This window comes from Myotis myotis, unplaced genomic scaffold (genome assembly GCF_014108235.1).
Source record: "Myotis myotis isolate mMyoMyo1 unplaced genomic scaffold, mMyoMyo1.p scaffold_m19_p_2, whole genome shotgun sequence".
In the NCBI taxonomy this organism is placed as follows: domain Eukaryota; kingdom Metazoa; phylum Chordata; class Mammalia; order Chiroptera; family Vespertilionidae; genus Myotis; species Myotis myotis.
This window is the reverse complement of record NW_023416324.1, coordinates 22,732,555-22,873,532: the sequence shown is the minus strand read 5'-3', so window position 1 is coordinate 22,873,532 and position 140,978 is coordinate 22,732,555. Positions and strand designations below refer to the sequence as shown.

Sequence of the window (140,978 nt, the reverse complement as noted above, 5' to 3'; positions counted from 1 at the left end):
GCTCTTAACAATTCCCCTGTTCCCTCCCAACTTTCAGAGTTCATAGATTAACTAGAGGCCCAGTGCATGAGATTCGTGCACTTGGGGGGGTCCCTCAGCCTGGCCTGCGCTTTCTCACAGTCCAGGAGCCCTTGGGGGATGTCCGCTTGCCTCAGAGGCAGAAGAGGCTCCCACCACCACCGCTGTGCTTGCCAGCCATGAGCCCGGCTTCTGGCTGAGCTGCGCTCCCCCTGTGGGAGCGCACTAACCACGAGGGGGCAGCTCCTGCATTGAGTGTCTGCTCCCTGGTGGTCAGTGTGCATCATAGCGACCGGTCATGCTGCCATTCAGTCAATTTGCATATTACCCTTTTATTATATAGGAAAATAATAATATTCACTGAGTGATTACTGGGTGCCAGGCACACTGCTCTAAGTGTTTTTACCTCATTTCTTCAACAATCAGTGGGGTAAGTAATACTATCCCATTTTACAGATGACAAAACTGAAGCACAAAGAACTTAACTCAGCTGCACAAAGTCACACACCTGCTTAGGAATGAAACTGGGATTTAGTATTCTGTAGTTCAGCCAGGTTGACTATTTCCTGTCCATCTGACAGTCCCTGGGTGGGGAAGGGTTGAGCTGGGGCCCGTGAGCAGCTGGACATGTTGCTGACTCACTTGGTGACAGGCAGGAGACAGAACACCCCTCTTACTCATATAACAGGGAGCTAAAAAGGAAGCTTCACAGAAACATCGCGATACAACACACGCTGCCTGCCCAAGTGAGGGGCCTGACCAAGACTCCCTCCTGGGGTCTAAGTCCCATCTGGGAACCGACCAAAGACTGAGCGGAGAGGCAGCAGCTGCCTGGAGGTGGCCTGCGTGTCCAGGGTGTGTGGGGCCAAAGGCTGCGCAAGTGTTTACTGCAGAGCCAAGCGACAGAGAAGAGCTGGGGGCCCGTCAAGTCCTGCCAGGAGGAGCAGGGACTCAACAGCAGGACTTTGTGGAGAGGCCCAGGGAGACGGGAGCCGAGCAGAGTCAGGAGGCGTCCACCAGCCGAGCCTCATTCAGACCCGCACCCGCTTCCCCAGCCCTGGAGGGCTCAGTGGCAGCAGCCCCATTTCTGTCCCCTACAACCAAAAGCTGCTCTGGCTGGAGGAGGAGAGAGATTTGACACTGACTCAAATTTGAAATGAGAATTATTATCTGGGACTAGACATTCTAATTTTGGAACAGAAACCTGTTTCATACCTGAAAGCAGCTCTCTTAAATGGACTCGTTACCTAAAAGGGAGCCGATACGCCACGGGGAGAATATTTAAAAGGACAATGGGAGACACAAATAAGATCGTATTTGTTTCCATCCCATAAATTGCCATTTTAAATTGTTCAGTGTATCAGTTTTACCTGCCAAATCCAGGATTCTGTGGGATGAGCAGCCAAACGTGCAGGGGGAGAGATTCTGAAGTCCAGCCCAGAGCAAAAGTCAGGCAGGATTTATCCGCTAATGGAACCCTGCAGACAAACCAGACTCTCTGGCCCAGCCCTGAGCCAGTGCATGTCAGGAGAAGCAGCAACATCAATACCAACCATTTCAACAGCAGCACTGTCAGAGGGCCTGGGAGCGGCCCGTCCCCAGCCCCGGCCTGCGTCTCTCCTGGAGACCTCTGACCTCTCATAGGCCCTAGGGGCTGAGTCAAGAGAACTTTAGAATTCATACAAAGCCCACACCAGGCAACTGTAAAGTCACTGAAAGTGTTTAAGCAAGAAGGTAGCCTGGGTCTTGCCTGGGACCCTGGGGAGCAAGCAGGCTGGAGAGGGGGCCATGGTCTCTCAGGAATGGCTTCTGGGCCACACCCACCCACCCATTCACCCTCTGGCTGCAGGTTAGACGCTTTTGTAACTTCCCACAGCCAAAGGTTAGATGGGCCTGGACTTCCCGGGACCCAGGAACAGGACACAGAGATGCCAGAACCTCAAGCATGCTATTCTGACGCAGCCACCCTCAGCCCCTGAGACCTCCCAGCCCAGAACAGAACCACCGCCCTGACCTGAGCATCTCCCGAATGCCCCAGACAGTCTCTGGGCCTCAAGGCAGGCCGCGGTGAGCCAGGAGAGGTGGCGCCTCTCCCGGAGCCCATATCCCTGGAGACTCCATGGGGGTGAGCCTGGCGTCTCCCCTATAGGCCTGTTGGACACAAAGAAGAACAGAGACTGTTCTCTCTGGGCATGAGCTCCAGCCACTCCCAGCCGCCAGGGGCAGGTTAGCTCCACGGCCACTGTAGCTCCAGCTCCTGCTCTAGCACCAGGCCTGGAGCCAGGCTGCCTTTCAAATCTCTGATCTGCTACTTAGCCCTGTGACCTTACGCCAGTGACTTACCCCCTCTGCTGTCACTTTCCTCCTCTTCATACAGACGGGGTACTAGAACCTACCTGCCAGGTCCTGCGTGGTGAGGCGGCTGGGGTGACAGAACAATGCCTCGCGAGCCTGACTCCAGCCCTCGCCCTCTTTCCCGGCTTCCTGGGCTCAGAGGGCTGACTTAGTGCGCTGCCTCCCTCCCCACCCCAGGGTGGATTGGTTTGAATGCGAACTGTAATCTCCTGAAAGGCCCCGAAGGGACCCATTGGCTCCTTCTAAGGAGCATTAACTCACACTGTAACCAGCTCTCCGCCCGCAGGAGGCCAGGTCCCCGGGGAGCCCTCATGCCGGCCCTGGAGGAGCTGGCAGCCGGGTTTCCAGCCTGGGAGTGAGAGTCGCCTGGCAGCAGCCCCCACCCAGCCTTATTTGTGTCCAGGAGCCTGCTACCCCTCAGGCCCCTCCCGCGGCCAGCTGAGTCCTCCTTGCAGGGCCACCAGGAGGAGAAAGGGCTGCAGGACCACTCAGGCAGGCAGGCTGCACAAGATGGCCCGGAGCCGTCTCCTTCCTGTGGCTGAGAGCAGCCCTCAAGCTCCCACTGAACAGATTCCCTGTGGGTTTGATCACAAGTCCATGACCCCTGCCCAGAAGCCCCTCCTCCTCCTGTGGGGGAAAGATTAGTCCCCTAGCAACTAGCTCCCTGGGGCCCTCATGGCCCTGGCTGCTGTCCCGGGTCCACCTCTCCAGGCCAGTCACAGGTCCTGGGCATCAGAGCAGTGGGAACCCCCTCATGAGCTCCTCTCTCACCAAGACCAGCAGCCAGGAGTAAAAGAGCAGCAAATCTCGGGGTACGGTCCCCATCTATGTGGTCCTGCCTGAGCCTTCGGGGTGCTTACAGCCTTAGCCTCATTGACTCCTCAAACCTCCCCGTGCGGGGAACACAATCATGGCATCAGGAAACAGTGAGAGCGCGGAAGCTGAGGTGCAGGAGCAAACGCTACGTAAACTCCATGAAGGCAGATGTGACCCTGTTTAACTCACTCCTGTATCCTCAGGCTCCAAAACCTTTCCCAGTATCAAGGAAACACTCAAACTTTTCCTCTTGTATGAATGAATGATCAAAGAAACAAACGAATAATTGCTTCTGGGGTCAGCAGTCGACAGATTATCTCCCATCAGCCCGAACCGCCAGCCCGAACCGCCAGCAGCCCCACAGCTGGAACACAAAGTCCCAGCCGGTGGCCCCAGAAGGTCGGGTTCCTGTGCTGAGCTGGGGCCTCCATGGATCTGACGAGTGTGGCTGAGGCGGAAGAAAATGCAGTCGAACCAACGCCCCAGAAGTCAGTCTAGCAGAAAAGCACTGATGCCAGGACCCCAGCCTCTCTCGTCTGGGGTGAGAGAGGGCAAAGGAGCCCTGCCCACCAGCAGGTAGGCCTGTTACGCTGTCTGCCGGCCTGTCCGCCGACTCCCTGGCCAGGGCCCGCCCACCTCACCCAGCTCTCAGCAGCAGGAGGTCACAGGCTGAACCCGGAGACGCCTCCAGCCAATCCCCCACTGTGTCCAGAGCTCGCTGCCTCTTACCCCTGGGGTCCTGCTCAGCCAAGAAGTGACTGAGCCTCACGTAGGAGAGAATAAAGCAAATGATTCTCTGCCCCACCCCCTCCCGATACTCACAGATGCAGGTTGCCACTCAAAAAGCAATCTCTCCGAATGTTTAAAAACATGCCTGCAATTTATATCTTGTGCTTGACAGAGCACCTCCAAGTCATTTCCTGGCTCATGGAAGTACAGACTCCTAAGCCCAGGGGGCTGTTCTGCCCCGCTAGGGCACTAGGTTGGATACCCCCATGGGAGGGGGGAAAGAATAAGGTGGGAAATCCCCTTGGATCTCCTTCCCATCTCGGAAGCCATCAGAAGGGAGTCTCAGAGGCCAACAGCTGCAGTCCCAGCCAGGAGTCCCCAAAGGTTACAAAGCCAAAGAAAAAAATGGGTGTGCTCTTTGATTCTTCAGACATCCTATATAATAAAAGCCTAATATGCAAATTGCCCTCATGACCGGGAGTTCAACCGCTCCCTATGACGTGTGCTGACCGCCAGCGGGTGGGTAGCGTGGTGCTGGCAGCAGGCGGCAGTGGAGGCGCTGCCAGCCCCGATGGACCCCGACAAGAGCGGGATGGTGGAGCAAGTGAGTGGGTGGGATGGTGGAGCAGGTGGCACCAGCTCCCAGGTGCTGAGGGAGCCAGGCAGGGCCCAATGACTCAGGCAGAGGGGGGCACGCAGGGTCCCAGGTGCTGCCCAGGGCCCAGAGGTCAGCTGGGACCTGCCCTTTCACGCCAGACACTCGTGCTGTGATCGCCGGCCAGGCCTAGGGACCACACCTGTGCACGTATTTTGTGCACCGGGCATCTAGTTTACAAATAAGCCCCCTGCTGTGGGAAGCAGGCAATTCTAATGCAGTGTGCCCTGTGCTCTAAGACAGGGAGCCTTGGAACCAAGGGACTCAGAGGAGGGGATGTCAGCCTTCCCTTGCCAAACTGAGATAGAGAAAGGAACTCCAAATGGAGGACACAGCATGGGCAAAGGTCCAGGGATGTGAGAGAACCTGAAGTGTAGAGTATAAAGCCCTGGGGTAGCAGGAGATGCTGTTGGGGGCGGGCGGGGGGGAGGGCGGGATGGGAGGGATTAGGGAGTCCCCTGGCTCCAGGAGCTACCTGTGACCCTTGAGGTGTGTCCAGCAGGCCTTGAAGGAGAAAGGGACATCGATGGTGGGACAAAAATAGGCGAAGAGGCCAATCTGAGAGGAAAGAAGCCACTCAGAGAAGAGAGTCACTATGGAGACCTGGAAGATTGTGAACGTCCCCTCCCCTCCTCTCCCCCAACCAGGGGCTGGGGCCTGAATTCCCACCTCATCTCCTTCCACCCTCTCCTTGCACACACTCACCTTCGTTTGGTCTGTTTGTACAACCTGCCAAGCTCATTCCCTCTCCAGACCTTCCCCCGCCCCCCAACCACGTCTCCCCTGCCTGGAACACCTTTCCCCCAGCTCCTTGGATGGATGCTCCTCCTCCTAATGCAGGTCATCCGTTCAAATGCCACCTCCCCGGGGAGGCATCCTCTGCCCTCAGTGTCTAACATCACCTCCCTCTGCTCCATCAGCCTTTTTCATTGTCTTCAGAGCATTTACCATCTGAAATTGGCTTATCATGGCTTTATGCCATTATTCTTCGTCATCTGCTTAGAATTTTAAACTCCGTGGGAGCAGAGCCCTTGCCTGGCTGTCCCCAGAGATAGCCCCAAGCACGGAGACCAGTGGCTGCCACATAGTAGGTGTTCAATAAATATCTGCCCAATGAATAAACAAACAAGCCCTTCATCACAGCAGCTGAGATTCTGGCTCTGTTCAGAGCGGGGCCCTCCCACCTACCAACGCTAGCCGGGCTGCTGTCTGTGTAGTGCTTTCTGCAATTAATCATGTTCTGTCAGTGGTACCCTTTGTGTTGTCATTGGAAGCTGCACCTCATTCATCTCTGTCTCGCCATAGGGCCCTGTGCATAGTAGGTGCTCAATCAGGGGTTCCCCGTCATTAGCCCTCACTACCTCCCCAGGTGAGTGATTGGGGCAGAAACAGTGGCGTTGGACAGGCACCCCCGCCCCCTTCTCCACTCCCGTAGGTCCCTTTGGGCAGAAAGGATAAGCAGAGAAGGGGCAAGTCACAGAGGGGTGGCTGGGAGGAGTGGCTCAACAAGGGACTTACCATCCTGCCCTGAGGGAAAACTCCCTTGGGGGCAGGAAAGCAGTTGGTGCAGCCGGAAAGGCACAGCTCTTGGTCTCAAAAAGACCTGATTCCAGCAAACAGCTGCCCCACTCGGGAGCTGGGTGACCTTGGGCAAGCCGATTCACCTCTCTGAGCCTCAGGTCTCATCAATAAAGGCAGCGTTGTTGACGGGGGGGGGGGGGGGGGGGGGGGGTGTGTTACATGTGATCATGGATGGAGAGAGCCTGGCACACACCTGACACAATCAATGCCAGCATTGAAAATAACATAGTGATAGCCAATGGCTATCGGGAGCGCTCTCAATGGGAGCCACCTTTCAGCGTGTGCTGCCTTCACAGCAGCCCTGACACAGGTACTAATTAATACCCTATTGCAGGTGAGGACAGGGGGATCCAGAGAAGTTAAGTAACTTGCCCACGACCACAGAGCTGGCAAGTGGAGGAACTAAGATTAGAACCTGGGAGGTCTGCCTTCAGAGCCCACCCATCCTCCTAAGTTTACTCCTATTCTTGCTAGAACAATGCAAAACGGAAGCATAGCCTTACCTCTCTACGCCTCAGTTTCCCTGTCCAGAAAATGGGTGTCATTACACTGCGTGCCCGTAGGGGTATTGGAAGGATTCAGGAACATGTAAGAGGCGTCTGGCCCACAGTGGGCACTGAAGAAATGTCAGCGGCCGCCCCTGCCCCTGCCCAAAGGGCCAGCCGCCCACGCGAGCGCTCTGAGCAGAAAGGCACACGGAGAGCAGAGCCCGCTGATAAAACAAGTGTCGGCTGCTCATTTGGTAAATGGGATTTGGTTAGAAAGATGAACGCTGCCACTTCTGGCTAATGTGTCATGTAAATTCTAATGATAATACAGCTCCCGCACCCGCACCCGCCCGTGCAGCAGCCTCTGCCGCTGCCGCTCAATTATCTCCCGAGGCTCCTGGCAGAGTCCATGCCTCACTGGGATCCTCGCCCCAGCCTGCCTTCCCCAGCCGCAAATAATGAAAACCCGCCTCGTCCCCAGATTGCTCACTTACATTTTCTATTAATTTTTTCCTTTCAGAGGAAAAGTGCGAGGAGCTGGAGAGGGAGGAGGCAAGGGAGGGGGCGGGGGTGAACTGCAGCCTCTCCAGGCCCAGTCAGCTCGGTCCCAGGGACCGACACACAGGCAGACTGGGGAGGGGTGGGCAGACCGGGGAAGCTGCCAACGAACCCCTGGGACAGAGGAAGCGCCCTAGATCAGTGAGGCCCAGAGGGCAGAACCAGGACCCTTGCCTGGGGGGAGCACTGGACTAGGAGTCAGGAGCAAGGGTTCCAATGCTCTATTCATTGCTGTGTGGCTGTGAGCAAGTCGCCTAACCTCTCTGGATGCAGTTCCTTCATGTGTAAAAGATGGGTTGAGTTGGTTGGCTGGTGTCTGGGGCCAATCTTGGGCTGACTGGCTATGATTTTCCATCTCAGAGACTTGCAAGCGCCTCTTTTCCCTGCAAGGAAGGACTTCTCAGGTGAGAGGAAGGGGCTCTGTGAGTGCTAGTGAGTTCCCCATCAGAGAAGGTGTTCAAGCTGTGACAAGGATGTGCAGAGACTCGTTGTTCTCTCTTGCAGGGTTCTGAGTCCACTTATGCAGAACCTGATGGTTGGGGCAGCATGGAGCATGGGGGAGGGCAGGGACAGTTGTCCCCATTCTAGAGAAAGGAAAGGAAAGGCTTGGGGAAGGACAGCTCTGCCGCAGGCCCCACCCAAAGTCTAGCATCTGTGTGGGGTTGTCAGGAAGCCGCAGTCCTATTGGAAGCAGTGTCTTCCATGTGCTAGACATGGTGGCTACAGCCTTAAACCTGGCTACCGTCTTTGATCCCCAAGGAGCTGTTTGCAGTCCAGCGGTGTGGGACAGACCCACAGACAGGCCATGGCCCTGAAGGGTTGCAAAGAAAGTGAAAAAAGTCACAAGGGATCCTACCAGCAAGAGAAAGACACCCACATAGCCACCCCCGGGGAGGCTCCCACGAGGGGGTGGTGTTTATCCAATAGCTCTGGAATGGGCAAAGGCTGCCTCGAGGGTTCATTCACAGGTAATAAAAAAGCTGCACACAGTGGACACTCAATAAATGTTGTGACCCCACTCCCCCAACCCAGCAGCCCAGGACAGCGGGCTTCCTGAGTCCATGCAGTGAACACTACCGTGCCCGGCTAGAGAAGAGACCATCGTGGCTGCCCCAGACCCCGTCTGGCCTGGACTCCGGTCCCTGCACACACCACCAGTCCATCCGAGGAGACACCAGCACCACCTCGCTGCCCTGGATGAGGCCAGCACAACCTCTTCCCCCCATCTCTGCCTCAGAGACCGCCTGGTGAGGCCACTGTCCACCAATCCCATGGACAAGTGGCCTTCTCCAGAGACACCAGCTGCTCTGAGCATCTGGGGTGGCCTCCCCGCCCTATCCCCATTAGGGCATTCACACAGGGAGGGCCATGCAGGCGCCCGAGGCCCAACGCGGAGCCAGACACAGAGCAGAGGCTCAGTATGGGCCTGGAGAGTGAGTGGCAAAACTGTGTTTATATCCAGAATGTGATCCTGTTTTCATAAAGGAAAACCCTAAAACCTTCCAGTCTTATTTGCATGTATCTGGGAAAAGGCCTGGAAGAACACACACTAAGCCGCCGACCAGGGCTGCCCTGGACAGTGGGCCTGGAGGAGGGAAGGATGTGCACTCTACTCTGTAAATGTCTGTATGTGTCGCATTACTTTTGTGATATTAATGACTTTTCAAATGTGAGAATGGCCCTGGTCGGTGTGCTCAGTGGGTAGAGCATCAGCCCTCGCCCTGAAGGGTCTCAGGTTTGATTCCCGGCCAAGGGCACATACCTGGGTTATGAGTTCAGTCCCCGCACCCGGTCGGGGAGTGTTTGGGAGGCAACCAGTCAATGTGTCTCTCTCACCGCGATATCTCTCTCTCTCTCTCAACCTCTCTCTCTCACTCCCTCTCTCTTTCTCTTCCCCTCCTCCCCTCCCTTTCACTCTCTCTGAAAAAGCAAAGGAAATAATATCCTCAGGTCAGGATTCTTTTTTTAATGTGAGAAGTGTTTAAGCATTGTACCTAATTAAAAATTAAATCAATCTCAGATTTTCCCATCCTCCTTTCTCCCATCCAGGAACTGCCCTTGCCAGGAAGTCCTTCCCAGCGTCACGCCTGAGTCCCTGGAGACACAAAGCTCACTCCCAGGTGAGAGGGAGAAGAGCTGGCAGGATCTCTGCCCAGCCACGGCCTGATGCACCGGCCGACAGGGCCCCCAGCCCCACGGGAGGGGAGAGGAGGGGGAGTGGCGTGGCCTGGCCCCACTCTGGGAAGAGCTCTTCACCTCCAAGGAGGGATTTTCCTGGCAGAAGCAGCAGCCCCTTCAGCTCCCAGGACGCGTGGGATGCCTTCAGGCCCAACATATGTGGGATCTTCTAAAACAGGGATAGAGAAGGAGGCAAAATAAAGTCTGTTCCCCCAGGTCTGTTGTCTCAACACACAGAGGCCGCCAGAAACACTTCCCACAAGAGGCAGTGGGGCCAAGATTCACAGGCAGAGTCCCAGTGTACAGATGGGCAAACTGAGGCCTACTGGAGGAGGGAGGGTGAACTCCGGATCACCCAGCACAGGGGGTTAGAAGCAAAGCCAGGACTAGAACCTAAAGCCCCTGGATTGGACCATGAGGAGAAGGAGATGGCGGGCCTACGAGAGAATGAGGATAGGGAAGGGACTGGTGGGGAGACCCGGAGTTGCAGAAACAGGGCTGGGGAGACCGGGTTGGAGCGGGGAAGAAGGGCTGCCCAGGCTGGCACGCTAGAGGGCCCTTGTTGGGGTTCCCTGTCTCATGCAATTAGCATAGAGTAGAAAAGATTCACTCAATGTTTCCAATTCTCCCCCTTCCTGGCAAGGGTAGTTGCACTTCCTGTTGTTGGAAGTGAGGCATGAGACTAGTTCTGCCCACTAGCTGTGGTGCGCTCACTGCTGGGCCAGAGCACGTAAGTGCCACCGCACCTTCAGAGCTCTCTTTCCCTCTGCCCAGCAACTGGCAAAATCCAAGGAGGCAGCTGCTCTATCAGCCAGGTGACTAAGACGGGTGGAGTGACATGGTGAACAGAAGTGCTGCTGACCCTCGTTAGCCACTGAGACCTGGGGATTGTTTGTTATGGCTGCACAACCTGGCCTAGCTGACTGATAGACAAAATATGAGCTTTGGAACCAGATGGCCCAGGTTTAAATCCTGCCAACACCACTGATTCTCTGAATGGCCTTAGGCAAGTCCTTTTCCCGTGGTTCTCTGCCTCCCCTTTTATAAAAATACAGGACCCATGCATTAGGTTCCTTCCAGCCCCCAGAGTTCCAGGCCTCTCTCTATTCCATGTGTTAGAAATCTCCCTACCCCAGCCAAGATCACCAGGGTCCTAAAGAGAGGAGCCTCCCAGGAGAGGACACACTTCTGGGGATCCCCAGAGGGAGTCTTTCTAGGGCAGTGGGATGTTCTCCGTCAGGGGTTCCCAACCTGGCTGCTCATCAGAATCACCTGGGGAACTTTAAAAATGCAGATTCCTTAGCCAGACTCCCTGCGATTCAGATGCAGGAGGTCTGAAATGGCGCACCTGAGGCCAGATTTGGGCAGCCCCGAAGGATCTCCCCAAGTCTGGCAAGTGGGAGACTGGGCTTAATAGGCCAAGCCCAGCCATGGATCCCCACAGAGCCCACTGCCCTTGTCCTCCCCCTCCTGGAGCCCTGGAACAGCCACCTCAGCCAGGCCTGGCTATGTTTTAGATGAAAGCAGAACAGGGCACTCAATAATGTAGTCGATCCCAGCTCCCCTGCATGGCCACCTCCCAGGTCCGGCTAGGTAAGTCTAGCCTGGAGGCCTGCCTCCTTCCACAGGGTCCCTGGCCATCTCCCCATCGCTCCCTCCGCTGTCCGCCCCAACCCCCCACAGGGCCAAGGGGAGAAAAACACCCAGGTTTGAATTTCCGATTAAAAACGAACCTCTGCTTATTGCCTTGGCTGTTCTTGCAAGAGAAAGGGAAAGTGTACACGCGTGTGCTCAGGAGAAAGGGAAAGTGTACATGTGTGTGCTCAGGCATGTGTGTGGGGGTTACTGATTGGGGAGGGGCTGCGAATAGGTATCTGTGAGCATCTGTGTGTCCACCGGAGCCTGCGGTGTGAGAGTGTGTACAGCCATATGTCTGTGTGTAAGTACAAGGTTTGGTTGAGTGTAAGTATGGGTGTATCTTTGTGTTTGGGGTGTGTGCAGGCATGGGTGTGTGTGTGTGCATGCGAGTGTGTGTGTGTACATGGATACACTTAGGAGGGTATGTGACAGTGAGTGTGTTCTTAGTGCAGGAACAGCCTTCTGGTTAAGCCAACACCATTAGTTTGGGGTAGTGGGTTAATCACAAAGGCTGGTTCTGGGAGACATCATTAACAAAATTGCACACCTTCACAGCTCCACTTTTTTTTTTCAACTTTCAGCAACTAAGTTGTTTGCCTTTTTTAAAAATATTTTTTATTTGATTTCAGAGAGGAAGGAAGAGGGAGAGAGAGGGAGAAACATCAGTGATGAGAGTCATTGATCATCTGCCTCCTGCACGCTCCGCACTGGCGATGGAGCCCGCAACCCAGGCATGTGCCCTGAGCTGGAATCGAACCATGACCTCCTGGTTCATAGGTCGACGCTCAACCACTGAGCCATGCCAGCTGGGCAAGTTGTTAGTCCTTTTTGTTTTCTTTGGTGCCGTCTCCGCTCTGCGGATGGGGCTGCTGATGGCAGCTGGGTCATCTTTCTTGGGTAAACTAAACCCAGAAGACACCATTCCCAGTTTCCTGTTTCAATTTCTCTAAAGTGGAGCGTGAACTTAAAACACTCTTGCAAAGTAAGGTGAGTGCCGCATCTAGCGTTTTACAATATTGTTTCCAATCTTGGCTTACAGTTGCTTATCCACATCTAATTTGACAGCAATTTTTTTAGCAATTCACCTTAATAGAGTCTTTCTAAAGACCTCGATTTTATTTTATAGAAACAAGAACTGTTTGTGTGTTCACAATATTTGGGTTGACTCATTACTTACGTAAATTACACAATTTCAATGACAAGTGCCACTGGCATAAACAGGTTTGGAAACAAGGGCAGCTGGCCCTTTGAAAGCTCACAGCCCCGCCTGTGCGAGCAGAAGCCCATGGACCAGAATATGAGAGAGAAGCCTTGCTGATGGGCGAGGTCTTTGCAGGGTGCACGGCAGGCTGTGCATTTCACAGAGGAAAGGGCGGACCCAGGCAAACCTCCTATCCATGTGTGTGTGTGTGAGAGAGAGAGAGAGAAAGACAGAGAGAGAGAGAGAGAGAGAGAGAGAGAGAGAGAGAGAGAGAGAGAGAATTGGTGTCCAAGTGTTGGTAGGAGCACATCTGAGTGTCCCTGTCACTTACCCCCTGCAGGCAGGTCTCCACCCAGACTACGGGGAACCACAGTTCTCTCCACTCAATCATCCCCCTACGGCAGATGGCAGTGATGTGGTGGTGGCCGGCTCCTCCGTGTAAGTGAGCTGGCCTGGGCTGTGACATGGCCTGAACCCTGGCAACACGACAGAACTGGGGTGGGTCCCCGCCAGTCCATCCTGAGCATCACTCTGCCATTTCTTTGCAGTCTCCCCACAACCTGTGAGCTAGGATCCTTCTACCCCCACCACCGATGTGGACACTGAGGCTCTGAGAGATGCGGGGTTTGGAAACACGATGCTGCCAACACGCCGCTCAGGCCCATCTCTGGCCAGGGCACCTCCCACAAGGTTTAGGAGACCACTGACTCCCTGTGAAGCGTGGCTGAGCCCTGTCCTCATGGGCTTCTGTGGAGCTGGGGGTGGGCAAGGAAAGGGAGGCTTACTGGTGAGTACCAAGAGATGAGGAGGGGGCTGGGACAGGCTGACATCCACTACTAATCCCATCAGGGCTTGTCTTGGCAAAGTTCTCTGGATTCTTCAAAGCCACCCACACCCCCTTGGGACCTGGATGCTCTATCCCCCTCAGGAGGAAGGATGAAGGGGTTCTTTTCCCCATTTTACCGATAAAGAAACAACCCAAAGAGGCGCCCCTAGCACAGTGATGGCGAACCTCTGACACGCGAACTCATTTTTTTGGTTGATTTTTCTTTGTTAAATGGCATTTAAATATATCAAATAAATATCAAAAATATAAGTCTTTGTTTTACTATGGTTGCAAATATCAAAAAATTTCTATATGTGACACGGCACCAGAGTTAAGTTAGGGTTTTTCAAAATGCTGACATGCCGAGCTCAAAAGGTTCGCCATCGCTGCCCTAGCAGCTAGTGAAACCTGGGCAGGACCCACACTCTCATGGCTGGCAGTTAGTGCACAATGCAGTGCATTCTACTGACCACGGTTGCCAGATAAACCTTCTAGCACAGGGATGTCCTAGACAGTGTATGGGATATACTTAACACTTAAAATGTTTACAGCTTCATATTGAATTTAACAAAGCATCTTATACTTTTTTCTCTTTTATATATATTTTTATTGATTTCAGAGAGGAAGGGAGAGGGAGAGAGAAATAGAAACATCAACGATGAGAGAGAATCATCGATCGGCTGCCTCCTGCATGTCCCCCACTGGGGATCGAGCCTGCAACCCGGGCATGTGCCCTTGACCAGAATCAAACCCGGAACCCTTCAGTCCACAGGCCAACGCTCTATCCACTGAGCCAAACCAGCGAGGGCGCATCTTATACTTTTATTGGCTAAGTCTGGAACCCTACAATGACACCCGCCCCCCCTCCCGCTCATCCATTTCCAAGCCTCCAAGGAAACATCAGATAAGAAGTATCAGCCCCCTCCACCCCCCAAAAAAGAGAGCTGATGACCCAGCAAAATGACTGGGGAGTCCTCGGCCTTGACTTCAGACAGCTCTGGGCCTGAGCTCTTGCTCCCGGGTGCGTTCTTTTGGCCGAGTCACTCACCCCCTCTGAGTCTCCATAGGCTGGTTACAAGCATTAAGTAAAATTGCATGTAAAATGCTGTGTCCTACTTCAGTGTTCAATGGAAGGGAGCCATTATTTTCATTAGTGTTGTTGTTTTATCGTTATTTACCAGGAAATGAAATTAAGACTGAGAGAAAGTGACTTGCTCAAGGTCACGAGGAATCAGAAGCAAACCAGACAGATGCCCATGCTCAGGCCTCCTGTGTCCTGGCCCTCGCACTGCCCGCTGCCCAGCTGCTTCACTGCTTCGTGGCCAGAACGCTGGGCTGATCTATCCTTGAACATCCTCCATCTCTAAGCAGCTGCCTCCCCAGCGCCCTGGGGCACAGCAAGCAACTCAGAGCCCCCGCCAAACACCCACAGACTGAGGGTGGCCCTCAGCCTCTCCCCCCTGTACCTGGGGGTGCCTCCCAGCCCCACCACCACCCAGGAAGTTCAGGAGGTGCTGGGAGGACAGCAGTGAGGAGGGGCATCCCGTCCAGATATCTCCGGAGGTCAGGAGGCCTGTGGCTGCTGACCCCACCCTCACCCCCAGGTTTCCTTCAGATGCAACTGCCCAGAGAGCCAGGGCTTTTCGTGGGCTTGGGGGGGACTGAGAGAAGGGAATGTGGGGCCTGGGGCTCCAAGGGGCCTGGCCCAGAACTCTGCCCCCTCCAGCTCCCTTCCCACCTCCCCTACTCCCGCCCCTCATCTGTAACCCTAAGGAGCTGCTGGGCTGCCCACAGCCCCCATCTGCTCCTGCCTAGCTCCCTGAGGAGGGAGAGAGAGGAAAGGACGCGGAGAACGGCGGAGCAGAGAGAGGGTGGTGGGCTTTCGGTGCTCGGCCCTGGGCCCTCAGCCTGGGGCTGCTGGGCATCTCTGGTCTCCATGGGAGCCCCTTGCCCTGCTGCCAGAGGCTTCCTCTCACCCTCACCTCCCAAGGGTGAGAGGGTGTTTGAGAGAAGAGGTTGCAGTCACTTCCTGTCTTGCCTGGACCCCTAGACCCAGCAGCTGGAAATCTTTAACCCCCAGAGGAACCACCTCAAGAAGAGAAGGGACAAGCCTTCCTCCCCAGCAAGGAATTCCTGAGGCATCTCCTCATGCCCCACCCCTCTCCCCCACCCCAGAGGCTCTCAGGCCGCGGGGAGGGGCAGGGGCTTGAGGACCAGAGGGCCCTGGCCGCCCAGCCCCCTCCGTCACCTCCTACCAGGCTCCTGCTCGCCAATGCTGCCATCTAGAGGGGAGATGGGGCACTGCAGGGACTGACGCCTGGCCTGGAGTCCAGGGGTCCTTCTCTCCCCGCCCACATGGAAGGAGGATCCGCAAGTCCGGACGCCTCCCTGGAGGTGCGGGGAGACATCGCATCCTTGCCCGATTCCAGGCAGCCATGTGGCCAGGAGCGATTCCCTGGCTCCCTGCTCACGGGGTGACCCCCTCCAGGAAACCCAGAGCCCCCCAAGAAGGGAAAACAATGTGCTGGGCGCTTCTTACACATCACCTCCTCTGAGAACCCACAGAGCCTGACTCACAGTAGGTGCTCAGCCTGGTTGAAACATGAGTGAGTGAGTGGATTTGGGGCTGTTCACCTGGGAGCCCCCAGCCATATCAGGTCAGATCTACCTCCCCCTCCACGCCTGGCTGCCCTCGCCCAGACGGCCAGTGAAGCCCGGGGGGAGAGGAAACCCGGGTTCTAGTCCAGGTTCTGCTTCTCACTCGCTGTCTGAGCCATGGCAAGACTCCACTCTCTGGGCCTCAGTTTCCCCGTGCGTATGCAGGGGTGTTGGACTAGCCACGAAGCCTCTAAAGCACGAGGAAGGGCCCTGGTATGGGACAGGAGGCCTGAGCCCACCCAGCCACCCTGGCTCTCCTGCCCCTTTCACCCAGGGTCAAATGTGAGGCCATGAGCTGGTGCCCATGGAGATTCAGAGGAGTTGCTGCCGGTGCACATGTGTGTACCCCCACATCCACAAAGCAGGCACATGTGTACATACACACATGCACATGCGTGTGTACAAGCGCCCACAGACACACACCTGTGTCCACACACCGCACACTCCCACACACGCCCTCTACCAGCGCTGCAGAGCCTCAGGAACCAGTGTAGGGATGCACTAAAGTTATGAAATTGATTTCTCTGGGAACAGTTGGAATTAGTTTTAATTATCTTTATCTTTCTTCCAATTGTGCTCTCAGCCTTCTCCTTGCTGTTTAATCCATTGCTATTGACTTCCCCGCAGGTGCTGGGGAGGGGAGTTGCAGGGTGGGGCGGGCAGTGTGTTCGTTTTCAGAAAAAATAAACAACAGCAACAACTACCCACCATCCACCTCTTCCTCTGCGCCAGTGTGACCAGCCTCACCCTGGCAGTTGGCAGGGCTTCCTGCGCACACACACACACATACACGCACACGCACACATGCACACACACATACACGCATGCCCACACATGCACACGCACAAAAAGCCAAACCTCATTCTCCAAGGAAGCCCCATCCAGAAGCCATCCCTAACCGAGATAAGGAGCTGAGATGTGATGTGTTCGGATCTCAGCATCTCACAAGTTTGGTGCTTCACAGTGGTCCCCTTGGGAAGCTGAGCGTCATTCAGGAGTCTCAAACCCCTTTCCCTCTCACTCTGCAGGCTCCCTTCTCTGAACCCATCCCCAGAACATGTGGGCCAAGGTGGGGAGGGGCGCCTCCCTGGCCATGGTACTTACCGTGGTGATAGCCACGCCTGGGTCAGATTCACCTGTGACACCAGGCACATAGTAGGCGATCAGTAAATACTTGCTGAATAAATGAATGAAAAGCTTCTCTTTGAAACCTGCGCTGAGTCTAGCACAGCCGTGGGCAAACCACGGCCTGCGGGCCGGATTTGGCCCATTTGAAATGAATAAAACTAAAAAAAAAAAAAAAGACCGTACCCTTTTATGTAATGATGTTTACTTTGAATTTATATTAGTTCACACAAACACTCCATCCATGCTTTTGTTCCGGCCCTCCGGTCCAGTTTAAGAACCCATTGTGGCCCTCAATTCAAAAAGTTTGCCCACCCCTGGTCTAGCACATTCGCTCATTCATTCATTCAGCCAATACTGAGTGCCAATGAGGCTCCAGGCACTGGGTCAGGGGCTAAAGATACAGAAATGCTGCCACCTCATCTGTCCTTAGGGACTCCCCACTGAGGAGACTGGACAGGTGGGTAGCAGTCCCCAAACTGAGCGAGGGTGAAGGATGTATCTGGAAGAGGAAAAGACAAAGGCAAAGGCTTTTATTTAAACGCCCTCGATCAAGGCAAATCTCCATTTTTTTTTAAATATATTTTATTGATTTTTTACAGAGAGGAAGGGAGAGAGATAGAGAGTTAGATACATCGATGAGAGAGAAACATCGATCAGCTGCCTCCTGCACATCTCCTAATGGGGATGTGCCCGCAACCCAGGTACATGCCCTTGACCGGAATCGAACCCGGGACCTTTCAGTCCGCAGGCTGACGCTCTATCCACTGAGCCAAACTGGTTCCAGCCAAATCTCCATTTTTGAGGATGAGTTGATTTCCTCACTCCTGCTCTGCCTCTAGAACTGGGGGTGGGAGGAAGGCACTGATCCTAGGATGCCCTGTTCTCCAGGGACTCCCCCAGCCGCACCCAGGCCTGAGCCAACTCCAGGGCAGGCTCCTGGAAGCGCTGCTGCAGGTCTGCGTGTGTGTGGAGGGGACACGGCCCCTCCTCCACGGGGCTCTCCCCTGGGAGCCGCGGAGGGGGCGGAGGGCCATGCCTCACCAGCAAGGTGTCCGTGCTAAGTGCCCTGCAGCGCTAATATTTTATGATTAAAAACCATTAAGGTTTAGACCGTGAAAATCCAAGGGACACAAAATCAATGGCCCAATATTGCTTCCCCTGGTAAGTTGTGTAAATATTGTGTCTTTTATTGTTTGGCCGATGGCAAGAGCAGAGATACAGGTACAGATTATACTAATGAATCCCCTCCCGCCCCAGCCCTGATCTGGTGGAATTAGCCCTGGCGTGGAGGGCCCTGGAGAGCTGGCCACTTGGATGGCCAGCCCCTCCCTCCACCCCCTCCCACAGACTCCCCACCCGCTCAGTCCAGCCCCAGCCACCCACGCTCCTCCCTCCTCCGTGCAGTGTCCCCCACGCTAACCACACAGACACACACACAGGCTCACACACCACAGGGCGACATGCTCTCCTGACAGCCCGTCCATCACCGAGCTCCGCCATCTGCTTGAATTTGCATATTTAATCAGAATCTGTCTTCTCTCCTCTGGGGGTTCAGATTAAGGTGGAGATGATGATTTCAGGGGTTGTTCCTGTCTGTGTGGGGAAGGGGATGATGAGGGGTGTCTCTCTGTCTGCCTGGGGTTCCTCCTGCCCCCCTAAGCGGGGGGGGGGGGGGGCAATGCCAGGGTCTCTCCTTGCTCTGGAAGGGGCTGGACGTGATGCCGGGGTCCTCCTGTCAGTGGGGAGCTGGGGCTGCCTGAATTCTCTCCAGCTTCTTCCAGTCTCCCGGCCCTGCCCTCTCAGAGAAGAGCAGGGTATGACCCTAGGATTAGCGGTCACAGCCATGTCCCTGCTTCCCGCACAGATGAGGAAGTTGGAGCAGAGTTGGGGGGACGCTCTAGCAATGCCAGAGAAGCCACCTGGGAGAATCCAGTGTATCCCTCCCTCTCCCCGAGAAGGCTCTGAGAAGAGAACCACTGACCTAATATACGGGAGAAGAGCAGGCTGATGGGGGCGGGCAACTGGGCTGATATGGGGGGGGCGAGGACACACCGCTGTGGAGAAGAGCAGCCGGGTTGACCTGCGGAGGAACGGCTGGGCTGAGGTTTGGGGAGAACATCTGAGCAGAGGGGGGGACCTGGCCTGATTGAGGGCACAACCACTGGTCTAATAAGGCTGGAAGCGGGGTGACATGGGAACATCTGACTGTACAAGAAACGGGGAGACATGAGAGAGCGACTAAGCTGCTGCTGGGAAGCAGCTGGGCTCACACGGGAAGGGCATCTTCACCAACGCTGGGAACAGACAGGCTTCTACTGGAAAGGTAGTTGGTTAAAGATGGGCTGAGGTGGGGGGACAGCTGGGCTGAGGTGGGGGGATAGCTGGGCTGAGGTGGGGGGACAGCTGGGCTGAGGTGGGGAGACAACTGGGATGAGGTGAGAAGACAGCTGGGCTGAGGTGGGGAGACAACTGGGCTGAGATGAGAAGACAGCTGGGCTGAGGTGAGGGGACAGCTGGGCTGAGGTGGGGGGACAGCTGGGCTGAGGTGGGGTGACATCTGGGCTGAGGTGTGAAGACAGCTGGGCTGAGGTGAGGGGACAGCTGGGCTGAGGTGGGGGGACAGCTGGGCTGAGGTGGGGAGACAACTGGGCTGAGGTGAGAAGACAGCTGGGCTGAGGTGAGGGGACAGCTGGGCTGAGGTGGGGGGACAGCTGGGCTGAGGTGGGGGGACAGCTGGGCTGAGGTGAGGGGACAGCTGGGCTGAGGTTGGGGGACAGCTGGGCTGAAATTGGGGGACAGCTGGGTTGAGGTGAGGAGACAGCTGGGCTGAGGTTGGGGACAGCTGGGCTGAGGTGAGGGGACAGCTGGGCTGAGATTGGGGGACAGCTGGGCAGAGGTGAAGGAATAGCTGGGCTGAGATTGGGGGACAGCTGGGCTGAGGTGAGAAGACAGCTGGGTTGAGGTGAGGAGACAGCTGGGCTGAGGTGAGGAGACAGCTGGGTTGAGATTGGGGGACAGCTGGGCTGAGGTGAGGAGACAGCTGGGCTGAGGTGTGGGGACAGCTGGGCTGAGGTGAGGAGACAGCTGGGCTGAGGTGAGGGGACAGCTGGGCTGAGGTGAGGGGACAGCTGGGCTGAGGTTGGGGGACAGCTGGGCTGAGGTTGGGGGACAGCTGGGCTGAGGTGAGGGGACAGCTGGGCTGAGGTTGGGGGACAGCTGGGCTGAAATTGGGGGACAGCTGGGTTGAGGTGAGGAGACAGCTGGGCTGAGGTTGGGGACAGCTGGGTTGAGATTGGGGGACAGCTGGGCTGAGGTTGGGGAACAGCTGGGTTGAGGTGAGGAGACAGCTGGGCTGAGGTGAGGGGACAGCTGGGCTGAGGTGAGGGGACAGCTGGGCTGAGATTGGGGGACAGCTGGGCTGAGATTGGGGGACAGCTGGGCTGAGGTGAGGGGACAGCTGGGCTGAGGTTGGGGACAGCTGGGCTGAGGTTGGGGACAGCTGGGCTGAGGTGAGGGGACAGCTGGGCTGAGATTGGGGGACAGCTGGGTTGAGGTGAGGAGACAGCTGGGCTGAGGTTGGGGACAGCTGGGCTGAGGTGAGGGGACAGCTGGGCTGAGATTGGGGGACAGCTGGGCTGAGGTTGGGCGACAGCTGGGCCGAGGTTGGGGAACAGCTGGGCTGAGATTGGGGGACAGCTGGGCTGAGGTTGGGGAACAGCTGGGTTGAGGTGAGGAGACAGCTGGGCTGAGGTGAGGAGACAGCTGGGTTGAGATTGGGGGACAGCTGGGCTGAGGTGAGGAGACAGCTGGGCTGAGGTGTGGGGACAGCTGGGCTGAGGTGAGGAGACAGCTGGGCTGAGGTGAGGGGACAGCTGGGCTGAGGTGAGGGGACAGCTGGGCTGAGGTTGGGGGACAGCTGGGCTGAGGTTGGGGACAGCTGGGCTGAGGTGAGAAGACAGCTGGGCTGAGGTGAGGGGACACCTGGGCTGAGGTGGGGGGACAGCTGGGCTGAGGTGAGGGGACAGCTGGGCTGAGGTTGGGGACAGCTGGGCTGAAGTGAGAAGACAGCTGGGCTGAGGTGAGGGGATAGCTGGGCTGAGGTGAGGTGACAGCTGGGCTGAGGTTGGGGAACAGCTGGGCTGAGATTGGGGGACAGCTGGGCTGAGGTTGGGGAACAGCTGGATTGAGGTGAGGGGACAGCTGGGCTGAGGTTGGGGGACAGCTGGGCTGAGGTTGGGGAACAGCTGGGCTGAGGTTGGGGACAGCTGGGCTGAGGTGAGAAGACAGCTGGGCTGAGGTGAGGGGATAGCTGGGCTGAGGTGAGGAGACAGCTGGGCTGAGGTGAGGGGACAGCTGGGCTGAGGTGAGGGGACAGCTGGACTGAGGTGAGGGGACAGCTGGGCTGAGGTGAGGGGACAGCTGGGCTGAGGTGAGGGGATAGCTGGGCTGAGGTGAGGAGACAGCTGGGCTGAGGTGAGGGGACAGCTGGGGTGAGGTGAGGGGACAGCTGGGCTGAGGTGAGGAGACAGCTGGACTGAGGTGAGGAGACAGCTGGGCTGAGGTGGGGGGACAGCTGGACTGAGGTGAGGAGACAGCTGGGCTGAGGTGGGGGGACAGCTGGACTGAGGTGAGGAGACAGCTGGGCTGAGGTGGGGGGACAGCTGGGCTGAGGTGAGGAGACAGCTGGGCTGAGGTGGGGGGACAGCTGGGCTGGGGTGAGGAGACAGCTGGGCTGAGGTGAGGGGACAGCTGGGCTTGGGTTGGAGACAGCTGGGCTGAGATTGGGGGACAGCTGGGCTGAGGTTGGGGGATAGCTGGGCTGAGGTTGGGGACAGCTGGGCTGAGGTGAGAGGTGTGTGCGTGTTGTGTATAGGTGTGCACATGTTATATACACTTGTATCATTAACTTTTGTGTCAGTGCTGGACACGCCAGCATCACTGCTGTGTTTGTACCTGGCAGCATGAGGCTCTCAGTGTGGCATGTCGCTGTCACTCAGATGCGGCTGCTCGTAGGTGCAGAGTGTGTCTATAGAATGTGGGTCAGTGAGCATGTGTTTATATGTGCACCAGTGTGTGAGTGTGTCAGCACTGTGAGCAGGAATGCATCAGCATGTGTGTATGTAATGTCAGTGTATGTGTGTGTATCGCATAGAGTGTGTGCCAGGATGTGTGTTTTGGCAGCATTTGGGGTATATGTGTGTCTACAATGAGTGTGTATTTCAGTGTTGAATATTTGTGTAGATGTGAGTCAATAATGGGTTCATTTGTGCATCAGTGATGGGTGTATGTGTTTCAGTTTGTCATGTGTGTGTGTCTGCATCAACAGTGGGCATGTATGTATGCCAGTATGCTGTGGTGGGTGTGTGTGTGTGTGTGTGTGTGTATAATGGATTTATATATGTGTCAGTATTGGAGGGGGTATAAATGTCACAGTGCCTGTGACAGTGTGCATACGTGTTTCAGTGTTGGATATGTGTGTAGATGTGTCATCTTCTGGGGCACGTGTGTGTCAATGTCGGGACTATGTGTGTGTCGGCACTGAACTCACATGCACACCAGTGCGTGCACGTGCATCTCTGCTCCCTCATCCCCACCCATCCACCTTGAGCAGGAGGTCAGAAGGGCTCTCTCAACCCTGCATCTGAGCCTGGTGCCCCTGGGGCCTGGCCTGCCAGACCTGGCACCTGCATCCCCCAGCCGCTGCCCCCACCCCAGCCTCTCCCTGACTGGCACCCGAGTTAATGTGCTGCTTTTCTCCTATTCTACTCAGGCCTGTGATGGAAAATCCTCGGGCTGGAAGTGAGCCCCGAATCGATAGTCCATTCCATTTAACAGGGTGGCTGTCACCATAACGAGATAAAAGTGGATTGGCTTCTGTGCTGCTGCCGCGTCCGCAGGAAGCCCATCTGTTCCCTGCACAGCTGGCCAGGCTCAGAGTGGCAGCAGGGAACAAGACCTGGCTGCAGGTCCCGCCAACGCCTGGGATGCGTGGAGTGCGGGTCAGAGATGGCTCAAGACTGGGATCCAGGTGGGGTTCAGAATGGGGCGCAGGACGAGGTCCAGGCAGGATCAGGGGGGCTCAGGATGGAGACGGGGCCAGGATGAGGCCAGCACAGGATGAGGGCCCTGTGTCTAGGCTGAAGATCCCTTGAACCCCCTAAGAAGCCTTAGCTCTCCTGGACTTCACATGTGGATGAAAAGATCCCCAGGAGCCCTGTATAGTGTGTGACGTCACCTCAAGGAAACACCCTCCATTCCCTACGGACTGAAGGAGAGAAGAGACTCCCGTTGCAGCAAGAAGGATGCAGGTCAGACACCAGGAAGAACTTCCGGATCATGAGGGTGAGCACTTTGACAAGCAGAACACAGATGTTCCCGTTTTCAGGATTTGCGCTAGCTTTGGGTGGCTTTTTTAATACCGGGTGTCAGGTGCAAACTGAAATGGAGATTGATTCAATTACACCCTACTCGACTCCTTTTTTTCTGTGGTACATACTACCCGTGCATTTTCCCAGTTGCTCTGCCTTTTAACTTTGAGGTTCTTTTAATGTTGTCAGTTCTCACAGTCTTGTCTGTAGTGTCTTCCTTTGTTTCCTTGGGAAGGCCCACCTCATCCTGAGATAATCACCTTCGTTTCTTCTAGTTCTTTGTGATTTCATTCTTTCTATTCACATGTTCACCCACCTGGAATTTGCATGAGGCAAGTCTCTTTATTTCTTCCAAACGGTTAACTAATTATCCATCTCCAGTTCATGACTAACCTGCCCTTTCTACACTAATTTGAAATGCCACGTTCGTCATTTATTGGGGTCCTATTTTGGACTTCTCTGCTCAGTTATTCATTCTTGTGCTAACCAATCAAGTTTTATTTAGAAAGCTCGGTGATATATTTTGATACCTGGAAATGTCTCTCTTTAACATCGATGGCCTTGTATCTGTCCTATTTAATAGCTGTGTAAATGCACAGCTTTATCTAATGAAGCTTCCAGAAAAGCATACTATTGGAAGCCTATGGTGACTGCTTTTGAAATGTATGCAGCAGTTCCTCATACTGTGTGTGTTCAGGTTCTGTGGGTCCAGATCCCCAGGCACCAGGAAGCAGCCCCCTGGCTGGAGCAGCCCACGGAACCCACTGGCAGCCCTGAGGACACACCCACCCGCCTTGCATCCGGAGGGAAGTGAAGGCATCAGACCTGCATATCCCGAGGCTCCCTCTCGGGTGTGCAAGATGGACAGACCACAGTCCTGTCCTGATCGGGCTCCTAGAAGCCGACTCTGAGACAAGGACTTTAGTGCAAGCCCTAAGGGGAGGCGATGGCTGGAAACCTCTGCAGGGGCGTGGGGCATGAGGCAGGGAAGGGAGGAAGGGAGGAAGCGGATAAGTGTGCCTTTATCAAGCCACCATGGGGAATTGGAGCTTTATTCCACTGGGACCTTGGGGACTTGTGTAGCCTGTGGGCCTCAGTTATCCTGCCCACAGCGGGGAAGAGCTGGGGCATGTATACACCAACTCCCTCGGAGAAGCAGGGCAGGCCATAACCTCTGCGGCACTGCCTGCTGAGTGCATGGAGCAGGCTGCAGCCCCGGAGACATTCCCGGGCATTTGGAAGTAGGGCCGGTATGTACTGTATGGATCTGGGCTTCACACCAACATAGATGTGGTGTGGACATAGTGTGGACATAGATGTGGACATAGATGTGGACATAGTGTGGACATAGATGTGGTGGCCCAGTAGGAGAGGACAAGACCCAGATGAGGGCAGAGGTAATGGGAACGGGATAAAGGGGATAGTCAAGGGGCTTTTGGGGAAGCAGAATCGGTAGAGCTTGGGAGCCAGCAACTGAGAGGGGGTAGAAGCGCAAACTAGGCCACCCTCAGATTTCTGGCCTGGGAGACAGATGGATGATGGGCAAGGTGACTCGATGGACAACCCGAGAGGAAGAGCCTGGGTGGGGTCTTTGGAGCATCAGAGAGAAGCTTTCCTGGAGGCAGGTGGGTGTGTGGGTCCGGGCAGAGCTGGGAAGTAAATGGAGAGCTGGGAATCGTCACCAAAGCCCGGGAAGCCAGGATGCGGTGATGTAGGTCCATGTTCCAAAAGGATCCAGAGATGGGGCATGGGGGGGGCCTCGGGAACATCCCACAGATGTGCAGGAGGGATGTGGGCGAAGCTTGACAGGGGCCTGCCTCCTCCTGGTTCCCCGGTGGCAGGGAGGGGGCACTCAGAGAGGGAGGGTGGGAGGAAGGGAGGAGACGGGGTGAAATGGATTCCAAAGGAGCCGACAGCTGTCAAATAATATAAAACCTCATATGTTAATAATTCTTACAATTTTGCCAAAGACTTAATGGCTGTCCTGTCAAGAGCGGTGACAGAAGCTATTATGGAAACAAGATGGGAATATTTGGAGGCAGCATCAACATCAAGGCCCCGGGCTGGGCCTCAAGGACCGGGAGGACGGCAGCCGGGCCTTCTGCTCAGCCAGAGGGGACTGGGTCATTGAGGATTCAAGCCATTCACTGGGGATTGATCACCTGTGAGGACATTTTAATTAAGAATGAGATCTTGGAGCTGCCCATCCTTCCTGTCCCCGAGCCCTCTCTGATCTGCAGCCACCTTCACCCCAACACACAAAACAGAAGCAATCAGCCAACAGCACAGCGAGAGGCACCGCAGGGGGTTTCAGTGGTAAGAGGGGCAGATGAGAGGGCCTAAGGGGTCCCTGTGGCCTGATCTGGGGTCCTGCACTGCTCATGACCTCAGGCCCCAGGACTAGACCCAGTGCAGCGGCTGATTTCACTAAACAAGCTTGGACTAATCACTTGGTTTTGAAATGCCTCGATTTCTCGTGTTTAAAATGGGAACAATAGCAGGAAGCACATGCCACAGCTCTCTGAAACACCTTCAGCTTCATTTTTTTAAAATATATTTTTATTGATTTCAGAGAGAAAGGGAGAGGGAGAGAGAGATTGAAACCTCCTGCACCTCCCACACCAGGGATCAGGCTCGCAACCCAGGCATGTGCCCTGACCGGGAATGGAACTGTGACCTTCTGGTTTATAGGTCGACACTTAACCACTGAGCCACACCAGCCGGGCCGGCTTCATCTTATTTAGCTCTCCAATCAGCTCCAGGAGATGGCATCGTGACCTCCGTTTTACCGATGGGGACCATGAGGCAGGGAGCCAGGCTGAGGCGGGCACACAGGGCTAATTGGCAGAGCCAGGATTGGAGCCCCATTTTCCCTGCAGCGCCAGAATCTGCCTGACGTTAAAGGAACCTTTAGATCAGCGATTCTCAACCTGTGGGTCGCCAACCTGTGGGTTGCGAACCCTTTGGGGGTCGAACGACCCTTTCACAGGGGTCGCCTAAGACCATCGGAAAACACATATATAATTACATATTGTTTTTGTGATTAATCACTAGGCTTTAATTATGTTCAATTTATAACAATGAAAATACATCCTGCATATCAGATATTTACATTACGATTCATAACAGTAGCAAAATTACAGTTATGAAGTAACAGCAAAAATAATATTATGGTTGGGGGTCACCACAACATGAGGAACTGTATTAAAGGGTCGCGGCATTAGGAAGGTTGAGAACCACTGCTTTAGACTAAATCATGACAGCTCCCACCTTTGAGGGCCTACCTGTGCCAAGAAGTATGCTAAACCAGAGCTTCTCAAACTGGACATGCATGAGGAACCCCTGGCTTCCTGCTGACATGCAGATTCGTGTTCAGCAGGGCCGGGAGCTAAGAATCTGCATTTCCCTATGCACCCAGGTGGTAGCGATGCTGCCATGCTTTGAGTATCAAGGTGCTACATACTTTACCACATGTAATTGGCACAACACCCCTATGAAATACGGACTGTTATTCACCATCCTTGTTTTACAGAGGAAACTGACCTAGAGAGACAGGATCAGGCCACAGCGCTCAGCAGAAGAACCAGGACTTGAAGCCAGGTCAACCACTATCCTGGGTCTGCCCCCACACCCCCAGAGCTTTACCATCTCCCCAGCACAGGCTGGGTTTAGGGGAGAGTGTGGGGGAGTCCTGAGAGAGGTTAGAGGGAGAGCAGCACGCTTACAGGGAGAGGGATAATGATGAGAGACGCATACAAAGGGAGCAGAAGTGAGGCTTTTAAGATGCAATGCTGCTTGTTGTGAACAGACTTTGCCTTCGTGTTCCTCAAAGGACTTGAGCAAACATTCAAGGGGTTTTTCCTTTTGGGGGGACCCCCAGACTGTTCTGTCTCTGATGTGACAACAGGCAGAAGATGAGCCATGCAGCTGCTTGGTTTTGTACAGGTCCCACAGGGAGGCCAAACCCACAGGAGGCTGAGGCCCAGGGAACTGCAGGCCAAGGGCCAGGGCCAGGGCCAGGAGGTGGCTGCCCAACCTGGGTCGAGCAGGGGAGACCATGTCCTGCCCATTCCACTTGGAGTGGAGGGCCCCCGGCTGCCAACAAGTATATCCCGTACTCTGAGCCACCAAAGACCCAGAGGCAAGAAAAAGAGGCCATTGGTACGGAAAACAAGTGGCCGCTGGAAATACCACAGGACACCTGCCCCCGGGTGGTGTCGGAGGCCCCTGTTCGCAGGTGCAGGTCTAAGGCCAAGGGTCTGAGCAGACAGAGGAGCAAGATACAGGTGGGAAACCAGCCTGATGAACAGACTTGGAGGAAGAAGAGGACGAGAGGGAGGGAGAAGCTGACATCACTGAGCACCGGGCACGGCTGGCGTCATCTCATTTCATCCCCACAACCCTTTCGGGCCCTTCATCTTATTATCCCCACTTTGCAGATGAGGAAACTAAGTCTTGAAACGATAAATGTAAATGGTCCAAGGGAGTGATCCAACAGGACTGATTCTAGGCCTGTCTGGTTGCGGGACTCAGACTCATAGCACAGTTTGGGGCCCTTTCCTGGTGTCCTAGTCAACTCAGGCTGCTCTGACAACTTACCACAGCCCAGCTGGCTTCAACAAGCATTTGGTCCTCACCGTTCTGGAGGCTGGGACACTTAAGATCAAAGTGCTACACCTCCCATGTGGTGAGGGCCCCCCTTACAGGTTTGCAGGTGGCAGCCCGTGGTGGAGAACAGAAAAAGCAGGCACAATCTCTCAGGCCTCTTCAAACAAGGGCACGAATCCCATCCTGAGGGCTCCCTCCTCATGACCTAATTACCTCCCGAAGGCCCCATCTCCAAACGCCATCACAGGGGGTAGGGCTTCCATGTGTGAATTTGGGGAGGGTGCAGACATTCAGTCCATGGCGCCCGGTGTGGGAGGCAGGTGCTTCCCACCGCAGAGGCCCTCAGGGTCCGCTTTCCCACAAAGAACAAAACCAGAGTTCCAGGCAGTCAGACCCCAGTGCTCTGTTTCCCGTCGCCAGGAAGCGCACAGACATCCTGGCTGGGCCCTCCTGGTCCCCACCCAGTCGCTGCTCCCAGGCCACTGGGCTGCGAGCCCACACTGCCTATAGCCGCCCGCCCAGGAGCATTAATTGAAAATTAATCCGCTCGGTGCGTGCTGATGTGCAAATCAAAACTAAGTGTCTCAATTAGGAAGAGAAATGGAGTCAGGCACTCGTCTCAGGCACCGGCTTATTTATGGGGATAATATCATTTTTAATGAGGGGAGCTAATAAAAGGCACAACAAATGCAACATTTAATAGAAAAAAATTACAGCATTCCATCAGCTGAACGCTGGCGGGAGGGTGGGTGCCAGGGACACTCAAACTCCCGGAAATCTATCTATGGTTGTGTGGGTGCCTCTGTGCACCAGCATCTGTGTGTGACATGTGTCTGTAGGAGCTCACATGTCCATGTGCGCACACATGTCAGCATACATGTCCACATCTGAATATGTATGTGTGTGTATATGTGTGCCTGCATCTGGGGGAAGGGTGGACATCCCTGGGTTTTTGCTACAGAAGGTAGATTTCCCACCTGCTGCCTAAAGTACCCCCATTCAGCATCCTGGGCTAGTCAACGAAGGGGCCTGGTCCATTTAGCCCCCAGAGAATTGTAGGTCTCTGCCACCCACCTCCACGGAGCTCATAAAGGGGGAATTAGACCCGTGGGGCCCAGCCTTCTCTGGGCTCTCCCTGCCACACGTAGGCCATGGTTGTCCCAGCCAGCCACATCACTGACAGATGCAGGACAAGGCCCTCTGGGCACCATCCCCTCCCCCAAGATGGCACTTAGGCCCAGCCTCCCCCTTCAGGCTCAAGAGCCAAGGACTTTGCTTGCCAGGCTCAAGTCCAAGTTCCCACCCCCACTTCCCCATTCCTGCACCAGACACAGCACAGCCCAGACCCAGGTTCTGCAGCCCTGGCCCAGGATGGCCTCAGTATTAACATCTGTGGAATGGGGAGCAGTGGAGGTGGGCAGCTCAGAACCCAGCCTGCCTTCCCAGCACCCCCATACAACATGCACATGTTAACCTCCCACCTCTGCTCCTGTGGGACCCTTCCTGGGACGCAGGTCCAAATACTGCCCTCAAGTCCATGCCCAGAGCAACCTCACACCCCCACCCCTCCTCTCCTCAGCCTCCTCCCAAGAGGGCAGTGTCCTCACCCATCAGTTAGAAATTGCAACAGGACTTGCCTCCCAGGCAGGCGGCTTGCCCTGAGGGATGCATGGGACATGTACGTAGTACACTCAGTGTGCCCCCCTCAGCACACGGGCCAGAGCAGCTCACCCTTAGGTCTAGCTTTACCGCTGTGGTCAGGGCTACAACAGCCACCTCTGCCACCTCTTCCCAGCACCGTACAAAACCTGGGAGGCACGGAGTGTGATTTTTATGCTATTTCTCAAAAGAGGAACCTGGAGCCGAAACCGGTTTGGCTCAGTGGATAGAGCATCGGCCTGCGGACTGAAAGGTCCCAGGTTTGATTCCGGTCAAGGGCATGTACCTGGGTTGCGGGCACATCCCCAGTAGGAGATGTGCAGGAGGCAGCTGATCTATGTTTCTCTCTCATCGATGTCTCTAACTCTCTATCTCTCTCCCTTCCTCTCTGTAAAAAATCAATAAAATATTTAAAAAAAAAAAAAAAGAGGAACCTGGAGCTCAGAAAGGTTGAGAGACTTTCCTGAGGCCACACAGCATGTGTGAAACATCAGAAGTTCTGCAGAGGTTCCAGAGGGCACTGGAACCCAGGCCTCCTGGGACCAAGACCGGGCCCTCCCAGCTCAGAGGGGCCTGGGGACTCTAAGCAAGAGGATTCAGGTTTAACCTGGCTATGCCTCCCACCCACTCTGTGACTTTGGACTCATTACTTAACCTCTCTGTGTTTCTGTTTTTTCATCAATAAAATGAAGTAATAACGCCACTTCCTAGCGGGATTGTGTTAGGGTTAAATGAACTAATACCCATAAAGCACTTAGAATCCAGCCTGGCACATGATAAATGATCAGTATGTATTGAGACGTTGTTACTAATATGAGTCCACCCCACCCCAAATCATTCTCTCCCTGGTCAGGCAGCAAGGCCATCCATCAAGCAGCCTTCAAAGGTCCTCAAGGCAGGGCCTGCCCCTCCCCCACCTGCCCAGCATGGGGCTGACACAGATTCCCTGGCCTGGGCACTGCGCCTTCCTGTGCATGGCCATCATTCATTGAGATGCATGCTTGTGTTTGTGCCTCTTTCTGGATGTGTGTTATTCTTGAATTTTTCAAAAGTAAATAACAATAATCAAATGAAACTAAGCATGGGAGGGGGGCTTGTACCCAGTAGAGGGGTACCAACTGGGCGGGGTACTGATGGTCACTAGTACCTTGACTTTATATAGGAACAATGTCTGCCTCCTTCCCTCAGTACCCCCAGCAGTACTTGGATGTGGTAGGTAATCAATTACCACTAAAGAGAGGGAGGGGCTGAGCGGGGGCGGGGGGGGGGGGGCGGAGATCGGAGTCCTTGCGCCCTCAGTCTCAGGAGTTAGAGACCCCCCCCCCCCCAGGCCAGACACCAGAACTGGAGGCTTCCCCCTCCCTCCCAGACCCCAGGCACCTCCAGACCGACGACATTTGAAAGTTAACTTCCCACAAAAGTCACTCTCCAGGATTAATATTTATTTCTTATGAAATTTAAATTTTTCAGTGTAATTAAATTTTTATTCGTCGTGAGTTATAGATAAAAATATTTATAACGTTCCCTTTTGTGCCACTGAGGATGAGCCTTGGATGAAACCAATTACCCGGCCTGCTCCCGGGGACTGCTCCCAGGTCAGGGGCAGGGAGAGGTCAGAGGGGCTGGTGGGGGCACCGCGAGCACCTGTCACCCAGGCAACCGAGTCAGCTCTGCCTCCCATATCCAAGCAGCCGGGGTGATGGAAAAGGGGAGGACTCAGACCCACCCCACCCCCAACTTCCTGGCAGATAACTCAGTGGGAGTTGGGAATGAGGGCCAGAGAGAGAGGCCAGAGGAGGCTGGGAGGGGACGGAAAATGAGACCAGAGAAGGAGGCAAAGAGAGAGGGGGAGAGGGCCCACAGCCTCCCACCCCAGCACGGAACGTGGTGGGACCGCCTGTCAGAGGCCGCGGATGTTGCCAAGGAGATTGCGGCTGTTGGCTCCGGGGCCTTTAATCACTGTGCCCAGAATCACGGCGAGTGTCCTCTTGGGTGAGGAGCAGCCGGAAGGGCACATGCTCGGCAGAGAGGGGAGGCTGGCGGGGTAGCCACGGGTTCAGAAGCCAGGCAGGCCAGCGTTCAAACCCCGGCTCTGACGGACCGGGGGCTGCTCCGGAACCACGCTGCACATCAGTTTCCTCATCTGTAAAATGGGGGCCTGAAGGTCCCATCGGATGCTGTGTAAAGGGCCTGGCGCCCAGCTGGGGCTCCATTCACGGGCGAGGATCCTGGCCGGAAGCTCAGCTTGGCTGAAAATCCATGTTCTCATTAAACCTGAACCCTGCACCCTCGAAAAGAGGGCTCTCTGGACCCCCTCTGATTTCATGGGTGTTGCTGTGAAACACAACCACCTCAGGCACTGGGAGAGCAGAACCCACACTCAGTACCACCACCCAGGCTATCAGCACAGCTGCAAATCCGCCCCAAAACTTGCTGCCCCACCAGGGGGCGGCCTGGGTCCCACATGGCCCTCCACGCAGTAATGACCCTCCCACGCAGACAGCAGCCATACAAACAGCGACCTGGTGAGACACCACACCCACAGGCTGCACCAACAATGAAAGTCAATCCGGCTCCTGCCCCGCCCTCCTCCTCCTCCCCCCCTCCCCCTCCCCCCCTCCTCCCATGGCCAGAGCCCCAGGCTGAACCAGGGCCAGGACTGCCTCCCTATCACGGGGGCAGGGACCGGCCTCCACCGTTCTCCTCACCTTGCCGAGGCCACGCCGCGCTTTCTAATTAGACCTGTCACCGGCCCTGAATCACTCCCGGGCTGGGCTGGGGAGGTCATTAAGCCAGAGATGGATAAGTGCTAAACCGGCTGCTCTGGAGATTTACAAGGCTCGGGCTGGGAGGATTTATAAGGTTTGTTAAATTTCTAATTGAGTTTAGAGTGCAGTGCCACGGTCTCAGTGACCAAGCCGCACCAACGAGAATTAAAACAAGTGCACCCATCCCTCACGCTCTGGGGAGGCGGTGGCCTCCTCACCTCTGCCCCCGCCCGCCAGCCTGGCTGCACAGGTCCAGTGGGCAGCCCCAGCCCAGCCCCCTCAGCACCCCCTGCCCAGCTCCAGGCCCGCCGACCAGCCTGGCAAAGAGCTGCAGGTTCAGTGTCCGTTTGCGGTTGGTTGGTTGTCTGGATTTGTTGTTTGTTTGTTCCTTTTTTTTTTTTTTTTTTTGAAAAGCTAATATACCCACATAGTTCAAAATGTAAAGAGCATAAAGGATATCCACAGTAAATCTCTCTTCCGCCCTGTGTCTCACAGCCACCTGGTTCCCTTTTGTGGAAAAAAATAAAATAGCCTGGCTGGCATGGCTCAGGGGTTGAGTTTTGACCTATGAACCAGAAGGTCATGGTTTGATTCCTAGTCAGGGCACATGCCCAGATTGTGGGCTCGATCCCCAGTGTTGGGCGTGCAGGAGGCAGCCAATCAGTGATTCTCTCTCACCATTGGTGTTTCTCTCCTCTCTCTCTCTCTCTCTCTCTCTCTCTCTCTCTCTCTCTCTCTCTCTCTCCCTCTCCCTTTCTCTCTCTCCATCTCTGAAATCAATAAAAAATATTTTTTTTCATAGTGATGTTACCAGTTTCTGGCAAATCCTTCAAGATTCACACACACAGCAAACATATACATACATATGTATCCTTTGCATGTACAAATATTCTTTCTCCACTTTGATATACACCCTTAGGTACCTTGCTTTGTTCACGCAATACCAGGTCCCAGGGAGCTAGATTAGAATGCCAATTGGTCTGCATCACACAGGCCTGGGTTTGAATCTCAGCTTTGCCCCATGATGTGCAGAAGCTGACTCACACCTGCTCACAAAAGCCAATGTGAGCATCTCTTCCCAACTTCAAGTTCAGTATTGTCATGTTGGTAGCTTGAAGTTCTGTGGCAGTATTTACACCAGAGAAACTGGCAAACACCAAAAATGGAGGCTTTTTTTTGGTTTGGAGAGCTGGCTCTTAAACACTGAGCAGCACGCTGCCCACTTTGCCATTTGAGAGCTCTGTGACCTCAGGCAAGTCACTTGATCTCCCTAAGCCTCAGTTTGTTCATGTCTAAAATGGGTATAAATATAAATATAGAAATAAGTATATGATATCATATCATAGTGAGGATTAAATGAGATATAATGCATGTGGGTACTTAGTCTAAGTGCTGCTGTCAATGACTAGGTGATCTCACTCTAGGCAGCCCTCGGATGAGGTAGAGGAGGGCAGGGGATGCTGGATGAGCATCAGATTGGAATGATGTAGATGGCAAATTTGTCCTGAGGGATCTTTGAGAATAGAAATCAACCCAGTTCTGGACCCAGTTCATCGGTATCACCACCATATCTGTGGTGTGCCTGTGCCCACGCTGGGCATGAGGGATGCAGAAATGAACAAAACTCCACGTCTGCCCGCAAGGGACTCAAATCTAGTAGGAGGGGCCAGACATCTAAACAGACAATGCCATCGTGCTGTAGGTACAGGCCAACAGGGTGACTCCAGGGGAAGAACCTGACTCCCCAGTGGCGGTGAGAGGAGGTTACCCAGAGGACATACCCTTTATGCTGGGCATTGAAAGGTGTCCAGGAGCCCCAGACAGAAAAGGTTGGGCCTGGAGGGCAGAGTTCCAGAGCCAGTCCCAGGAAGCGGAGTTCACGTCTTAGCTCAGAGAGAAGAAGCCACTTGCCCAAGGCCACACAGCATGGAAGCGACGATTCTAGTTCAGATCTCCTTGGCCCAAAGCAAGACCGACCCTCCTGCTGCATGGGCTGCTCTCCGCCCAGCACCAGGCCATGCTGCGAGTCGGCTGTCGTGGCACTGAGGTCTCAGGAGCACTTGGCACGCCACACAGTGAGGGGCTGGTGCACTCTGCTCCTCCTGACGGGGCCAGTGCGCTGACAGGGAGCTCAGGGGCTCACACAGGGCAGCCCTCGTGGACAGAAACCCACACACACGCACAGCATGCGTTAGGAAAAGCAAAGGCACCCATTGCCTCTGCGGTCCCCAGGCCCCCTCCCCAGAGACCACAGGGGCTGCCCGACGCTCAGGGCCCACTGCTCCCCTCTTTCTTCCTCCCATATCTTGGCTTTGGTTCTTAAAGCAAACGTTCCATGGCTTCCTGTCTGAGACACATGCCCTCTCGTGGGGAACAGATGAGGGAGCAAGGAGCCCAGAGAGGATCGGGCACGTCTGCCCCAGAGTGTCCCGGAGGCTGGGGCCTGCAGGGGGGTCCCTGTGTGAGTGACAGGCAGCTCTGTGTCCCCCTCATGCACTTAATAATACCCGCGGGAGCCTCCTACTGTGTGCCATGAGGGAGACGTGGTCCATTGGGGAACACGGCAGGCAAGGTCCCTGCTTTATGACACTTTCATTCTAACAAGGGAGACGGAGCATAAACCATAAACCAGGAAACTGGCTAATTCCAGGTGGTGGTCATTTCTTCTGCTCTAGAAGAAATTATCTAAGCTAGTGAGAAAGAGAGGGTGGTCAGGGGGTCTTCTCTGGGGAAAGGACATCTGGCCTGTCACCCGAATGACAGGAAGAAACCAGCCACGGGAAGATCTGAGGGAAAGATGTTCCAGGCAGAGGGAACAGCACGTGCCAAGGCTCAGAGGCTGTTTGAGCTGAAGGAGGTAACTCTGTGGAAAGGGAATGGCCCCGGGGGCATTGGGCACACCCACAACAGAGGGCGCAGTAGAGCCAAGCACACCGAATGCTCGTCTATGACTTCTCTGGGCCTCAGTTTCCCCATCTGTGTTTGAGTCAAGAGCAAAAACATTCAAACTGACTGAGAGAATGACATGAGCTTGTGTGTATATGAGTCACCCCATTTCTGAGCTTGCCCTGCTAGGGCTCTGGGAGACTGAGGGGCAAACTGAAGTCCAGGAGGGGAGCCTTCCCTGACCTAAGGAGGGCAGTGAAGGGCCCAGCCCCAAAGGAGGACAGAGGCTGGGACAGGTTGGCCCATTTTCTGGCTCCTTGGAGGGACCCCAAGGATAATAGGGTCACCCTGCTCAGTGATGCCAAAAGGTTTTCCTGTCCAAAGGCACAGGTGATTTGGGGGTCTAGGCCATGTGAGAAGCCACTGAGCACTTTCCATCTCAGTGGGCCTCCCTCCGCCCGCCCCCAGGTAGACACGGGTGAATCATTTCCTGAGGTTGAGCCATGGAAGGATAAGCAGCAAGAGTTGAGAGCCACCCCTTGAGCCCCAGAGTCAGGACTCCTAGAACCGCCTTCACATTCTCCACACACATGTAAACCTCCTGCATACAGGAGTCCAAATAACAATGAAGCACAGCACTTCTACCCCCCCAGAGAGAAGCTAGGGCACCGCACCTCTGGTCCAGAATCTGAGCATCACGCGCCCCCTGGTGGTCATCATGACAATCCAAAGCCTGGAACCATCCAACTGGATGGAGAACCGCTGGCCCAGCCCTGCCTGGTGAGGAAGTGAAGAGCAAAGCCCAGGGCTCACTGGGCACAGTACAATGTTCGGGGCAGGGGGATGCTCTGGCTTTCAGCCAGCGCTCACGAGAAAAGGACATGCCCTGAGATGACACAGCAAGTAGGTCGTACCTAGTGTCATGAAGAGCTCTCTTTCATTCATTCATTCATTCATTCATTCATTCATTCATTCTGCTTTCTGTAGCATCTATGGTACGCCAGGCACTATTCTAGGCATAGGGAACCCAAGAGTGACCCAGAAATAGTTCCTACCCTGTGAAGCCTGCATTCTACTGAGGGCAAGGGATGATAAGCACATGAGCAAACACATTCAGAGGGTCAGGTAGGGATAACTTGTATAATGGGAAATAAAGCAGAGTAAGGAGAGAAGAATCCAGGGACTCTCTTAGGTCACATAGTCATGGAAGGGCTCTCTGAGGAGACGGCATTTGAGCTGAGGCCCAATGAGGAGACAGGGAAATACCTAGGGAAGCATCCGGACAATGGAAAGAGGATGTATTCCCTGAATCAGAGGGGTCCTGGCATGATCCAGTAACAGAGAGAAGGCCTGGGTGGCCAGAGTGGAGTGAGCAAGAAGAGAGGGGAGAAGATGAGGTGAGAGAGGTGGGGAAGGACGTATCATATAGAGTCCTGTTCCCCTTGTATGAATCCTGGACCTTATTCTAAGTTGTGTTAGAAAGTTGTTGGAGGGCTGTGAAGCATCATGATGGAGCTAACATCTATAAGGGCTCCCCGGCTGCTGAAGGAAAAAGAGACTGTAGGGGAACAGGAGTGAGAGCAGTTAGTTTGGAGTTAGGAGGCTACTGAAGATCCAGATAGATAATGATGGTGGCTTGTGGGGGTGGGGGATGAAAGAGTCTCAGATTAGAGATACATTTTGGATGTCAAGTCAAAAGGAGTTGCTGAGGTACTGCTTTAGGAAGTGAGGAGAAGAGAGAAAGAGGATGAAACGAAGGCTTTTTGCCTGAACATCTGGTGAATTTTCTCTGGTTAAGGAGATATTTCTCAGGGGAAGGAGGGGGAGATCAAGAGTTGCATTTTGGATGTGGTGAGCTGGAGGTGCTAGCCATGAGTATTCCCAGTTGGATATAAGAGTCTGAAGTTCAGAGGGGAATGTGGGAGTCATTAGCATATAAATGCTATTTAAAGGCATAAAGAGACTTCTATGTCCATCCAAAATGAAGAAACTGAGAATAAATTGACACTTCCACCTAAAATAACCAAAATAAAACATGCAAAATATATGAAACAATGGTTTTCAAAGTTGAATACCTTCTCCCTAAAATTAGGAACTAGGTAAGTATATCTACTTTCACTTCAAATTACCATTATACTAGAGATTCTAGCCAGTGCAATAAAAGAAGAAACAGAAATAAAAATATTTGGAGTGAAAATAAATAAATAAAATTGTCTTTATTCACAGATGATATGATTATCTATATAAAAAGTCCAATGGGTCTACCAAAGAAAGGCTACTAGAATGAATGGGTTTAGCAATGTTACAAAATCTATATATATAAAAGCCTAAGTGACTGTTATGACCGAACGACCAGAATGACCGGAACAACTGGTTGCTATGATGTGTACTCAACACAGGAGCTGCCCCCTGGTGGTCAGTGCACTCCCACAGCCAACCTCCCCCAGTCAGCCAACCTCCCATGGTCCTTCCCCTAGCCAGCAGGCCCTGATCACCCGATCAGAGCTGGGCCCCAGGCTGGGACAGGGAACTGGGGGTAGGTGGTGGCGGACATGGCTCCTTTCCCAGGGGGGCTGAGGGCCAGCTCCGTCCTCGGGGCCAGCGGTCAACCTCCATGCCCCAGCCAGCAGGCCCCAATTGGCCCACCATCCGCCTGCCGCAGTGGTAGCATGGCTGTGAGGGAAAGAGGAGGAGGGAAGGAGGGAACCACGCAGTGGCCTAGGGACCCCACCCATGTACGAATTTTATGCACCGGGCCTCTAGTAAATACATGAAAATCAATTATATTTTTATATACTAGCAATTAACTATTGGAAACTAAAATTCAGATATTAATACCAGCCCTAGCCAGTTTTGCTCAGTGGATAGAGAGTCAGCCTGCACACTGAAAGGTCCTGGGTTCAATTTCAGTCAAGAGCACCTGCCTGGTTTGTGGGCTCAATCCCCAATAGGGGGCCTGTAGGAGGCAGCCAATCAATGATTCTCTCTCATCATTGATGTTTCTATCACTCTCCCTCTCCCTTCCTCTCTGAAATCAATAAAAACCTATTTTTTTAAAAATGCTTTAAAGAAAAGAAACAAATATCAATACCACTTACAATAACATTTTTAAATTATTATATACTTAGGAATACATTTGACATAAGGTAAAACCTGTACCATGAAAATACAAAATATTACTGAGAAAAATTAATGAGAGCTTAAATATATCAATATACCTTGTTCCTGGGTTGGAAGATTCAATATTGTGATGATGGCAATTCTCCTCAAATTGATCTATAGATTCAACATACTCACAATGAAAATCCCAGCAGGACTTCTTTGTAGAACTTGAAAAATTGATTCTAAAATGTATATGGAAGATACAAAAGACCTAGAATAATTAAAAAGAACAAAGTTGGAGGACTAACACTGATTTCAAGATTGGTTATAAAGCTACAGTAATTAAGACAGTATGGATTAAAGATAAATATATAGACTTATAGACCAGACTAGAGTTCAGAAATATATATACCAATATCCTGCATGAATATAGATGAATATATACATATAACTCAAATATATATAGATATATATAGTTATATAGATATATAGTTTTCAAGAAATGTTTAAAGTCAATTTAGTGGAGAAAGTCCAGTCTTTTTAAGAGAAAAACTAGTCTTTTGCTTATCTAAATACAAAATAAAATGATCTATATTTCAAACAATATATAAAAATTGACTCAAAATGTATCATAGATCTAAATGCAAAACCTAAAACAATAAAACATCTAGAGAATAAGGTAGGAAAAAAATCTTTGTAACCTTGGATTAGGCAAAGATTTCTTAGTCACAACAGCAAAAACACAATCTATAAAAGAAAAAGTCGCCAAACTGACGTTCACAAATACTTGTGGCAATGTCTGTCAAGGGATTTTTTTTTTTTACAACAGCATTAATTGCCGCTTATTTGTTTAATGAGTGGGCTGAGTCCATAGCAATGCAGCTGTGAAGGTGAGCCCCCTGCCCCAGGAATACCCTGGTGGAAGGTCAGACCAACAGGCCTCAGAGAACGGCCCAAGGCCCCCCTTCCCGGGCCAGAGCCATTCCCTGGGGCTTGGCCACACTCAGGGACTGAAACTATTAGAAGGCCTGGGGATGTTAAATGTTTCCCTGCCCCAGAAGAGTCTCAGTCCCCAACCACTGCTTAGGGGCCACTGTCCCCCACCCCCACCCCTCCCCCCAGCCTCAGTGAAACAGTAGATCCTCCTTTAGGAACGTGCCCTCAGAGACAATGAAATCCCAGTGGAGGCAACAAATGCAGATCACTTCCTCAGGCATATAAATGTCTACTCACTATTTGCCTGAAACTAATATAACGCTGTAAGTCAACTAATTGAAAAATAAATTTAAGAGAGAGAGAGAGAGAGAGGGAGAGAGAGAGAGAGAGAGAGAGAGAGAGAGAGAGAGAGAGAAGAAACTCCAACTTCAGCTCAGTATCAGCTCTACTCTCACTGTAGGACCCTGGGCAAGTCCCATCAACACCCTCAGCCTCCATTTTCTCTTCTGTAAAATGGGGGAGTAATCCCATCCTTCCGGCGTGGTGGTGAGGATGACCAGGCACGGAGAGTCCTTTCCCTTCAGCCTGCTCCCTGTGGTTCCTGGGGACGGGGCTCTCCTCCTCCCCTAGTTACTCCCATCTGGGGTCCCTATTTGGCCCCTGGGGGCTCTAGTTCTTCCCCTGCCTTTGCCCTGATGTGACAGTATCCCCTGGCTGGGCCCAGCAAACCCATGGCAGCTGCAGGGGCAACAATCACTGGCAAGGTGTGCCTGACAGAGGACGTCTCCCAGCTCCCCAATGTCTCCGGGACCCCAGTGAGGGTGGGTGGGAGATGGGGAGCCCCACCCCAGGGGATGTTTAGCGGAGTGGTTAAGGCGCTGGCTCAGGACCCTGGTTTGGGTCTAAGCTTCCCACCTCCTGGCTGCAAGACCTGGGCCAGCCACTTCCCCTTCTGAGGGTCTCGGTGCCCTGCTCTGTAACATGGCACCTACTTCAGAGTTGTCCTGAGGATTAAATGAGATGATGCATGAATGTGCTGCACCCAGTGCCTGGCCCATGGTGAACACAGTACTATGGGCTGTTGTTGAGGTTATTTCCCCCTTCACCCCCACCCTCGGCTCACCAGAAGGCCGGTGCCCCTCACCTACTCGACCAAATCAGTTGAGTTTCTTATGAGCCTGGGTTCATAAAGCCGGAGATGGGCAGGGTCCCATGATGCTCCCTCCCCAAACACAGTCACAAGCCCATCCCTCAGCTCAACCAGGGCTTTAAAATACTAGAAATCCTGCTCATCACCTCTCTGGTGTCTGGATTAGCTCTGACATCTCCAGCCCAGCTGCTGCTCCTCTCCCGGCCGGACCTCTCCCACCTTGGCCCTGCTGCTCCCAGACTCTGTCTGTCTCCTGAGCATAAGACTCTGCAGCCCAACTGCCTGGCTCTGCCTCCTCCCAGCTCTGTGACTTTAGGCAGGTCACTTGACCTCTCTGTGCTTCAATTTCATAATCTATAAAATGGGGCTAAGAATGGTATCCCCTTATAGGGTTATTCTATGGATTAAGTTAGCTAAATGTAAAGTGCTTACAGTCATGCCTTTTAAGTGTCATTTAAGTCTTTGCTATTATTGTTGTTATCTTTATCCAGCACATAGCCAAGGGCACAGTCGACTTCAGGGCCGGCTCATTGAAAGAATGGATACAAGGGTGGATTAATTAACGAACCAGCCAACCTCTCCGGTTCCTTAGTTCACTGGAAACTAATAACAATGGCTATCAGTTTGAGTGTCTAGCAGGTGCCAGGTGCTTCATAACACGTGATTTAACCAACTCCTCACAACCATCCAAGGAAGTGAATCGTATGCCTGTTTCACAGATAAGGAAATCCTTACTCTTAGAGGTTAACATGTCCAAGATCACACCGTCATTTTTTCCTCCCCTTTAATTTTGAATTATACATGATACAAAATCGCTGAAGAAAGAATTTCAAAGAGAGGCAAAATAAAAACAATTAAGATAAAACCACCGGAGATTCCACTCCCAGAAATCTCCATTGCTAAGTGTTTGTAGACTATTGTGTAGATTTTTTATGCAAATGTATATATATCTATATTTTAAACAAAGATGAGCTTGCATTATGCATACACTGCACTACAACAGTGTGGCTCTCCTTCTGTGTCAATAAATCCGTCCACCAGCAGCAGCAAGTATTTGGTCGTAGAGCCGAGTCACAATTTATCTAGCCAATTTGCTGTTGTGGGATATTTAAGCCGATCCAATTTCTCACGTTTTATGTGATGAATATCCTCCTTATCCACACAACTTTCTGAACTTGTCCAATTATTTCCTTAGGATAAATTCCTAGAAGTGAAATTTCTGAGTCAAAGACAATACATTTATTTAGGGCTTTTCATATATACATGCTGCCAAATTGTCTCCAAGAAAGGTTGTGCCAATTTATGCTCCCACCGGTGGTGAATAAGATATGGGCCACTGCTATTAAAGATTTACAAAGTGGATCAGAAATGGTGCATTAGTCAGCAAAGGCTAGGTCAGGCTGCAGTAACAAATTAACCCCCAAATCTCAGTGGCATAACACATTGAAGATTTACTTTTGGGCCCACATTGCAGGTTCAGTCAACCTGGGTCAGCAGAGGGTCTCCGCCTTCCACAGTGAAATGCAGGCACCCACGCTGATGGAGCTGCACCATTGCCCCAGAACTGGAAGAGTAAGCACTCAGATTTTCAAATGTCTGGGCTTCCAAGTGACACACATCACCTCCACCCCCATACTGTCCCTCTTAATCTCACTCCCCTAAAGTAAACCCAGGATAGAAGAAACCTGAGGAGCTCTCTTCCAGGCATTGGAAGATCCCCTATTTGCAATGGGGATCAAGCCGCCTTGAGGTTGGAGGCAGGCTCAGTCCACCCAGACACGGGGCCAGATGGAAGTTGCCAGCAATCCAGGTGCCGGTTTCCCTTTGCCTTGTTTAGGAGATTAGAGGTGGGGAAGCAAGAAAGAAGAGGAGGAAGCTGGAGGGCAGAGAGGGAGGGTAGGGAGAGCCATGGTCCAGGGGAGGGAGCCAAGGGCCAGGAGGCTGGCATTCCCTAGTCACTTAGAGAGTACCAGGCCTGATGGGAGTCAAGCCTGTGTGGCCTTGCTCAAGGTCATCCAAGTAACATGAACAGTCTCCTCCTCACTCCCCTCCCCCCCCCCGCCCCCCGCCCCCAGCTATGGAATATATTGGGCAAGGGAGGGGGAGGGGCATTTCCTAATGTCTGCTCCTCCCCAACACCTAGATGGAGAGGGACCTGGGAGTGTTCCCTTGGGGACTGTGGGGAAGGGGGCTGTTTCCTAATAAGGGTTCCTTCCCTTCCCCTCAGCTCTCTCTCTCTCTCACACACACACACACACACACACACACACACCCCAGAAGCTCACACAAACACACTTTCCCCTTAGAGACAAGCGAGTCTGCTAGGGAAAAGAGAAGACTTGAAGCCAGGTGCCGGTTTAAATCCAACTCTGCCCCTCACGGCGGGTGACTTCTCCTCTCTGAGCCTCCTCTCCCCTTTTTCCTCACCATGGACTGTTGTGAGGGTAAATGAGTTAATCTGTATAGTAGCACCTAGAACAGTACCCAGCACATAACAATAATTATGAGCTGTTAGTATGTCCACACAGGCTCTCACGGAGGAGCAAACACCTAACCCCCTTCACCCGCCCATGTGCCCTCTCATGGGTACGCAGACATGAACGGATAGATACACACAGACACCAGGACCATCAAAACCCAGTGCCACTGCACACCCTTAAAGCAAGAAGGCGGGGAGGGGGTCCTCCTGGGCCAGCAGCTGTGTCCCTGTCAGCCTGCGGAGACGCAGCCCACAGGACAAACTCTCCCGCTGGCCGCTCACCAGCACCGTTGCCCAAATCCCCACTCCCACCCCAGGGTCACCATCACTTCCCTCCACAGGCAGAACGGCTCCAATGCAGCCCATAGCACAGCAGCAAGGGGTGGGACATGGATTTTAGAAACAGGTGCTCACAGCCTTCAGTTCCATCAGCATCACCAAGCCCTTTGCATACTTCCCACCTTGCTGGACACACACACACACACACACACACACATAGACAGAGAGCAGAGAGCACGCTGGGGGCTTTGGGAGAGGAGAGACCAGGGGGTGTGATAGGGACCTAGAGGCAGTGCTAATGGCCCTGGAGGCTGTCAGCCAAGACAAGAAGACAAACAAGACTACAGCCAAGGCTGTAGACTAGGACCAGGGGGAAAATCCTACAGAATGAGGGCTCGGCTTTAGATAAAGTTTGCGGGAAGCTGGTCCCGCAAAATGCCCACTTCCACCATCTGGCTGGGAGTAGGGAGGGTCCCTCCAGACATCCAGGTACCAGAGCTCAGCTAAGAATCCCCGACTGGAGTAAGCCAGCTGTCACCTCATCCTCCCAGCTCAGGGCCAGGGCTGGGCCCTCAGAGTTGATGGGAGAAGAGCAGAGAATAAAATAAGCAGGAAGGAATGTTCCCAGGGAGCCCCGAGGGCCGGCAGAGAGAGAAGCTAACCCTGCAAAGCTCTAGCAGACTCCAGGCGGCCATCAAAGAGAGCCTGCGAGGACTCAGAAAAGTGTGATCGCATCTTCTCCAGTGGCCCCATTTGCTATTCTGTGAAGGAGCCAGCCATCCAGAGAGCTTTTTACTCAGAACCTCATGTTCTCCTGGGGGAACTGGATACAAAGGGGATCTTGGCTGACGGTCTAGTAAAGCACCCCACTCCCCCCCACACACACACTCCATCCCTGGCTCCTCTCTTCCTTGGCAAGTCCCCCCCTCACCTCCTTAATGAAGTTCCCAGCTGACACCTCCTAATTCCTCAATGATTAACTTCCGGTGGAATAGGACCAGGACAGCTCTTTAATTAACACGCATGTCTGAGATTACTCGGGACTCATTAAGACTCCACAATTGACTGGTGCAGGAATTCAATTACTCATGACACTGAAATCCTGACCAGCGGAAGGGGGCGGGGCAGGCGGGCAGTGGCAGGGATGACAGATGCCCAGCCAGAGAGCCCCAGCCTGAGGGAGCAGACACACTTGACCCCAGGGGAGCCCACTCTGAGCAGGAGGTCACAGCTCTTGTCCCCGAGAGCCCCAGCCGGAAGGGAAAGAGACAGCCTCTATCTCTGAGCATCTCCAAGCTGAGAGGGGAGGTACATTTCTGACCCCCAAGGGGTCTTTCCTGAAGGGGAAGATCCAGCTCATGTCCCTGGGGACCCCTGGTCTGGGGCGGTGCAGCCTCTCTTTGGGTACCCCCATTCTGGGGGGCATAAGACAGCAGTCAGAGCAGGTAGCCCCCTCCTTTTTGTGGGGGGCAGGGGGTCAGGGGAAGGGAAAGACACACAGCCACCACTGGAGGCCCAGTCAGAATGGGGAGATGTGACCAAGGCCTTGGGGAGTCTAGTCTGAGGTTCCAACCCAAGAAGTGACACAGGCACAAGGCCAGTGTGTCCATAGGAGAAGCCCAGAAAGAGCAGCTACAGGAGGGACCGGGAACCACCTGCTGGGGAAGGGACAGGCAGAGGGGGGTAGAGAACAAAGACAGCCAATCCCAGCTCCCTCCCTCCAGGCCCGGCTGCCCCACGCACCCCACTCTGGGAGCCCCACAGGGCGGGGCCGGGACTGTTGGCCTCTGTAGCCGCTGCCCCTCCTGCCCAGCCTGGGACCTGAACCACATCGCAGGGGACTGAGGGAACCGAAGTCTGACAACTGAAGCCGGTGGCCACAAAGTGATGACAGTGAGTGCCTCCTTGACATGGAGTGTTTCCCACACATATTCCCAGTTATTCCCCCCACATTACAGATGCGGAAACCGAGGGCCAGAGAGGTCAAGTGACTCGTCTGAGGTTACACGGCAATGGCAATAAGGTTGAAACCTCGCTGAAATCCAAGTGGGCTGCATCATCACCCTTTCCTGCCCTGCGCCCAAGCCCCTTTAGTCCTCGTGGCCCATGGATGGCCAGCTCACACCTGCTGCTGTCATCGCTGTGAATTAAAACTCTTTCCACAGAACTGCATTAAGGAAATTCAGAAGGGCAGACCATGAAGCCTGGTAAAGAGGAGACGCCATGAGGAAGCCTAGCTCATTATGCCAAGCAGGCCCAACAGAATGGTGGCAGAATCATGGTGCCAATCCCTGGCAAAATTCCACGGCACATTATCCCTCTGATAACACCCAACGCAGAGTGGGGAAGCGGAGAGGGTGGGCTCTGCAGCCTCCAGACCAGGGCTCCAGACACTACTCCGCTTTCTACAAGCTGTGTGGCCTCAAGCAAGGTACCTCACCTCTCTGTTTCCTTACCTGGAAATTGGGGGGTGGTAATAGTACTTTTCTTTTTTTATGTATTTTTATTGATTTCAGGAGGAAGGGAGAGGGAGAGAGAGAGATAGAAACATCAGTGATGAGAGAGAATCATGGATCAGCTGCCTTCTACATGCTCCCTACTGGGGATCGAGTCCGCAATCCGGGCATGTGCCCTTGACCGGAATCAAACCCAGGACCTTTTAGTCCACAGGCCAACACTCTATCCACTGAGCCAAACCAGCCAGGGCAATAGTACCTTTCTTATAAGGTTACCTGGGGTTCAGAGTACACCATATAACGTAGGAATGGCTGGCAGGTGCACAGCGCTCTCAGTATGTTAGCTGCTTTAGGGTCATGGTCATTTGTTAACGTTACAGGAAAGAATTGAGAAGTCACCAGGAGCTAACAAGGGTTCACTTTAGAAAGGTATGTCCCTCTAGGCTCCACATGGAATAGCGTTTCTGAGACGATGAGCTGAACGGAGAGGGCCGCATGGACTCCTGTGTAGTGTGGGCTAAGGTGTCGTGTGTTGACCGGAGCCGTGCTGAGGGTCCACTAAATGCTCTGGAGGCCATGCCACTGGAAGGGGTCGTTGCAAATACATGTGTGGCTGACTCGGTGTCAGGGAGCTGCAAGGGCCAGCAGAGGAATGTCAGGTGACCCCTAAAGACCAAAACAGTGCATTCCCGCCAAGAAGACAGAGCACAACAAGAAAAGGTGAAAGGTCTTTTCTTTGAAAACTGATAGGAAAAGAATTCCACTGTGTGCTGTTTAGCAAACAAAGCACTAAGTAAACTGGTGGGTGGGGAGAAAAAAGTGTGTGTGTGTGTGTGTGTGTGTGTGTCCTTTAAAATCCCTTAAAATAGCCTTAAAATGTCTTTAAAAATCTTAAAATCTTAAAGCATCTCTGGAAATAGACATAAGAAAAATTTTTTTTCTTAGTCTGTGGGGAGGAGAACTAAGGTTAGAGAACAGGGGGGTGGGAGGGAAGTTTTTCCCTGAATAATACCCTTTTATAATTTTTAATTTTGAACCCTGTGAATGTATTGCCTATTCAAAAATTAAATTAAAATATGTTAACACTGGTTATCTCTGGTTGCTGGGGTGATGGGTGGTTTTCCTTTCTCCTTCATATTTTCCTGTATTGTCTGAGCTTTTAATGACCATGTATTACATTTTTAAATCAAAAAAAATAATAGCGTTATTAACATTTGCTTTAAAAGTCTGCCTCACTTGGATAGGCTAAGGATCTCTCTGGGCCACGACTCATGTGACACAAAGGAGCCTTTCAGTTCAAGGGAGACTCTTTAGAAACGGGAGCGGGCTTGCTGCGTGGCCACAGAGGCAGGAGGAGGAAACAAGGGCAGAATGACATACTGCCGCTCAGGGCCACCGCCAGAAAGACTTTCTATCAGGGTTGCTCTGAGAGGAAATGAGCTCCCCATCATGGGAGGTATGCAAGCAAACCCTGAAAAGTTTGTCAGGGGGTTCCAGAGAAAATTCCTGCTCAGCAAAGGAGCTCTATTGTCTAGGACAGCAGGTCTCAACCCGTGGGTCGCGACCCCTTTGGCGGTCAAATGACCCTTTCACAGTGGTCACCTAAGACCATCCTGCATATCAGATATTTACATTATGATTCATAATGGTAGCAACATTACAGTTATGAAGTAGCAACGAAAATCATTTTATGGTTGGGTCACAACATGAGGAACTGTATTTAAAGGGCCAGAAGGTTGAGAACCACTGGTCTAGGAGTTCTGAGTTCAAGGTCATCTCCTTGGGGACAGATGTAGATACAGTCTTCTAAGCCAATCAGTACTAAGCAGGAAGCCCACCTCAGAGGTTTGGGTCTTGCTCACAGTCCTGGCTGCCTGGACCTACCATTCATTACAGGTGCAGCACCACCTATAATGTAGCAAATGTAAAACGCAATAACATATAATGATCATCAACACGGCTAATGTGTATTGAGCAGTTACTGTGTGCCAGTTACCACCCTAAGCACTTCCATGGGTTTACTGGTCAATTTTCAAAACAACTCCATGAGGTAGGTGCAGTTATTACCCCATTTCACAGATGAGGAAAGAAAGCAGCGCTGGTATAGGTGTTGTCTACAGAGAACCCAGTGTTATGGGCTGAATTACGTCTCCAAAATTTTCTATGTTGAAGTTCTAACCCCCAGTACTTCAGAATGTGACTACATTTGGAGACGGGGTCTTTAAAGAGGTACGGAACGTAAAATGAGGTCATATGGGTGGTCCCCAATATATCTGACTGTGTCCTTATGAGAAGAGGAGATTAGGCCACCGATACACACAGAGGGAAGACTCTGTGAAGACACAGGGAGAAGCCGGCCATCGACAAGCCAAGAAGAGAGGCCTCAGAAGGAACCAGCCCTGCTGACACCTTGACCTCGGACTTCCAGCCTCTAGAACTGAGACAGTGGATTTCTGTGTGGAAGCCCAGTCTGTGGTGCTCTGTTATCACAGCAGCCCTGGCAGAATACACCGGTTAGTTATAAATGGGCATCGGGGCATAGCCTGTTGCTTAGCCTCCGTCAGCTGCGGGGGGGTGTGCATTTGTATCACAATTTTACAGGTGAGGAAATAGGGGAAATGGCCTACTCAGTGTCATTCTATATAATAAAACCCTAATATGCAAATCAACCAAATGGCAGAACAACCAGTCGCTATGACGTGCACTGACCACCAGGGGGCAGACGCTCAGCGCACGAGCTGCCCCCGGTGGTCACGGCGCTCCCGCTCAGCCAGAAGCCGGGTTCACAGATGGCGAGCATAGTGGTGGTAGCAGGGAGCTGGCAGTCCTACATCCCCTGAGGAGTTCCGGACTGAGGGGACCTCCCACCCCTAGTGCATGAATGTCATGCACTGGGCCTCTAGTCCATAAGTATAGAGTGGAAATAGAAACCAAACTCAGAGAACCCAATTTCAACCCAAGGGTTTTCTCCCAAGGGTTTACACGCTGCTCTTTCATGCCCAGATCTCAGCACACAAAGGTGTCATCACATACACACACACACAGATGCCATCACAACACACTCATACACAGGTATCTGTCACATATACCCACCTACACAGGTGTCCATCACAACACACACGCACATACACATCTGTGGGTGTCTGTCACACACACAGACATGCAGATAATTCAACATAATATTAGCTAACATTTTGCTGGACAATAATAGACTTAGTACTCTGTATGCATAATCTGCTTTCCTGCTCCCCAAGACCCTGTAAAGTAAGTGCCATTCTTATCTCCTAGAGAAGGAAACCACAGCACGGAGGGCTAAGTGACTTACCCGAGGTCACCGGCTGTTAAGCAGAAAATCCAATGCCCCCTGCCCCTGCCTTTTGACCCTCTGCACTACGCCTCCTGAGCACACCTTCCACTTTCATTTGCTGGATGGAAGCATAGAATTATTCATCATACAACGGCCTAATATTAAAATGAAATTAGCGGCGACCGGGCCCAGACACTTTCCAACTTGGCTCCCTCCCCCATTCCCTTCCGGAGAGCCAGAGTGGTTTTAAACGACCATACATCTACATAATGGCTTTCTTTTGTTCTTTTTCTCCCGACTCCACTAGACTCCACTAGCCAGGATACACCGTTAATCCCAGAGGCTCAGACGCGGCTGGAGAAAGGTGGGGAGGCCAGTCTCCCTCTGTCTGGCATGCAGCCCCGAGTTGGGGATATTCAGGTTTGGCTGAGAGAGCACGGAGAGGGTCACCTCACGGCCTATTGAAAAGATTGAAGGTTGGGCTTAGAGCCTCCAGGATGAAGAAAGAGAGTCACAGCCTCAAACAGCCTCTCTGTGGAGGCCAGGATGTCAGATTGGATGGAAAGGAAATTGGTAGGAGATATGGAGGTTTTTGTCCCTTTAAGGCTTATGAAGGCTGTGGAAGCCTTTCTCTCTGAGCCAAGGCTTTGGTTCATCCTGTGGAATGTGCCACCACTGGTAAAAGTTCCAGAACATGCTGGCAGCAAGCTATCTCAGTCTTAATTTTTTCCATGCCATTCACCATCCTGGAAGCCACAGCTATGGGAGGATGGATCCTAGTATCAACAAACACCTGTGAAACAAATATTTACTGAGCCGTTAGTATGTGCCAGGAGCTGAGGATGTCAGTGTGAAGAGACCACGGCCCAGGCCCTCACAGGATTCGTGGTCTCACAGGTTCTAAACAGGGTGCACCCACCCCCACTCCCCGCCCACCCCCCCTCCCCCCCCCCTCCACTCCCACCCCCCCCACCCTGGGACAGGTGATGGCCTGCTTAGGAGCAGAGATGGGCTCTGCCCCAGGCCTCAGGCCCTTTAGGATTTGCTATGGGGAGGCAGGGCTGTGGCCTCAGGGCCCACGTGCACAGAGAAATGCAGGAACAGTCCCAGAAAGGGTCATGAATACCCCAAATATGTCTCCAACACAGGAGAGGACCTGGCTTGAGGGAAAAGAAAGAGTCAATCTGTCATGCCCCCACCACCCCTACCCTGTCCCTGTCTCTCTCTCTCTCTCTCTCTCTCTCTCTCTCTCTCTCTCTCTCTCTCTCACTCTCACACACACACACACACACACACACACACACACACTCACACAGACACACACCATCTCTGCTTCCAAGGACAGATGGCCTCCCCCAACCTAAATAGGTGAGACTAAAAAAACCAAAGGGTCCCCCACACAGCTTTCAGACCCACAGATGCCCCCACCCTCATTGTGGTGTTTGGCCCCTGCAGTGCCCACCAAGGGCCAGGCACTGAGCAGCGCTTCCCGTAGCCAGGGGATCTCATAGTCCTCGCCGCGCCCTCTGTGCACGCCCACTGCAGCCTGTGCTGCTGTTCGGGGTGAGTTTTAACAAGGCGCCCCCTTGGGCTGGTGGATTAGAACGGTGCTGCCTGGGAGGGCACACGGCTTAGTGGGCAGAGGCGTGTGGGTGATACTAAAAGGGCATCTCATTCAGCCCTTCGGCCAGAGCTGCAGGCAGCACCCCGACTTTGAAGAAATTGTTCCTCTCTCCACTCTTTCCCTGAGGGATGAGGTGGAAGGGGGCCTCACTGAGGGCACAGCTAGTAAGTCACCAGGTCTCCGAAGCCGAGGTCCTGCATGTGTACCCATGCACACACCACCACAGATGCATGCACACTGTGGCAGCTGCAGGGCGCCCGGGGCGTGCCCAGGGCCACTGCCACTCACCTGAAGGGTCTCCCAATCTCAGAGAAAACATCCCTACCCTCAAGGGAGCCAGCCTTGTCCCCAGGGAGCCCAGGTCGAGAGCATGTCACGGGGGACATAGCCCTATTTGGGGTTCTCCATTCTGAGAAGGGTGACAAGACGAATATGAAGCAAAGAAGCCCTGACCGATCAACCCTGGCTTCACCCCTCAAGCAGGCCGTGGCAAGGGGGTCCCCGAGTCTCCCATCTGTGGGTCAGGAGGCGTCGCATCAGCCCCAGGGCCTGGCAGGGAGAGCCCGGCAGAGGCGGGAGGGGAGCAGCTGTCACTCAGCCGCCGCAGCTCCCCGGGGAACATTTACAACTTCACCTATTCTGCATCGCCTGCTTGACGGAGCATCCAAAGCAATTCCAGGACTATATTTCATTGTCACATTTATTTGCAAGGGGTGTCAGTCAGGCCCCGGAAGTCGGCTGCCCTGCTGCTCCTCACTCTTTGTTACACACACACACAGAGGCGCACCCTCGCGGAAACCCACGTCCAAGTGCACCTCGAGACACCCAGAGGACACCCAAAAACCCACAGCCATGCTCATGTCATGGACACACAAACTTGGGATCCATGAATCGGGGCCACCAGGTTGCACAACCTCAGGGAGCACCGTGGGTATTACTGTTACTCTCGTATGTGGTCACTAGGTGCACACAGCAAGGCACAGTGTCCCTGTGCGCACAGGCGCACGCGCACACCACAGAAGCACACCCTCAGTCACACACAGGCACTCCGAGAGCCAGGGTCCTCAGGCCAAGGACTGCCAACTCGCAGCCTTCCGGAGCCCTGAGACCAGGAGATACGTGGGAGCAAAGAGCAGGGAGCTCTCTGGAGCCCCCCTCTCCTTATCCTATGAGTCTCTCAAGCTGAGAAGACCCTCCTACACCCACACACGCGTGCAAACATACACACGCAGCAGGAACCTCTCCAGCCAGCAGAGTTAAAACCCAGCCATTAGCGGTAATTAACACACTTGTTGGGAAAGGGTTTAATTAACTCTCCGCTGGGGCTCCAGGGGAGCCAGGGCCCAGGGCAGGCTTGCTGAGGCTGGGCCTCTCTCTCCTCCCTCACATGGCTTTTAGGCGTGGGGGGAGCATCTCCAGTGAGCGGTTCACATGTCTGGACCCTTGGATATATGCTGATACCTATTTGACACATTCAGATGTATGCACGTGTGTGCACAGACATACATGGAAGCATCCCCGCAAACATGTGACCCCGAACTTCAGAAAATGGTAGATGACAGATAGACAGATAGTGAATGGATAGGATAGAAAGCTAGCTAATGGATGGATAAATAATACATGGATGATGGATGGATGGGTGGATGAATAGACATCTGACTAGACAGATAATAACAAACTGATGGGTGGATGTGTAGATAATGAATGGACAAAGAAAATAGACGGATGGTGGATAGATAGATGGATAGATAGAGATGTGAGTGGGTAGGTGAATGGTAGACTGGTGGACGGATGAATAAATATAGTTACGTACAGTCACATACATGAGGAACACACAGTATGTACTATACACAGTCCTACACATGGATATACATTATCATCACTTACTCACATATGTGCATATTCTCTCTCCCTCTCCCACCCTTCTCCCCTTTCCCTTTCCAAGAATGGAGGATTTCTAGCTTAGTGGTTGGGAAGTGAGCTCTGAAGTTCAACTGCATAGACTAGAGCAGTTCTGCCAGTGTCTAGCTATGTGAACTTGCACACAAGTTCCTTAAGCTCTCTGTGCCTAGGTTTCCTCATCTGTAAGATGGAGACAATGATTACCTAACAAACAGGGTGATGTGAGAAATAAAGAAGATGAGTCCTTAGAACATGTGAAGAGTGCTTGAGAGAGTGCCTGGCACGCTAGCATTGCTGAGGCGGGTCTTCTCCTACAGGGGACAATCTGGGGGCCTCAGAAATATCCAGAACAGGCCCTTGTCCCCAAGGAAGGGAACTGAGGGCCTCTGACTCCATCTCTGCTCCCCTCTCCAGCCTCTTAACCCTCACACCCTGGAGACCAGGTCCTAGACAGAGCCCAAGGGCATGGGGGGACCCCCTGGGATCCCATGGGGCAGAGAAGCCACGTGTGCCAAGATGGGCTAAGCCAGGCCCCACACGATCAGCCAGGGCGAACCAGACTCCAGGGCCCCGAGCCCCCAACAGTGATATATATTTTCAATTTTCTCAAAAACTATATATTGTTTTCCTCTAGACGTTCATCTCGTGCTTTTTGACCAGGATAAACGGAAAAATAATAGAATCCAGATGGGAAAGAGATAGTCATTTGTCCTGCACAGATTGCGACGCTGGCACAAGACCCCCCAACTCATGGCCGGGGGGTGGGGGGTTGGTGGGGAAGGAGAGGCCAGGCCTGAGCAGGATGGGGACTTGCGGCCCCTCCTGGCTCCTCCCAGCCTGGTGGTGAGGAAAGAGCTGGGGTTTGGAGCTGGGACAGTAGGGTCTCATCTCACCACGTGACCTTAATTCTCTCCCTTAGAGACTCATTTTCCTCACCTGCAAAGTGGGGTAATGAGTACGCAGTTGTCTACCCAAAGAGAGGACGGGAGGTTTAAATGAGCTGCACGTGGGATGCGGCCCCTGCCCACACAGGTAGCATCTGTATGCTGAAGGGCCCTGGCTTCCCACACCCACACTCGGGTGCTGGGCTCAGGGATGGGCCTGCATTTACCCTGTCAATTCTCCCTGACTCTGGTACATCTAATCCCTGATCCTCAATCTCCACTGCATGGATTTCCACAGCTCCAGCACCCTATCTAGCCTGGAAACACTGCCGAGATGCTCCCCTTTGTCCTGAAAGATCATCAAAGAAGGCAATTCATCTGTTAGCGCCCACAAAGTCCTTCCCAGCATCTGACTCAAATCCACTAAGGAATGCACCCGCTTACTCTTATTGTGGTTCCAATAGGATCAGCCTGGTGGACCAAGGTGTTTCGTTGTCTGCCAAAAAACGAAAAAAATCTTCCTTTCCCAATGCTCCTTTCATTGAGACAAGGATGACTACTAAATAAAAGAGGCATTAGAGTTGCTCTAGCCTGCTTGGCTCAGTGGATACAGCCTCGGCCCACGGACTGGAGGTACCAGGATCCATTCCAGTCAAGGGCATGTTCCTCGGTTGCAGGCTCCATCCCGGCCCTGGTCAGGTGAGCGCTAGAGGCAACCAATCGATGTCTCTCTCTCACATCGATGTATCTCTCTCTCTGTCTCTCCTCCCCTCCACTCTGTCTAAAAATCAATGGGGAAAAAAAAATGTCCTTAGGTGAGGATTAACAAAACAACAACAACAAAAAAGACATCAGAGTTTGGAGTGTAGCACCAGCTCTGACACTTACAGCTGTGTGACTTGGACAAGCTGTTACTAACTTCTCTGAGCGCCCATCTCCATGGGGCTCAGAATCCTACCTTGCTTGCCTCCAAAGCCGCTGATAAACTAAGGTGATCCCTGCAGACTTGAAGGATGCCTGGCTTCCTGGCTTGGGAGCTGGCCCCTCCTCTCACATCCCCCAGCTCCAGCCTCCCTGCCAAGGGTGAGACTTTATCTCCCCAGAGCAGAAGGGGGGTGGGGGGAGGTGGATTCGAAGGAGAGGAGAGGAACTGCTCGCTCTCTGCCGGGAGTAATTGGTGGTAATCCCACAGCCAAGCCTATCGCCTCCCTCCCAGCTGTGGCGAAGCTGCAGCCTCATCATCCGTCATTAGCCGGGCTCATCTCTCAGCTCAATTGTAGAACATGATTTTAATAACCCTGGCAGGAGGGATCATTTTTCTTTTGTCACTTAACTCCGATTCTGTTGGAGAGACAGAGACAGAGACGGGAAAGAGAGAAAGAGAAGCTGACAGGGTGGCAGAGACAGAGTAACAGGGAGAACTAGGGGCAGAGAGTCAGGAGGAAGAGGCACCTGGATAGCTGAGAATGGGAGACGTGGTCGGGGAGAGGAAGGGGGAGGAGCAGAATGCAGCAGAGCCCTTTCTGCCCTGTGGTTCCCACTGTTGCTTCCCCGTCCTCACCCCCACCCTCTGCACTGGTCAGGATAAGACCCCCCCCTGACCAGGCAGGCCCCGGCTGTTCTCTGGGCTGACCCCTCTGGCTCAGCTGAGAGCCTTACATGGATGGTCAAAGTGCTCGGGGACCGGGGTGGAGGAGGAGGAAAGGAGGGTCCCCGATTTGGGGCCCTTTGCCTAAGAGCAGCAGTTCCTCCAGGACATGGCTACAGTCCATGCAGAGGGTAAAACCACAGGTATGAGTCACACAGATGCCAGGCTGCAGGCCCGACTCTGCCACATGCAGGCTGAGTGGCCTTGCTGGCGCTCCTGACCTTGGTGTTCTCATCTGTACAGTGGGTGCCTACTTCACATGGTTGTATATGAATATGTGAGCTGATGTGTGTGCCACACGCAATGCAGTGCATGGCAGATAGAAATCGGTGGGAAATGAAACACCCAGGACACAGAAAACAGCCTGGGCGCAGAGAAGCCTCCTAGCATGGCAAGGAGCATGCCCTGAACTGTGTTCGAACATCACACCCCACCAGAAACTACCAGCAGTGCAAGGGAAAAAGCCACAAAAAGGGGCCTTGGCACGGTTCATGGGACCCTCTCAGGTGGCAACCACCAGGATGGGAAGAGTCAAATTGCACAGACAATACCTGTGGTCGGCAAAGCTGAGGGCACAGCGCCACCTGTTGGCCATTGGGGAAACATACAAGAGCTCTGCATGAGAGGAGAGGTGCTGGAAGAGGAGGGGTGCTTCTCAGCCCCCAGGGAGGACCAGGTTTGGGGAGGCCTAGCCCAGGAACGCACCAGACTGGGTCCCTGGGTCCCTGAGTCCTTCTCCCTGCCTCAGGGCCCGCACAGACCTCCTGGGCAGGCCCAGGAGAAGGTGGTGACCAGGCTGATGGGGCAGGTTCCAGCTCTCCAAGTTGAGGACTACAAAGGCAGTTCCATTGTCTAAATGGCCTGTTTTCTGCCCAGCCAGCGTGGTTCAGTGGTTGAGCTTCAACCTATGAACCAGGAGGTCACGGTTCCATTCCAGGTCAGGGCACATGCCCAGGTTGCGGGCTCAATCTCCAGTGGAGGGTTTGCAAGAGGAAACGAATCAATGATTCTCACTTGTTATTAATGTTTCTCTCTCCCCCTCCCTTCCTCTCTCAAATCTATTATATATATATATATATATATATATAGAGAGAGAGAGAGAGAGAGAGAGAGAGAGAGAATGTTTTCTCACAAGCCCCAGGGTCTGCCCCTCCCCGCAAAAATCTTCAACTCAAGTCTACAGAGAAGACTTGAGGGGGTCTCAGAGAGGGTATTGGGGGTCTCAGAGAAGGGGGATCCATTTCCTGGCCTTGGGGAGCTCAGTCAGGTTGGGATGAGGGAGCTGAAAGCAGCCCCTGCAGTGGGGTGGAGGGTGTGAGGCATGCCGGCCTGTGGGTGGGGATATTCCCAGCTCTATTCAGTGATGGTAAATGTTGTCCTCTGTCTGGGCCTCTGGGTTTCCCCATCTGTGAAATGGGCCGTGGAAGACGGACCTAGGTCTGTGTCCTGGGCCCAGGCTTACAGCCCAACGGTGCCACCTCACATTTCTGCTTTCTCACGTCCAGGAGGAAGCCCTGCTGCCTGAGACCTGCTGGTAATTCCTCTTTCCCAGGAATGGCAGCGAGCCCGGCCGTGAGCACAGAACCTGGGCAGGAAGATGAGCACTGATGTCCAGGTGGGTTAGAGCAGGGGTGGGAGGAACTGACCGGCGCATCCTCAGGCAGGGGAGCAGAAGCTCACGCCTGGGAGAGTTTTCAGAGTCCACCTGAAAGACAAGCTCATGGCCAGCTGAGCACCGACTCGAGGGGGAGGCCTTGCCTTTATCAGAGCACCAAGAACACCCCCCACCCTTTCACTGGGCACCCCCACTGCACCCTGACTGTAGGTTCTGACAGCCTGGACGAGGGCAGGAGGCAGCCTCCACAGCCCCCCACACAGCCGGCTCACTGCTTGCCTCTCCCGGAAGCCTTCTTGGACCAGGGCATGGATTGCAATGCGGGGACTTGCCCTCGGAAAGCCCCCATGTGTGGCCACCACAACACACTTGGGATCATCACTATTTCCTCCTCCCATTGGAGAGAAAATGTGTCACTGTGTGTGTGTTGTACCTCTGGTCACGTCCAAGTCCTCCTGATTGTCCCTCTTAGAAAGTTCTCAAGTCCATGCTTTTCTTTAATCCCCATGGCTTGGGCCACCTATAATAGCCTCTGCATGGCGTCCCCTGCCTCGTCCACACCCCTACAGCGAGCAGTACCATCCAACCCATGCGCCCCTCTCTAACCATGAAGGACAGCTCCAGGAGCTCCTCTGCCCCCTGGAAGGAGGCCAGCCTGGAGGACGCAGGAGCTGTAGGGTGACCGTCCCCTTACCGGGGAGCAGAGCCCCAACAAGGTGCCCCAGACACTGTGCTGGTCTTGGTTCTAAGGCCCAGACATTGGTAGGAGGCCCCAGCAGCAAGAGCAATGCACAGCTAGCAAACCACTATCAGGAGTCGGGCAGATCGCAGCTGCAGGGTCCAGCCCCAACCCAGCTTCTCCCTGTGCTAGTCCCACACCTGTTTGCCTTCAGAGCCTTTCCTTGCTCCTTGCACCCAGGGGCTGGCCCCTGTGGGCTGTGTTCCAGATCCTGCAAGAGGCATTGGTGGGAGAGGCATTGGTGGGAGGGGCATCGGTGGGAGGGGCATCGGTGGGAGGGGCATCGGTGGGAGGGGCACTGGTAGGAGGGGCACTGGTGGGAGGGGCACTGGTGGGAGGGGCATTGGTGGGAGGGGCATTGGTGGGAGAGGCATTGGTGGGAAACTGGAGGGTGGGAGGAAGGTTCATTTCTGAGCCTGTTTTGACACATTGGAAAGCCCAGAAGTTACTGGACTCAGAACTGGCCCCTGTCCCAGGCTGCCCAGCATGTGTGTGGGTCCATCACCATTCTGTATTTTGAGACCTCACCCACCTGTCATTACTCCTCACCTGAGTGGAATTCACACTCCCCTCATTTGTCACATCCCTGCTTCTTAGCTATTTGGCCTCCCCTGGGCACTCATACCCCTAAGGGCATCAGTAACCACTTAGCAGGGTGGTTATGGGGGAGATTGCCCTAGATCAGTGATGGCGAACCTTTTGAGCTCGGTGTGTCAGCATTTTGAAAAACCCTAACTTAACTCTGGTGCCATGTCACACATAGAAATTTTTTGATATTTGCAACCATAGTAAAACAAAGACTTATATTTTTGATATTTATTTTATATATTTAAACGCCATTTAACAAAGAAAAATCAACCAAAAAAAATGAGTTCGCGTGTCACCTCTGACATGCGCATCATGGGTCCGCCATCACTGCCCTAGATCCTAGACTACAGCTGTTAGCGCACCTGAGCCAGGTGGTCGGCTGGATGCCTGTTACCTGGACTCATCCGAACGACCATGAGCATGCAGGTCTTGCTGCAACCCCTTTTCCTGTGTCGGCATCCCCAACAGAGACCCAGCCACAGCTCTCCCACCCCCTCGCCTCCTGCAGGCTAGGAGGCTGGGGCCCAGGTGGTGGCGGGGAATTGGCTGCTTAGGATCAGCACTGGGAAAGGTAGAGATGGCTCAAAACCTCAGCTAGAACCGGGGGAGCTGTGCAGTTGGTGGCATGGGGCTCTAGGTGAGATGTGTGGGAACCTGCGTTGAACCTGTTTAACGGGAAGCCATGAAGAGTGAACTACAAGCTCTCTCCATCACCAGGGGGGCCTCATTTCCGGCTGAGGGAGTTTGGTCAGATTAATTCAGAGTCTGCCCAATGGGTAGACCTGAGCACCAAGATCCACCCTCGCCCAGTCCTCCTCCTTTCCCTTCCAATCCTGAGACGCTTTGGGGGAAGGCGAGAGCTCTTTTTCTCCCTTTAAATCTCAGTCTGTTGCTTATCTTTTAACTTTGTTTATAGTGTCATCTGTCTTACAGGAGATTTTTATTTTTACGAGCTCAAACCTGACAGTGTTTTCCTTTATAGCTCTGAGTTGTGGGCCTCACTTAGAAAGGCTTTCCCTCTCCCAAGGAGACATTTTTCAAGACTTGTCACTCCAGGTCCAAAGGAGGCACTTGAACCGTTTGCTAGTGCAAGACAGGTGCTGCAGGGCCTGCCCCGGGGCCTGATGGGAGGCCTCGGGGCCCTCTGCAATGATGCTTTAGTGATGGCAGCCAAATAGCTGTGTGCTTCTTTTCAAAAAGCTTTTTCTTATGGAAAATTCCAAGCAGAAGGGTAGCAGAGGGCTCTGAGCTCTTCTGTTATCCCTGCCTCCACTTTTCTCTGGGCAGGTCCTGGGGCTGAAGTCACCCTCTTGTTACACCCACAACCTTCCCCACACCCACCTTCATACCCTTTCTGCAGTGTAGTGGCTTATACTCGTCTTCCTGCTCAGGTCCACGCTGACACCCAACTCCTTTTCTTCTCCCCTTGTGTCTGGCCCTGGAGCACCCAATCTCTGCCCCATCCAGGACCTCTCTGGTTGCTTTATTCCCCACATGTCTCCTGTTGGAGAATTCTGCCTTCTGAGCACCAGGGCTGGGCCCACCCCCGATCCCGTGCTGGATTCCTCAAGGCGCCAATGCTGCCAGTCACAGAGGTGCTGGCACTGGTTTTACGGGAGCCCATCCAGCCATCAGACCATGAAAAGCTTTGCAGCAACAGAGGGCCATCGAAGGTCTGGGGCGTGATAGTAAACACGTGGCGGTCCCAGTGCTGCTGGGACCTTGGCTAGGGGTTGTCAAAGCAGAGCCAGAGCCCGGCTGGTGTGGCTCAATGGTTGAGCATCAATATATGACCAGGAGGTCATGGTTCGATTCCCAGTCAGGGCACTTGCCCAGGTTGCAGGCTCCATCCCCAGTAGGAGGCATGTAGTAGGCAGCCAATCAACGATTCTCATCATTGATGTTTCTATCTCTCTCTCCCTTCCTCTCTGAAATAAATTTAAATTTTAAAAAAATATTTTTTAAAGCAGAGACAGAAAGATGTAGGCCTGACCCTCTCTATCAGCCCTCAACTCCCCCTCCCAAGTGCCAGTAACCCTTCCAAATAAGCCCATACCTGGGGTTCCCCACCCTTCATCTCGCACTGAGCCCGGTTTGCAGGGACCTCCTGTGGTCCACACATCCAGGGGGGTGTGGTCTGGGTCTGGTCCTGGGGCCTGTGGCAGAACAAACTGCCCTTGAAACAAGTCAGCAGTCCCCATTACTCACAGCTTCTCCGTTCCCCCAGCCTGGCACGGACCCTCCCCTCAGCTCTACACCCCCATGTCCCTTCTCACCTCCAAAGTCACCTCCACCGGGCTTCCTTGAGAAGGACGCTCAGCCCAGCCGCCTCCTCTCCCCCAGGCGCCCCAGGGGTTTGCCAGTGGCACCTGACTCTTGTTCCTCCGGTGACTGCGTGTCTGGGCCACCCAACGAGATCACCCAATGGTTGCCCCCAAGGCAACGTCTGTCTTCTACCTTCGTGCATACCTGCTTCCCCAAGTCCATCCCCACCCTCACCTCCACTTACCTCAGCCACACCACTGAGCAAGCAGCTGACTCAGCCACAGGAGCACCAGGACCAGACCCAGGACAAGGTGGGAGGCGTGACTCTGGGTGGGGCGCCATCAGTGGGAGCCCCCGGAGAGAGAGGTGAACTGAGCTGAGTCCTGGGAGGGCAGAAGGGGCCATGGGTCAGGACAGCTCACTCCCAGTGCCCCCCGCCCCTCCGCCTCGTCTAACAGGAGCTCTTGGCCTCTCTCTCCCCTGTCCTCTCCCTTCCGTCCTCCACCTCGCAGGTCAGCACCCAGCCTTGGATTCCCCCCTCTCATGCGCCCAGAAACAGCCCTTGCCTAGGTCATCTGCTCCTCACCAAGGCTGTTTGTCAGTCCTTATCCCTCTTGCTTCTTTTCAGAATCCTATGCACGAATTTTGCAACTGTAATAACTGAGACCAGAGAGGGCTCCAACTAGTCCTGGTTCCCTGGTTCATTAGCTGAAGAGCTGAGGCACCACGGACACTTGCACAACCCCAGCCAATGCTTTATCCATCGATAGGACGAGGTGACCACCCTCCTGCCCCTCCAAATCCTCTCTCCCCTTACCTTGGGCCAGTCCCCACTCCATCAGGTTCCCCCTACCTCCCGCTGCTCCTCCCCTGCCTTTCCCACACTTCTCCCTTCTCTAATTAGGGGCCTCACTAAGGATCAAGGATTCACCCTCCACTCTTCTCTCCCTCAAAGATTTCATCCACTTTCTCTCCTCCAGCCCCACCTCTGGGCAACGCGCCCCCAAAGCCCGTCTCCAGCCCTTTCCTCTCCCTGACCTTGGGACTTTCCCGAGGTCATTTCTTCCTGGCCTTGGGATTGTCGGTAGTAACCAACTCCAGCCTGAGCTCAGTCCTCCCCTGGAGCACAGTCACACCTGAGGGCGCCTGCGTGGGGAGGGAGGGCAGGCAAGATGCCACTGTGAGAGGCGGGCATGGAGCAGAAGGAATCTGTGCTGCCAGAGAGAGGGGCCCTCAGGAGGGTCGTGCTGAGGCTGCTGGTCCCCGGGTCCATCCTCGGACTCCCATCAGAGCTAAGAGGGGCCACATGGGTCACTAACAGAGCGACTTCCACCAGGATTTCTAAGACACTGGGACAGAGCAGTTTAGCGTCTGTGCCCATGCAATGAAGTGTGTCCCAGACTGGAAGTCAGGACCAGCCCCCCCACGTCTCCAGGGAACTCAGTGTAACTGGGATGCCACTCGGGCCCTTGGGAGTGTCCGGAGGAAGCAGCAATGGCACGAGGGACCCAGGTGCCACATGGAGGGCCCTGGCAGCTGTGATGTGGTGAGGCAGCTCAGGCAACCACACAGACAGTGGGCATCAAGGGGGCGGGAGCCAGAGAACAGAGTGAATGCCACAAGGTAACTCAAGCTGGGCGGCTCTTTCATAAACACCATGCAAAACTCCCCGGGGGCTTCCAGAAATAACTGGACGAGACCTGCAGGCTTCTGAAATGCCGGTGAGCAGATGGGGAGAGAAGCCAGCCAAGGACAGGTCGTGACTGCCATTGTGACCTCATTGGTACCTTTCCCAGGCTGGTGAAGTCTTGGGGGAAATTAGACAAAGTGCTTGTGCCCAGCCGCTGCCAACATCACAATTCCCTCAAAGCTAATCCTTCTTCCAAGGAGGCTCGGTCCCGCCACCCAGACGCCACGGCTCAGTGCGTCTTCAGACCAGTCCACTGTATTGAACACTTACTCAGTCGTTTACAGGAATTACGTTCATTTATCCCCAGGGTGACCTTTTAAAAGTAGATACAATGAAGATCCCTACGTATAGCTGAGGAAACTCAGAAAAGTTACGTAATTTACACAAGAGCCCTGAGCAAGTGACAGGTAGAGAGCTGGGGCATGCATACAGCCAGTCTGACACCAAAACCCCAGCTCTTCACAAGCAGCTTCCCTTGCTCCCCCTACATCCTCTTGTTGTTGTTATTGTTGTTGTTGTTATTGTTGTTGTTGCTGATACTGTCATCATTTAAAAACTCATGGGTGCTTCATCTTTTTCCCAAAAGGACATGAGAAAGCTTTACAACAGGCAAGATTAATTCATTCAACAGATTCATATTGCTCAAGGAAAAAAATAGCAATCTTGAAGGTTGCCATGGTTGCTGTGATTGATCCTGAAATTTTGCATTGAGCTTCCTGGCAGTCAGGGCCAAAAGTGAAACACTAAGTTCCGACCCTCTTACTATCAGAAAGGAGGAAGCAGATCATTTCCCACCACAGGGACCAATACTTCCAGGAACTAATTTTGAAATGGGCTTCTCATCTGGGGCCTCATGTCACAGACACGGTGTGACATCATAAAAAAGCAATCTTCTATATGATTTGATGGCAAAACCAGATAAAGGACTTTCTGTATAAACAAAGGGGGCAGCATGCAATCTTAGACACAAGAGACTCATGTGGATTGCCTGTAAGCTAGAGCTCAGTAGAGCTAGAATTTTCGCCATATGTCTCAGCTCTGACTGGGTTTTCTGTCAGGTGCCAAAGTATTGTGAAGTGGGAGTGAGGTGGGGCAGAGCCCCAGGCTATGGAAACTAAAGATGTCCCAAGAAGTGTAGTTCTGTTCTAGAAGTTGAGACGGTGCACACATTCATTTATCAGATATTTATTGTGTCTTTTTTTGTGCCAGATTTTGCACTAGGTGGAGTGAAAACCAATGAAATAAATAGCAGAGTCCATGACCTCAAGGAATTCAATCCTTAACAGAAAAAAAGACCTTACTTTTTTTTTTAGCACCCATTATGTGTCAAGCACTAGCTGGGGCTTTGCATTATTATAAATATCTCATTTAATATTTAGAATAAACTATATAATAAATATTATTATTGCCTAACAACAGCACAGGATTAGAAAGAAGCTGAACCCCACAATGGCACACACCCAACAAGAAGTCCAGAGACCCATCAGCCTCTGTGTATCTAATAGATTCGTCTGATTGAAGGAGTTTTTGTATCCCTAGTCCTGGTGTGAACCCCACATCAACAACATGAAATGATGTCCTAGTACATAAAAATTCTACTAATCAACAAATAATTCATGCAAGAGAAACTCCAGGGTTGGAAAAGGGGCTTCTGTTCAACAAATGTTTATGTAGCAATTTCTCAATGCCAGGACTTGTGCCAGGCAGTATGGATACCCCAAAAGTGAAATACTCTCTCTGACCTCAAGAAGCTCCCCTCTCTAGTGAGCAGAAAATGCATAAATGAAAACTTTCACCATGATTTGTTGACTGCTAAGAGTGAGGTAAGCCCAGGGGACTTTGGGAAGACAAAGGAATCTTCCCTAGAGGACAGAGGAGTTCTCCAACCTGGAGGAGGATCTGGGAAGACTTCCTGGAGGAGGTGGCACAAAAGATGAGTCTTGTGAGATGAATAACATGTATTCCAGGCAGTAGAAAGAGTTTGGGCAAAGGCAAGGAAATAAATAAATAACATGAAACGAGACTCAGCAGAAAGAGAGAGTAGGAGCCACAAAGAAGTTAAGAATTCATGGAGCATACAGTTTGTTTAAGGATAGGAGCCATTGGGAGGAGACTAGAAAGATTAGCAAGAGCCAAACCTTAAGGAGCATGGACTTTCCATGAGAGATGTGGGAATTGTCGGAAGGTTTTAACCGGGGAAGAGACTCGATCATATTTATGCTTTGGGAACTTCTCTCCAGCATCAGTATGGAGGATGGTTTAGTAGCCTGGCGACAGGAAGAACATACAAATCACAAGAAAGAGCACAGGGAGTTGCAAGGAAAGGGGGAATCCTTTTCTAGCACTACAAATAAGACCTGATATGTAACGTACAAATCACACCACACATAAACCAGTTCCTTGAAAGAAATTACCTTTTAAAACATTGCTAGGCACTCAGAAATAAATGGACTGCTCCAAGCCCACCAGCACCATCAGCAGAAAGATAGAGAAAACAGAGAGTTGACAAGTGAATGGGAAGGGGGCTGTAAAGAAAACAAGGGAATATTGCCCTGAGAGCAAATTCTACTATCAGGAGATCAACCATGGGCTAGAAGCAAGGTGAGGGCTGTCACCTTAACATTAACCCAGGACCCTCAACGGAATATATATATCTGCCAACAGAGGCTAAAGTGATCCCAGGTTACTGGTGTCCCTTGATCCCTAACAAAAGCAAATAAATCCTCTGGAGGACAGAATCCCCAAATTAGGCACTCAGGATTCCCAAAGAATACACATATAAACCCACTTTAAAAAAAATAATCAAATATACAAGGAGGTGAGAGTGAGCAGAAACAACAAACAGTAAATTTAAATGCCTAAGAATGTCAGACATTGTGATTGTTAAAATATATAAAATACTAATTGAATTTTTTTAAAAAAAGATAAAATTATAAAAGTGGTCAAGTAACACAAAACAATAAAAATGGACTAGTCAGATCTGTAATAGGACAAACTAGAACTTTTGGAAATGAAAACAATAACTGTTGAATAGCATATTCGACACAATCTAAGAGACGAGTAGGTTAGAAGATAGAGCTGAAAAATTACATAGATTGCAGCACAGAGGTAAGCAAATGGAAAACCTGAGAGAAATGAAAAGCTATGGTGGACAGAATGAAAGTTCCAGAAAGAGAATAGAGAAAGAATATTTTTTTAATTTAAATTCTTTATTGTTGAAAGTATTACATATGTCTCCTTATGGGAAGAGGCAATATTTGAAGAAATAATGGCTGAGAATTTTTCAGAACTGATGAAAGGCATGACTCTGCAGATACGGGGATCATAATCTATATCTAATGAGATAAATAAAAAATAAAAGTCCACATCTAGTCACAGCATGATAAACTGAACTAACATCAAAGACAAAGATCTTAAAAGCAGCTGCGTAGAAAAGACAAAGAAAAGGTAATTAGACATCAACACTCCTCGCCAAAGCATTTGCGAAAGCCAGAAGACAGAGAATACCTTCAGAGCCCTGAGAGAAAATAACTGCCAACCTAGAATTGTGAACTTAGCAAAACTGTCTTTCAAGGTTGGAGTGAAATTGAGATTTTTCTTTCTTTTTTTTTCAGAAAAACAAAAAGAGTTTGCTATTGGGAGGTAATAGAATATATGTATTTGCCATAGATTCCTAAGCAATAAGAGCATTAGAAGCACCTTTTGTTCTAATGAGGTGATTCTGGGTGAGCTCCTGGATGGTTCCTGGATGCAGACTGGCCACCAGAAAGATCATGCCTGCATAAGGAAGCCTCCTGAAATCCCCAAAGTCCAGCATCCAGCGTTTGGAGAGCTTCCAGATCTGTGGACACGTCCATGTGCCAGAGGGTGACATGCCCCAATTCCCGGGACAGAAGCTCCTGCACTCATGACCCTCCCAGACCTCACCCTATGTATGTCTTCACCTGGCTGTTCTTCTGTATCCTTATCATATCCTTTTATAAACCAATGAATGTAAGTACCTGTTTCCCTGAGTTCTGTGAACTGCTCTAGCAAATTAATCGAACCCAAGGAGGGGGCATAGGAACCTCCGATTTGTAGCCACGTCGGACAGAAGTTGTGGGTAACCTGGGGATCTACTACTTGTGATTGGCATCTGAAGGGAGAGAGAGGTGCAGGTAGACTGAGCCCTTAAGTGTGGGATCCGACATTATCTCCAAGTAGATAGTGTCAGAACTGAGTTAAATTGTAGCTGGTGTCATGGACAATTGCTTGGTGGGGGGGTGGGGGGGACCTCCACACTTTTGGTAACCAGAAGTGTCCGAGTGAAGTGTTTGGTGAGAGTCGGAAAGAAAGACACGGGAGTAAGAAAGAAATGGGGTTTTCCCTGTGTAGGAGGGAAAACTGGGTGGTTTCCTACAGCCATCAACAAGCCTTTGCCAAAGGCACCTCCGAAAGGTGTTCTATAAGAAAAAGTGAAATCAGACATCCCAGAAAAAGGTCTGGTGTGCAAGAAAGAATGGTGAGCACACAAATTGCTAAACAAGTAGACAACTCTACACAGGCATTGTATAAGATAATCACAACACGTGAGAACGGAAAAAACTAAAATGCTGCCCAAAAAGGGCATGCAAGTCTGGAGAAGATCAAATTTAAAGGGTTCGAAAGTCAGTGAATGGTTTGGGAAGGGGCTTTAACATACCCATATCCTTAGACTTCGTTAGGCATGCAGGACAGAGTTTCAAGAGCAACCATTAGAAGTATAGAAGTAAAGTATATAAACTCCAAAACAATAAAAAGGATAGGAAAGGACAGAATAAGAAAAGAAACAGACTCAGTAAATCCAAAGTGGGGAGAAGCAAGAAAGGAAGGGGAGAAGGCACTGGGGGGTGGGGGTGGGGGCGTGTAGATAGGATATATATAAGAAAACAAAAGCAGGCCAAAAATATCAATAATCACAATAAACTTAAAAGGACTCGATGTGCCATTTTAAAGACAGCGTTAAACTGGATATTTTTTAACCCAGCTCTTTCTTGTTTAGAGTGGCACATCTCAAACATAAGGAGATGGGTGGAAAGACCACGCAAACACTAATAGAAAGCTGGCAGCTACACTAAAGGCAGGAGGAAAAAAGACAAAAAGCATGATTTGGTATAGGAAAGGTCAGTGCATTAAGATCAAAAGTTCCCTAGGAGACACAATCCTAAATCTGCATGTACCTAATAAAATAGTCTCAAAAATCAGAAAGCAGGGGAAATAGAAAAACCCACACTCATGGGAGTAGATTTGAATATTCACCCCTCCATTAGGTCAAACAGAAGAAAATTAGCCCAAGAGGATTTGAACACTATAACAAGCTAGGTTTAATGGAAATTTATGGAACTCTGCATCCAAGAATAGAGACCTAAGTTCTCAAGCACACAAGTTAATAAGTTATTTTAACTAGTCACATATGAGGTTATAAAGTAAGTCTTAATTACCAAGCATACTCACACAAGTCGTGTTCTCTGACTCCAGTGCATTTAAATTAAAACTCAATAAGAAACAGGTCTATTTTAAATTCCCATACTTTGGGAAATTTTAAAGTTTTCTTCTGAGTAATTCGTAAGTCAAAGAAGAAATCACAATAGAAATTTAAAAACACTTAGAATGGTAATGAAGATAGTGCCTATCAGAACCATGAGACAGAGCCAAAATAGTACTTTCAGTAAAATGGACAGCTATGAAATTTCTGTTAGAAAAGACGAAATGACAAAAAAATTAATGAACTAAACAACCAACTTAAGAAGTTATAAAAAGAACCATAGAATAAACCCAATGAAAACCCCAAAAAAGTAATAATAAGGCTAAGAAGAAAGATTCATTAAATTGAAGCAGAGACAGTAAAAAAATCAAGTCAAAAATTGGTTTCTCAAAAATACTAATAAAAAGACAAATCTCTGGCAAGCTTGACCAAAAATAAAAAGAGAAGTCACCAAAATTTTGTATTAAAAGATTTTTAGGGAATATATTTAGAAATTAGAAAGACAGAGATTAGAAAGACAGAAAGTGAACACTATGAATGACTCTGTTAAGGATCAGATCATTCCAACTTATACGAAGTCTTTCAGAGAATAGAAAAAGACAGCACACTCCACAGTCCATTCCATGAGGACAGTATAACCTGGATTCAGTTATCTAACAAAGAGAGTAGGAAAAAGGAAAATTATAGGCCAATTTTACTCAAGAGCATAGATGCAAAAAAATCCTAAACAAGGTAATAACATAGAGACTATAAAAATATTGTCTCATTTTTCAGCACTGAATCCAGCAGTGCTGAAAAATTAGACTATATTATGACCAAGTTGGGTTTATCCTACAATTGCAAGGGTGTTTTAATATTATGAACTAGAGGCCCAGTGCACAAAATCGTGCAGGACCCCCGACCCGCCGCGCTGTGAGAACCATCAATGCACCTCCTGGTGATCGGTCATTTGGTTGTTACGGCATTACGGCCACTGGCTTTTTATAATATAGATCTATAAATGTTTTTCATCACATTAACAAACTAATTTAGAGAAACCACATTATTTTTCCAATAGATGCAGAAGAAGCATTTGATAGGACTTAACACTTGATTTTTTTTTTTTTTTTTTAGCTCTTAGCAAACTAGGAATAGGAGGGAAATTTCTTAAATGATAAAGGTTATCTATCCAAAACCTTTAGAAAACTTAATGGAAAATTTTAGTACTTCCTTTAAAATAATGAACAAGACAAAGATGCTCATTACCACTGCTTCCCTTCAAAGCCAAATGGGTAGTCCTAGCCAATGCAATAAGACAAGAAAATGAAATAAAACATACGAAGATTAGAAGGAAAGAAATGTGCATCACTCACAGATAATATGTTTATTTACATAGAAAATCCAAAAATCTACAAATAAAGTAGTAGACTAAGAGATTTAACAAAGTTGCTTCATTTTTAAAACAATACGTAAGAGGGAAGGAGAAAGATATCTTTTCCTGTAAAGGAAAAGGTCAATTATATTTAAGAGGTTAATTTTAAAATATACATTCTTTTAAATTGCAACAAAAACATAAAGTGATCAGGACAAAAACGCCTTCCTGAATAGGAAAACTCAGTATGTAAAGATGTCAATTCCTTCTATAAAATCAATACAATTCCAAACAAAAACACAAGAGGATTTTTGTGAATCCAGACAAGCTAATTCTAAAATACACTGGAATAGCAACAGCCCAAGAATAGAAACTGCTGGCACAAAAATAACAATAATAATAAAGTAATGGGACTTGCTCTACCAAATATCAAGACTTTACAAAGGTAAAGCAACTGAGATAGTGTGGCATTGGCACAGGGATGGTCAAATGGGCCAATGGAAAAGAATGGAGAAGCAAACCACAAATATATGGAAATTTTACACATAATATTACAGATCCCCAGGGAAAGGGAGAGCTATTCAATAAGTGATAAATTTCACATCCACATAGAAAAAATTAAATAAGATCCTTTCCCCAATCATAAGTGATATCAGTCCCAGATGGATGAAAACCTTAAATATGAAAGGTAAAACTTTTAGATTCATTGAAAAAAATACAAGAGAATATCTTTATGATCTCAGAACAGGACAGTCTTTTTTCAACAAAATAAAAAGCAGCAACCATGAAAGAAAATATTCATAAATTCAATTACATTAAAATGAAACTTTTGTCCATAAAGACTTCACAAAGGAAATGAAAAGACATGCCACCCACTGGGGAAGTTATTTGCAACATACACTACTGACAGCCCAGTTGAAAACATGAGCTAAAGACTTGAACAGGCATTTCTCAGAAGTGGAACATGAAAGACCAATCAACATATGAAAAGATCAACCTCATTAATGCAAATGTAGACAACAGGAGCTACAATTTTACACCATGTTGGCAAAAATGAAGAAGTTGGACACACTGGAGGTTTGTAAGGATCTCATCAACGGGAATTTTTACACTCAGCTGGTGGGAATGTAAATTAGTGCAAGCATTTTAGGAAACAAGATGGTGCCACGTGCAAGTGTGAACATTTGCATGTCCTACCTTCCCAGCAATTCTTCTAAAGAAACTCATGAACTTACACATCAAGAAAGATGTACAAGAGGGCCCTGGCTGGGTAGCTCAGTTGGTTAGATCATCGACCAGTACACCAATGTTGTGGGTTCAATCCCCGGTCAGGGCAGATACAAGAAGCAACCAATGAATGCATGAATAAATGGAACAACAACTGTTTCCCTCTCTTTCTCTTCCTCTCTCTTTCTAAAATAAATAAGGAGATAGATAGATGATAGATGATGATGATAGATAGATAGATAGATAGATAGATAGATAGATAGATAGATAATATACAAGAACACGAATCATATTGGATACTGATATTAATTGCTTCAAATTAACTTAGTCACCTATCTCCAAACACAGTCCCTTTCTGCTGGAATTTGGGACTTCACATAAGAATTTGCAGGAGGAACACAATTCAGCCCATAATAGATAGATCCATACATGATAAAAAAGCAAATTTAGTAAAACATTAAGGATTTGGGTGAAGTGTAGACAGAAGTTTTCTGAACTATTGCAAGTTTTCTACAAACCTAAAATGATCTCAAAATTAAGAGCTTAAAAATACATAAATACAAAAAACAAAACACAAAACCCATACATACTAGTATATAGCTACATACCCTTATATTAGGGCTAAAAATTATAATTACACGTTTCTTTTTTAAATATGTTTTTATTGATTTCAGAGAGGAAGGGAGAGGTAGAGAGAGAAACATCAGTGATGAGAGAGAATCATTGACCAGCTGCCTCCTGCATGCTCCTCCCCAACCCTATTCCCAGGGATACAGCCTGCAACCCCGGCATGTGCCCTGACCAGGTTCATAGGTCAACGCTCAACCACTGAGCCACGCCGATCGGGCCAATTACAACTTTCTAATGATATACTTCAATACAAAGTTTCCCTTTGAAAATCCATTAAGTCAAAAGGAACAGGAGGTTGACTGGCCAATCCAGCAGCCAGCTGAGTAAGGGCTGAGAAGAAGGTGGTCATCAGAAGAGAAGGTGGGTCACCTGGAGAGACACGTTCCTATGGAGAGATGGGGGGAAGCCAGGTCAGATGGGGTGGCAAGGAAGCGGAAATGGCAAATGCTGACAATTCTTCACAGTAATTTGGCTGAGTGGGAGGAAAAAGACAGGGCAGTACCTAAAAGGAAATTATGTTGAAGGGATGGAAGAACTGGATCATGGGATAGACCCCATGGCTCTGCATACAGAGAATCGGCGTCAAGCTGCCAGGGTTCAGAGCCAGGCGGTGCTGCCTTCCAGCTCTCTCAGTTTCCCATCTTTGTTATGGGATGACAACAGACCCTACCCCATCGAGCAGCCACCAACAGTAAGTTCATGAATGCAAAGGGCTCAAAGCAGTGCATAACACTCAGGAAGCGCTCAGTAGAGGAAGTTGTGATAGTTACTGTTAGTACAAAAGCAGGGGGAGAAATGACGGTGAAGTTTGCTAGGGAGATGGGAGTTGATGGTGAGGTCCATGTTGTTACCACGGGATGGGTGGCTGAAATGGAGAAGCCCCTAGAGATGACTGGGCAAAGAGCTGGACAACCAGAGTGTGGTGCCTTATCCATGTGGCTGATAAGGCCCCCAGCTGTTGTCAGGCTGATAGTGGAGAGGAAGACTGTGGGGCAGGCATCCAAGTCAAGAGAATGAAGCCAGCCCTGGCTGGTGTGTTCAGTGGTTAGAACATGGCTTGTACACCAAAGGGTCGTGGGTTCAATTCCCAGTCAAGGGCAGGTACCGGGAGTGCAGGTTTGATCCCCAGTCCTGGTCCATGCCGGGGTCCAACCCCAGCAGGTCCAGGGGTCCCCAAAGGTGTGGACGGAGTCGGTGAAGGAGGAAGGACACGGAGACAGCGTTCAGTTGATCAGCAGCCTATCCAGGATCTCCAGCCAGGATCTCCAGCCAAGTTCTGGTCTGGATCTCCAGAGAGGTTCTGCTTAGGATCTCCAGCTAGGTTCTGTGTCCATGTTGTCTTGCTAGGTTCTCCAGCCAGGTTCAGTCACTAAGTTCTAGTCAGGTTCTCTTGCCAGTTTCTGTAGTCAGGTTCAGTCCAGGATCTTTTGCCATGTTCTCTCGCTAGGTTCTGTCTCTAGGTTCTGAGGCCAGTTTCTGTCCAGGATCTTTTGCCATGCTCTCTCCAGCGAAGCTCCCCCGTCTCTAGGCTCTCTCTCCTTAGTTCTGTGTTCTAAGCTCTGTATTCTAAGTTCTGACTCTTGCTGTCTTGTTACATCTGTATTTATACCAGTTGATTCAATCCTATCAATCTCTATTACAAAGGTTAAGGCGTTTCTTATCTCCATTCCAGGGAGTAAAGATTATGTAGCTTAAGCATGATTGTTCGTAGTTAAAGTGATTAATTACCCACCTGGCACTAGTTAAGAGGTTTTATTCCCTCCCTAACTTCAGGGGAAAATCCCTACCTGGGGAAACAACCTTTCTCAGAGAGGAGACCTTGGTTAAAACACATAGTGCCAAGGTGAGCAAACATATTAAGAACAATATGCCATATATGCCAGGTCCCTTGAAACAGCAAGGATGGACCGGCTCCCGGCAGGTCCAAGTGTGCAGGAGGCAACCAATCGATGAGTCTCACATGGATGGTTTTTTTCTCTCTCTCTTCTTCCTTCCCTCCCTTCTTCCCGCCCTCCCTCCCTTCTACTCTATCTGAAATCAATGGAAAAATACCTCGGGAGGGGGTGGGAATTAACAAAAGAGAGAGAAACCATCACAACCTGGCTTCTTATTCACACACTCTCCTCATCCCCAAGTGCAGGGTCTGATTGATAGGAGGAGCTCAAAATTATTTGTTGGGTTTGATGAGTCGGTCATTGGATGGATGGGTGGCAGATGGATGAATGAGTGGGTGGCTGTGATGAATAGATAGGTGGGTAGATGGATGATGGGTGAGTAGGTGGATAGATGGGTGAGTGGGTGGATGGATGGATGAGTGAGTGAGTGAGTGAGAAGATGAATGGAAAGAAGAGTGAGAAAGTGGGCAATGGGGTGGGTGAATAAGTAAATGAATACATTTAATAAACTGGACATTCCAGGAAACGTAGGGGAACAGCCTGGGAAGTCAGAGAGGTGATAGAGATAACATATCGGGCCTTGCCCCAGAAGTCTAAGCCACTCATAAGAACAGCTATAACCACAAGGAGATTGCAAAACCCACCATCTCTCTGCTCCCCGGTGCCCCTCAGCCCAAAGGCTTATCTGTGGGCAGAACCCCTATCTGTGGTCCCTGGGTCTAGACTGGAGGGCAGGGGACATGGGACCGAGGGAGCACTGGCTACCTCTGGGGACCCCTTTCCTCTCAAGATCCAGGCTGGACACCTCAGGAGCCGGGGAGAATGCCAACCCGTCATCACAGAAGTTATGGACCCGCCTTCACCCCTCTTGCCTTAAGCAGGTCATTTGACTTCTGGCCACTACTCCTGGTGGGATTTTTAGGGACAATGCCCCTGTCTTCTCCCTCCCCTTGCCCACCTCAGTGCTATGGGGACATGAACCAGCTGCCTGGATCCGGCTCCCTCACCAAAGGAAGCCCATGGTCAGGGCAGAGGCTGGCCTGGCCTGGGGACTCTCGCTTTATTGGCTGCCCCCCACCCCATCTGCCAGCCACAGGGTTTCAGTGGAGAGAGGCTTCCTCCAAGCCAAGATAAGCATCTGAGCTTTATCTCACCTCAGCCTCTGATCCCACCACCACCAGGACCATCCCCCTCTCCAGCCACACCTTGGCAGGCCAGGCCCGGGGAGCAGAGATAAGGCCCTCCTGGCTAGCTGACCACAGACAGAAGTTGGGAGGTCTTCCCTTTCGCCCCCCAAAGCTAGGGTTCTGCTTCCTCCCCTAGCGGTAGGCCCTGAGAGCACATCTGGGCAGCCAGTCCAGCCTCTTGGCAGCCTGGGGCCTGCTTTTCACCCTCCAGCATTCAGCATTGATTACATCCTAATTGACTCATCTCTCATTTGGGGGGCACCCATCAAAGAGAGAAAACCTGCCCGTCTGTGCACCAGGGAAGCAGGGGAGTGTGGTGCTGGCGGCCAGTGGTTGGAAGAGACTTCTCCAGACCTCCTGGCAGGTAACCTGATGGCCCCTAGGGACCCCTCAGGCCTGAAGACCCAAGTCCAACATCCACATTGTTCAGCACCTTTCACAGAGACCTCCTCCACGCCAGGCACAGGGTACTGGGGCCACAGATCCAGTCCCTGCCTTCACAGAGCATCTTGGAGCCCAAGCGAGCAGTGCCTAACCCACCCTGGGAAATCCAGGGAGACTTCACAGAGGAGGTGGCATTCAGCTGGGTTTTTCGAGGATGAAAGACACAGAAATAAGGAGAAGGGCACTCCAAGCAGAGGGAACAGTGTGGGAAAGACCTGAAGCCAGGAAAAGGAGCGCATACATGATTGGACAGTGATGGTACACGGAATGGCTGGAAGGAAGGGGAAGGGGAGGCTGGGAAAGGGAGTGGGGAGAGATGAGGCCCCAGCATCAGGAGGACTAGGGGCTGGTTTTGAAGGGCCCCAAGGCCACGAGGAAGACCGGAACTTTATCCCATGGCAGCGAGGAACCGATGGAGGTTTTTCGGTTGGACAGTGACCCGCTAGGACTGGTGTTTTGGAAGACGCTCTCCGGCTGAGTATAGCAAGGGTGGTGTCCCAGGGACAAAGTCAGAGAGATCAGGAGAGGGCCCCGAGTCACCCTGAAGAACACCAATGGCGACCTGCCTGCTGCGATGGCGCTGAGGTGGGAGAAGAGGGGCAGCACCCACAGGGAGGGCGACGGGCCGGATGCGGGGCTTAGGGGCCGGGAGAAGTCCAGGTCAAGTCGAGGTTTCCAGATCCCACTCGCCAGGACAGAAAAGCGGGTTTTCAGGAGAAAATGTGGAGGAGTTCCGTTGGGGTCTGACTGGGTTGGGTTATCTGTGGAGTACCAAGGGGGAGATGGGAATCCGAGAGGCAGGGCTGCCCAAGGTCGTGCAGGGTCAATGTCATCTCTGGGTCTGGAATGCAGGCTTGCCCCTACCTATCCCCACCCCAGCATTCCCAGGCCTGTGCTTCTTCAGTGGCCTCCATGCCTACCCTTCCCATCCCGGCCTCCATGCCTTGTCTCCTGCTGTTCCTTTGCCCAGAATTCCCTTCCTTCCTCTGTACAAATCCCGCCCATCCCTCAGGTTCCAGCTGGAGTCCCAGCCCACCCCGGAGCCTGGAGTAAAGACCCAGGGTCAGAGGCGGCAGGGGTGTAAGGGAGCAGTGGTGATTGCGACAGCAAGTGCAGGGATCTGATTTACAGCCCAAGCTGCTGCAAGCTGGCTGTGTGACGTGGGATAGGTCACTTTCCCTCTCGGGGCCTCAGTTTCCTACCCCTTCCAAGGAGAATAAAGGAAGACCCTTGTCCCCATGGAGCTCCCAGTCTAGAAAGGGTCATAGGTAAAACATGACCAGTGACTTCAGGGGTGTATCAAAGGCCTTGACTCTGCACCTGAGAAGAAGCTTATGGAGAAAACCTTGAAGAATGGATAAAATTACAACCAGTAGAGATCGAGGCAGGGGAGAGCACCCCCGGCAGAGGAAACAGCCTGTGCTGGGAGGCAGAAAGGTCAGCGGGTGTTCGAGGAAGAATGAATGTCTAGATTCTGGTTTCTTTCTGAGTCAACAGCTCCGATGCTTTTTGTAAGCTGGCAGCCCAAGCCAGGCAGCCTCCAGTAAACACCTGTTTACACAATCGAGGTCACGCACAGGGACGTGTTTGCACAATGACCTGTTTGCACAATCTCAGCCGACAGAGTATCCCAGCCAGGCCAACCCCTGCTGGATGAGCACAGCCACCACTTCCGGGTACTCACCCTGGCTGACCCACCCCGCCCCGCCCTGGCCCGCCCTGACCCACCCAGCAGCCCCACACATCAGGGCAATAACAGAAACTGAAACGATCTGACCCTCAGCAGAGCTGCTGAGAATGGGGCTCCCTCCCCAGGCCTCTCTGTGGGGTTTCCAGCCCACAGAGGACACCCTGTCCAACGGAGGAGGGGGTGGGGCAGAAGAGGTGGAGGAGGAAGTATCCAGGCTGGAGGGGTGTGGAGGGGATGACTCCACATCCGCCTCCTGCTTTTCAGCTCACCAGAGTAAACATTTATTGAGCATTTACTATGTGCCTGGCTCTGTTCCACGGGGCCTCACGTGCATAATGTCGCCGATTTCTCTCAAGAATCCCATGAAGCGGGTTTTATTATTCTCGTCATTTTAAAAATGATGAAACTGAGGCTCAGAGAGGTTGAACAACTTGCTCAGGGTCACACAGCTCATATGTGGCAAACCCAAGCAGACTGACTCCTTAGCCTCTGCTCTTAACCTTCCTACATACTAATGACGCTCCCTTTAAAAAGTTCTTCCTTACGTCTAACTCTCACTTGAGCTGCTGCAGCTCCATTTCCTGGTGCAGGTCAGCAGTGGAGAATGAAGCACAGATGAGATCAGTAAAATTTCGTTCTGAAATATTGAACTATGTATACAGGGGTAAAAAAGAAAGACTTTTATTGAACGCCTATTATATGCTGGTTCATGTGCAAGGCTCCCGTAGCTCATTGAATTCTCACAAAACCCGCAGGAGGAGTTATTATCCCTGTGGCAGATAAGGAAATGGCTTAGAGAGGGCAAACAACTTCTCCAAGATTCCGCAGTCCAGTAGCCATGCACTGAGAATCCCCTGTGTGGCCTGCACTGTGCAGAGGCTGGAGGCAGAGATGAGAATATGGTTTCTGCCTTCTGGGAGTTCACAGTCTAATGGAGGAGGCAGACAGCCCAGGCCCACTGCAGGCTCACGGGAAGGACGCTCAGCACAGGCTGGATGTCTGAGCTATGACAGAGGCAGAACTGTCTAGCCTGACCGGAGGTGATGGGATCAGCAAGAACAAACAGTGTTCCAGAGCCTGAGGCAGGTAGGGAAACAAGCAAATTCTGCATGAAAAGCATGACTAGAGCATGAAGTGTCCACCTGGGGAAATGGAGGCAGATAAGGCAGCAGAGGGAGGCAGGGCTGGAGGAGCCCAGCGGGCAAGCTGGCACATCCAGGCGAAGGACGCAGAGACCTGACAAAGGCAAGAAGGGGAGATGGACTCACGATGTGGGCAAGATAGAGCTCCATTAAGGCAGGAACCAGAGCTGCTTTTGCACATCACTGTACCCCTGCACCTGCTCTAGGCCATGCTTTCTGAATGATGAACAAAAAGGCCCACCCATTCTCCTTCATTCTGAACTGATTGGATGTGGGAGTATGGAGAAGAGGTGTGAGGAATGACTCCTGGGCCCCTGGTCAGGTGACTTGGGAGGATGATGTAGTGGACTAATTTACCAAGGTGAAGAACATGGGGGTTGGGAATAGGTTTGGTGAAGTAAAGGAAGGTTCATCCAGACAATCCATTCACTCAACAAATATGAACTGAGGGCTCACTGTGTGACAGGCAGTGTGGTATACACAACAGATAATGTTTTAAACAAAACAGACTGAAACCCTTGCCTTCATGGAGCTTCCATTGTAATGGGAGATGAGGACAGGGGCAACCAATGTCAGATGGTGGAAAGGGATGCAGCGGGAAAGAAGTAAGGAGTAGGGCTTGCAATTTTGTGAAAGGGTGGTTGGAGAAACCCTTGATGTGAAAGTGATATTTGAGCAAAGACCTATAAATGGGGAGGGAATGACCCTTATCATTGTATTTTGGGGGAAAGAGTCCAGGCAGAAGAAACAGCAAGTACAAAGGTCCTGGGGCAGGAAAGAGCCTAACCAGTTCAAGCAACAGCAAGGGAAGCAGAATGGCTGAGCGGAGCAGAAAGGGAGAGAACTATAGGAGAGGGATCGGGGAGCAAATGGGGGTGCTCCAGGTGGAATGGGAACTTGCAGTTCATTGACAGGGGTTTGACTTTGACGCTGAGATGGGACCAATTGGGGGGTTTGGGCAGTGGATGCTGGGAACCGGCTTCTGTTTGATCAGCATCGCACTGGCTGCTGATGGACCTTTAATTAACAGGTGGAGGGACAAAGAAGAACGGAAGTAGGAGACCTGGGAGGGGGCCATGGCAATCATCTAGGTTTGTGTGATATTTACATCCTCCAACTGTTTATCATGAAAATATTCAAACAGAGCCACGCTGAACTTTACAGTGAGCATCTGTCTACCCAGGATTCTGGTTCTATTTCGAAAGAAGAATCAGTGGGATTCGCTGAGCCTGCAGGGGCCTAAGGGACATCTCGGGGAAGTAACCGCAGACTGTTGGGTATTTCGATCTGGAACCAAAACTGCAGCCCAGGTCGACCCCCTCACCCCAGGCTCAGAGAGCCCATTTTTTTCTAAAAGGATTATATGTTAGCGACACTCTGCTAGTCAGGTGGGACCTAACCTTCCTGGGTCATAAATCCAATAAACTATGAACAGAAAAATGCACAGAAAATTATAAACAATTGCAGGGAAATCGTGGATATAGAGAATGAAAGACGTAAGATGTAGTCTGTTCCACTCCCTCAGAAAATGTCCGTTTAGCAGAATCCTTGTGAGCAAACATGACTAGTTTCTGGCGATCCTCTGAAGACCCTGAACCACACAGGTCTTCCCTCTGGGGTCCCAGAGTCCCCATTTCTCCTCTGCTTGGCCACAGGCAATGGTAGGAGCACAGCGGTGAGGAAGGTGCTGCATGACTAAATGCCTGTAACCTGGAGGCTGCCCTGAGTATTGTGAGGATCAGGGCTCCAAGGCTGGTGCCAAAAAGAGGCTCAGAGCTGAGCGAACCTTCCAGCCAGGGTCTGTTCTGAGCGATGCTCCCCAAGGCAAGGGACAGGGGAATGGCACCCAGCTGGGTTGGAGCCTGGGCCTGGCCGGGCCTCAAAGCTTTGAGGTCAGGAAATCCGGAGACAGAGGAGGGGACATCGTTGCCACATCCCCCAGCCCCTTTAAGACCCCCAGGGCAGGAAGGCTGCCCAGCCTCACCAGCTTCCCTCCCAGGCTCCTTCCTGGGAGGAAGGGGCTGCCTGCGCCGCAGCAACAGGGCAAGGGAGGGAAGGAGGCTGGGCAGGTGTTGCAATCCACAGCCCCTGGGTCTGTCAGAGGCCAGGAGCCACTAACGACAGGCTGGGGAGAGAAGTCAGAGGCGCTGTTTTCAGGAACTTGCCTGCAGAAGAGAGCGGAGACCCGGAGGCCAGGCGGCAGCGGCTGGCTGCGCGGCTGCAGGCTCCAGCGTGAGTAGGGGAGCCCCTAGGAGAGCTGAGCCTTGGCCTTGATGGGGGCCTGGAGTGCTGAGGCCATCCCCTCCCGCCCACCCCGCCCCCCAGCTCTGCCAAGTGCCAGTATTCAGGGCCCCTAGGCCTGGGACCAGAGCTCCTGCCTTTGTGGTTTGTCCTTGGACCAGGGACCCTACGCACTGAGTCTCTTTTCCCAGAGATGTCCCCGCTTGGGGGTGGGCATCACAGACAGCTGGGCTCAGGGAAGGGCCTCCTTGTTAGCCCTCCCAGGCCTCTGCCTCTCAGAGGTGCGTCTCCACCTCCGTCTGTTTCGCTCTCCGTTTCTCTTTCCCCCGCCAGCCACTCTCTGGCTTGCCCGGGACTCCGAGCCTCTCTCTGTCTCTCGCGTTTCCCTGTCTTTAAATCTTAAACTCTCGTGGGTATCAGACTGCTTCTCAGCCTCCAAGTGCCTCAGTCTCTCTGTGTCAACACCATCCTTGTCTCTTGGGCTCGTCTCTCCCTGACTCTCAGCGGCTCCCCTGCCTGACTTTGTCTCCATCGTGTGGGTCTGCCCTGCGTAACTTCACTTTCTTACTCTTTCTGCCTCGATCTCTCTCTGAACCACACCTGGGAAGGCCTCTCCCTCTGTTGGTTCCCAGCGCCCTCCTCCCTCCCATCCTCCTGCCATAGAAACACTGCCAGGTGAACTAGAGTAGAAAGAACAGGGAGAGGGGCGGGAACTGGAGAAGGTGGAGTGGAGGGAGAGGAGAGGGAAGCGGAAAGAGGGGGTGTGATGCAGGGCTGGGGGGGGGGGGGGCGGGCAGCGGGTGTGCTGGGACCCAGAAAGAGCCAAAAAGTGCCCAGCAGAGATGGCTGGAGCGAAAGGGAGACTTGGGGCCAAGGAGCTGGAAGTAGGGGACCCAGAAATGAGGCCTTGAAGCCATGCAGCATGACACAGACAAAGCAAGGTGGCTGTCCCAGGAGGCGGTGACCACGCAGCCTGCAGGCGGGAGAGGCGCTGAGCCCTCCTGTGTTCCGTGAGGTGGTGAAAATAACTTGGTGATTGAGTTCTTTCTCCTGGCGGCTCCGGCCCCGCGCCAAGTGTTTTTCTCAGGGTCGTCTTGTTTCATCCTCACCACAACCCTGAGAAGAGGATGCTGTTCTTATCCCTCCTTCACAGATGGGGAGACTGATGCTCAGAAAGTAACCTGTCCAAGGTCACCAGGCTGGTAAGTGGCAGAGCTGTGGTTCAGACCAGCTGGTCTGACGCACAGCTGGGCTCCCAAGCTCTCTGCACACTGACCCCAAGAGAGGAGCCCATGTTCCCACAGGCCCCAGTTCTCACTCACGGGGGCTGGGAGGCACCCGGGCTGCCGTGAGGGACCAGGGACCGATGCCAGGGTCCCAGTACCCAGCAGCCCAGCGGGGAGGATGACTGGCCTCTTGGGGTTTGGGGGTTGGTTGCCCACTCTGAGCATGAGCCAGTGGTGAAGTGGTCCCTCACCGGGCACAGGCTGGGCCTGAAGCTGCCCCTGCTAGGGCAGCAGGGCTGGGTAACACATGGAGATGGACACCAGTGTCCCAAAACCTGGGCCAAAGAGGATAAATCTTCCCCCAACAAGTGTGTGTGGCGGGAGGGGGGTAATCAAACCAATATGCTCTAGGAAGAAGGTTGCCAACCACTGAGTGGGGCGCTCTGAACAGCTGTACACAACGCTACAGGGCTGAGGGGCAGGCGGAGGCTGAAATCCAGCTTCTTCTCCAGTTACCAGGTCCTAGTGTGGGCTGCGTCCAGATTAGAGGGGAGAGAAAAAGTAACTTATGGGCTAGCCACCTGGTATCCTGATACTGTGACTATGTGGGGAGCCTGGGGGTCTTAAGGCCCCTACAAGCGGAAAGAGCCTTGGGTATCTGGGCAGTTGTTAGTCACACCTGTGTGGGAGGGAGAGAAGCTCTCTCCCTCCTGAACACAGAGGATCTGCTGGGCCACCACCTATGTTTTTATGAATGCACACGCTGGCTGGTCAGCGATTCCCACTGACCTGCCACCAAGTGTCAGTTAGCGCTGGAGGATCAGGTGTCTGGCCCCCAGACCCCAAAGGGATCAAGTGGAGGGTTAGGCTGGAAGCCCACCTGGCACCCTTCCTGAGAGGGGAACTAATGCTCCCTCCACCCAGGCACTGTCACCCGGGGACATCTCTGACACTTCTGGCATGACTCACCCAGCAGAACCTGCCTCACACTCATGCATGTGCAACCTGGATGTGCCGGGCAGTTAATACCCCAAGGGACATCCCTTGACCAATGGGGACGGGAGTTGGTGCATAAGTGTTCCCATCCTCCCTCCTGTTCAAAGGGTAAACTGTCCCTTGGGTGGACAGTTCTGAGGCATGTCCACGGCTCCTTGGAAAGTTCCAGCAGGCTTGAATCCTAGTTGTCTACAGAGGTGACATGTCCTTGTATTGGCTTTCCTTTCTTACCTGTTTCATTCTCCCTACTCCCTTGCTCTGTTCCTGGGATCTTCCTAAAATAAACTACCTGCATGCGAGCCTCATCGCAGGCTCCTCTTTGTTGGGGGGAGGGAGAAACCCAGCTAAGAAAGAAGGGGGAATGCTGTTCCTTGCTGCTCCCTTCCCTGCTCACTCTGGAAGGCAGGACAATAATAACAGTGCCTGTCACTTACAGTCATTTCCCATGTGCCCTGTGCAGTAGTGTGGGCTGTTACCTCCATTTTACAGACAGAGAAACTGAGGCTCACAGAGGTCAAGTAACCTGGCCAAAGCCACACTGCGGCAGAAAAGCGTTAAGCTCCGCTCTGACTCCGAAGTCCAAGGCCGTAACTACGCCCCTCTGCTTCCAGGTGAACAGCAAGTTGGCGCGATGGTGGTGGGGCTGGGAACCTGGAGCCTGGCCAGAGCTGCCCTGATCATCCTACTGCTCCCCAGAAGTGAGTGTGGCCGGGGTGGGTGCTGTGGTGGGAGGGGAGCTACAGGGAGAGGTTTCAGGGTTGGAGGAGAGAAGCATGTTCCTGCGCTGCCACGCAGCCCCTGGGGATCCTAGAGAATGCCCAGAGAATGAGACTGGGCCACAGGGCTGGGGTAGCTGGGCCCCCATCACGGACTTCTGCAAGCCGCCGCCCAGGAGGAATGGTGAGGGGACCTGAGCTGGTCAGCCTGGAAAAGCCCGGGGGTCGGGGGTGGCAGATCTTTCTGCTAATCTCTGCCAGGCTGTCAGAGGAACCTCTGGCTTCTGTGCAGTCTTCACGGGCAACAAAGGGATCAGGTAGGTTTCCTCCTGAAATAAGGAAGCCCAGGCAGAGCCCTCCTACTACGGAAACTCTGTCTTGAGAGGTGAAGAGCCTCCCATCTCTGGGGGCATCCAAGTTGAGGCCAGGATTGACAGGGATGTTGCACAGCAGGGCTTGGCAAACTTCATCCGATAGTAACTTTCAGGCTTTGCAGGCCACTGGCAGTCTCTATTGTATGTTCTTATTTGGTTTTGGTTGTTTTTAACCCTTTAAAAATGTAAGAACCCTTCTTAGCTGGCAGGCCATACCCAAACAGGGGACCCTGGCCCTGCTGTAGAAGACGTAGCACCAGGTGTTGCTTTTAAGTAAACAGTTTTGCAAGGTTCCTTCCAGTCTGAAATTCTGAGTCTGTGAAGTGCTAGGAGTCCCACAAATTTGCTCTGTGACCTGGACAAATTGTTCCTCCTCTTCGGGCCTCGACATCCCCATCAGGAAAATGGGCCGAAGGACACCTGAGAGAGGAGAGAGGGTATGGCGGGCAAAGCACAACACTTTATTCAATACATGTTCACCGTGGGCTACTCTGCTAGGTGCTGGGAATACAGCAGGGAGCAAAACAGCAAGGTCTCTGGCCTCACGGAACCTCTGGTCTAGCTGGGGAGACAGACAAGCAAATAATCACCTGGCTATAATTATGAAGGATAATAAGAGCTTTGGGAAAGTTCAGGGGGCTTGGCCTGGTCTGTTTACGTCCAAGATACCTAAATGTTAACCAGGCGAAAGAGAGGTGGGAGGAAAGGAGCCCCTCAAAAAGCAACAGCAGGTGCAAAGACCCTGAGATTGGAGAGAGCCTGGCATTTTCAAGGAATTGCAAGAAGCCAGGGTGATGGAGCTGAGAGAGGGAGGTCTGAGCTGTAAGTGGGAGGATTAGGCAGGAGCCAGGCCACGCGGGCTGCGCGTGGCTCTGGGTCTTTATCCTGGCAGCAAACACTCACTGTTCTACGTGCCTTACACACGTGATCACACCTAATGCTTCCATACCAGGGTCACATAATTAACAAGCAGTAGGATCAGGCCCTAAACCCAGGCAGTCTAGTTCCAACAGCCTTACTCCTATCTGTCAACCTCACTGCCTTTCGGAGCAATAACGTGCCACTGCAATGCTGAGATCGAGGTGCAGAAACCATCAGATCTGAATTCTGAAAAGACGGCTGTGGCTGCGGGGCTCTTATCATTCTAATCACTGCTTTCTTTCGTCACCCTGGGGGCGAGTGGTGAGCCGCAGCAGGCCTGCAGGAGCTAATGTGCACAACTCTCCCCAAGTTCCCATCAGGGATTTCAGGGATGTCCCACTGGTAACTTGCAGTCAGCCACGGAGGAATATTCCACCAGGGAAAGCAGCCGTACTACAAATCAGGATGGGTTTTTCTCTGCACAGCCGGTTGATAAACTTTTATGCACACATCACTATCTCTGTCTCCTCCCCAAGAGCCTCTCACAGTCCCAAACGCGGCACCCCACTCCAGCTCCCACATCTTGGGAGGCAGGGGAGGCCCTGAGTCTAAGAGTACAAAGGCCTAGCATGTAGCCTGGCTCTGCATGGCAGAGGAGTCACTCGTGGCCCATTCTCTTGCCCCATCCCAGGCCTGGAGGAGTGTGGGCGCATCAGCGTCTCAGCCCCCATCGTCCACCTGGGAGATGCCATCACGGCCTCCTGCATCATCAACAAGACCTGCAGCCACCTGGATCCAGAGTCACAGATTGTGTGGAAATTGGGGACAGAGCTTCATCCCGGGGGGAGGCAGCAGCGCTTGCCAGATGGGACCCAGGAATCCACCATCACCTTGCCCCACCTCAACGACTCTCGGGCCCTTCTCTCCTGCTGTCTGCGCTGGGGCAACAGCCTGCAGATCCTGGACCAGGCTGAGCTGCAGGCAGGCTGTAAGTCTCCTGCTCTGCTTCCAGTGCCCCCCTGAGATACTAATAAGAACTCTCTTTCTTGAGCTCTTGCCCAATAGCACTTTATGGGCTCAATATTAGGTCATCTTCCCTACCCGTGGATAGTGCTGTTTGGCCCCATTTTACAGATGAGAAAACTGAGGTTCAGAGAGGGTAAGTAACATGCTGAATGAAAGTCACAAACTAATAAGGATGGAGCGAAGATTTATATCAGGCAGCGTGGCCTGAGAACCAGTGTAGTAACTGCTACTTTATATGGCCGCCGAGTAAGCCCAACTCTCCAGTCTCAGGCTTCTGCACAAGTGGCAAAGAATGGAGTTTGTGCCAAGCCAATGCACAAAGACAGACCATGGTTCTTGTGTAAGAATCAACAATAGTGCTCTGAGCACTTTACATAGAAAGTCATTCGGCCTTCACAATAGCAGTGGTCAGCAAACCGCGGCTCGTGAGCCACATGCGGCTCTTTGGCCCCTTGAATGTGGCTCTTCCACAAAATACCGACTTCTGCGCATGGGCCACGAAGTTTCAATTGCACTGTATGTGCACGCCCGCACGTGGTATTTTGTGGAAGAGCCACACTCAAGGGGCCAAAGAGCCGCATGTGGCTTGCGAGCTGCGATTTGCCGACCACAGGCCTAGGGGACAGGTACATTACCATTACCCCCATTTTACAGATGAGGAAACAGAGCCCTTAAGTGACCTCAGAATCACACAGCTAATGAGTGGCAGAACCAGAGTGAAACCCAGACACTACCTGTCACTGTTAAAGGGGGTGGAGTTGAGGGGGTTTGAGGCTCTGTGAAGCCTGTCCCTGTGCGCGCCTGCAACTCGGTGTCCCCCCCGCCCCCCCCGGGCTGCACGGAGACAGGAGAAGAAACAAAGTGGCCCCAGAGGGAATGACCCAGAGCAGGGAAGCAAGCCGGTTGGTCCCAGTGGGAACTTTCTGAGTGTCCTACCCAAAGCCCTCACTCTCCCCACCCTGTGCACAGACCCTCCCGCCACGCCCCACAACCTGTCCTGCCTCATGAACCTCACCATCGAGAGCCTCATCTGCCAGTGGGAGCCAGGACCTGACACCCACCTGCCTACCAACTTCACCCTAAAAAGCTTCAAGTGAGTAGGGTCTCTATTCCAGCACCATCCTGGGGTGGGGCACAGGTAGGACTGTGGGTTTGGGGGAGACAGAGACAGAGATGGGAGGGAGAAGGGAGCCTTGCTGTCTTCCTCTGCTTGACACCCAAGCCTGGCCTATTGGCAGGAGCCGGGGCAACTGCCAGGACCAGGAGGAAGCCATCCCCGACTGCGTGCCTGAGGACGGGCAGAGCCGCTGCTCCATCCCACGCAAACACCTGCGGCTCTACCAGAGTATGGGCCTCTGGGTGCAGGCAGAGAACGTGCTGGGGACCAGCGTGTCCCCGCCGCTGTGCCTGGATCCCATGGACGTTGGTGAGTGATGCCCTTGGTACGGGGGAGGGAAGAGGCTCCCACAAAGTGTAGACCCAGAGAGGCAGAGAGAGGGAAACACAGACCCAGAGACAGACAGACACTGGAAGACCTAGGGATGGAGGAAGAGAAGAGAGACGGAGACCAAGGGGGATGCAGTTGGAGACAGAGCTATGGAGACACAGAGACGTGGAAGAAACACAGACACAAGGAGACACATTCATTCCTTGGGCAGGATTCTTGACGTGCCCAGTGGGTGCAAGGCACTGTTCTAGGTGCTAGGGATGCAGCAGTGAACAAAAGAGCAAAAACCCTGCCCCAGAACGTTACCTTCTAGTGGGCAAAATAAATAAGATAGGCTGTCAGCTGGTGATCAGTGCGAAGGGGACATTGAAGCGGGGAAGGGTGTGAGGGCTGGGGGTGGGGAGCAGCTGCTATTTCAGTAAGGTGGTCAGGGAGGCCTCACTGAGAAGGTGACATCTGAAAAGATCCTTGAAGGAAATGAAGGAGCAAGACACTGGGTCTGTGGTGGGACAGTGTTCCAGGGAACAAACAGTGCACCCTGGGGTGAGAGTATGAAACAGACCCAGAGAGAAACAGACGCATACACAGAGGCAGACCCGCAGAAACGTGATAACACAGAGATGAAGAGACAGAGCAAGAAAGAAAGACACAAGACCCCACGGATGGAGACCCAGGGAGAAAAATGGAACCACAGACAGGGAGAAGAGGGAGCTAAGGCAGGGCCTATCAGATGGGGGAGGGAAAGGGTCTGACAACCCCTCTCCCTGCAGTAAAACTGGAGCCCCCCACCCTGTGGGCCCTGGACCCCAGCCCTGAGGTGGCCCCACCCCAGCCAGGCTGCCTGCAGTTGCACTGGGAGTCATGGAAGCCAACCCTGTACATAGACCAGAAGTGTGAGCTGCGCCACCAGCCACAGCCTGGAGGAGCCGCCTGGACCCTGGTGAGGTGGAGGGCAACCTCAAGAGCCTGGGGTGGGGGTGGCTGAGGGGAGGGTACGTTGAGCTAGCCCTGAAGGGCACAGGAATCCAGGCTCAGAGCCACGCCTTCCTCCCCCAGGTGGGCCCCCTGCCCTCCAAGACCCTTCAGCATGAGCTCTGCGGGCTCCTCCCATCCACAGCCTACTCCCTGCAGATGCGCTGCACCCGCTGGCCCCTGCCTGGCCACTGGAGCGACTGGAGCCCCAGCCTGGAGCTGACCAGCGCGCAACAGGGTAAGCGGGTGGTGTGGGGCTGGGAACGGCCAGGACCCAGTCCCACCTCGAAAGCCCTCCCTGACCAGCACCCCCTCCTCTCACTCCATCCACAGCCCCCAATGTCAGACTGGACACGTGGTGGCGGCAGAGGCAGCTGGACCGCAGGACAGTGGACATGCAGCTATTCTGGAAGGTGACCCTCTGAAGCCACCCCTGAAGCTTCCTTCAACCCACACAGTCCCCTGTGAGCTGGGACTCAGGACTCCACCAGCTCTGAGTGGCTTGGATGCATTTGTGTGTGATTTGCATGCACTTTGCAAGTGCCTTGGAGACTTCTGAAATCTCTGTTAGCAGACACCGAAGGGTCTACCTGGCACATACTAAGGCAGGACTCACCGAGGGCAAAGGGTTGGCTCAGTGGATAGTTAAGTGCCTGCCGCACACACCAACTTGCTCCTTCCTTCTCTCCCTCCTAGGACCTGGCACAGGGCAACAGAGGGAAGCAGGGAGGAAGGGAGGAAGGCTGGCCTTCCTGGGGGGGCTCAGCTCCTGCGGTCCATCCACCCCATCAAGAAGCTCTCCCCCACTCAAGATGAGATGTGCATCCCCCTATCTTTTTCCTCCTCTGCCCACCACAGCCAATGCCCGTGGAGGAAGACAGCGGGCAGATCCAAGGGTACCTTGTCTCCTGGAGACCCTCGGGCCAGGCTGGAGCAGTCCCACCCCTCTGCAACACCACCGAGCTAAACTGCACCTTCCACTTGCCTTCGGAAGTCCGGGAGGTGGTCCTTGTGGCCTACAACACCGCCGGGACCTCCCGCCCCACCTCTGTGGTCTTCTTGGAGAGCACAGGTAAGGGCTGGCAGCTAGTAGAGCATGGTGGTTAAGCATGTACATTTGAAGGCTCAACTGCCTGGTTCAAACCTAGTCCTGTCACTTGCTAACAGTGTGGCCTGGGCCAGTTACTTAACCTCCCTGGCCTCTGTTTACTCATCTAGCAACTGGGGGTGATACAGCACCTACCTCAAAGGGTTGTTGTGAAGATTACGAGTTAAGACATGTGCCTGGCACATAGTAACTGTTCAGTATGTGTTAGCCATTATTATCATGAACCAGAACCAGGTTAAGCTATGGTGGTGCCTACACACACACACACACACACACACACACACACACTCACACACACACACACAGTCTTCTGCCAAGGAAGATGGTAGAGAAAGCCCTACGTTTTTCCAACTGGAACACGGTCCCTGAATTGATTGGTCATTCTCCAGGGACCAGCCACCACCACCCCCAGGTTCCTCGGAACATGGGTCCTCACAAGGTGTGACTAACAATAGCAATAGCTAATATTCCCACTGTCTAGCTGCATACCTCAGACGTTACTTAACCTCTCTGTGTCTGTTTTCTCATTGATAAAACGGGGACAGTAGTAGTGTCCCTGTCATGGGACTGTTAGCAGGCACCAAGGACTCTACCTGGCACGTACCAAGAACGCCATAGTGTTGGCTTTTGTAGACTCTATAAGGGAAGAACTTTTATCATCATTTCCATTTCACAGATGAGGAAACTGAGGCTCAGATATTGACTTGTAAGGAGCAAAGCCAGGATTTGGACCCAGGCTTCTGGCTCTAGGGCCTGTATTCTTTTCATCTTCATCCCATCTTCTCCTACTCTGTCTCCAGGTCCACCGCTGGGCAGACTCCATACCATGGCCCGAGACCCTCACAACCTCTGGGTGGGCTGGGAACCCCCCAGCCCTCGGCCTCGGGGCTATGTGATTGAATGGGGCCCGGGTCCCCCCAGCCCCAGCGGCAGCCATATGACTTGGAAAATGGAGCATAATGGAAGCATTGCAGGGACCCTGCTACAAGGTGAGGCAGGCCTGGGAGATGGGGAGGCAGTGGGCCAGGGGCAACCTGAACCACCCTGGACAAATAGATTCCCAAGCCTTTCTTGATCCTTCACTGGTCTCACCTCATATCCACAGAATCAGAAAGTTCCTCTTGCAGTCTAACTGGATCCTCTCTTGCTATAGCTCTGACTCTGCCACCCTTCTAGCTCTCTCTCTCTTCCACTTGTTTCCCCTTACCCCGACCAAACGATCTGAAGAAGAAGCTAGGCCCAGGTTAGCCCCGACTAGAGGTCTGAGGTTAGCTCCTGATCATCAGCAGAGGTTGCCCCTAACCAGGGTGCCTCCCCATTTTCTCTCCACAGAGAACATCAGGCCCTTCCAGCTCTATGAGATCACTGTGACCGCCCTGTACCAAGACACCGTGGGACCCTCCCAGCGCATCTACGCCTACTCCCAAGAGACGGGTTCGCCAGCCATCAGGCCCCTCCTCAGAATCTCCTCGATCTCAAGGCCTGCCTAGGCCCCACCCACCAGCACTAGGAGGAAGCATTTCCTTCCTCCCCAACCTCTGGCCCAAGGAGGGGTCCCCCCCAGTCCTAAGATCACCCCTGGCTTACACTGGCCCCCTGTGGCTACAAAGAAGTCAGGTGGTGGGGTGATAGAAATTAGGCAGTGGGTTTGGCGGAATGCAGGGAGCAAGTCTGGCAAAACTCAGTCCATTGTCCTGACAGAAATAAGGTGTCACGTGTGATAGAAATAGAGAGAGGGCCTGGCATCACTTCAGAGAGTGACGGGCAGAAATCGAATAGTGAGTAGGCCAAATTCAGGCCTGGGAGGAATCAGGGAGTCAGAGAGAACCAGGTGCAGATCCTGATTGGGCCACTTATTAGAAGTAGATGGGATTCGGTCCAAGTTCCCGAGACAATGAAGCTGGGATGGGCATATCCTCAGACTCTGATGTCACCCACCTCTCAGTGTGTCCCAGTTCTTGGGTCTGAGGAGCCACGAGAAGTCCAGCCGGGCTCTCCACCCGGCCCCTGTCAACCTGCACCTCTCTCTTCCGGCAGCCCCCTCCTACACCCCGGAGCTGCATCTAAAGCACATTGGCAAGACCTGGGCCCAGCTGGAGTGGGTGCCCCCAACCCCTGAGCTGGGGAGGAGCCCTCTTACCCACTACACCATCTTCTGGACCAATGCTCAGGGCCAGTCCTTCTGTGAGTCTGTCCTCAGCCCCAGAATGCCCGGGAGGGAGCAGCCTTGGAAGGAGCCTTGGCATCGGGGCCCAGCTGACCATTCTCCTCTATTCCCAGCCACCATCCTTAATGCTTCCTCCCATGAGTTTGTCCTCCCCGGCCTGGAGCCTGCCAGCTTGTACCACGTCCACCTCATGGCTGCCAGTCAGGTGGGGGCCACCAACAGTACAAGCCTCACCCTGATGACCTTAGCTCCAGGTAAGGGGAGGAAGGGGCTGGCCAGACAGGGCTGTTGGGAGGGTGCCTCAGACAAAAGATCTTCATTTTTAGAGTAGACAAGGCTGGCCTGGATCTCCTCCAGGTCCAAGGGAAGAGACCTAGCCCTGCCCTTGGATCCTAGTCTGAGAGAGGAGGACCAGCCTTACTCTCACACACTCTAATCTCTCCTGGCTTTCCCCTCACCCCAGGGGAGTTCGAGCTGCGCATCTTCCTGGGCCTGTTCGGCCTCCTGCTCTCGCTCATCTGCCTCTGTGGGGCTACCCGGTTCTGCTGCAGACCCAGGTGAATCCAGAGATCTGACACCCAGATACCCCTCCCCACAAGGAACTGCAGCCCCCCCCCCCCCCCCCGCCCCCAGCCTTCTCAGGCCTCAGGGCCCGTGTCTGGGAGTCAGGCCCTCCACCTTCTCCTCTCTGCACTAAGCAGCCATGCCTTCAGCTGCGGGGGGATGGGTGGGAGACAGGCTGGAAAGATGGGAGGGCATGCCTGGCCCTACCTTTACCTGCCCCCTTCTCCAGCAGGAAGAATTCCCTCTGGCCAAGTGTCCCAGACCCAGCCCACAGCAGCCTGGGCTCCTGGGTGCCTAGCATCCCTGCGGAGGTGAGAACCCTGGAGGAGGAGGGAAACGGGACTGGGGGTGTGGGCCCAGGTTCAAAGTGAAGAGCTGCCCCTCTGAGGATGAATACTCAGGCCTTCCCTTCACTTCCTAGCAAGATGCACTCCCTTTGGAGTAAAGCAGACCTGAGTTTACCCAGTTTATCCCAGCTCTACCCATTTCAAAACCTCAGACATCCCCCTGTGAAATGAGACTAATCAATCCCACACAGAACTGTTGGAGAGATTCACCAAGATGAGTCTGAACAGCACATAGCACATAACACGAACATATGAGGAGCTTTGCAGGTGCAAATCTTTGAGTTTCAACCGACAGCCGCAGAAAGGTCCCCACACTGACCCAGCTCAGGCAGGGACAGTGGCTGGGGCAGACATCTGAAATGAATCGTGCCCTCACCCCATGTCCCTGTCTCCAGGAGATCTTCCAGCTGCCCAGCCTTTGGGACACCAACATGCCACCCATCACCAAGATCACGGTGCTGGAGGAGGAAGAAAAGAAGCCTGGGCCCTGGGAGTCCCATGAGAGCTCAGGAACCTGTGGCCTTCCCGCCCTGGTCCAGGACTATGTGCTCCAGGGGGACCCAAGAGCATCTACTATCCAGCCCCAGGCCCAGTCAGGCAACAGTGACCAGGTCCTTTACGGACAAGTGATGGGCAGCCCCTCCCGCTCAGGACCAGCGGACTACATCCGCTGCGACTCCACTCAGCCCCTCTTGGGGGGCCTCACCCCGAGCCCCAAGTCCTATGAGAACCTCTGGTTCCAGACCAGCCCACAAAGGACCCCAGAGCCTCTAGGCCCCAACCAGGAGGATGACTGCGTCTTTGGGCCACTGCTTGACTTCCCCCTCCTGCAGGGGCTCCAGGTCCATGGGGTAGAAGGGCTAGGGGGCTTCTAGGGCTTCCTGGGATGCCCCCGCTGGGTCTGCCTCTTGAAAGGCTGGGGCCATCAGAGAGGAGGCGAGGGTCAGAAGGCCCGTCACTAAAAAACCACCCTGCCCCAGGACAGACAGGAAGGCTCCCGGTTTCCCACTGTCTGAGGCCCCCAGCACCCCTCCCCATGTGCCTAGTACCCATGGGCTGGGCCCTCCCACTGCCAAGGTCAGGAACGGCTTCCCCCAGCCTGTCCACTACAGTGCCTTCTGTACTTATTTCGTCATTTCCATCTCTTAAACTGGTCTATGGTTCCATTTGACTTGGCTTTATTTTAAGAAACTCTTCTGTGTGCCTGAGTCTCTGTTCTTTTCCTTTTCAGGACCCTGGCATTTGGGGGCGGGGTCTGTGCCTCTCAGAATTGTCGGTTGGTTGATTTTTTTCCTTCATTCATTCAACCAGAACCCTACTGGCAGCAGGGACTCAAGAAGGCCTTGGCTTAGTAGTCCATTCTCAGAGAGCTCCATTTTAGTGGAGAGTCGAAAACTGACCACGAGGACCCAGTGGCCAGGGTTACCTGGAGGGAGTCACAGAGTGCAACATAGGAATACAGACCTCAGAAAAAAGTAACTTCTGTTGGGGAAATATAATTCAAAACAAAATCTCCCGCCAACCCAGAAAAACTTCTCTACAAAGGCAGAAAATGAAGAAACCAGTTTTATTACTGAACGAGCATTAAACCAGAATGTGATGTGCACCACAGGCAATTAGCTAAAGGGCTTGCAAAGACAAGAAGAAATCATACTCTTGCCGGGCTGGTGTTGCTCAGTGTGTGAGCCTTGACCTATGAACCGAGAGGTCACGGTTGATTCCCAGTCAGGGCATATCCCCAGGGTGGGGCAGGCAGGAGTCAGCGGATAAATGACTCTCTCTCATCACTGATGTTTCTATCTTTCTCTCCCTCTCCCTTCCTCTCTGAACTCAATAAAAAAAATATTTAAAAAGAAATTGTACTCTTTTATATAGCCAAGTGGATCTGACTTAATACATATATTTTCTCAAGATAACTAGTTCTTAAGCAAGAGGACCTGACAGCATCATTTGTCACACAGGGGTCATTCTAAAGTCACCTGATAAATGGGGTAGTCACCTGTATTTGCTATCTGCATTTATCCAAAAGAAAAATAAATTTCTCATCCTATATAATCCTATATAATAAAAGCATAACATGCAAATCGACCAAATGGTGGAACAACCGGTCACTATGATGCATACTGACCACCAGGGGGCAGACACTCAACGCAGGAGTTGCCCCCTGGTGGTCAGTGTGCTCCCACAGGGGGAGTGCTGCTCAGCAAGAAGCCAAGCTCACCACTGGTGAGCACAGAGGCGGTGGCAGGAGCCTCTCCTGCCTCCGCTGCAGGCAGGCGGTAAGGAGCGAGGGGTTCCAAACTGTGAGAGCACTGGATTGCAAGAGAAATGTCTGAGTGCTGGGGATCGGGCCTAAGCTGGCAAGTGGACATCCCCCAAGGGGTCCCTGACTGCGAAAGGGCACAGGCCGGGCTGAGGGACCAACCCCCCCAAGTGTACGAATCTTGTGGACCGGGCCTCTAGTATCTTTATGAGAGGACATAGGTTTGCAACTTGGAGCTAGGCACTAGCTGAAGTTAGGCTCCTAGCCTGCCTCCCACAGAAACTGGGAGGGAGATAGGAGCACGATCTTCCTTAATAACTGCATTTCAAAGAGATGGCTCCGAGGTCCTACAGCAGCAGTTCTCAACCTGTGGGTCGCGACCCCTTTGGCTGTCCAACGACCCTTTCACAGGGGTCGCCTAAGACCATCCTGTATATCAGATATTTACATTACGATTCATAACAGTAGCAACATTACAGTTATGAAGTAGCAACGAAAATCATTTTATGGTTGGGTCACAACATGAGGAACTGTATTTAAAGGGCCAGAAGGTTGAGAACCACTGTCCTAGAGAAAGGCACTCCTGGGTTGTAAAACTGGCAAGAGGCTTACTTAGCTTTTAAAAAAATGTACACACATTTCAAAAGGGCAGAAAGAATTCACAATTAACAAGTATTCTTTTCTCTTTTTTGCCACGGGGAGAATTAAGTGTTATTTTCCCTACTTTTAATTTGGATTTGTCCTTACATTTCACAAATATTATCACAGCTACTGCTTATTGAATGTTCACTAAATACCAGATGCTTCGCACACAACTGCCTCAATTAACCCTCTAGCAACCTAAAGGATAGACACTGTTACTGCCATCCCCCTCTGAGGGATGAGTACACCGTGGCCCGGACAGGCTGGGTGGCTTGTCCACAGGATCACATGGCGAGTAAAAGGCTGAGGTAGGATTCCAGCCCAGAGCTGTCTGATTCCAAAGTCAGCGACCTTCACCACCAGGCTACGAAGCTGTCAGAGAGGAGGCTGAAACCCAGGGCCTCATCCTGGACTTGGGGGGGGGGGTTGGGGGGGTTGGAAGGAGTGAATATTAGTTCGGGAGAGAAGGCTACAACAGACCCCACGGAAGCCCCCAAAATAATCGGGGCCGAGATGAGAGACGCAGAGTGGGATTCAGGGCGGGGTGCGCGCCCGAGAAAAAGGGGCATCTTAGAGTGTAGATGGCACCGCACCCCACTAACGCGGTCGGGCAACCACCAAGTCCCCCACCTGGGGCGACCGCTAACCCCACCTCCCCGCTCGCGCCGGCCCGCGTCATCGCCGAGCCCCGCCCCTGCGATCAGCCGCTCGGTCCTCCTCTGCTCCGGTCTCGCGGCTGCACTCGATTGGTCGAGCCTGAGCCAGCATGGCGGCGCCCATGTAACCCGCTCCGCACCGCGAAGGCCACGGCGCCGCCGCCGCTGGGGTCAGAGGCCACCATGCTGAGGGCGGCGCGGAGGGTGCTGAGTGCCGTCCGGACCCAGGCCCGGGTCCTCGGGCTGCCGGGGGGAGGGTGCGCCCGGCTTCCTTCCGACCCCCGGGTCCTCCCCTCCCCTCCCCGCGGTGAGGAGCTGAGAAACGGGACTGCAGGAGTAGGGGAAGGGTTCGGCGGAGGTGGAGGCGGGTAGGGGAGAGAGGGAGGGTGGCGGGTAGGGAAGGAGTGAGACGAGGTGGGGGAGGCACAGGCAGCGGGGTGCAGGAGCCATGGACGGCGTGAAGGCGCAGGGGTGCGGAGCCATGGACGGCGTGAAGGCGCAGGGGTGCGGGAGCCATGGACGGCGTGAAGGCGCAGGGGTGCGGGAGCCATGGACGGCGTGAAGGCGCAGGGTGCAGGCACCTTGGAGGAAGGGCCGTAGGAAGGAATCGAGGCTGGACTATTAAGGCGATGGCCTCAGCCTCTCTTTTCTGCACAGGTCTCCTCCCGGCCGCCCGCGGCTATGCCATCCGGAGACCAGGTAGGAGCTCTCGGACGGGACGCGGGCGGAACTTGGGGCGGAAGAGAGGGTGCCCCGGAGGCTTGGGGTGGCGGAGAGGCCGGAGGCGGCTGGGTAGCCACGAGGTGGGGTGGGCCCGAGGTCCTACAACAACCGCGTCCACCTTGTCGCAAAGCTTCGGCCTGAAGCCCGCGTGCGGGGCGGGGGGCGTCGGGGCGCGGGAGCAGGAACCTTCCGCCCGGGTGAGAGTGGGAGGGAGCCAGGCAGGGGGGCCTCCCCAGGCCTACCTAGGAGACAGCCAGCCCTTGCCCTTCCGAGGGGCAGGGGGGTTTCCCCTCCGAGGCAGTCTGCACGTCGGTGAAGTTAGTGACACTGGGCAATCGCTTCCTCGCTCAGTCTCATTCTAAAATGAGTGTGGGAGTATCTGTTTGAGCGGATCGTTGTTGGGACTCGATGACACATGAAAAGCATCCTTAGTACTGTGTGCAACAAACGGTAGTATGTATTTGTATTTATTGCTATTCTTTGCATAGCGGCAGAGTAGGGTTTGACCAGAGGGGACAGGTTGCTCTCCCCCATACCTCTCCCTCTCCCTCACCTCCAAGCGAAGACAGGGATGCACACGCCAGGGCTCAGGGTTTCCTGTATTTGGTGCTTACAAGTGTCCCAAAGCTAGGGTTCCCTCCTCAACCCCCTTACTTCATTCACGCAGTCAGCGGGCAGTTGTTTTGTTGAGTGCCTGTTCCATGCTGGGCTATGGATCAGACTCGGGCAAGGGGAGGGGGGATTCAAAGGAAGTTACATTCAGTCCACATCCTGTTGGGGATGTGATAACTGTAGAGCCAGACAGGTGTGAGAGGTGACAATACAGGGTCTTGGGAAAGGCCATCTACTCCCAGCGTGAAATATCGGGGGCAGGTGCCCAGGGAGTTTGCAGAGGAGAAACCGAGCCCACAGATGTCCACACCTTGCTGGAGACCCTGGGTGTCTCTGATAGAGCTGGTGAGAAGAGTGAAGTCTGGGAGGATGGGCAATGAGTTAACTCTGGGTGTTTTCCATCCTTCCACTTGACAGTCCGGCCCAGCCAAGAAGATGACCTGCCCCCTTCCACGCTCCTCAAAGATTACCAGGACGTCCCTGGAATTGAGAAGTAAGCAGGAAAAAAATCTCTTTGGTGAAGCAGGGGGCCCTGGGAGGATTGGCGAGGAGAGGGGGGAGACAGTGGCTTCGAGGCCCAGCCTGATCTATCTGAAGCTTGATTATAGAATGGGGCCGAGAACTGTAGCAGCCCAAGCATGATGAGGGTGAGTGGGCAGCAGGGACAGGTGGAGCTTGTGGGGCTTAACTGATGACTTTTTTTGTGCTCTGGGTGAAGACCCTATACCAGTGGTCAGCAAACTGTGGCTCGCGAGCCACATGCGGCTCTTTGGCCCCTTGAGTGTGGCTCTTCCACAAAATACCACGTGCAGGCGCGCGTGTACAGTGGGATTGAAACTTCATGGCCCATGCGCAGAAGTCGGTATTTTGTGGAAGAGCCACATTCAAGGGGCCAAAGAGCCGCATGTGGCTCGCGAGCCGCAGTTTGCCGGCCACTGCCCTATACTATTAGATACCAAGGAGGTAACATGCCTCAGGTTTTTTTTAGAAATCTCTCATGTCTTGATCCTCTCAAAAATCTCTGTAAGGTAAGACATACTATCCTCATGTTATAGATTATCAAGCTGCCCAATGTCATACAGCTCCAATGGGACAGAGCTAGGGTTTGAATCCCCGGCCAAACACCACCAAGGCCAGGATCCTCCTGCTCGGCCTGTTGTACGGTGGTAGCTGGGCAGTCCCTCTTGCCCCTCCCACTGTGCAGTGTGACTTGAGAGAGAAACAATGATTATAGAATTGAAGTGTCTCAAAACAGATTGAACCATATTCTAGCTAAAACGGAAATCCTCTTTTACCCTCCCTATGGCGATCCTGGAACACTCGAGCTGACAGCCTCAATTTTCTGTAGTTATTACGTCGTTCCATGTTCTCAGCCCAGCAGGTCAGATGCAGGTTGACTTCTAATCTGTGGGAGATGGCTCCCGACTTCCAGAGAGACTCATTTGTTGTAAAAGAAGTTTTTTAATCATCCTTGCTTTGCCAACTAAAATGAAAACAGCATTGCTTCCCTTTTCTCCTCTACCCTAACATCTCTCTCTCATTGCTGTGACTTTTCCACAGGGTTGATGATGTCGTGAAAAGACTCTTGTCTTTGGAAATGGGGAATCAGGTGAGTGGCCTGTGCCAAACCTTGGCCTCCCTCAGTCCTCTCCTCTGGGACTCCCTCCTATCCTGGTAGCACCTCCCATCCCATGCTTTTCAGGTAGCAGCACATGTACCGGTGTCACTCTGTCTGCTTGTTAATACCTCGAGACTGAGCGCTTAAGGGCAGTGACAATCTTGTTCCCCACAATACCCCTAGCACCTGACAAACAGTAGGTGCTCAATAAAGATCTGATGTCTGAATGAATGAGCAAGCTTTAGGGACATTCATCCAACTAGCCATTTCTCCTGTCAGTAGCCTTGGCCTTGGGCTCACCTAGATGTGAATAGCCAAGTGGTTGGCAGAGGCCAGGCCCTGGTAGCAGAGTGAAGTCAGGCCCTGAGCTTTATGGCCTCGTTGCTATGACTGAAGCCCATGGCCTTGGGGGTGTGAGGACCAGATCTTATGATGGGGTAGCAGACTTCATAGACTCTCTCTATCTTCAACAGAAGGAGAAGCTAAAAATCAAGAAAGAACAATTGATGAACAAGGTTGTGGCAAACCCTGAGGACACCAGATCCCTGGAGGCTCGAAGTTGGTTAGGGGGCCCTTGGGGAGTGTGGGTTAAGGGGGGGCTGCTACCTGGTACTTGATCCAGGGCCCTCATCTGCAAATACATAGGGATTAGATGTGGCTTATTAAAGGAGAGAAAGAAAGAACCATGGATAATGAAACTGGACTGTGTGTCCTGAGCTGTGTGATGTTGGAGTCACTGCCCAGATCCTGCTTCATAGCTCTCTGTGAGCTCAGGCAGGATTCCTCAGGAACCCAAGTTCGTTCTCTCTCTCTCTCTCTCTCTCTCTCTCTCTCTCTCTCTCTCTCTCTCTCTCTCTTTGCCCACCTTTGCAGGAATCAAACAAGAGGATACCTGAGGAAGGATATTCTGGGGCTTTAGGAGATGAGTGGGAGTTGATAATTCTGAAAACTCATTTGTTAAAAACAGAGATAAGGGTGGTAGCTGGAAGGGGAGAGGCAAGGAGCAGACCCTTGGCAGTTCGGGAATTTCATCTTATTGCATTGGCTAGGACCTCCAGTGCAGTGTCGAATCATTAGCCATGATAGCATGCATCCTAAACTAATTCCTGAATTTAATAGGAATGCTCTAAAGTTTTACTGTAAAAATGCTATTTGCTATGGTTTGGGGATATAAGATTAAGGAGCTTCCCTTCCTTAGGCTTTGCTTGCTAAAGCAAAGATAATCCAAAATCTTTTGAGATCTTGGAATTACAGAGAGCTGTACAAAAGCCTTGGTGATTGTTATTCCTTGAGGTCTTAATACATAACCTAGGCCCCAGGCCCCAGGCCGTTCCTTCCTCTGTGCCCAGCTCTCATCCTCTGTGGTTTGTGGTTTCAGTTGTTGCCTTGACTGTCAAGATCCGCAATTATGAAGAACACATGCAGAAACATCGAAAGGTAAGCCTTGAGCATCACTCACAACTAAACACCAGCAGCTGGGCCAGAGGAGTCTAAGAGATAAAGGGCTCTGGGTCCTAAGGGTCAGCTTGAGATGCCAGGAGGCTACAGCACCAGAGTGCCCACTCCTCAGTGAGGTAAACATTTCCTTTCTGCCTCCAGTAGAGAAATGGAAGCCTTTCAGGGCTGTGCTGAATGTCACCCATGGTCACAGTGTCTGGCACCTAGTGGATGCTCAGTAAATATTTGTTGAATGCATAAATAGGGTCAGATTGCTCTGGGTTCAAATCCAAGCTCTGCCACTTCCACTTAACTAGTTAGGTGATTCTGGGTAAGTTACTTTACATGTCTGAACCTCAGTTCTGTCTGTAAAATGGGAATTATAATATCTACTGACAGGATTGCAAGGACTATATAAAATAAAAGCAGCCAACATGATGCAAATATAGTATTTAGGCTTCTTCCTAAATATTTTACATGCATTAGCTCATTTAATCCATCTTCCTGTCCCACTTTACAGAGGAATAATCTAGGCATGGAGAGGTTAAGTTATTCTCAAGGCACAGCACTAGGAAGTGAGTGCTAGGACTTCAAACTAAGGGGTCTGACTCCAGGGCCCATATTCTTAACCCTTATGCCGTATCTCAGCACAGTGTCGGGCACAGAGCTGCTGTAATTAGGCAGTTGCTAGTATTTTTAACAAGCACACAGTTTGTGAATGCAGACCGGTCCAGCTCCAGGCTGGCATCTCAGTGTTCTCCGGAAGCTGGTTGAGCCTGTTCCTCGGAGGTCAGAGTTTTGTTCTAGAATGTGGAACACCAGCCGCACTGCAGAACTTTCGTGGAGCAGCACCTCGCTGTGGGTAGGGGTCTCCAAGAAGAGTGAAAGTTCTTCCCTCCCTCTGCTCCATCTGAAAGTTTGCTGAGCTCTGGAGAGGCTGAGTGAGTAGTGTCGGGAAAGAGCATGAAATTTAGAGTGAGACGAGTATATCGATATTCAAGACCTGATAACATTGCTGACCCTTTATTTTCCCATCTGTAAAATAGGAATAACAATACCTACCTCAGAGTTGCCCTAGTATTTGCAAGAGATTGTTGGGCGACTTCAGGGAGATGATGAGATTACTATCCTTTGTTACTATAAAGTGGCACACCACTTATTTATGTAATACTGAAAGGGATACCAACCTTCTTCCAGGACAAAGCTCTCAAGCGCTATCTGATGATGAGCATTGACCAGAGGCAAAAGATGCTCAAAAACCTCCGTAAGACCAACTACAGTGTCTTTGAGAAGACGTGCAAGGGCCTGGGGATTGAGTACATCTTCCCCCCTATGTACTACCGAAAAGCCCACCGCCGCTGGGTGACCAAGAAGGCTTTGTGCATTCGGGTATGAGTCCAAATTGCTGCTTTGGTTGGTCCCGTTCTGGGACTGTGGTGGAAAGATCAAAAGGGAGGGGTTGTCACTTTCTGATAAAGGCATGGAACTGGCGCCAAGGCCTTAACCCCATGGAGAAAGGCTGTGTTCCAGCTAGGGGAGTCAGTTCCCAGCCCGTTTGCTCCCAGTCAGAGTTTTTACATAGAATTACAAAGTCTTTTTTTGTAATCTCCAGGTTTACCAGGAGGCTCAAAAGCTCAAGAAGCAAAAAAGGGCCTTAAAAGCAGCAGCAGCAGCCCAGAAACAACACCTGATGAACCCAATAAGCTCTCCCAAAGCTGAACCAGAGGCAGTCAAGGAAAACCAATAAATTTTGTTGAAGTTTTATCTTTCTGTCTTGAAGAATAATAGAAGGTGGGGCTCTTTGTGGCCTGAGGAGTTCATTCATTCATTGTTATTCAGCTCTGGGATCCCAGGGTTGTCTGAGGCAGAGTCCCTGCCCTCGCGCATCAGGCAGGACACACTCTCACAGCACCTCACACACGCACAACTCCGTCATCCAGGTGGTATTTCAGTGGAGGTGAGACCACAGCAGCAGAGGAAGCATGCTGGCTGGCTGCTGGGTGAGAAGGCCAGGGAAGTGTAGATGACTCTAGAAAGGTAGTTGGAGTGCCCTGAAGGCCATCTATCAAATAGCAGGAAGCCGCTGAAGATATGTCTTGTTGAAAGTGGTGTCTTCTGAAATTTAGCCTAGCAGCCAGTACGGCTGGAGGAGAGAAAGGAGCAGTAATATGGAGGACCTCAGCAATGCAGACAGAGTAAGAAATAGAGGAAAATAGAAATATTTTGGAGGAAAAAACAGAACTTGGTGACTGATAATAGGACCCAGGGCGACAGAGTTGGAAGCCTAGGCTCAGGTTTCAAGTCTGAGTGGCTGGAAGGAAAGATGATTAGTAGGTTTTACAAATATTGAAATTTTACAGAAATGATTGCTCATCAACTTAAAAATGTGCAGCAGATGAAGGAAAGGTGATCCTGGAAGGCAAGATGGGGGTGAAGGATGGGAAGCTGCTTAGCAGCTGGAAAGAGGGGCGCTTGGGGTCCCCAGCACAACCTCCAGGAGCGAGCAAACAGGGTTGGGATATAGGCCAGTGGGCTCCACTCCAAGTGGCATTAGGGAGGACATGCAAATAATTCAAGGACTTCTGGTCCTTGCCGCATCTAAGAAGAGTCGGTTACGTTAGTGCTTTAATGGCACTTGACATGATCTCACTGATTCTTCAGCAACCCGATGCGCTGGGTGTCCTTTCTAATTTAAGAAAAAGGAAGCTCCTTACTAAATGGTTAAAATAGACTTGCAGGCCAATCTTAAATAGGGTGGGAGGGGCTGAGGGTGGGGTGGGCAAAGAAGTTTTGATATAAACAAAACAAATGCACTTTGGGTGTGTTTTGGTATTTTTCTGGGGCTAGAGGGTGGGTTGGGATGTCCCTGTAGGTTAGGTCCAGAACGGGCTGTCTGTATATATATTGTAGTAATAGGCATGTTTGACTTGTGAAGGGACATTAGTAGCTGCTGCAGGTCCTGTTTGGAACCCCATGTACAGTTCCCAGTTTTTTGTGTCAGTGCGGGAGGCATTTGACTCTTGTGTTTGTATCTCCTTTTTATGATTGCTGTACTGACCCATGTCTTTTGGGGGAGGGGTGAAAAGAGATTTGAAATAAAACTGTTTAGAAATTACTTCCAAAAAGAAAAAGGAAGCTCCGCCTCTACACGGCTGTGCGGTCGCACCCTCGGCTCGGAGACTGCTCTAAAGATTCGCCTGGGTTGTCCTCGTTCTCGGGCACCTGCGCACGCGCCCGGGCTGGGTGAGGGTGTCACGTTTCTCGGCGCCAGCCCCTGTCGCCCACCAGCCGGGCCGGCCCTCGCCCCTCCGCGCAGCTTCCGAAAGTCAAAACCAGCGTTCCCGCCAGGGGCCCGCCTCCGGCCCGGACCAATCGGCCGCGTAGGTCTCGGGCACCAAGCCCAATAAGCGTACTCCCCCGGGCGCCTCCCAACAAGGGGCCTGCTGATTGGCTAGTTTTGCCGTCCGCTGCGTTGCCCTAGCAACCAGGTTACGAAGACGCGGTGGTTGGGCCTTCAAGTCTCCAGCGACCCAGCTTTGGGTCTCTTCGCCAGCTCTCCGCGCTTTCGGCATCATGTCGGTGCGGGCGCTACCGCTGCTCTTCTTGAACTTGGGCGGGGAGATGCTTTACATCCTGGACCAGCGGCTGCGGGCCCAGAACATCCCCGGAGACAAGGCCCGCAGAGGTGAGAGACGCCCGGCCTGCACAGCCAGCCCCCTTATAGACTGACCAACACCCCTGCACACTGCGCTCTTATAACCGGGGACTCTTCTCACGACGTCCACAGGCCCATCCAGTCAGGGCACCTCAGGAGCCAAATTCCCCAAAAGGTCTTTTCACAGCAGAGGGATTTAATACCCTCCTTGGATGTTATTACGGTACCTCATGCCCCCTCCCCCAATTCCCTCCTCCCCTAATTGGCGAAATGATTTCCCAATCTCTCTTGACAGCCAGTCCCTCCCAAATACCTGGTGTCATCCTCTTTGCTAGTCCAAGCATCCTCTTTCCCCGCATGGACAGGTTCTGACTCTCCATTCCTCTGTGTGGTGTCCTCCTTTTTAAACTGGAAGCCAATCTTACTAATTTCAGAAGCTATTCCTGGAAAGGTGAGGTCCTGAGATAACATAGATAAATTAGAAAACAAAAGAAAAGTATAATTCTTTCCCATCCCAATTGTTGGAAGAGAATATAATTGTGGAAATAATTATGTGTCTGCTTCTAAAATGTAAAATCTGTCTCCCATCTACACCCCGTCTAATCCCCAGAGAAAGGACCACCCAGAATTCTCTGCCATCCTTTCTCTCTCCCTCTTTTCCTCCCTCTCAAACAACAATTGCTTTCACCAACTTTCCTGGGATTACATATTATATTTCAAGGTAGAGGAAGAAAAGTTGATATAAAGGTAATTGACATGGTCACAATTAAAACATTTATTCCCTTCAATAGTATCTGTATGCTCAGTTGACGTTAAGCATACATATTCAGATATTCACCATTGGGTCTGTGCTATTGAGTCCAAGTCCATTCATAAAGAGAGAAAAAGAGCTCCCTATAGCACACCCCTCCATCCATCTCATACCCTGCTGCCAGCGCACTTTTTGACATGTAACTCTGTCCATAGTCCCTGCTACTTAAAACCCTTTGTCAGCTTTCCACTGCTGTCTGAGCAGAGGCCAAGTCCTTGTCAGGACACTTCAGGACCCTTCCTGATCTGATTTCTGTCCACCTCTGAAGTCCCACCTTCCACCACTGCCTGCCTGCCTCCTACTTTGTCTATTAATACCAAACTGCCTGTGGGTCTCCATTTAAAGCATGTTCATTCTTGTTTCCATGCTAGTAATCTCCAGTCTAACCCCATATCTCCCACTTCTGTGCTAGTAAGTCTCCTTTTGTCCTGCATTATTCTGCTTAAGATTCATTTCCTTTCCCACATGGGAAAGAGCCCGCACATACTCCCATAGCACCCATCCGTGTCCCTCTACCTTATCACTGACCATGTTACCCTGTATTGGTCCATGTGTGTGTCTCCCCCCACATGATTGTCTTATTCATCTTTGTACTCCAGCCCCTAGTATACCTAGACCAGAATAAATTGGTGCTCAGTAAATGTTGAACTGATTATTTAAATTCATTGTTTTTGTGTAACATTGCCACTTCTTCCTCTAGAACAGTGGTTCTCAACCTGTGGGTTGCAACCCCTTTGGGGGTCGAACAACCCTTTCACAGGGGTCGCCTAAGACCATCGGAAAACACATATATAATTACATATTGTTTTGTGATTGATCACTATGCTTTAATTATGTTCAATTTGTAACAATAAAAATACATCCCGCATATCAGATATTTACATTACGATTCATAACTAGCAAAATTACAGTTATGAAGTAGCAACGAAAATAATTTTATGGTTGGGGGTCACCACAACATAGGAACTGTATTAAAGGGTCGCGGCATTAGGAAGGTTGAGAACCACTGCTCTAGAAGGTTCCGTTTTCCTTGGCACCTATGTTGTGTGTGTTCATTTGGGTGAATGGCGTTACTGAGCTGGCAGTCAGCTCTTAGATGGGTAGTCTACATCTCGGAAGGCGGTGTAAATTAGCAATTAAGGGCATGCTCTCTAGCGTCATACAGATATGGATCCCAATTCCAGCTTTGCTATTTAACTAGTTGTACAACCTTAGAATGTAACCTCTATAAGCCTGTTTCTTTTTCCATAAAATGGGAATAATCATACATCCTATTAGCCAAGCCATAAGGATTGAATGAGATAATGTATGTATTCAATATATTTAGCATAAGAAGTAGCAGATGTTGTCTTTCAAGAGGAGGTCTGGACAAGACCTGTGAATACTGGGGGACTGGCTTCTTTGTCTTCAGGAGAGGTAGCCCTTAGGGGTTCGCTAGATATAGCTTTGGTCATTCACATTCACAGACTAATTCCTTCCACAGTTGGGATGAGTGTCAGATGGCACATGAGATGCTGAGTGGAGCCTGATCCAGCCCTTCTGCACTTTCACTGGAAGTAGTGCTTTTGATCAGTCTGGTTCAGTAATTGATTCTAAAAACTAGAGGACATAGCTTCTTCATGACAACAACAACAAACATTTATTAAGCACTTTCCAATGAAATGAGGACTTCCCTGAATCCCCACAACTATCCTATCATGTAGACCAGTGATGGCGAACCTTTTGAGCTCGGCGTGTCAGCGTTTTGAAAAACCCTAACTTAACTCTGGTGCCGTGTCACATATAGAAATTTTTTGATATTTGCAACCATAGTAAAACAAAGACTTATATTTTTGATATTTATTTTATATATTTAAATGCCATTTAACAAAGAAAAATCAACCAAAAAAATGAGTTCGCGTGTCACCTCTGACACGCGTGTCATAGGTTCGCCATCACTGATGTAGGTAATACTACTATCCCCATTTTACAGATGGGGAAACTAAGGCTAATTTGCCCAGGGTTACATAGCTGGTAAGAGGAGGAGTAAAGAATTTGAACCGAGACCATCGGGCTCTAGAGCTCATACTCTTAGGCACTGCACTACACTTCCATCTCTGATGGTTACTGTACCAGAATCGTTGTGGGGGTTGCAAGGTCAGGAGGAAAGGGAGAGGTTTTGGAGAAAAATATATCCAGTATACCAACTGATTTTTTAAAAGAAATGATAAAAAGTATCCTGGTTGGCTGATTGGGGACTTGTAGAAGATAGAGTGAAAAAGCAGGGTTGACAGTTTGGGATTCAAAGTTGAGCAACACTAATCTATGCCACTATAGAGATGGTGTAGCGACAGGAAGCAGGAGCTGCTGTGACAGATGCCTGTGCATGGAGACCTATAAAACACCCGACACAGTAAGCTAGTCTTCGTTGAAGCTTTGAATGGAAACCATGTTTCTTCTAGATGTTTCCATTATCTTACACAACTAAGTGGCGTCCTGGAGGCCATCCTGCTCCCACAGGGCCAGTGCAGATAGTGCAGTCCTCCCCCACCCCACCCCACCCCCCACCCCCACATCGCAGCCTCTGGCTTGGCATTCAACAGAAAGGAAGTGCTCTCTGTGGAGCAACTTCTGAGTGTTGCCTATTGAGAGTTGTCCCACATTTTAAGCAATAGTGAGAATAATAAAACCTGCCTTTGCCTCATTCCCATCCTCTTAAAAATACTCAGAAATAAGACCCTATTACATTTTGTTTACATTCTTCATTTTACAGAAGGGGAAACTGAGGCATGGAGCCATTCATTGATTTTTCCAATACGTGAAGATCACATATTGGATCCAAATGGTTGAGGTTCTATTTTTATTCTTCTAGTTCCAATGGAACAGGCAGCTCTGGATAGCCTTGGGCATGCCTCCCACTCAAGATATAACTAAAGTGGGATTGTCACAAGCAAGTCTTCTGGAGAAATGATGGAAAAAGAGGACATGATTTCACTTCCCCTGGATCTGCAAGTGGACAGGAGCCCGGAGCGCACAGCACTGCAGGGACCTCTGCCGGAGCTGAGCTTCATTGCCGTGGGAACGCCTCCTTCCCCTGGGCATGCACTTGCCAGCTTCATTTCGGCAGCAGCCGGAGTCCCTGTCCCTGGGAGTAGATGAGCCCCTTGCAGCACCGTTGTTCCCTAACACACCTTCACGAGGGTCGAAACTCCACCTTTCTGAATTCCCACCAGCCTCTTAGGCAAGACCACCTGTAACCTCAATGCCACGGCAAGATAGCAGATGTGGGCATTATGCTACCGCAGCTGGGATCTGCTTTAAGAAGGCCTGACTCTTGGTGCTGCTTCCCCAGTGTTTTCTCTCCAAACACCTATGATGGTGAATTTTCCCGGAGGAGACTGATCTTACAAAGGGAGCCCTTTGCAGCCAGTTAGGGCTCAGCATGCCCGTGCTTCCAGACTGGTCTCTTGGGAACTATTGTTATTGTGCATTGAAGACACATACATGTTTTTTTATTATAACTGCAGAAATTACCTTTGAAACAAGCTAGTGGCAGATGTTTTCAAGGGGGACCATTAGTTATGTTTTTTTAAATGTGGGTGTGTGTAGAATTCTGTTTATCTGGCAGTGGTTTTTCTATATTGAAATCTCCCCAAAATATAAAGCGGGGGAAAAGTCATCTTTCATTCTTTATGGGTAGTGCCTAGTGTCCTTCAGTAGAGAAAGAGGAACTAAAAGAGAAGCCAGCTAAGTGCTTGATATTTCGTATTTCATCCCCACAACCCTATGAGGTAGGTTCCGTGATGATCCCATTTTACAGATGAAGAAACTGACGTTAAACAAGTTGCTTGAAATTATATAGGTAGTAAATGATAGAGCCAGGTCTCAACCCATAAAGGTTCTTAGCTCGTACAGATTTCTCTAGACAAGTACATTTTCCCTTATTTGCATTCCTTTTGACGTCCCCTGATTGCTTTTGTCCTCAAGACTTTTCTTTATAGTGGCCCCATCATTACTCCCCTCTTTTTACCTGGAAGTCACACGTCTCTGTATAAAAAGTAAGTCAGAAACAAATAGACATTTTTTTCTTTTTAATTCATGTTTTCTAATTTGAGCAGTTCCGTCTGTGCTCTAGAAAGGGAAATCTTACTTTATAAAAAAATCAGGCTATACGTAAAGGAACTCCTTTGTCTACCTGTTCTTGGAATTACTCTTCCTCGTGGAAGTTAGTGTGTTTTGAAAGCCTTATTTTGAATAATATGTATTCTCGTGGCATTAGAGAGGATGACTTCTTGAGCCTTTCAAGACAAAGCCCAGGGTAGCTAGTCGATCTGAGTTTCCTCTCCTCCTAGGCCACTCTCTGTAAGTTCGAGCCTCTACGGCTTTTTTGGAACGTCTTTATCCATCATCCCTTTAAAAGTTTCACATGGAAGGTAGAGTATTCACATTAGACATTGATGCAAACATGACAACGTTTCATAGACCAGATAAATCATTGGTATTTTTAAAGCCTCCTTGAAAATGATGTTTTCGCTTCATGAACTGGTGTTTTCTTTTTGTATGCTTCGTGTAGATGAATGGACAGAGGTGGACAGAAAACGAGGTATGCTATCTCTGGGTTGCATGTATTCAGTCTGCATCCACAGTTCAGCCAGTCCTCTATCAATTGGGTTTAAAGTGGGACCACTCTAAATATCTATATCATAAAAGGCCTGTGGCCGTCACGCCATAACGGCGTCACGACCAAACTAGCAAACCGTCTGGATCAGGGCGTGGGGAGTGGTGCTGGCAGGCCAACCTCATGGCCCTCCCCGCTGCCAGCCTGTCCCTGATGGGACTCTCCCACCCACATCAAGAGCAGGGTGGCTGGCCAAACACCCCCTCTCTTCCCCCCAGCCAGCCCCGCCCCCAATCAGCCCTCCCCACCATGATAGGCCTGCAGACCCTCCCCTGGCTAGCCTCCCCTGATCACACCCCACCACCCCAATAGGGGGCGGGGCTGACCAGCCAACCTCCTGCAGCTCCTCCCCCTGGCCGGCCATGCCCCGATGGCCCCCACCACCCTGATGGGCCTGCAGCCCCTCCCCCTGGCCGGCCCCGCCCCCTGTGGGCCCCCACCACCCCGATCAGGGGCAAGGCCAGCCAGCCCACCTCCCACAGCCCCTCCCCATGGCCAGCCCCGCCCCCAATCGGCTCCCCAACCCCAATCGGGGGTGGGGCCCACCGGCCAATCACCCATGGCCCCTTCCCCCAGCCAGCCCGGCCCTGATCACCCAATCAGGGTGGGCTGGCTGGCCAACCTCCCGTCAGGCCCAGCCTCGATCCTCCCCATTGGAGCTGGGCCAGCTGGACCCCACCCGTGCACAAATTTGTGCACTGGGCCTCTAGTTTTAAAGAAAATAGTCATGAGTTTCTCTTTAGCTAAGACATTGGTTATACTATATTTGAACCTCTTGTGTAAAAACAGCATGTAAGATAAAAACCAAGCAAACTTAGGCACAAGGCCATATTGCACCTGAGGTACTTTTCTCTCTCTTCATCTTCTAAGCTTGTGGGGACCACTGGGGCAGTAGTTACACTTCTCGGCAGGTTGTCCTGTAGTGTAGTCCTTAAAGCAATTCTGTGATAGTATCATGTTACCAAAGAATTGTGGTTCAACATGAGTGGCCTTCCTTGAACCATTCTCCTTAGCACACAGAGATATCTGTTGAGCAACTGAGGAAAATGGAAGCATGTGGCTGCATGGCTGCCAGGGTTGCGGGCAGGAGGCATGATATCATGCATGCAGTATGGCCCTATCATGCCAGATCTTCAGTTTCTCCTTCACCTACAACCAGCAGCAAACCTGAAAAAGTTGCCAGTTCCTCAGAGCAAAGCCTTAGCCTTTCTCCTCTTTAAGTGTCATGAGTAGCTCTCATCATTCTGCATTTGGGTGCAATTTATGCATGTCATCAGCCATCGTCCTCAGTATTTTAAATGCTCTCACCACACCAAGTATGCTGAGGAGATAACATCAAAGATTTAAGAGGAAGGGAAGTTGAATCAAACAGCCCCATTCTAATTTCAACTCCAGCACTAGCTGCGTGACCTTGGACTTAACCTCTCTATAAGACTCAGTTTTCCTCCTTGATAGAATAAGGATAATAATCCGGAGTTGTCTTGGGGAGGTTAAATGAGATAATGCATGGAAGGTTCTAAGCCCGGTGCCTGGAACATGGTAAGAGTTTGAAGCATTGTAACCATCCAAAAGTAATAGCTTCTCTCTTTTACCCTAGGTTCCAAATTGCATGTTCCCATAAACAACAGAGGTTTCAATTAACAGGGGTGTATTAAATACTCAGTGGCTTTCATCAGGCCAGGCTCAAAGAAAAGCCCAATAGGGGTGCTTGATATGCTTTTATTATATTTCACAACCATCTTTGGCCACTTCTCTTGAGCAGTTTCTTGCCCACCCCTTGATGTGTGGCAGAATTTCAGATGAGAAGTGTGGGTTTTGAGGGCTTTTTGTATACATAACTCAGGGGTCCTCAAACTACGGCCCGCGGGCCACATGCGGCCCGCTGAAAACATTTATCCGGCCCGCCGGGTGTTTTTGCCGCCGCTGTGTGCATAGGAAGTTGTTCATAGTTTTTTTTTAAACTATAGTCCGGCCCAACAAAGGTCTGAGGGACAGTGAATTGGCCCCCTGTTTAAAAAGTTTGAGGACCCCTGACATAACTGAATCACTGGAGTCAATGTTAACTTAAGCATTCCAAAATAATGAGCAAAAACGAACTTCATAATCTGACCTCAGGATGCACCTGTGAAGTCACTTCACTTCCTGGCATTAGTCTTTTCCTGATGGAGCCTGGCACCTAGAACATTCCTGCCTCATGTGACTGCTAAACACTCACTGAAATAGACTGACAGGTGTGGTCAGACCCATTTCTCAGGTTTCACTGAAATAGGACCAGGACTGGTTCTCCAGGTGAAGGACACCATGTCCTTCCTCTTTGCGCCCTGGTGTTTATCTCAGTGTCTGGGACGTAGTAGGCCTGCCTCATCCAAGTGCGAGGTGAAATGTTGTGAGATGAAGGCTTGTTCCCCATATTCTTTTGTGGCCCCCACATTCTTTCCAAAGAATTCTATGGGGGGGGGGGGACCCTGGGTTCTGGGGCTTAACCATAGAACTGCCCTTTTCTCCTTGGGGACATTTGTGGTCACTGCTCTGCCCACAGGGAGAGGGCCTGCTGTGCTCTCTCTCCAACCAGTGAACTTCCTGGGCATTCCTGTGCGAACAGCCGTGGTGACATACAGCTTATTCCCTTCCCAGGGGGAAAGACCTCGTTTTGCTTTTTACTTTGCTAGAGTGGCCAGCAATCTCCTCGCGACTTTCTTTCTTCTAGCACTGACTTATTCGGGGGGAAGCTGTTTTCCTGGATCCTGCTAAGAGCTGAAAGACAGAAACGCGCAGCACCGAGGCGGATGGCAGCGCTCTGTAGCACTAACACTGTCAGAGCGGGTGTGATTCTTTGAGTTCTTCCTCTTTGGACCTCCTCCCTGGCCTACAGAAACCTGTGGAAAGTTCAGACTCTCTCCTTTGAGGCCTTAGGTGTGGGTTTTCAATTGCACCTGTTTCCTTGCCAATTCTGTGTTTCATATAGGCTGCAGGAAGGAAAAGGTTAGGAAATCCAGTTACCGCAGTCCTTGCTTGTTTAGGTCAAAGGTAAAAGGCTATGCATGAGGCAAGTCCGGGAGAGTTATGTCTCCAAGCTGTCCGCACTGGGGACAGGTTAGCGTGCATTAAGGGCAAGCTGTGGTGGGTTGGAATGGTAGGATGTGAAGGATGCCCTGCTTTGGAATGGAGTTGGTTCTTCCTCACAAATAGGAAGGAGTCCAGCATAAAGTCCAAGGGCAAGTGTGAGTTCAGCGTCAGTAAGAAGTGTTAGTTCTTCTGTGTCAAGGTCCTTTTCCCCTCTCCCCTTCCTCCTCTCTCTGTAGTTCTTCCATTAAGATTTAAATACATATAGAATTGTATACCCGAAACCTATATAATGTTATCAACCGATGTTACCCCAATAAATTCAAAAATAAAAAAATAAAGATTTAAATACAACCAGCCCTGAGCTTCCCCTGCCCACCCCCAAAAAATGCTCTTGGACCTGCTTAAAAATGCCAGCCTGGGCCTTCAGGGTACTCCGATCAATTACTTAAAGGTAGAGAGGGGGCCTGAAGTCTCGACCTCAATGCTCACCTTGCCTTCACTCTCTTAGATTTTTGGCCACAGCCAATGCCTGGTGTGTCCTTTTGTGGCAAAAGAAAGAGGCATTTGTATCTTTCAGCAACAATCACTCGTGATTAATAATTGATTTTGTATAATTATTTTAAGTAGCCAGTTTTCTTTCAAATTTTAATTACTATGAATGTATATTTTTTAGGCAAGACTATACATGGTTTAATTAAGAATAATCTGTGTTCATCCATCCTTGTTTCTATTTCTTGTACCAGAGGGTTTTCCTAGCCCTCAACTAATGATATTAGAGTAGCAAAAATGTCTTAATGAATGAGTGAATGAAGAACTAGATTTATAGACACTTTGGTTTGCACACATCTTAGGACCTTTTATTCTCACTAGATGAAAGTTTTCCATTTGAGCAATAGTCTGAGACATAGCACTACAGTGTAATATCAACATTATAAATCAAATGTAAAAATTAAGACATTCTAAAATGGTACTGATCTGAAGTACATGTCTTGTAGAAACATTAGAAACATTTTAATTTCTAACCAGTGGGTAGACTTGTCAATTTCCATAAAATATTTTACCAAAAATAGTCAACTTACTATTATTGGTCCCATTTTTATAAAATGTAATTTTAAGTAAAATGTTATAGATTTGCTAAACAAACAACAAGAGTGATGCTGTTTCTCATGTTAAGGAAGAGATCTAATCTAAAATGTTTATAGGAACATTTTTTAAAGAAAGAAGAAACATTTCTGCTATCACCAAGTGAGAGAAGTATGTAAAAGTGATTTGTAACCTCTCATGACACATTTGTACATTGTCACATGTATGTTAGCCCTGAGATGGCCTCATCGGGCACTCTGGACCCCGCCTTCTATTGGAACATCTGTGCGGTTTCTCCCCAGGGAGCAGCTCTCACCAAGCACATCAGCATCCCACTCTGCGTAGGCTGGCTCCTCCATCACATTTGTACAGAAAGCATCTCCTGAATTAAGCTTCCTCCAGTACCCTGCTTAGCTGTATATTCTCTCTTGTCTCTACAGTTCTTCATGACATCATCTTAACCATGTTCAATAAAAGCTTTATAGAGGAATTGTTAAAACCCCAAGAGCTCTACTCCAAGAAGGCCCTCAGGACCATCTATGACCGCCTGGCTCATGCCTCCATCATGAAACTGAACCAGGCAAGCATGGATAAGGTGAGCAAACAGTTGCCTCTAGCCTCTTGATTGCATGTCATGTATCTTTGGTGGATGATTATAGACTGGAATCAAATGAGATGATGTAAGCAATGATGCCTTGTAAAAAAAATGGCCTTGTAAATATTATTGTTGAGTTTCGGAGTTGGAAAGGACCTCAGACAACATCCACACCAGTCCCTCTATTGTTTATGTCACTCCACCTGCCCAAAGAGAGTGCTGGTCTTCATGCCCATATTTATGAACACCTTAGCCCAACCCTAAAGACTTTAAATCTGCTTCATTCTTGAATCTCAGCTCTGACAACCAGGAAGTTTTTGAAGCAAATTCAAAACTGCTCAGTCTTTACTTATAACAGGGACATATATATCTTTTGGGGGAACAAATTATTAGGGCACTCTGATTTTTTTAAGTTAAGTCCATACATTTTTAAAATGTGTTTTTATTGATTTGAGAGAGAGACAAACATCAATGTGAGAGTGAAACATCAATTGGCTGTCTCCCGCACAAACCCCAGCCTGGGATTGAGCCAAGCCTGTATAGATTGGGGTTGGCAACCTGGGCATGTGCCCTGACCAGGAATTGAACCAGCAATCTTTTGATGCATGGACGACGCTCCAACTGACTGAGCCACCCAGCCAGGACAAAAATCCTTTATTCGTTAATGTCTTTTCCACAGCTAGTTTTGTAATATCTTTTTGCCATTTTTAAATTAAGGTATAACTTATATGACATATAATTCACCCTTTCATAGTGTACAATTCAGTGGTTTTTAGTATACTCATAATGTTGTATAACCATCACCACTATCTAATTAGAGAACATTTCCATTAGTCAGTAGTAATGTCCTTTGTTTCATTTCTGATTTTAGTAATTTTAGTTTTCTCTCTTATTTTCTTGGTAAGCCTAAGTAAATAATTGTCAATTATCTAGCTAAAGGTTTGTTGGTCTTTTCAAAGAACCAACTTTTGGTTTCATTGATTCTTATCTACTGTTTTTCAACTCTTCATTTCATTGATTTCGGCTTCAAACATTCTTTTCCTTCCTTCTCCTTGGTTTGAATTTAGTTTGACCTTCTTTTTCTAGTTTCTTAAGGTGAAAGGCTAGGTGTTGATTGGGGAAGTGCAGGCATCCACTGCTGTAAATTTCCCTCTGAGCACTTCTTTAGCTGCATTTGAGACTGTTTTGTGTTGTTTTTTTTAAATATATTTTTACTGATTTTAGAGAGGAAGGGAGAGGGAGAGAGAGATAGAAACATCAACGATTAGAGAGAATCATTGATTTGCTGCTTCCTGCATGCCCCCCACTGGGGATCAAACCCGCAACCAGGGCATGTGCCCTGACCGGGAATCAAACCCGGGACCCTTCAGTGTGCAGGCTGACTCTCTGTCCACTGAGCCATACCAGCTAGGGCTTGAGACTATTTTTTATGGATGCGAAAACTCAGGCTCAGAGAGATGAGAAGACTTCACCAGGCCCATTCACCTAGTCAGTGGCAATGGAGGGCTTATTTTAGGGATTTTGCTCTCCAACTCCAGCACCCAGTCTAGGGCCCCCCAACTGCCAATATTGTTTCAAACATGTTCCATCAGCAATAAGCTGACCAGAAATCCTGGTTTGCCCAGGAATGTCCTGGTCTAACCCTGTTGTTCTGGCTTAATTATTATATCACCCCCTTTTACTCTCAAAAGTATCTTGGTTTGCTCAGCTGGTGTGGCTCAGTTGGTTGAGCGTCATCCCATACAATAAGAGGTCACCAGTTCGATTCCCAGGTTGCAGGCTCGATCCCCAGTATGGGATATGCAGGAGGCAGCCAGCCGATAATTCTCTCTCATCGATGTTTCTGTCTCTCTCGCTCCCTCTCACTTCCTCTCTCTATAAAGTTAATAAAAACATACATATTTTTTAAAGTATCTTGGTTTGAGGGATAACTGATATAGTCACTGAGCTGTATAATATACCCAGTACTGGTTTTCAGTAAACACTTGACTGCTTCATTGTGTGGAGGTTCTAACATCTGCTTTTATGATCCTATTTATTTTGTCTGCGTATGGGTTGGCAGCTCTATGACCTGATGACTATGGCTTTGAAATATCAAGTACTGCTGTGTCCCCGTCCCAAGGATGTGCTGCTGGTCACTTTCAACCATTTAGATACCATCAAGGGATTAATCCAAGACAACCCAGCCCTCCTGCATCTAGTGGATGAGACTCTCCGGCAGCTGATTGAAGTAAGACACCATCAGTTTATCACCTCTCAGCCCCATACTTGCTCTCATTCCTCTGTTAGGAATGGAAAGATTCTATGGCAGAGAGAACAGGATGAAGAATGGCAAAACCTGCCACTTCCCTGAAAACCCTAAAAGTCTCCAAGTATCCATTTTGGTCATACAAGAGGCATTATCATCTTAGGACCTCTTAACTGTTGCCTTCGAAATTGGGAAAGCAATGATCCAGAGCCTGGCATTTTCTCCTAACTTTTCGGAAAGGGGTTGGTGGTGGATGTTCTGCTAAATCTTGGGGAACAGCTTCTCTGGGTCTGTGGGGGACAGGAGAGGTGTTGTGCCCTGCTTGGTGTAGCGTGCTGGGGTCCGTGAGGGGGCAGTGCTGGCTCTCCTGCTGCCCTTCTCACCCCAGCAGCCGAGTCCTCCCCTTGCTATGGCTCCCATCCCTGAGCACCCACCTACCCTACCTGTCTGCACTTCTCACCTCACTTCTGAAAGTGAATTGCTTCTTGCTGCTTTGCCTCTGCAGGTATACGGGGGCCTCTCCGCGGGGGAGTTCCAGCTCATCCGGCAGACGCTCCTCACCTTCTTCCAGGACCTGCACATCCGGGTGAGTGGTGGCAGGCCCAGGAGCACCCTGCCACTGCTGTCCTAGGGAAATGGGGTGCCACGCAGTCACGCAGACAAGGGCTGAGCTTGCCCAGTTAGTGGTGTCCTCATTGTTTGGCTCCATAAATGATCAACTTTTTTTTTTTAATCTTTTTTAAAAAATATAATTTTTTATTGTTGAAAGTATTACATATGTCTCCTCCCCTCCCCCCCCCCCCCATTGACTCCCTCCAGCCCATCCCCACCCCAGGACCTCACCCTCACGCCCATTGTCTGTGTCCATGGGCCATGCATATATGCATACAAGGACCTTGGTTGATTACCTCCCACCCTCCCCGCCTTCCCTCCGACATTCCGCACTCTGTTCCATGTTTTGAGTCTCTGGATCCACTCCATTCATCAGTTTATTTTGTTACTTAGATTCCACATATGCGTGAGATTATGTGATACTTGTCTTTCTCTGACTGACTTATTTCACTTAGCACGGTGGCTCGCGAGCCACATGCGGCTTTTGGGCCCCTTGAGTGTGGCTCTTCCACAAAATACCACGTGCGGGTGCACGTACTATGCGATTGAAACTTCGTGGCCCATGCGCAGAAGTCAGTTTTCGGCCTGGGCGAGTCTATTTTGAAGAAGTACTATTGGTATTTGTATCTGTTGACTAATGAGTTTGCCGACCACTGACTTAGCACGATACTCTCCAGGTCCCTCCATGCTACCTCAAATGATCAGCTTTCTGATAGAAAATCTCAGCAGTTTTTAAATGGACCAAAGGAGACAGAGAGACTGCCTCCTCCCGTTACCTGTGCTCCTTGGTGTCTTCCCTTCTCCAGAGGACGTGCTCTCAGGGCCACCAGCCTGATCTGAATCGCACAGCCTCCCCCCGACCTCTCATCTCGGGGACTCTCCAGTCCCTGAGGCTGTGCGAGGCTGCCCTCCTCCAGGAAGCTCTCGCCTTCCCTGGTGGCGGGCACCACGCCATCCTGGCCTTCCCTGACCCTTCCCCTCTCTGCGCCTCACCCCTTCCTCTCCCTCTTCCTGTCTCCAAACCTTCTCCCCTCCACCCTCACCCTGCTCCTTAGGAATCGCGTCCCTCCCCACTTTCCAGCCCTTTCACCCGGAGTCTAACCTCCACCCCACCCTTGCCCTAGCCCTGCCGTCGAGACCAGCATCTCCACCTGAAACTCCCCACAAGGATGCCCACCCGTGCCTACAATTTCGTGTCTGTACCTAAACTCGCGTCCATGGACTGGGAAAGACAAACAGATTTCAACTCTGAGGCCAATTTTATTATTAATCCTCATGAAAAATTATATTTGCTACGGGTGGAGCAATAATAGCATCCATATAAATTAAGATCTCTAATAGTCATTGATTAAAATAAAAATATGAAAGTACAAATATGATTAAGTTTTGCATTGCTTTAAACTATTGAAAACTCTGCATCATGTTATCAAGACTGTGCATGCTTGGGTGTTATTTTATGAGTTGTAGTAACATAGCAGCCATAATGACTTCTCGAGTCTGACAAGATCAAATTAATTATAATGAAAAGACATTCCTAATAATAAGTCTATAACAAAATGATTAAAATATATTAAACCACAAAATATATTAAGCTTTACTTGCTAAAATGGGCACGCAGTAAAACATCAGAACATTCATTAAGAGAAATAGGACTTCCACCTCCTGGCAGAATTCAGCCACTGATTTGTAGCATTTGGCTGGTTTTCCAAGTCTGAATGGTATTGGGCTCAGCTGCAATTTGTGATTGCCTATGCCCTATACAGATTGTCTGTTTTCAGCCGTCTTGATAGTTTTTAGATTTGCTAGCAAAACCAACCAGCTAAACAAAGAAAACACAGCCCTGACTAACATTTCCTTGTTCATTGTTTAACCCAAACTCCTCATCTGATAACCAAAGCTTTCTGCAATATCACAAATCACTGGAGTGCTCTGATGTGGCTCAGGCCCTGCCCTGCTCTGCTCTCGGGCCTGGCCAGAGACCACTTCCATCTGGAATCCTGAGCAACCCCTCTCAGCCCTCCAGAACTCCTCCAAGGCTGCCTCCTACAGGGTGTGCCCTGCAGGTCCCCCACCCTCTCCCGCTCTCATTCCCATTCACACATCCTTCCACCGTGCACTTTCCTTGTGTTCTTTCCATTGCTTCCGTTGTTGGAAAATATCATCGCCTCGTCCTGGAATGTTCCTTATACCTCCACTCCACTATCCACTCCTCTTGGAAATGTTTCATGCCTGGAAAACCAGTCTAACAAATATTTCCTAAGTGCCTACTCTATGCCAGCACTGTTTTCAGTGTTGGAGATAAGTGAGCAAGGAGGCCTTAAGGGGGTTCTCTGCTGCAGGAAGAGACGGAGAGGACAAGTCAATAATATTCTGGTTCTGACCACTTCTAGGAAGACGGCAACACAGGGTAAAGTTATAGAGGGCAACTGGGATGGGATGTCGATCAGGCCAGCACCGTCCAGTAGAGCTTTCTGTTGTGACGGAAAAGTCCTATATCCCTGTTTTAATTGAGACTGTGACTAACAACAGAGATCTCAGGAAAGGGCATGTAAATGGAAGTGACAGCAAGCACGAAGGCCCACGGATGGGAAAAAGCATGAAGTGTTCCTTGGACAAGGAGAAAGCCAATCTGAACGAACCATGTCGAGGCCGGAATGATGGTCCAGGTTTACAGCCTGTGCAGCATGGGCACTGGCTAATCATAGCAGGTGCCAGTTATACACAAGCTGGTCCCTACAGCTGACTTACCTTTAGACCCCAGTAAGGAGTTTATTCTAAGAGTGAAGAAAAGATTTGAAGCATTTTAGGGTGATCTGATTCGTGTTCTGGAAGATGAGCTATATGAGATCAGGGCAGAGGTAAGACAGCAGTTGGAAAACTGTTGCGGAAATTAGGTAAAAAACGAAAGTTCTTGGATTGGGTGCTACCAGTTAAGACAGTGAGACATGTTCACATTCAGGATATACCTTCAGAGCAAGATGAAGAAGACTTACTAAGAGATCAGATGTGTATAGGGGGGATAAATTGTGATAGAGACTTGATTTGGAGTGGTGAACACACAATGCAGTGTAGAGATGATATGTAGTAAAATTGTGCACCTGAAACCTGTATAATTTTGTTAACCAATGCCACCCCAATAAATTCAATAAAGGCTGAGAGAGAGAGGAATGAGAGGAAAAAGAATAAAGAACGAATACTAAGTTTTTGTCCTAAGCAACTGTGGTGCCCGTTAGGCATCCAAGTAGCAACATCAAATAGGCAGTTGGTTATGCTGCAAGCAGTTGAGTATGGCTGGAGCATGCGGTTCACGGAGGAGCATGGCTGTGATCGGGGGCCGACTGGAAGGTGTATAACTTACCAAAAACCCGGAGCCGGGGAGTGGCCCAGCTGAGATGTACCCTAGGCAGCCCACCGTCAGAGCCTAAACTGGCAGCTTACAAATTCTTGTCACTTTGCATTTTCACTGCCTGGCATACAACATCCTTGATGATATTATAAATATAAAGGACTTATTTCACACATAAGGAAGCTAAGATCCAACAAAACTGCTACAGTGTTTATGGGATTTAGTCTGACCAAGACCTCAATACAGAGTGCACAAACCCAGGAGTAGACATAAGCATATATGGTGTTTTCAGGCACATAAAGGACCTTCAAACCATTGCCGGCTGGATTCTCCCTCTCCAGCCTCTTGTCACCAATCCTGCCCGGGCTAAGAGTTTGTGCTCCAGAGTCAGATACACAAGGGCCGGCTTGCATCCTCCGCTCTGCCCCTGTGAGCTGGCTGGCCTTGAGTGAGTGTCTTAATCTCTGAGCTGCCAATGCCTCACCTGTGAAGTGGAGATAGAGAGGTTCTTACAGCACTGTCGGGTTATCGCCTTTCTGAGAACAGACTTTATGGAAAGGTAACCGGGAACCAAGGAATGGGTGTGGCATTTGGAGTCAGCCTTGGTTTCGAATCCTTGCCCTGTCTCTTACTGTTCTCTTTGGGCAAGTCACTTTACTCTGTGACCTCGGCTTTCTCATCTTTAAAAAGGGGGTAAGCCAGACTAGACTGTGTGGCTCAGTGGTTGAGCGTTGGCCCATGCACCAAGAGGTCACTGGTCCGACTCCCAGTCAGGGCACATGCCCAGGTTGTGGGTTGTGGGTTGTGAGTTGTGGGCTCGATCCCCAGGGGGGTGGGGGTGTAAGAGGCAGCCGATCAGTGTTTCTCTCTCATTGATGTTTCTATGTCTCTCTACCTCTCCCTTCTCTCTCTAAAAATCAACGGAAGCATATTTTTTTTAATATATTTTATTGATTTTTTACAGAGAGGAAGGGAGAGAGATAGAGAGTTAGAAACATCGATGAGAGAGAAACATCGATCAGCTGCCTCTTGCACATCTCCTACTGGGGATATGCCCGCAACCCAGGTACATGCCCTTGACCGGAATCGAACCTGGGACCTTTCAGTCCGCAGGCCGACGTTCTATCCACTGAGCCAAACCGGTTTCGGCGGAAGCATATTTTAAAATAATAATTGCTAAAAAGGGAGGGAGGGAGTAATGCACCTCACCTAGATTTTCTGTGAGGCTCAAAAGGAGTTTTGTTCATAAAAAAAAAAAAAACCACTGTAACTCTGCAGATGTTAGCTATGGTGAGTTTTCCTCTTATTGTTATAACCCACTAGGTAACATTCCCAACCCACTGCAGCTTTCCATCCTCACAGTGCTCACGTCTATGAAAATCTACCAGGAAAAATGATAATAAGTGTTTGGTTTTTTTTCAGGTGTCCCTATTTCTAAAGGACAAAGTTCAGAATTCCAATGGTCGCTTTGTGTTGCCAGTGTCTGGGCCTGTTCCCTGGGGAATTGAAGTTCCTGGACTCATCAGGTGAATTCTCAACAATAATTGTCAGGCCAGGGTTTGGGGTTCCGGGAAGCCAGTATGTGGGCCTCCACCCAGAATGCAGCTCAGTGGGCCCTTCCTTTCCTCAGTAAAGCACAGGAGTTAGGAGGTCAGGCGCTAGTCCCAGCACTGCCACGTGGCAGACACTCACGGCAAACCACCCCATCCTCCAGCATTCATTTCCTCATCTATTAAATGGGCTCATCATTTGTCTTCCCAGACCTGAGGATGAATAAGATAATGATGCTCTCAAATGCTTACATAGCACCTGGCACATAACATGCACTCAATAAATATTATTGCATCAATATTATTACCACAAACAGCACCTTTATCTTGAAAGGGCACATGAATTCCTTTTTGTCTCACAGTACAAAGAATAAAGACGCCTCCAGGACTACCCAGGCTTGGAGAACGTTCCATCATGTCATACTTTGTATTGCAGAATGTTCGACAACAAAGGCGAAGAAGTGAGGAGGGTGGAATTCCCGCACGGTGGAAACTATGTCACTGCGCCAAAGGAAGGTTCTTTTGAAGTTTATGGAGATCGAGTCCTGAAACTAGGAACTAATATGTAAGCAAATCCTCCCTCCCTGAGTGAGTTCGAGTCCAAGGGAGTCACCTCGTGTAGAAAGCCAGCTTGACTTCGACCCTGAAATCCTGCTGACACCTGCAGTGGTTTCCCCTCAGACACAGTGCATGCCGCGCCCCCCACCTCCACAGGGCGCCTAAGATTTCCAGACATCAGGTCACTCATAGGTTTAAAAGATAAATAATTTTAAGCCCTAGCTGGTTTGGCTCAGTGGATAGAGCATCAGCCTGGGGACTGAAGGGTCCCAGGTTTGATTCTGGTCAAGGGCACATGCCCAGGTTGCGTATTCAATCCCCAATAGGGGGCATGCAGAAGGCAGCTGATCAATGATTCTCATCAGTGATGTTTCTCTCTCCCTCTCTCGTTCTCTCTCTCTCCCCTTTCCTCTCTGAAATCAATAAAAAATATATTTTTTAAAAAGATAAATAATTTTAAGTGGCCCTGGAGATTCAGAAAGGCGAGGTGCTTCCACACAGCTTCCCAGGTATTTTTCTTTGGGGAAAAAGTAAAATTTGAGCAGTTGACAAACACTTACTTGTATGTTTAAGTCCCAGCACCTTTCTGGATGCTTTTAAACATCTCAAAACAAAAGCCGCGAGCTAGCCCAGCTGGCGTGGCTCAGTGATTCAGCATCCACTTAGGAACCAGGAGGGCACAGTTTGATTCCCGGTCAGGGCACACGCCTGGGTTGCTGGTTCAATCCCCAGTGTGTGGCGTGCAGGAGGCAGCCGATCAATGATTCTCTCTCATCATGGATGTTTCTATCTCTCTCCCTTCCTCTCTGAAATCAATAAAAATGTTATTTAAAAAAAAAAAAAAAAGCCATGAGCTATACTTAGGTGTTAGAAGGAAGTCAGTTTAAAGGGTTAAACAACGTTTTCACAGTTTTCTGTTGACAACCAGGTACAGTGTGAACCGGCCTGTGGAAACCCATACATCTGGAACATCAAAGAACTTATCTTCACAGGCACAGGTGAGCCTCTGCCTCCTGTATTTATCTTCTGAGCTTACTTCTAGATACAAAAGTCCAGATGGGGAGAAGGGTGGGAACTCTGGATTTCAAAGCTAGCCAACATTTCCCTCATTGTTCGCAATCTTCTCGATGCAGCCTTATAAGTACACAGGTTTTTCATTGTAGTTTCCCATGGAGACCTCCAGTGATCTGACTAATTAGGTAATTTTAGGCTTGGTTCAATCACCATAATTAAGTGGGAACCACACAGCAGGACATGTGAAATTAGCACCAAACCAGTGCCATCAGTTCCGGGGCCGCTGACCTCAGCACCTTATCATTAAAACGTCCCTTTTCAGTGCTCCCCTTATTGCGATAGCTAAGCTCAACATGGGGTTTTAGGTTCTCTGGATTCCATCTATACAGACTCTCACTGAACTAAGTGCCAGCTAGCCACAGGACAACTCATGGAATATTCCATTACTCAGAAAACATTCGTTGAACTGCTTCTACGGGCTGGGTACCCAGGGACACAAAGCTGGCTTAGATGGGTCTCATCCTGAAGGGGCTTCTATAGTTGGGAAGACAGCGATAGAACAAACAACTTTCACACAGGGGAGGTTCTGAACGAAGTGCCCTGTGTTCTGTCCAGTGGGCTGGGAGCAGGGGGCTGAGTCAGGAAAGCTGTTCAGGGGGTGACATTCAAGTGGAGCTCTGGAGAGGATAAGGTACTCAGCAGCCGGAAGGAGAAATGGGGGTGCAGACCCAGGTGACAGTTTGGGCAAAGGCGCCAAGGGGCAGGAGAGCATAGTGTTTGGGGGAGCAGGGAGGCAGCACCTCTCCCCCATGACTCGGTCACAGCCTAATTGAGGCAGGTGGCCAGAGGTTCGGCTGTACAGGGACACCCACCCGTTCGGGGCCTGAGTAGGAAGGAGCGTAAACAATTTGGACTTTGCCCTTTAGGCAGGAGACGGAGGGGTTTATTTCCCGCAAGGAAGAGGTGAGAAGAGAACTGTGTTTTAGATAACTGGCGGCAGAGTGACCGAAGAGGCCAAGCAGGGGAAGGCCGGGTTAGAGAGCCATGTTAGAAGGGGAAGGTGGAAGTGGGCAAGACTGAGCGAGGGAATGGACGCAGGGTGTGTTCACCATGGTCACCACCAGAGGGCAGTGTGGTAGCTCCTACGCAGTGAGTGCCCTGGCAGCGGGAGCCCTCAGTGTGAGGGCACCAAGCTGCCTGAAGAGGAAGCAGTGTTCTTCAAGGAGGGAGGTAGTTGAGGACAATGGGTCCCTGGGGCCTTCCACTCGTCCTGAAAGTGTGAAGGTCTCTGGTTTGCTGCCCTGCTAGAGTCCCTCTGCTTCTGACGCAGATTGTTTCTCTGTTGGTTAAGCCTGTTTAAGCCTGTTTTCTATGCTTTATTTGGACCCAGTTCTTCCCAGTAATAATTTAAATAGTTATTGCTTTGCCTGGGTTTATAATACCACCCTGGGTCTCTGGGTCTCAGCAGGAAACATGATCACTTTCATGTGGCTAAAAATCATGACATTTTTTCTGCAGCAAAGCATTGCTCCAAACCCTCTTGCTAAAGAAGAGCTGAATTTCTTGGCCAAGCTGATGGGAGGAATGGAGATTAAGAAAACCAGTGGCCCTGAGCCAGGATTCCGGTTGAATCTCTTTACCACCGACGAAGAGGAAGAGTATGTTTTAAATCTGTCTCTTTAAAGACCTATAGAAAAATCCTGAGTGTGCTAAGCCAAAAAGGTGACCACCATAACCAGCGACACTTATAAATACAAGTGTAAAGACCACAAATGACTGCCAGCCAATTCAATAACCTGGTTAAGAAGAGTCCCCCAGTGTGAAACAGCCTGAACTCGCTGGATTTGTTCACAGCACAGCTGAACAAGAAGTATTAGAAGTCAAGATAATCAAATCAAGGAACATCTGTTTAGAAGCCAGAGGAGGGAGGTCAAAGAATGATATCTTTGAGATTAGATAGCCTCCCCAAAACCAGTAGCAGTAGTAACTGACTGAGATTTATAGTGCTTTACAGTTTACAGAGCACTTTTGCATTCATTATCTCATGTGATCCTCCTCAGAACCAAATATTTGGGGGTGGGGGTGCCTTCTATTTCCCTATCCATTGAACTGCCTTCTTTTGTTCATGTCTGTGTGGCAGGTACTATGGTAAGTGCTGGGAACACAAAGATGGAGCGTGTGACCGAGGGCCTGCCCTCGGGAGCTCCCCGCGTAGCAGGAAAATGAATGTGTACATAGGTCATGTCAGTGCCAGGTCATAAATGTGCTAATGGAGGACACAGTGGTTACTTGCACTGGCAGATTGAAAGAGTTGGCATCTGAGCTGGGTCTTGGAATGTGCCAAGCAGAGGAAGGGGGAAGCATTCTTGGCAGAGTTTAGTATGTGCAAAGGCACAGAGACATAAAAGAATGTGACTTTCTGGAGTGCGGGGGGCATTGGTTGGGCATGTAGGAAACAAAGTTGAAGGGAAATGGCAGGAGATGAGGCAGAAAAGAAATAGGTTGCCCAATTATTAAGTGCCAGTTTGTCATGCTGGCAGGGAGAGAACTCTAACCTTTGACCTATTTCTCTACCATCTCATGCAGACAAGCAGCGCTAACCAGGCCAGAAGAGTTATCCCATGAAGTTGTCAACATACAAGCTACTCAGGTGTGTCCAGGGGACTCCATGTCAAATCTTATTCCCCTCCTCATCCTGTAATAACTTTGACCTTCCAAGGCCATACTTTCTCTCTGATCCAGCGGTTCTCAACCTGTGGGTCATGACCCCTTTGGTGATCGAACGACCCTTTCACAGGGGTCGCCTAAAACCATCCTGCATATCAGATATTTACATTACGATTCATAACAGTAGCAACATTACAGTTATGAAGTAGCAACGAAAATAATTTTATGGTTGGGTCACAACATGAGGAGCTGTATTTAAAGGGCCAGAAGGTTGAGAACCACCGCTCTAATCAGTATGATGAGCTGAAATGCATCACAGTGGTGGGATAAAAATGAAATACCAAGTGCATGTCTCGTTTCTCGAACAGGACCAGCAAAGGAACCAAGAGCTGGCTCGGATCATGGGGGAGTTCGAGGTCATGGACCAGCCAAGGTGGAGTGCCAGCAAGGGGGATGATTTGCTGGCCATGATGGACGAGTTATAGCTGTGCGGACCAGGCACACCCCTCCGCTGTGGGAGAGGCTGCCTGACGCGGACCCTGGGGGATGCAGAAGGATGCCGCTCGTTCTCTGCTGAGTGAAGAAGCATTACCTCTTGTTCCCGTTCGTGTTGGGACGGACTGCTCCAGTCTCTCAGGAAGCACACTCCCGGAAGGCACGCACATACACATCGACTCCCATTGTCCTTCTGCTTTAATGACAGCCCTCCAGAGCATCCTGGGCCACAGGTTCAAGCCTCAGAGTTGGTAAGGGGCGCTTCCATCCCTGCTTTCCTGTGGGGGCCTCCAGCTCACAGATGCCTGCGAATCGTCACCAAACTTCAGAGCTTTCTGGGACGGCTCCTGCCTTGTGAGTCTGAAATAAGTGGAAAAGGCAGTTGCCTCACGCAGTTGGGGCCCAGTTTAGACAGCCCTCCTCTCCCTGGCACCCTGGGAACTGTAACCTCAGAGGCAGGGGAAGCAAGGCCGTGTGACGGGAGCAGCAGCTGGGTCCCCCACAGAGCACGTGGGCACCTGCAGTTCGCTGCACAGCTCTCCATCCATACATGGTGGGGGCTTCTCCCTCATGGAGACACGCACCAAGGAAATAGTGCTTCATCCCCAGAGCCTTCCTCGGCCACCTACTGTCCTTCTAAAGACACCCAGCACGGTGCGCCAGGACACCGGCTCCTCTGCCTCTCCCCCTGGGGCCAAACAGAGCCTTAAGCTGGATTCATGGGAGGCACACGTGGTGAGTCATTTTACCTTCTGTGTCCCAGAGGAGCTGCTTCCCTGGCACGATGCCAAGTGTAGTTGGGCTATCAGACCGGGGAGGCTGCCTTCCCTGTTCCAGGAAGGCCTGGGACTGAGTAACTGGTGGGCTCAGGGCCACCTCATGTCCAGAGGTCCAGGCCCAGTCAGCCCTGTAGAAGGAACCTCCAGGACGGCAGAGGGTAGGACGACGGAGCTGCGTCGGTCATCGCCTGAGATTGGACCGACCACAGGGAACGCTCAGGCCCTCGCACCCTGGCAAGAGGGGAGGCAAACACTTCTGGAATCTGAGGGCCCGGGAAGCTGTCCTTTAGCTTGCCACGGCGTAGTGTTTGATCGCAGACAGGTAAATCACCAAATAAATGTAATTTGCTGCCTTCCCGTGAATTACACTTCCTTGCCTACAAAGACGCCCCCAAAAGGTCCTTTGGGGAGGAGAGACGTTTGCTGTAAGACGCCTGTTACAGGCTTGCAAACTGCCTTCTCCTTTAGTCTCTACCAAGCAATCCGGGTGCCAGAGGAAAGGGAAGGTTCTGTCCAGTTCTGGGTCTGGCTCCACCGCGCTGCCACAAACCTGGACTTCACTGTCTGCTCTGAGCACGTCCCGGGACTTGGAGGTTGCCACCAGCTGCTGAGAGGCAGCAGCCTCCTCCCTCCACCTACTCCAGAGCAATGCCGAGGGTTTCAAATGTATCTGTCCCCTCGGTAAATAAACAAGATACGGATCTCTGGTAAGGCAGCCTAGCGATGAGGCAATCTGAGTTTCATGTCTCTAGACTTGCACAAATATTGAGACAAACAAGTTGATTGGCATGGTGGCTCAGGGCATCCAGAAAAAGCAGGGGAGTCGGGAGGAGGCAAAGAAGAAAGGAGGTAGGGAAACTCTGGCCAGTGTGCGGACTGAGTACCAACAACACATCAGGTTCGTTTAAAACCTGGCCACGGGAGCCCGGCCGGCGTGGCTCAGTGGTTGAGCATCAACCTATGAACCAGGAGGTCACGGTTCGATTCCCAGTCAGGGCATATGCCTAGGTTGTGGGCTTGATCCCCAGTAGGGGATGTGCAGGAAGTAGCAGATCAATGATTCTCTCTCATCATTGGTGTTTCTATCTCTCTCTCCCTCTCCTTCCTCTCTGAAATCAATAAAAATATATTAAAAAGTAAATAAAACCAGGCCACGGGGAACAAGGGTGTCACACACAGTGCCCAGCACGCTTCAAGGGGAGGCATGCTGTGGTCAGAGGCAGGACACTGGGTTCTGGTCCCATTCCTGCCCCCAACTCCCCATGTGCCCTAGGCAGTTACCGTCCTGAGCCTCAGGGCCCCATCTGTAAGAATGAGAAGGAACTAGCTCACTGGCTGGGGCAGGCTCACCCACGCAAGTCACTGACTTTAGTTTCCTAGGCCCTGGCCCGGGGGGACCGGGAATTGGAATGTTTGCCCGTGCTGGCCCCAGCTCCATGCTTCGGGGGTTTGTCTGCTCTCTCAGCTCTTCTGTGCTAATCTCTTCTCAACTAAGTTTCAAACTGTGACGCTCCGTGTCGGAATGCCCTACAGAGTTGCTCAGGCAAAACTCTAGAAAAGCCTTCGGGATAGAAGTTCTTTCATGATTCCCAGAAGAAAGATGTAATAAAAATTGAGACCGAAGAGGGAAGACAAAAGGGGGCAAAGTGTGTTTAGCCCTCAGTTGTACGAGGCAAGTCACCCCATGGAGCCCATATCGGTATCTAACAATTTTTAAAGTGAACTCACTTTTTGCCTTGTACTGATCTAGATGCTGGTGGGCAAGGAACGAACCTCAGCACAGTCACCAGACCCTGAGACCCCACGTCCAACCAGGATCAGGCTCCCTCACCCACTCCATCTGGTTTCTGGCTCTGGTTTGCATCCCGTGAGACCAACTCGAGCCACAGGAAACCTCAGAAAGAGAAATGCAAATTTTAGAAAAGATTGATCACAATAACTAATCATAAAGACCCAAATGAAAATCTGAAAACTCCTAGTCCCATTACCTCCCCCTAACTCCCTTGACATAATGCCCTGGATAACTCCTCCTCAGCTGCTAACTTCCTGGACAGCTGATCAGCGTTCACAGGGAGCGGCCGGGAAGCCCCTCCACAGTTGAGCCTTCCCTGCACAGTTTCGGCATTTGGTGAGAAGTAGCTTCTCAGATCATAACTCACCCCTTTTCAAACGAGAATGTCAAGATGCATTCCAAGGACCAAGAGAATTCCTTGAGTTATCTGATTACCTTAACCACCTCCCCACCTCCCACCCCCCCCCAAACCCCCCCCCACACACACACACACACACACACTGCATTCTTTTTGTTTCTGGGCAGTGGTGCCTCTGCTGTCAAAAATAACACTCCCTCTCTGTTAGTTCCCCAAACCGCATGGACCCGCACCACCAGCACAGCCCGGAAGAGCAGGGCCCGAGCCCAGGGCTCCTCCTCTGTATAAAGCTCCCTCGCTTCCTTTCGAAGCTGGGCCGCCCCAGTTTCAGGTTTTCCCTCCGGGGAGTCGTGGTGTCAGCAGAGAACGTTTGACCAGGTGTCTGGATAGCCCTACGACCTGTCGGGTTCACTTATCATTGAGGAGATAAAACTAGTTTTGTATGACCTCCCTCATCTCTCTGCCTCAGCATTATGGTTTTTACACTCTTCCCCTCCTCAGTCGCACCCAGCCTCCTTTCTGCACCTCAGATATTGACCCAGTGGCTCCCCTCCTCCCACCCGCCCTCACCCGCACCTCCAACCTCTGCTTCTCCAGGGCCGCTCCTCTCCATGTTCACTCCTCTGGCTGCTCAGTGTTCCTCCCCCTCCCCAGCACTCCAGGCGTCCTTGCTCCCCCCCACCCCCCCACCCCCTCCTACACCCTAGAGCTCCTGTCACCACACAGCCCCCAATTCTGTTGTCTCCAGGCCCCGGCTCTACTAGATCCCACAGCCTTTTCTCCTCCCATTCTCCTTGGCTTTGTTAAGGCCCTAGGCCAGTGATGGCGAACCTTTTGAGCTCGGCGTGTCAGCATTTTGAAAAACCCTAACTTAACTCTGGTGCTGTGTCACATATAGAAATTTGTTGATATTTGCAACCATAGTAAAACAAAGACATATTTTTGATATTTATTTTATATATTTAAATAACATTTAACAAAGAAAAATCAACCAAAGAAATGAGTTCGCGTGTCACCTCTGACACGCATGTCATAGGTTTGCCATCACTGCCCTAGGCCCTCCCTAACACCCTCGTCTTCCTAAAACCCTCTCACCCTTCGGCCCTGGTGGCTCTAATCATACCACTTTCTGAATACACTTTCCCCCCCACCCCGCTTCCTCGGTGGTTTCAGAGTAGGGGTTGCCCTGTATGATACAGATGTTGACGCAGCCATTTTTAAAAGCCTGTCAAAAGGCCGGGTCATTTGCCAGATGACCTTTATTTCATCCCTGGCATTCTTCCTGTTCCTCATCCTGATCTCATCTCTCACTCTCCATTTCTCACCCTCACCCTCTCCCTCACTCTGACCCCACTACTGCCCAGATGTTTTATGTGCCCCTCAGTGCTTAGTTTGCATTTTTCTGCAAATTGTTTTGCATCCCCCCCCCCCCAACCCCGCCTCCTAGAGAGGCCATTACTTTCAACCATTACTATTGACTCACAAATCCCTGCACCTCCCTCACTTGGGCTGCAGGCTCACTTTCCCTGGGATGTCCCATATCACCTCACACATCAGTGTCATCTTTATTTAGTACACGTACTTCACTTTCAAAAGGCATGAAAGAACCTAAATATGAGAGGAAATATCACAGTGTTCCATTGAAAAGAACGGAAAGTGAAGGATACCAAAGACTTCCTAACAATGGAGTCAATAACCCAGCAAAGAAATGAGTTGCTGGAGTTGATCACAGGTACTGTGGAGGGGATTTGGGCGCAGGGTGGCAAGTTGAAGCAGGAGACCTGGGAGCCTCCCTAATTCAGGATCCTGACCATTGGAAGCACCACTGAGTTCATACAAAGGGGACGAGAAATTCAGTCTCCTGAAGTGAACTTCGTTCAGGAGGGGGCCTTGTACTGGTCTGGGTGGCCAGTTACAAAAAATTGAAACCAATTCTGGCTACTGAAGTAGAGAAGGAGTTTATGAAAAGGGATCAGGCAACCCACAAGAGTTGTTGAGAAGACGGGAGAACCTGACAAAATGGCCAGGAACCAGGGAAGGGTAGGCAGATGGGGAAGGACTCCAGCACAAGCAGCCCCCTTCCCGGGATGAGGCCCTGAATGGCGCAGACACCAGGACAGAGAAAGCCTAAACAGTCCCTGCTGGTTTGTGCCGCGTGCTCCAGATTTAAAGTCGGATAACGTCTGAGTTTAGGTCACATGGCCTTGTTCACAAGAATCAGAGACAATATCTTACCTTTAAATCATCTGTAGTGGGAAGCCGATTCTCACCTGCAACTGAAATTCACAGAATGTCAGATTTCCTCAAACATGGGAAAAGGAATTGAGTGGCTGAGTAGCCAAAAAATGAGGTCTCCTCCACAGGCATGACCCCCATCCCACCCCAATCCTCTCACTCCTATCAATGGGCCACCATCTCCTTGGATACCCAGTGTTACCATTTAAATCATTGATCCCTTCTCTTACCACCCACACTGATTAGCTGTTTTCAGGGTCTTTAACATTCACTCCTTTTTTCCATTCCCACTGCTGCCTTCATTCCGATCCCTATCTTCTCTCCACATTCATAAAACCGGGGTTCCTCATGCAACTGTGGCTGGTAGTATGGAGCACATCTGTGGGGCCTCCTAAGGCTTCTCTGTCCCAACACCCAGGACACCAGTAGGGGAGGTAAGATTTATGCAAATAACTATCAAGAATCTACATGCAACACGCAAACAGATAGCAAGCAATAAACTCTAGGGATCATAGGACAGATATTACTCCCAACTGGAGTAAGCAGTGAAGACTTCAGAAAAGTATACCAATTGAGACAGGCGGGATTTGAAGGAGGGATTGACTTAAGATCCAAAGTTAAATGAGAGAGGACTCGAGGCAGATGGAGGAGGCAGGACAGCAAAGGCAGAGACAAGAGTGTAGGGTCTGTCTGGGGGTTGCTGAGTGGCTGAGTCTGACTAGAGAGCAGGACAGTGGGTCTCAGATTTTTGTGCGTACTGTTAGATGTGCAGATTCCCTGGGCTCCACTTCTGATTCTGTAGGTCTGGCATTGGGTTTAATAGGTTTTCCAGGTAACAATGAGGCAACTGGTTCCCAGACCACACTTTAAGAAACATTGGTTAAACCCGGCTGGTATGGCTCAGTGGTTGAGTCGACCTATGAACCAGGAAGTCACAGTTTGATTCCTGGTCAGGGCACACGCCCAGGTTACAGGTCCTCAGTAGGGGTCGTGCAGGAGGCAGCTAATCGGTGTTTCTCATTTCATCAATGTTTCTATCTATCTCTCTCCTTCTCCCTTCCTCTCTCTAAAATCAATAAAAACATAATTTAAAAAGAAAAAAGAAGCCGAAACTGGTTTGGCTCAGTGGATGGAGCGTCGGCCTGCGGACTGAGGGGTCCCAGGTTCGGTTCCGGTCAAGGGCATGTACCTGGGTTGCGGGCATATCCCCAGTGGGAGATGTGCAGGAGGCAGCTGATCGATGTTTCTCTCTCATCGATGTTTCTAACTCTATCTCTCTCCCTTCCTCTCTGTAAAAAGTCAATGAAATATATTTAAAAAAAAAAAAAAAAAGAAAAGAAAAAAGAAAAACACTGGTTGGAGAGTTTGTGCAGAGAACCTGAAGCAGATCCAGCTGCAAGGTAGGGTGGAATCAAATCATGGAAATCCTTACATGTCAGTATCAGAAGCTTTATTCTGCCGGCTGGTAAATGATAAGATCATACCAATGTATTTTGAATCTGTTGGGAAAGGATCATGAGACACAAAGGCCAGTAAGATGGTTTTTATAATGATCAAATGAGGAAAAAAAGGGTCTCAACTAGAATGGTGGCAGTCAGAATAAAAAGGCAGGTGAAGGGTGGGAGACAGGCTTCAAAGAATCTGCAGGGTTCAATGGCTCTAACAGGTGTGGGAGAATCAAAAGCTGATAGAAGTTGCCAAGTTTATTCAAGGTGCCCAATGTGGGTAGCTGAAAAATGGTGGTAGCAATTATAAAGATAAAAAAAAATCCAGAGCAGCAAGTCATTTGGGAAGGACTTGGTGAATTTGCCTGTGGACATGCTGAGTCTCAATTACCAGTAAGACATATGGGAATAAGTAGCAGACAGATGGAAAATGGAGCTCAGTGGAGCAGTCTGGGCTGGAGACCTAGACAAGGGACTCAGCATGTAGTAGTTAATGGCATGGAGATATATGTGACCATGAAGACATCTGGGCTGGGAATACAGCCCCAGAGAAAGCACATTTGGGAGCAGGAGAATGAAGTGGAAGGGGGTGGGGTAAAGAGAAAGAAATGGAGAAGAAACCATCAGGAAACATGGGGGAGGGGAGATGATATAATGCCGCAGGAAAAAAAAAATCAAGGAGGAGGATGGGCAATATGATCAAGCAATGGGGAGGATCATGGAAATAAGACCTAAGAAAGGAACTAACAGTTTCATGAACACAGAGTCATTAGTAATCTTTGCCAGAGATATTAGTGGAATCTTGGGAACAGAAGCCAGATTACAGTGAGGTGAGAAAGTGTATGAAAATCCTCAGACTAAAGCAGCAGTTCTCAAACTTTTCCGTGTCAGAAACCCTTTGTAATCTTAAAAAATATTGGAAACTCCAAAAACCTTCATTCAGTTTAAAATAACAATAAGAAACTCATTTTCACATTTTATACTAAAAGTAGTAATATTTTCTCCAAAATAAATTGAGTGAGAAGTGACATTGTTTTATATATTTTGCAATGTCTGTCATACGGTAGAAGACAGCTAGAGTCTCATATGTGCTTCAGCACTTTTTTCCCCAAACAAACTTGAAAAAAATATTTCATGATATATAGAACTAAAATGAATCCATGCAGATTTTTTTAAAATTACAACTATTTTACCCTTTTGTCTTTTTCATTAATATATTTTCTAATATATATTTTTAAATGATAATGCCTTCAAGATATATAGCATATAAAGCAAGATCATTTTTATCAATAATTTCTCTTAGCCCTAGCTGGTTTGGCTCAGGGGATAGAGCACTGGCCTGCGGACTGAAGGGTCCCAGGTTCGATTCCAGTCAAGGGCACATGCCTGGGTTTCGGGTTCAATCCCCAGTAGAGAGTGTGCAGGAGGCAGCCGATCAATGATTCTCTCTCATAATTGATGTTTCTATCTCTCTCTCCCTCTCCCTTCTTCTCTGAAATCAATAAAAATATATTAAAGAAAAAGTAATAAATTCTCTTGGGGGGAGGTAAAAATCTTAAAGTATAACCCTACAGAAAGCAAAGTAAACTATGAAGCAAAGAATAATCACAAAGTTCTCAAAGTAGATATGTGTGACTTAAAAACAGCGGCCCAACCAGCCAGCGTGGCTCAGGGGTTGAGCATCGACCTATGAACCAGGAGGTCACAATTCAATTCTCAGTCAGGGAACATGCCTGAGTATTGGGCTCCATTCCCAGAAGGAGGCACACAGGAAGCAGCCAACAGGAGGCAGTGAATTGATGTTTCTATCTCTCTACCCTTTTCTCTTCCTCTCTCTCTAAAATCTATGCCACTACAAACCAGGAACAAAGTCTAGCCTGCTCTCATTAAATGTGTCATTTAATGTCAATGAAGTGATAAAATGCTAAATTTGGTCTTATCTTCCACACAAATTAAGATGGAAGGGGAGGCACTGGTAAAAGTACTTAAAACTTATTTTTTCCTAGAGATTCCATAAACTCCATGATCAGCATTTTGCACTAATTCACACAGGGCGCATTACCATTTACTATGTAACATTACATTTCCAGTCAAGAAAACAGTCACCAATGAGATGAGAAGCACCAGGAGGAAAAGCCAACCTGCTGAGGAGGATAACTGAGGGGAAAGACAGAAGGAGGGAGGATCCTTTATGATATAGTTTAGGCACTATGCTGATTCTGGAACCATCCACCTCCAGACTCCTTGCCATGAGAGATAATTAAATGCCTTTGGGTTGGTTTGTTGTTGTTTGTAACCAAAAAGGCAGAAGGAGGAAGAGAAGGAAGAGGAGGAGGAGGAGGAAGAGGAGAAGAGAAGGAGAAGGAGAAGGAGAAGGAGAAGGAGAAGGAGAAGGAGAAGGAGAAGGAGAAGGAGAAGGAGAAGGAGAAGAAAGTAACTGGTCATAAACTTTTATATAAGACTAGAGGCCTGGTGCACAAAATTCATGCACAGGTAGGGTCCCTAGGCCTGGCCAGCTATCAGGGCTGATCTGTGGGGTGACCAGCGGGGCAATCAGGAGGCCCCTGCTGACACCTGTCTTGGACAGCCTGGTGCTGCACGCTCGCCAGCCCCACCCCCCACCACTGGTAGCCTCCCTTCTGCAGGGCGACCAGCGGGGCAAAGGGGTGGGGGGACGGGCCCTCTGGCACCTGCCTTGGCTGGCCTGGGGCCTGCAGGCTGGGGGAAGCTCCTGCGTTGGGCGTCTGCCCCTGGTGGTCAGTGCGCATCATAGCGACCAGTCGTTCTGCCTGTCATTCTGCTGTTCAGTCAATAGTAGTACATATGTCTCCTTTTTTTTTCCCCATTGACCTTCCCCCTGCCTCCCCTACCCCCCTGATTTTATTATTTTTTAAAATATATTTTATTGATTTCAAAGAGTAAGGGAAAGGGAGAGAAAGATGGAAACATCAATGATAAGAGAGACTCATTGATCGGCTGCCTCCTGAACGCCCCCCACTGGGGATCGAGCCTGCAACCCGGGTATGTGCCCTGACTGGGAATCAAACCATGATCTCCTGGTTTCTAGGTTGGGGCTCAACCACTGAGCCACGCCGGCCGGGAATATATAAGATTAATTTTTAAAATGTTTTTTTTTTTCTTGGAACGAAAATGGTTAAAAACTTGAGTTTTCTAAAGAGACTTGTATGAATATAGAGCTGGGAAGATACACAAAGCTGAAGTATCTGGAATCATTTTGCTGCCTGTAGTCTTCAGAAAGATCACCAAGTGCTCAAAAATTCTTTGACCTTTTCAACCAGACAGTTTGTCTTTAACGTCTTCATTAACATCCAGTGTTAAGATAGGCATTTCTTGTAGATCAAAGCTGGCTTTCAGCGTTCTCTGCAGCAGCCAGCTTCCATGCTTATAGTGAAGCTTCTGTATGAGAATGAAGGAATCAAACAGGCCTAACTCACTGAGTTTCTCCTTTGTGCCAGGTGCTGTCACACATTAATGAAGGCCACTCAAACCTTACAATTCTCTGAAATCGACATTGTTTTTTCTTTTCTAATAAAGTGGGGGCTGAGAGAAGACAAGCAACTTTTCCAAGGCTATACAGAGTGACCTTTCAAAAATGTAAATCAGATCTTGTCACTCCCCTTTGATAGCCTATCCTTGCACTTCTAGTAATACATGAAGAAAGCGGGGCACAGAGAGAATAATTAACTTGCCTGAAGTCCATTTGCAAAGAGCACATTTGAACCCTGGCACTGCCTCCAGAACCTACATGCCTAACCAAGAAAGCCAAACTCCTTACCTTGGCTTACAAAGTCCTGAACACCTGGCTCTCATCTTCCTCTGTGATCTCGTCACATCACTCTCCCCAGTCTTACTGGCCTTTCCGTTTTTCCAAGTTGGCAAGCTCATTTCCACCAGGTCTTCACACAAACCGCTTCCTCTGCAATGCTCCTCTGCTAGTTTTCACAAGGTTGACTTTATGTCATTCATCTCAGTTCAGATGTCACCTTATTAGGACACCCCTGACCATCCAATAAAAGGCCACCTAGTTTCATTACCGTATTTCAATGCTCTGAAGAACTTTTATCATAATGTTCCCTCCCTGCCCCTGCCAGTAGATTTAAGGGTCAACAGATCAGGAAGCTTGTCTCTTTGGTCACCGCTATGTCCAGAGCCTTGGAAGGAGCCTTACACAGGGTGATGGCTCACTGAATATTAGTTGAATGAATGAATGAATGAATGAATGAATGAATGAATGAATGAATGAATGAATGAATGAATGAATGAATGAATGAATGAATGAATGACTGCAATGAAGGAGACCTTCCAATGAGGTAGGCCAGGGGTTGCAAAAGCGCGAGTCGCGCGGCGTTCGCGGGGCATTCTGGGGATTGTAGTTCAAGCTCGGCCCGCGGTGGCGCGGACCTGCGCACTGAACGCTATCTATGCTCCCAGGAGCCAGAGCGGCCTGGTTGTTGCTATGGTTTCTAAATCCTGCAGCCGGAGGAAGGCAGCCCAGCTAGGCGCCCGCTAGCTTCCGCTAGAACGCGGACCGGGAAACGGAAAGAATCCCGCGAGGTGCGTCCGGGGAACCCGGGGGCGGAGCCGGAGGGGAGGGTATACGGAACCGCGGAGGGCCGTGGGGAGCAGCGGAAGCAGCGTCTTGCCGATTTGCGGAGCGGAGCTCCTCTCCAGTCCACTCCCACGGCTCTGTGAGTAAAGGCTCTTCACCATCCCCATTTACCAGTGAGCTAACTGGCTTGAAGCTAAGTGGCTTGGGAGAGGTCTCCCTTCCGGAAAGCGGCAGAGCCCGTCCTAAAGCCCATGCCTGACTGCAGTCACTGTGCAGCCCGGGCGTGTGTGCTCGGGCGCATGCTCCTGGCCATGCTCCTGGCGAAGCTGGTGGGATGCTAGCCCCTCTCCGCCCAGCTCCAAGCCCATCTCCTCTGCGGCGTGGGCTGGCTTGCCGCACAGTGCCACCCTGTCCAGCCCTGTCGGGATCCTGAGCGAGGTCTTAAAGTTCCACCACCTTCCACTCAGAGTCTGAATGTAAGGATAAGGAAGGCAAAGGCACATTAATAAAATATCAGGGCATGTTGAAAGCAAGGGCAAGCCCATTCAATGTGGTGAGATTCTGTTAGCCTCATTTAGCCTATGGTTTAATAGATGTGGAAACAGCCCTAGCCGGTTTGGCTCAGTCCATAGAGCGTCGGCCTGCGGACCAAAGGACCCCAGATTCGATTCTGGTCAAGGGCACTTCCTTGGTTGCAGGCTCCTCCCGGGTCAAGGCGCTTGCAGGAGGCAACCAATCAATGTGTGCCTCTCATATCTATGTTTCTCTCCACCACTCTCTCTAAAAGATCAATGGAGCCCTAGCTGGTTTGGCTCAGTGGCCTGCGGACTGAAGGGTCCCAGGTTCCATCCAGTCAAGGGCACCTGCCTGGGTTGTGGGCTCAACCCCCAGTAGGGGGCGTGCAGGAGGCAACCAATCAATGATTCTCATCATTGATGTTTCTATCTCTCCATCTCCCTTCCTCTCTGAAATCAATAAAAATATATTTAAAAAAATAAAAATTAAAAATAAAAGATCAATGGAAAAATAGCCTTGAGTGAGGATTAGCAACAGCAACAAAAAAATAGATGTGGAAACAGGTGTTCAGAGACATTAACCCTTTGAGTGCCAACCAATATCCTAGGAACTATTCTAAAATTGCCAAGGCATTTTTGCTGATTTTACAGCAGTTTAGGAAAAAAATTATGAATCACAAGTAAATGAAGTTACATATTCAATATCTTCCACAAAATCGTCATCTTCACAGCAAGAATTGACATATTTAGCAATATCATCATCACAAATAAAAGCAGACTTAGAACCGGACACTGCAGGAGGAGCGCAATTGCGCTTCCCGGCACTCGAAGGGTTAAGTAACAGCCCTAGGTTTACAGAGTTTGTGGGTGGAGTAGAGATCCCAGCCTAGGTTTCGCAGCCTTCAAAACCTATGGCTTTATGTGCTACCTTTTTAAAATTAATGAGCCAAATTTCTACTTATATGGCAGCTGCATTGTGTAGACCTGAGAACCGCTTAGAAATGCACATTCTTGGGCCCCACCTCAGACCCTCTGAGCTAGAAATTGGGAGTGGGGCTCAGGATTATGTTTGAACAAGTCCTCCAGGTGATTCTGATGTTTGAGAACTATTGATGATTTCACCCAGGGTTCATGTTCAAATGCATGTCAGAAGGTCTTGGGAGAGACTGGAGATTCTGCATTTCTAACAACTGTCTGGGTAATCCTGAAACTGCGGGTCCATGGACCGTACTTTGAATATAGCAAGAGTATAAACTACATCTTAGAGCAGTGGTTTTTAAATGTGGGTGCACATTAGAATTACCTGGGGAGCTTTTAAAAGATAGGATACTAGTGTCCCACCCCTGACCAAATGAATCAGAACCTCTGGGGTGTAGCGGCCAGGTAAAAACGCACTGGGTGATTCTAAGCTATGGTGAGGGTTCAGAACCTCTGGCGTGTTTTGGAATAGGGTAGCTATGGATTTGAATCCTAGCACCTCCATTTATCAACTGTTTGACCTTGGGTAAGTGACTTAACCTCTCCTGGCCACATTTTCCTTGTTTATAAAATGAATGTAAGTAATCCTTGGCTTGCAAGGTGGTGAGAGGATTCTCCGCGGTGTGTCCATGAAGCACCTGGCTCATAAGGGCGCTCTGGACTCACCAATCGGGGAGGTGGGCAAACGGGGAAATCTGTGCTGGGGGTTTTATACTATATATAACCTGATGGAGGTGAGTTGGCAACTGCACCCTCCTAGCCTGCTAAAGCTCCCATCTGTGTGCTCCTCCCTCGAGCAGCCAGCAGTGTGGGAAAATGGCGGTGAGCCACTCGATGAAGGAACGGACGATCTCCGAGAACAGCCTGATCATCCTGCTGCAGGGCCTGCAGGGCCAGGTGACCACTGTGGACCTGCGGGATGAGAGCGTGGCCCACGGACGCATAGACAACGTTGATGCTTTCATGAACATCCGCCTAGCCAACGTCACCTACACGGACCGTGACGGGCGTCAGGCTGAGCTGGATGACCTCTTTGTAACAGGCCGAAACGTCCGTTATGTCCACATCCCAGATGACGTGAACATCACCGAGACCATTGAGCGGCAGCTGCAGATCATCCATCGTGTGCGCCACTTTGGCAGCCTGGGGCAAGGCCGGCGGGAATTTCCCACCAAAAAGCACAAATGAGCCTGTCCCTTCGGCAAGCCCTAGTCACCACTCAGGTTCCTCCAGAGTTCTACTGAGCCAACTGCCTGCCATCCATCCCTGCCCAGAACCTGGGAAGGGAGCAGGGCCAGCCCAGAAACTGGTATCTGGCAGACAACACCTATCACAGCTGCCTTTCACAGGGTTACACCTCCCAGACTCACCCTGGGATGCACAATCCTGTTTATCTGTGGCCTTGGGGTAGATGATAATACCCCCTTTTGACCATTTGCATCTGAGTCGATGATTTACTGATTCAGGGAATCTGTCCAATTGTTTTCAACCCTCTCCCGGTGAGGATTATTAAATGTGCTCAACCTCGGCCACCCTAAGTGTCCCCAGTTTTCTTGCAGTTGTGTCTTTTTTCTCATAAAATTAAACTTAGACAAAAACAAGTGTGTGCCTAATGCTTTCCTGATGAATATGGGCTCCCAGTTGGTCCTGTGTCCTAGGGTGCTGGGTCTCAAACTTGGCTGCACATTGGAATCACCTGTCCCACCTTCATCTATTCGGATTTCATTGGTATCGGGTATGGCCTGGGCATTGGATTTTTGTGAGTTTCTCACACAGTACTAATAGTCAGCAAAGTCTGAGAATTGTGATAGGAGAGTCCCTCAGTCTGGTTATATAGAAAGTGGCTTTTCTGTTCAGATTCCCTGCTGAGGGGACTGTTAGTCTCATTGCTGTTTCCTGAGGTGGAGAAGTTGGAGTAATCCTGGGCCCTCCCCTCAAGTGTGGGAACTCATCCCACAACAGCACGAAATCAGGTTCCAATTCTGGGAGTCTTTGGGTCTTCAGGGAAGAAGGGGTTCTGGAAATTAGAAGCCAAGTCTTTGTTGTCACTGCTTTGCAACCATACCAGCCCTCCCACATGCAAACAACCATCTCAGTAAACAACTCTGTCCCTTGGCACTAGAGCAGTGGTTCACAACCTTGGCAGCACATTAGAATCACCTGGGAATCTTTTTAAACTCCTGAGGCCCAGAAATCAGGATTTTAAAAAGATTCCCAGGTGATTCTAATGTGCAGCCAAGGTTGAGAAACACTGCACTAGAGAGTTTGTCTTCATCAAACAAACCTCAGTGCAGCTTCTGTGGGACAGGCCTTATGCTGAGCACACATTGACAGTAAGATGTGGTCCTTTCAGGAGAGGGGCTTATAATCTAACTAGAGGCCCAGTGCACGGATTCATGCACCGGTGAGGTCCCACAGCCTGACCTGTGCCCTCTCGCAATCTGGGACCCCTTGGGGGATGTCAGAGGCCTAGTGCACAGATTCGGCCCAATCCCCACAGGCCAGGTCAAGGGACCCCACCGGTGCACAAATCTGAGATTCATCAGTCTGTTCCATGTTTCTATGCGTATGCGTTGAGTGTCTGCCCCATGGTGGTCAGTGCATGTCATAGCTACCGGTCAAACAGTGGCTTAGGCTTTTATATATGTAGATGGAGGTGGTCAAGAACCACAAAACTGAAATCCAGTCTGAGTTGAGTAAGGCAGGGCCCTTCACCTTAAGATGCTGTTATTTCTTTTTTTTTTTTTTTTTAAATATATTTTATTGATTTTTTACAGAGAGAAAGGGAGAGAGATAGAGAGCTAGAAACATCGATGAGAGAGAAACATCGATCAGCCGCCTCCTGCACATCCCCCACTGGGGATGTGCGCGCAACCCAGGTACATGCCCCTGACCGGAACCGAACCCGGGACCCTTCAGTCCGCAGGCCGACGCTCTATCCACTAAGCCAAACCGGTTTCGGCAAGATGCTGTTATTTCTTGAGGGAGATTTGATAGGAGTGTTCATTTGGGCACTAGCAGCCCAAGGTCATTGCATTCCATTCCAGCACAGTCTTTGTCAAAGTGTTGTCCTTGGACTACCTCATCAGAACCACACACACA

The 140,978-nt window shown here is 50.9% G+C and overlaps 4 protein-coding genes across 11 annotated transcripts; all 4 read left to right on the top strand.

The window, feature by feature from the left end:
* Positions 1–78,812: 78,812 nt before the first annotated feature.
* Positions 78,813–92,440, top strand: CSF3R (colony stimulating factor 3 receptor). Of its 4 annotated transcripts, none has more exons than XM_036350703.1 (17): positions 78,813–79,083; positions 80,246–80,294; positions 81,926–82,012; positions 83,957–84,253; positions 85,261–85,384; positions 85,530–85,717; positions 86,509–86,678; positions 86,795–86,948; positions 87,044–87,123; positions 87,569–87,782; positions 88,619–88,807; positions 89,151–89,252; positions 89,856–90,002; positions 90,099–90,239; positions 90,449–90,542; positions 90,779–90,860; positions 91,292–92,440. In XM_036350703.1, exons 3-17 carry the CDS (start codon positions 81,946–81,948, stop codon positions 91,769–91,771), a joined length of 2,529 nt encoding a protein of 842 aa, XP_036206596.1. In that variant the 5' UTR covers positions 78,813–79,083; positions 80,246–80,294; positions 81,926–81,945; the 3' UTR covers positions 91,772–92,440. The 4 variants fall into 4 exon arrangements, with proteins under 4 accessions (XP_036206596.1, XP_036206595.1, XP_036206594.1 ...); XM_036350702.1 differs by having other exon boundaries at positions 80,180–80,294; XM_036350701.1 differs by having other exon boundaries at positions 80,168–80,294.
* A 2,097-nt stretch (positions 92,441–94,537) lies between these two features.
* MRPS15 (mitochondrial ribosomal protein S15) lies at positions 94,538–100,611 on the top strand. The gene is made up of 8 exons (XM_036349520.1): positions 94,538–94,764; positions 95,115–95,156; positions 96,210–96,285; positions 97,353–97,401; positions 97,884–97,968; positions 98,789–98,847; positions 100,045–100,236; positions 100,460–100,611. The coding sequence occupies exons 1-8, from the start codon at positions 94,641–94,643 to the stop codon at positions 100,592–100,594; spliced, it is 762 nt and encodes a 253-aa protein (XP_036205413.1). The 5' UTR covers positions 94,538–94,640; the 3' UTR covers positions 100,595–100,611.
* A 146-nt stretch (positions 100,612–100,757) lies between these two features.
* Positions 100,758–125,228, top strand: OSCP1 (organic solute carrier partner 1). Of its 2 annotated transcripts, XM_036349518.1 has the most exons (11): positions 100,758–102,532; positions 107,866–107,895; positions 112,560–112,714; positions 114,777–114,944; positions 115,468–115,548; positions 120,343–120,446; positions 120,907–121,035; positions 121,957–122,026; positions 123,561–123,700; positions 124,629–124,692; positions 125,078–125,228. In XM_036349518.1, the coding sequence occupies exons 1-11, from the start codon at positions 102,421–102,423 to the stop codon at positions 125,192–125,194; spliced, it is 1,170 nt and encodes a 389-aa protein (XP_036205411.1). In that variant the 5' UTR covers positions 100,758–102,420; the 3' UTR covers positions 125,195–125,228. The 2 variants fall into 2 exon arrangements, with proteins under 2 accessions (XP_036205411.1, XP_036205412.1); XM_036349519.1 differs by lacking the exon at positions 107,866–107,895.
* A 964-nt stretch (positions 125,229–126,192) lies between these two features.
* Positions 126,193–139,477, top strand: LSM10 (LSM10, U7 small nuclear RNA associated). Of its 4 annotated transcripts, none has more exons than XM_036349523.1 (2): positions 126,193–126,305; positions 138,677–139,477. In XM_036349523.1, exon 2 carries the CDS (start codon positions 138,693–138,695, stop codon positions 139,062–139,064), a length of 372 nt encoding a protein of 123 aa, XP_036205416.1. In that variant the 5' UTR covers positions 126,193–126,305; positions 138,677–138,692; the 3' UTR covers positions 139,065–139,477. The 4 variants fall into 4 exon arrangements, with proteins under 4 accessions (XP_036205416.1, XP_036205415.1, XP_036205414.1 ...); XM_036349522.1 differs by lacking the exon at positions 126,193–126,305 and adding an exon at positions 136,253–136,388; XM_036349521.1 differs by lacking the exon at positions 126,193–126,305 and adding an exon at positions 136,411–136,522.
* The last annotated feature ends 1,501 nt before the right edge of the window (positions 139,478–140,978 follow it).

What these genes read in the sequence shown, in the direction of transcription:
- MRPS15 (XM_036349520.1), top strand. Translation starts at nt 94,641, where the DNA reads ATGCTGAGGGCGGCGCGGAGGGTGCTGAGTGCCGTCCGGACCCAGGCC. An exon ending in ACATGCAGAAACATCGAAAG is followed by an intron (nt 98,848 to 100,044) that starts GTAAGCCTTGAG and finishes ACCTTCTTCCAG; the next exon opens with GACAAAGCTCTCAAGCGCTA. An exon ending in AGAAGGCTTTGTGCATTCGG is followed by an intron (nt 100,237 to 100,459) that starts GTATGAGTCCAA and finishes TGTAATCTCCAG; the next exon opens with GTTTACCAGGAGGCTCAAAA.
- CSF3R (XM_036350703.1), top strand. Translation starts at nt 81,946, where the DNA reads ATGGTGGTGGGGCTGGGAACCTGGAGCCTGGCCAGAGCTGCCCTGATC. An exon ending in CCTGGATCCCATGGACGTTG is followed by an intron (nt 85,718 to 86,508) that starts GTGAGTGATGCC and finishes CTCTCCCTGCAG; the next exon opens with TAAAACTGGAGCCCCCCACC. An exon ending in TGCCTAGCATCCCTGCGGAG is followed by an intron (nt 90,861 to 91,291) that starts GTGAGAACCCTG and finishes CCCTGTCTCCAG; the next exon opens with GAGATCTTCCAGCTGCCCAG.
- LSM10 (XM_036349523.1), top strand. Translation starts at nt 138,693, where the DNA reads ATGGCGGTGAGCCACTCGATGAAGGAACGGACGATCTCCGAGAACAGC.
- OSCP1 (XM_036349518.1), top strand. Translation starts at nt 102,421, where the DNA reads ATGTCGGTGCGGGCGCTACCGCTGCTCTTCTTGAACTTGGGCGGGGAG. An exon ending in ACCAGGCAAGCATGGATAAG is followed by an intron (nt 112,715 to 114,776) that starts GTGAGCAAACAG and finishes ATGGGTTGGCAG; the next exon opens with CTCTATGACCTGATGACTAT. An exon ending in TCAACATACAAGCTACTCAG is followed by an intron (nt 124,693 to 125,077) that starts GTGTGTCCAGGG and finishes TTTCTCGAACAG; the next exon opens with GACCAGCAAAGGAACCAAGA.